The sequence below is a fragment of the Leucopleurus acutus genome (genome assembly GCF_964270905.1).
Source record: "Leucopleurus acutus genome assembly, chromosome: 7".
Classification (NCBI taxonomy): Eukaryota; Metazoa; Chordata; class Mammalia; order Artiodactyla; family Delphinidae; genus Leucopleurus; species Leucopleurus acutus.
In genome coordinates, this window is record NC_139150.1 from 55,649,402 (window position 1) to 55,774,194 (window position 124,793).

Below are 124,793 nucleotides of genomic sequence, written 5' to 3' on the forward strand. Positions count from 1 at the left end.
GAGCCCACAAGCCAAAACTACTGAGCCCTCATGCCACAACTAATGAAGCCCGCGCGCCTAGAGCCTGTGCTCCGCAACAAGAGAAGCCACTGCGATGAGAAGCCCATGCACCACAACGAAGAGTAGCCCCTGCTCACCACAACTAGAGAAAGTCCGTGCACAGCAATGAAGACCCAACGCAGCCAAAAATAAATAAATTTATTAAAAAAAAAATGATGCCTGCCTCATTGGATTGTTGGGATAATTACAAGAATATGTGCAAAACAATCAGACAATGGCCATAGCAAGTGCAATATACATGTTAATCATTAATATTAGTTGTTTTCTATCATGTGGAGACAGGACACAATTGAGAAATCCAAATAAAAGCAGTATCTGTGGGAGATTACTGTGATGGGGCAAGTGTGTGCAACAGAGAAATGAGAACAACAGAACTTTTGCTTCCAGAAACTCAAAAAAATATAGTTTATTAATTTTACATTTAGATGTTTGTGATACACACACATATAGAGGCAATCTGAAAGTAGAGTACCTCCATGATTTTGTGTTGAATGTTATACATTTTATTTTAAAATAATTTAACAAAGTTCATCTTAAATTTTATTATTTTAAAATAAAAACCATTATATCAAAATCTCAAGCATTTAAAAAATTGTAAAGGCTGTGATTCAAGTCAACAATTCTGTATTTTGAGATTTGGTGGGTAAACATGATTTCATTTGTCTATGAAGAATTTACTCTGTTCCCTTCTTGCCTTTTCAAGGTTTTCAAATGTGATCATTCCTTTTGGCAGCTGCAACTTACTCTTTTCTGTTTCCAGTATGTTCTCGGCTTCACCTTAAATAAAGTACAGAAATGTGCAAGGTGACAAAGGGGTCATCAGCATTTTGTGAGAAGACCTACTTGTTGTGTTCCACTGACATGCTGTAACACTGTGTGGAGGCATGCCCCCAGATCTCACAGTTACATATTTCACCCACTGTCCCCAGTGAAGTGACCTCCCAAAGGAAACACAGTAATGAATTCTGAAGATTCATAAAGAGATAAATCAGATGCCAGAGACTTTGACAGAAGACAGCATTTTAAAATGTAGAAGAGAAAGAATACCAAGTACTATTTTTTTTCCTTGAAGGAAAATCAGGATGAAAACATCCTGACTTTCCTTCAAGGAAAAAAAATAGTACTTGGTATTCTTTAGTTATAAAGAATACTATTAGTTGTGTTAGGATAACTATTAGTTGTGTTAGGAGGGGTTTAGGGTGGTGAAACCCCATATCGTTCTTCTTGTTGCCCCTTATTATATCATAAGTGATGTGAGAAGAAAATAAAGTTTACTAAAAAACTCTAATTTTTCAGGAAAGCTAATCTTTGACTTGAAACTAATTATAAATACCCCAAATAATATTAAATGTTCTTTAGTCCATATATACATACATACACACACATATACACATTTTTATAAACAATTCCTCTTAAATAATAGCTAGTAATTTCTTGGGCACAGTGACATTTGCCAACTTTTATTGTTGAAGACTAGCGAAATTCTGAAAAACTATAATATATGTTGTTGACATTCCATAAACTTTCCTTGGGAATAAAGGCAGTTGTTTTCTTGAAGTATTCCTCTTTTAATGCACAATTAATTTATACTCCAAACCCAACAGGGCAGGCTACAATTTGCAAATTATCACAGCATTCCAACAATCTGCAAACATTTTTTTTTCTCAATCTTAAATAGTAAGTAAAAATCATTATAAAATTGTATGTAATTGGGCAGGCTATTGATGGACAGACTAGATGTTTCCATGAGAGAGTGCCTTCCATATGGCAGATTCTTAGTATATGTTTACAGAATGGCTGATAATAAAGTCAATTAAACAGGAAGTATATATCTTGGGGTCATCTCTAGTTAACAGGGCTATATATTATAAACTAAACTTTTTAATATGGTAAATTTCCTGGTGGATTCTAAAGTTTTATTTTATTTTTTTTAAACAGGAAATTTCCACAACATTCCTTGGAAGTTAAATTTTTATATTCTATAGACTCTGATGGACCTGTAATAAAATTACTTCCCAATTATACAATCAAAATATTCCTAGAAAATAAATTTGCCCTCCATTAGTAATACATTCAAGTGAATGCTGTATAATAGAGTTGAGATTTCTTAATACTACATACTAACTTTTATGAGGGACTGAGAACTCTAATGTTCTTATAAACAGTGAGACATAGTTGAGCTCAGACTAATGAATTCTTAAGCAAATGAGTAACATGAACCTGAGCAGGTTATTGAAATGAGTTTTAACATAAGTAAATCAGTTTTGTACAGTTAGTTTCCAGCTTAAAATGGAATTGTACTCCAAAAGTTAATTTGTAGATCAGTGTTTTAGAACTCAGAATACATTTTCCCACAGTAATATATGCTATAAATAAATTTCTAGGCCATCAGCAAAACACTGTTTAGCCCACAATATAGCTGAACTATGATACCAATAATGTCTGACCCCAAAGGACATTTTAACATAGTTTCTATGTGGAAAATGTACTTCTATTTTCAAATGGGAATTTTTAAGAACATATAATTCCTCCATTTCCCTAAGTCTGTGCATGAAATGTTCTACTGCCTACTCCCAATACCTGCACCTTCTCCTTTCCCATACTAAACCAGTCCCCACAGAGCCTCAGGGATAGTGATGGGCCTATAGCCCAGGAGAGAACAGGATGGCAAAAATGAAGGCTTGGGAAAGCAATGTTTCCAGCATGCTCTGGGTTGAAGGCTTGAGGATTAGGGAAATAGGGATCCTCATGAGAGGTGTGTAGTGGTGGGAATTTGGAAGACATGGATATCCTAGACTAATGGGAAACTCTGTCTTCTTGGGACAGGAATGGCATCTGTGGCAGCAGTGCTATTTTCTAGGGCAATAAAAGCCAGAGTTCAGTGGGAGCAGTACGGTACTAGTGAAAATTTAACAACCAGCTTTCCAGAACAAAAACAAATGTACGTAAGTTTATTATGTACATAAGTTTATTATAAATTTTACTTCTATGAAATATATGTAGCATACAATTTATAAATGATAATAACATGTACAGTACCCTTTATCATAAATTCTATATAGCAAATTGATCCTCAAAGAATGTTTTTATTGATTTTTGCTGAACTCTTTTATCCATAGCTCGCCTAAGCAGTTGATGAGAAAGTATAATTTCAACATGAATGATGGTTGGTGTTTTCATTTACGTTAATGAGTAGGACAAAAGTGAAACAGTCATATTGTGGACTTTGTTGAATCAGATAACAGTTTTTAAATATTAGGACATTTCCTGAATTTTTTATGCTATTCACAACATAATGGATATGGACACAACACACTTTTAAGATTAATATACATCATTAACATTTTCTTCATCATTTTCTTAACTCTAGACCATGGGTTGGCAGACTTTCTTAAAGGGCCAGATAGTAAATATTTTAGGCTTGTGGGGACTTGCATATCTGTTGCAGTGACTCGGCTCTGTCATGGAAATGGAAAAGCAGAAATGAATGGCTATGTCTGTGTTCCAATAAAACTTTATTTTCAAAAATAGGTGGCCAGCCTGCAGACCATAGTTTGTCAGCCCCTGATCTAGACAATCAACAAAATAGTAAGTCAAGCCTTGATTTGGTATTTGTAGATTTCCATGGTGTAAATACTCCCACCATGACCACCTTCAAGCTGACATACCAATGGGATGTCACTGAAGTCAGAGTTGTATCTGTATTTTATTGTGTCTATATATTGTATCTGCATTGCCACCATACAGATACAGTAGATATACATAACTTAAAAGAATAGATATACATAACTTAAGAGTACAGATATTTGTAAAATAATTAGAAACTAAGTTCTGATTATTAGTGTTTTTAATATAATTTAATATTATGTATTTTCTGTAATTTATTTAATTGTAAGTTTATATAATTTAAAAAAAAATTTTATTGGCGTATAGCTGATTTACAATGTTGTGTTAGTTTATATAATTTAATTTTTAATAATGACTGTGTTTAACAACCAGCTTACAAAATTCCTGAACATTTGACGGTTGGTTCTTGTGAGCTGGTATGAGGTGACTCCAGCATACCACTATGTGAGAGGGGGCAGAAATATCGGTCATTGGTAGCTCAGGGAGAGTCTTGTCAGAATTTTCATAAGTCAAGGGGGTGTGAGGAGTGGATCCTGGAACCAGAAAATGAATCAGAAATTGAGACTCTGGTCTAAGACTTATCAAAGACTTACCTTTCATTCTTTGTATAAGGGTCCCGTAGCCCATGTCATACTGGTAGGCAAGGACAAAGCCTAATGGAACGATAGGGAAGAGGAAGGCAGGCTTCTTCTTTTTAATTGCTCTGATTCAAGAACAAAAAAGAATGAATATCAAGGAATAACCTGTAAATAAATATCTTTGTACTTGATGAAAGGAAATAATTTATCTGCTTTTGGGAAGAATATCCTCCATTTCAGAAGTTACTTAATTCTTCTATGGAAATAGGATTTGCTTACCCATAATCCCTCAGCAGATTCTGCAGTTCTTGGGTAGGGTCTATGATTTGTTCATCTTTATTTGATGTTGAGGCTCAGATTACTCATTTTAAAAATATTTAAGTATTGATATCTATCCCTTAGGGACTGTGGAGATTGATTTGTAGAGACTTCCTTCTGTCTTGTGGCAAAGTCAGTCCTCTCTCTTACTTATAAAATGGAGAAAAGTACAGAAGAAATCTAAGAAACTAAAGGAAGAATTAACTATTACTATCCTGGTTCTACAGAGTTACTGCCAAGGACTAAGCTATCAGGGTTACTTTGTTCGCCTATATGTGTACTATTTGGATCAAAGTCCTATCTTGGCCAACTTAATAATATGATCATGGCAGAGACAAAAAGAAGTAGAAGAAAATTTTAAAGTAAGTAGCAAATATACCCAGCTGTTAAAGAGACGGCTGCAATGCCAAAAAAAGTTCCAAAATATTTGAGGAATTCCCGAGACCAAGCAATCTGCATAGCCATTTGTCTTTCTCTCGTTTCATTCTGCATCATTAGCTGCCTTTCCAGCTGAGGACAAAACAAAAGACAAAGTGTGGTTATTCATCTTTTGAATCCGAGCACAGAGTTAATAATCTGCTTTTCTAGTGGATTTTCTTTCTTCAGTAGCTTTAATTCATGTTTTTTCTTTTATTAATCTCAAGAGACTTTGACTAAAGTCCTTCTGGACTGCTTTCCCCAACTGTAATCTTGGCAGTGAAATCTGGAATATATATGGAATAAGTATGATATTCTTCTTCAGCTCTTGTATGCATGTAGTCTGGAACGTTTATCCAAGCCCAAAATATATGTTCAGCTTACTATATGAAATGTGAGAAAAATATCTATGTGCCTTTAAATACAGAAACACTTTATTGGCCTTAATTACCGTTTGCACTGAAATCATTTTGTCTTCCAAAACCATCCAACTCCACACTGAAATTCATTTGAAGTATTGGGTCCATATTGCATCATAATATGATGGTAGAGGGGTATTATTTTGAGATATCAATAGAGATTTTTCTTTGCCACATTTTTCTTGTTGCCTCAAGTCCTTCACCACTTTAGTCAGTGCCTTTCACTGCCTTAGAACAGAAAGCAGATACAGTGCAGAACACAGGAGACTGTATTTCTGAATGGATTTTTTAGAAAATACATAGGAGAAGCAACAGTCTGAAAACCCAAGCCCATTATTTTGAAAGAGTTAGATTCTTGAGAGAGAAAAGAGCTCTTTTTAAATTCTCAAATCTTGGCACTGTGTATCATTAGCAAAGCCTAGAGGATAGCAAGCATATAAACCATAGTGTGAGAGGAATGAGTAACAATGTGACTCAATTTTCCTTCCATGCCTTCTTTCTCCTGTGGGAAGGGACTGGAAGAGGAGAATGAGATTTTATGAAAAAAGATGGGGCTTGGTTCCGTGACCCCTCGTGGGGGTTGAAGCCCCAGGGGATGTGATGGATTTCGAATTTGAGAATCCTCAGACAGAGAGCACTTGTAGTTCTGCCTCCTGACAAGAATTCTGGGAAGGGGCATCTGTCCGCCTGCCGATGCAGGGGACACGGGTTTGTGCCCCGGTCCGGGAGGATCCCACATGCCACGGAGCAGCTGGGCCTGTGAGCCATGGCTGCTGAGCCTGCGCATCCGGAGCCTGTGCTCCGCAACGGGAGAGGCCACAACAGTGAGAGGCCCACGTACCGCAAAAAAAAAAAAAAAAAGAAAAAAAGAATAAAAGTAAAGTAAAGCAGAAATGGTTGCAGAGCAGATCTAGGCTTATAGAAGAAGGCCTGAGAGAGGCCACCCCAGTCTCCCTCAGTTGCCAAGGGTTGTGGATAAAGTCTGCAAGGTTCCCAGGTCAACCTGGATAGGGTCATAGAAGGTAGCTGATAATTGAAAGCATGTGGCTTACCAGAGAGTCACCAAAGCCTAGGGCCCAGGAACCCAATAATAGACACTTGGGTAAAAACTAAGGCTATTCAGAAACTCTGAATACCCTAACTTTACTTATCTATAAATCTGAAACTATTCTAAAATTTAAGTTTATTTTTTTAAATGGTTATAAACAAATCTTATATTCTAGGTCTCTACTCTCTACCAGTAAGAATAGAAGCAATCATCTCCATATATCAGAGAAACTGAAAATCAGCTAGACTGTATCTGCAATAAACTAAGTCTAGAGTTGAAAAAAAATCCATGCAGACCCTCTCTTTCATGGGCAAAAAATCCTGATGAAGGACATCATTCAGCTATGATGCTAATTATCAATTAAAACTTTATTAATTACCACATACTTTATAAAATTGTATTTAAAGTCACAGGTCTAGGTCCAAATACATTTTAAAATTCAAATTAATTAATAAATTTTATCACCAAACTTTTTCAATAGCCATAAAGGGATAATTACATTAATGTAATTATTAATTTACCAGTAATAGGCATTATTTAACTAAATGTACATTCATTTTCACCCTTCTTCCCCAAATATTGACGCTAATAACAAGAGCAAAAGAGAACATGTACAGTAAGTTTCTGTAACAGTCTTTAACCCAAATCATAAATATAAAATTCTTTATCCTATTTTAAAAGAATTTTACACCTTTTTATAATAATTATTTTCCTATCTCTGTTACTTTTGATACTGCTTTATAGGACAATTTGAAATTAAAATGTTCCTCATTATGACTTCAGACTAAGATGATTTTACAGGCTTAGCTGGTACTAGTTTAACAATTACAGAGCCACAATTAATTTTAAAGAGAATATAATAAAAGGGAGCTAGCTTATTAAAAATTATTGTTCAGGGCGCAGTGGCTAAGAATCCGCCTTCCAATGCAGGGGACATGGGTTCGATCCCAGGTCCGGGAAGATCCCACATGCCACAGAGCAACTAAGCCCGTGCACCACAATTACTGAGCCTGTGCTCTAGAGCCCGCAAGCCACAACTACTGAGCCCGCGTGCCACAACTACTGAAGCCTGTGTGCCTAGAGCCTGAAGCTCACACACCTAGAGCCCGTGCTCTGCAACAAGAGAAGCCACCGCAATGCGAAGCCCGCGCACTGCAACCAAGAGTAACCCCCACTCGCTGCAACTAGAGAAAGCCTGCGCGCAGCAGCAAAAACCCAACGCAGCCAAAAGTAAATAATAAATGAATTAATTTAAAAAATCATCATAGCGTTTCTTTAAAAAAAATCATTGTTCATAGTAGGAGAAACCACATTCTGACCACCTTCATAAAACTGTTACATCCACTCTTTCTTGTGTATTTTAACTCTTCAGATTTTTTTGTTTAAAAAATATTAAGGGCAGCCACAAAATTACTGACCTCAGTAATTTGTCAATCTTTTGACTCTCAGAAGGGGCAACTATGTAAAAATCCACAGACCATTTAATACGTTTCCCTTTAATACAATCTTAAAATGATTAAATTTCATGTGGACACATAAAACATTTTCACAGCACAAAAAAGGCAATGACATTGTCCTATAAATTATCTTCATTGTAGTTTTAATTTTTTATTAATTAGAGCCTTTCCTATTTTTGAGAAATAATTAGGCCAACCTTGAAAAAAATCCGTATACTTCTGTGTTTTTAGTTTCCAACAGTCTTTTAACTTATGCATAATATATTCACATGTAATAGAAAAGATGTCTTTTTATTTGCTTAACTGGACAATGCCAAAAAGCTATTCTGCATGTTTTCTCACAAAAGAGATTTTGTTTTATCAGAAATGAATATTTTATATTTGTCTATGCCTTTTTTAAATTAACAGAGACATTATTGATACCTTCTAAACTAAAAGCAAAATCAGAATTTCAGGTAAACAAACCATAAAGATCATTAAAATAAAGCAACCATAATGAAAGCTGTGACAAGTGGCATTTAAGTTTAACTTGCTCTACAGATGTTTTAAATGTTCAACATCCAGTAAGTAGTTTGGGAAGAATCCGGAACGGGAAATGAATAACAAATTGAAGCTTTTAAAAAATAAATCCAGGGCTTCCCTGGTGGCGCAGTGGTTGAGAGTCTGCCTGCCAATGCAGGGGACACGGATTTGAGCCCTGGTCTGGGAAGGTCCCACATGCTGCGGAGCAAGTAGGCCCGTGAGCCACAACTACTGAGCCTGCGTGTCTGGAGCCTGTGCTCCGCAACAAGAGAGGCCTGCGCACCGCGATGAAGAGTGGCCCCAGCTCGCCGCAACTAGAGAAAGCCCTCGCACAGAGACGAGGACCCAACACAGCCAAAAATAAATAAATAGATTTAAAAATAAGTCCATTGTTTAATCAATGACTTATGAAAATAAAAAAATTGAAGTATTATTCAGAAGCTTAAAAGCTTTGGTTACAGCATCTTGTTACATACCTTCCAATAAAGATTACAACACAATTAAATCCACTCTTATTCTCAGATGTTTGTAAACAATAAGGTCACCCTATGTAAAAACTAAGAATTCCAGTTTAGCAAAAGCCCTTTATATTACTTATGGATTCTAAAATATATGGACTTTCTCCAGCAAGATCAAAAGATGCTGACAAGATGAGTAGAGCCTGGGAAAGAACGAAAGATCAGTGACGTTCTCGTCCGTTATCTAAAATTCTGTAAAGACATAGCTGCTAACAGTGTCTGGTACATTATAAATGCTATTAACTGAAGTTGAAGACAATTCCAGAACTTAAGTAAAAAATGATAATAAGCATATTTTCTTTTATCCTGGATTTCCTCATTTTAAAGAGTACATATTTCTTACTTTGATAATTAACGTTCCTCTATGTCAATCCTAGCTGTGCACAAAGCTAAGACCTCTATTCTATAATACTTAGAACAAAAAATCTTAGAAACAAAATATGCTTCAAAAATAAAATTAGAAAATCATTAAGGTAGTGTAAGATGCTTACTTCTACTTTATTGTGGCAGCTGATACACTGATAGAAATAATAATGTGGTTCACCAGGTGCTAAGCACTGTACTTAATTTACATATATTGACTTTCCTGCAAAACCCTGTGAGGCTGGTCTATGAGTTGAAGATAATGGAATCCACTCCAATTAGTAATTTAAACAGAATGGGACTTATTGCAAGGTATTTGGCAGGTTAAGAATTTCTAGGGGAGCCATGGAAGTTAGTTTGTGTCCTATACTATCAGGAATAACATAGCAGGGAGAAATGCTCAGCCAGAACAGGGGACTCTCCTATGGGAACCCCACAGCTACTGCCTTCTGTCATAGATGCTCAGAACCAAATACTGAAATTCCACCTCCACATTCCCAAATGTCAGTCAGCTCCACTACAGTGATTACAAGAAGATCCAACATCTTCTAGAAGCTTTATACTGCCCATGTCCACCTCCCAGGTTTCCTTCAGGTGTGCCTAGATGGCAGAACCATGTCAGATGTGAAACCCAGCTGCAAGAGTCTGAGAAATCTGCCTCTGGCTTTCCAGCCTCTGTTGCCATAAGGGAGTTGGATGGAATGGAAGCTGAGCAGAGGATGTACTGACTCAGTTTACAGTTGAGGAAACTGAGGATCAGAGTTCGACTGATTTTCCCTGTGGCCTCAGTTATCAAATGGCAGATCTAGGATTCAAACCCAGGCCTGCCTGTTCCAAGGCCCAACCTTGCAGTCTACTCTCAGTACACTGGCAGTAATCAAGTCAATGTGGAAAACGGGAGTAAAGCAGGCAGGGTATGTCGTTACCATCTGAAAAGCCTTTGGCCTTCTATTATAATTAATACAAGAATTTTAAAAAGACACTGCGTAATGAGCTCTAAATTTATGGGGGTACAGGCTGACCTGAATTACTCTAATTCCCCTTAAAAGAGCCTCTCTACACACTGTCTCTGATTTTATGCCCCCATCCCTGTAGTGATTTCAGTGACCAGCACTCTCTGAATGTGAGCCTCCTAAGGCCCCTGTGACCTCCTCCTCGTTGTCATATCTAATTTCTCAGAGAACTGGGGGCAACCACCACATCCAAATAATGACCATGGCCTGGAGACTTGATTTCTAAACATTTCTTGAGATGTGGCCTCTCCTACGCTGTTGTGCAAGCGTGTGTTTGGGGCTCAGGCCAAGGGCCCTGGGAGAGAACAAGGCCAGCCCGTGGCTCTATAAGGAAACTAGTGTCTGTGCTCAAGGTGAGGGCAGAACAGGAAGCTAAGGAAGTTCTGAAAAGTCAAGACCTGCTCCCCTTCCATAAATGAAATACAAAGGGGAAAGGCAACTCCTAAAACCACAGAGGTACTAGAACCTTTTCCAGAGAGGGTCCTTCAAATCCTTTATTTGTTTACTTTCCCCTAGAATTTTTTTCTCATCCATCTCCTCTTGGTCTTCTCAGCTCCTGGTGATATTATCACTTTCCAGGATCCAGCTACCACTTCTTGCTGATGATGTCTGAATTCTAAATCTCTACCCTGGAGCTCTTTTCAGCGGTATATTGTGTTTCCAACTGTCTTCTGAGCATCCCCACAGGGAGATAGACAGCCAAGTCTTACCTAGATGTCTCTGCACACCTCTAAATCCAGCCTTCTTCCTGCTGTACCTGCTCCAGCTCAGAGCATCATTACCCATCAACAAAAGCACTATATTACCACCAATCTGTCTCTATCCTAGTTTCTTCTCCCTCCAATCCATCTTTTATATGGCTCTCTCTATATTTATTTACATTTCTATTCCTATCTCAAAAGCAATCTCATGTTACTTTCCTGCTTAAAAAATTTTACTGGTTCTCTAATTCCTAGACATAACACGGCCTTTAAAAATCCTATTCCAATTTACCTCTTGGGCTTCATGTCCTGACAGTCTTCCCCTAGACCACAGCCAGCAATCCTTACCCAGATTAGGCACGTTCATCTTTCCACAGCTTTTTGCTCATAGAAAGAGACAGACATTGGAGTCACTTGGACTGGGTTCAAATTCTAGTTCTGTCACAAACTTGCTATGTGATTGTGCACAAGCCCCCTAAATGTCTTGACTCCAATTTCTCTATCTCTAGGAGCAACATAGTTACCTTACAGGGATGCTCTCCTAAAGAAGATGGCATATTTGAAAGGGAGTTTTGCACCGCAGGCATTGGAATGTGTTAGCCCCTCTGTCTTGCTTTCTCCTCTTGTCTCCTGTCCCAATGGTTACCTAGACTTAGAGCCTTTTTCCTTCACTGTCTTCCCTCTCTCTTTCTAGGACAGTTCACCTGTTCTCTGACTTCAAAGTTTCTCTTTGCTGAAGATGCCCACATCTCTATCCGGAGCCCCATCAACTCACTGAGCAATGCTGCCAGCTGCAGCTGGCTGACTTGTGTTCCTGGTACTACACTGAATTCAGCACTCCCTGCACTGTGACTGTTAGTTCCTCCAGACCAGCCCCACTGCCAGCTCCTTGTACTCCTCAGAAGCTCCATGATTCTCCCAGAGGAATAAAAACTTTGGTTTCCATCTTCAACTCACTCTTCTTAACTCCCCATGTATCTAGTTAGTCCAGAAATTCTACCACCAGCTTTTTCTCTGAAATCTCCCCTTTTCTCCATTCTTGCTGCCTCCCCTGAAATCCAAATCCCTATCACCTTAGACTTTGGGTACTGCAATGGCCCCATGTTATCCTTGTATGTCTAGCCTGTGGTATAGATCTATTAACAAAAAAGCACTGTGGCCCAGAAGTTAATACTATGGACACTGGAGCCAGACTGCCTGAAACTGAAGCCTGGCTCCACCACTTGCAAGCTGTGTAGCTTCTGGCAAGTTCTTGCATCTCTCTGTGCCTCAGTTTTCTTATCTGTAAAATGGGGCAAATGACAATGCCTACCTTAAAAGGTTGTTGTAAGGATTAAATGAGCAAATACATGTTAAGGTCTTAGAGCAGAGCTTTAATAAAGATTCAATAAAAGTTAGCTGCTATTATTTGCCTCGAAAATAGACGTAAGGTTGCAAGATTATTTTAAAATATTTTAAATTAAATAAAAGGTTCTGCTCCTGTCATTCCCCTGCTCAAAAACTTCTAAAACTTCTGTTTTCTGCTACATCATGTATAAATGCTCTACTCAGCTTTCTGAGCCCTCTGGACCAGATCTGTGCCTCACCTCATTTTCTACTGTAGCCCTTCTCAGCTTTGGTCAGGTGGACTTCCTGCAGTTTTCCAAATGTGGCTCTATCTGACTCTTCCTGGCCTTGTGACCTTAGGTGAGTCACGGCATGTCTAAACAGCCTGTTTTCTCATTTGTAAAGTGGGGATAATAACAGTACCTTCCTGGTGGGATTTTTTTGTTTTTTTATGAGACTAAAAAGGAATTAGAGCATCTTTTTTTTAACATGCCTGTAGTTGTTGAGGGAGAGCAGGCTTGTATGGGAAAAGCAGCAGCAGTCTACATAGTGTCAATCAGAAATACATTTCTGTAAATCTTGAAGCCTAGGGAGGTAAAAATACGTTTCAGGAGAAAAAGACAAAGTTTCCACAGAAATGAACATAGTATCCTTAAAGGCTAATGGTTATTGAGTCATTTACTCTTTATAACAGTATGTTTGGCAGGTGTCACTAATATCCCATTTTTCCAGATGAGAAAACTGGTGGTAAGAATGACTAAGTAACTTGCCAGTGCCTGTAGCTCTTGTACATCCTGGGTGTTTCTTTTACTTCTTAGTAATACTACTTAACACCTTTTATAATAATAGCCAGGAAATTAATAAAGTACTTATTTTCAGAATACAAGCCAATGCAAAAGAGAAGTAAAACAAAAAGACAAAACTAAACCCCAATGAATACAACTGTGACCATGTAGAACATTCTTTTATTAGTTTCACTTCTATCTTCTCAATGAGTTGTGTGTGCTTCTGACCCTACATTTCAGTATCCATGGAATCCCCAAAACTAGAGGTTCTTTTTTTTTTTTTTTTCGGTACGCGGGCCTCTCACTGTTGTGGCCTCTCCTGTTGCGGAGCACAGGCTCCGGATGCACAGGCTCAGCGGCCATGGCTCACGGGCCCAGCCGCTCCGCAGCATGTGGGATCTTCCCGGACCGGGGCACGAACCCGTGTCCCCTGCATTGGCAGGCGGACTCTCAACCACTGCGCCACCAGGGAAGCCCCTAGAGGTTCTTTTTAATCCAATAAAAAAGTATTTCTGTACTTTGATGTGCTTTTCTTACATTCATAAGTAATATAAAATAATTCTTCTAAAATGCTTCAGAAGATGAGGAAGCCAAAGCAAGAAATAAGAGGGATTAAAAGCATTGTTGAACAAAGGACTTTCCACCTGGTTGACAGGAATTTTTTAAAAATTTGCTTGACAAACTGATTTGAAAAGTCCCTTGGAGGAGAAACATCCCACAACATGGATGAACCCCAAAAATATTATGCTAAGGAAAGAAGCCAGACACAAAAGACCACAAATTGTATGATTCCACTTCTGTGAAATGTCCAGAAAAGGCAAATCTATGGAGACAAAAAGTAGATTAATGATTTCCTGGGTCTGGAGTTGGGATCAAAGATTTACTATACTTGAGCACAAGTGAACTTTTGGGGATGATGGAAATGTTCTAAAACTGGATTATGGTGATGGTTGTACAACTCTATAAAAATACTAAAAATCATTGAATTGTACCCACACAACGTGTACCCCTACAGTTTTAGAGTATGTGAATTACTCAGTAAAGATGTTTAAAAAATAGAAGTGGGACAGAGTAGCCTTTCAGCATCAGTAAGTAACAGCATGCGTTTATTTTAAATCATTAACAAAAATGATGATGCTTCGTGGTGATATAGCTGCCTGACCACACAATTATTCCTGTGTCTTAGTGAGGTTTTTCATGTTCCACTCTCAAGAACTGTTCAGAAACATCTGAGCCACTTGGTAAGGAATAACTCTATTCAGATGCAAAGACTTTATAAATCATTTTATAATAATATATTCCATCTTTATATTTATCAAAGAGAGAAGAAAAAACGTTTTAGCATTATATATATAGTCCTTTTCATAAATAATTAGTTTTAAGCTTTATATTCCATACATTTTCTATTTTCATCCTAAAACACACCACCAAAATTTTCCTTGCAATGTCAAGAGGCGGGGAGGATATTGTTTTTTTCTCTGTAAATGTTTCTATTTTCTCTTCAAGCATTCCTATCCCTAATACTCATATCACCCTCCCTGGGTATTAGACTTTATTTGCCCTAAAGAGTTGCAATATATACCACAGCAAATTTTTGGTTAAAAGGGTGAGTTGAGCTGATCCATCTTACTTTAAAAAATTGCTCAAATGTCGGCTCACCACCAGTTTTGCAAGCTATTTTGGGAGCTCAGCTTAGATGGCTGTTAATCTAGAGATTCTTTTATTTAGAGGAAAATACATTTATACAGCAGCTAAAATCAGAATCCAGTTAACACCGGAAGATTAACCTAGTGATATAATAATTGTTAATGGGAAGAATTTGTGGGGCAAGTCATTTCCAATTCTAATTAATTTTAGGCAAGCCTTTAAATTAGAAATTTATTTAAACCTGATTTCAATATGAAAACAAAAGTAGATTGTGGAAAGAATTCATTATTTAGTTATCCATTTCTGGGAAAAGATACTTCTGATAATTCATGTTCACATGAATTTAAAAATAAAATATCATCTCACTATTATAAGAAAATAATCATTAATTCCTGAAATGGAAAAACATGTTATTTTTACATGTTGTCCTGTTCTGATTTGTATGGATCTCAGAGTTCTGCAGAAAGGTGAGCCTGACCCAGTCAAGACCAATAAGTCTTAGATTTGCTGCTGTTTAATCCCTGTAGTGACACTCATTTCTTTTCAAATACAATGCTAAATAAAAACCTAAACTAAATAGCCACAGATAGGGAGAGAGAAGTCAAACAGAGAAATAAACATAAATGTAATTAGAGTTTTATGTCATAAGTTTTTTTGTGCTATAAACGTTTTCACACAGGCTTTTTGTAAACATAAATTTTTTTTAGTGGCTTTTTAAAATTTTTATTTTATTTTGGAGTATAATTGATTTACAATGTTGTGTTAGTTTCAGATGTACAGCAAAATGATTCAGTGTCATATATATATATTTTTCAGATTCTTTTCCCATTTAGGTTATTACAGAATATTGAGTTGACTTCCCTGTGCTATACAACAGGTCCTTGTTGATTATCTATTTTATATATAGTAGTGTATATATGTTAATCCCAAACTTCTAATTTATCCCTCCTCACCACCTTTCCCCTTTGGTAACTATAAGTTTGTTTTCTAAGTTTGTGGGTCTGTTTCTGTTTTGTAAACGAGTTCGTTTGTATCATTTTTTTAGATTTCACATACAAATGGACAAATATCATATGATATTTGTCTTTTTCTGTCTGACTTACTTCTCTAGGTCCATCCATGTTGCTGTTAATGGCATTATTTCATTATTCTTTGTGGCTGAATAATATTCCATTGTATATATGTACCACATCTTCTTTATCCATTCCTCTGTTGAGGGACATATAGGTCGCTTCAAGTCTTGACTATTGTAAATAGTGCTACAATGAATATTGGAGTGCATGTATCTTTTTTGAATATATGCCCAGGAGTGGGATTTCTGGATAATATGGTACCTCTATGTTTAGTTTTTTAAGGAACCTCCATACTGTTCTCCATAGTGGCTGTACCAATTTACATTCCGACCAACAGTGCAAGAGGGTTCCCTTTTCTCCACACCCTCTCTAGCATTTGTTTGTAGACTTTTTTTTTTAACATCTTTATTGGGGTATAATTGCTTTACAATGGTGTGTTAGTTTCTGCTTTATAACAAAGTGAATCAGTTATACATATACATATGTTCCCATATCTCTTCCCTCTTGCATCTCCCTCCCTCCCACCCTCCCTATCCCACCCCTCCAGGCGGTCACAAAGCACCGAGCCGATATCCCTGTGCCATGCGGCTGCTTCCCACTAGCTATCTACCTTACGTTTGTTAGTGTGTATATGCCCATGACTCTCTCTCGCCCTGTCACAGCTCACCCTTCCCCCTCCCCATATCCTCAAGTCCGTTCTCCAGTAGGTCTGTGTCTTTATTCCTGTCTTACCCCTAGGTTCTTCATGACATTTTTTTTCTTAAATTCCATATATATGTGTTAGCATATGGTATTTGTCTTTTCTTTCTGACTTACTTCACTCTGTATGACAGACTCTAGGTCTAGCCACCTCATTACAAATAGCTCAATTTCGTTTCTTTTTATGGCTGAGTAATATTCCATTGTATATATGTGCCACATCTTCTTTATCCATTCATCCGATGATGGGCACTTAGGTTGTTTCCATCTCCAGGCTATTGTAAATAGAGCTGCAATGAACATTTTGGTACATGACTCTTTTTGAATTTTGGTTTTCTCAGGGTATATGCCCAGTAGTGGGATTGCTGGGTCATGTGGTAGTTCTATTTGTAGTTTTTTAAGGAACCTCCATACTGTTCTCCATAGTGACTGTACCAATTTACATTCCCACCAACAGTGCAAGAAGGTTCCCTTTTCTCCACACCCTCTCTAGCATTTATTGTTTGTAGACTTTTTAATGATGGCCATTCTGTAGTTTTGATTTGCATTTCTCTAATAATTAGCGATGTAGTGAATCTTTTCATGTGCTTTTTGGCCATCTGTATGTCTTCTTTGGAGAAATGCCTCTTTAGACCTACCCATTTTTTGACTGAGTTGTTATTTTGATATTGAGCTGCATGAAATGTTTGTATATTTTGGAGATTAATCCCTTGTCAGTCACATCGTTTGCAAGTATTTTCTCCCATTCTGTGGGTTGTCTTTTCATTTTGTTTACGGTTTCCATTGCTGTACAAAAGCTTTTAAGTTTAATTAGGTCCCATTTGTTTATTTTTGTTTTTATTTTCATTACTCTAGGAAGTGGATCAAAAAAGATATTTCTGTAATTTATGTCAAAGAATGTTCTGCCTATATTTTCCTGTAAGAGTTTTATAGTATCCAGTCTTACGTTTAGGTCTTCAATCCATTTTGAGTTTATTTTTGTGTATGGTGTTAGAGAATGTTCTAATTTCATTCTTTTTACATGTAGCTGTCTAGTTTTCTCAGCACTACTTATTGAAGACACTGTTTTTTCTCCATTGTATATTCTTGACTCCTTTGTTGTAGATTAATTGACCATAGGTGCATGGGTTTATTTCTGAGCTTTCTATACTGTTCCATGATCTACATTTCTGAGACACATATTAATCAAATTGAAAAAAATTAAAGACAAAGAGAAAATATTAAAAGCCACAAGGGAAAAGCAACAAATAACATACAAGGAAATCCCCATAAGGTTATCAGCTGATTTTTCAGCAGAAACTCTATAGGCCAGAAGGGAGTGGAACAATATATTTAAGGTGATGAAAGGGAAAAATGTACAACCAAGTATACTCTACCCAGCAAGGGTCTCATTCAGATTCGAATGAGAAATCAAAACCTTTATAGACAAGGAAAAGCTAAGAGAATTCAGCACCACCAAACCAGATTTACAACAAATGCTAAAGGAATTTCTCAAGGCAAAAAAGAAAAGGCCACAAATAGAAAACAAGAAACTTATGAATGGGAAAGCTCACCAGTAAAGACAAACATACAGTAAAGGTAGGAAATCATCCACACACAAATATGATATCAATAGGAGCAATCGTGAGAAGAGGAGAGCACAAATGCAGGATATTGAAATGCATTTGATATTAAAAGAACAGCAACTTAAAACAATCTTGTATATATATAGACTGCTATATCAAAACCTCATGGTAACCACAAACCAAAAATCTACAATAGATACACAACAAAAAAGAAAAAGCAACTGAAACACAACACTAAAGATAGTCATCAAGTCACAAGAGAAGGGAACAAAGAGGAAGGGAAGAAAAAAGACCTACAAAAACAAATCCAAAACAATTAAAAAGATGACAATAAGAACATACATATCAATAATTACTTTAAATGTAAATGGATTAAATGCTCCAACCAAAAGACACAGACTGGCTGGATGGATACAAAAACAAGACTGGTACATATGCTATCTACAAGAGACCCACTTCAGATCTAGGGACACATACAGACTGAAAGTGAGAGGATGGATAAAGGTATATCATGCAAATGGAAATCAAAAGAAAGCTGGAGATGCAATACTCATATCAGACAAAACAGACTTTAAAATAAAGGCTGTTACAAGAGACAGAGAAAGACACTACATAATGATCAAGGGATCAATCCAAGAAGATATAACAGTTGTAAATATATATGTACCCAACATAGGGGCACCTCAGTATACAAGGCAAATGATAACAGCCATAAGATTTTCTTTTATAATCCTCCTGAATGTTTTATTTTCATAAGGAAGAGGTACATTTTTTATTATGGGCTGTTTATTCACACTCACTTTCTTGTGATAAAAGTAAGCCTAATTTGATAGCATTGATAAGCAAGCGAAGATAGGAAGTATTAAAAACAATAGTGGCTCAGTATTGGCCCTGGGTTGGGGGCAGGGGAGCCACAGGAAAGTCAGAGTGGTAGAAAGGGAAAGGCACGAACTATCAGGAATGACACTTGCATCATTGACTCTTCAGTCTGGAAGAAGACAGTTAGTACTCCCTATCTTAAATAGAAAATTAATTCCAGGTGAATCAAAGCCCTGAATGTACCAAATGAAGTGATAAATATATTATAAGGAAAATTTGGAGACTGCTTGTATAACCTTAGGAAGTCAAAGACCTTTCCAAGAAAAATAGGAAACATGAAGGAAAAGATTAACAGATTTTATACACGAAAAATAAAAAAATTCACACCTATTAGGATGGCTATTATGAACAACAACAACAGAAAATAACAAGTATTGGCCCGGGGCAAAGATATGGAAAAACTGGAACCCTTGTACGTTGCTGGTGGGAATGTACAGTGGTGCAGCTGCTATGGAAAATGACATGGCAATTCCTTAAAAAAAAATTACAGAATTACCATATGATCCAGTAATTCCACTTCTGGGTGTATACCCAAAAGCAATGGAAGCAGGGACTCGAGTAGACACTTATACACCCATGTTCATTGCAATATTATTCCCAATACCCAAAAAGTAGAAGCAACTCAAATGGCCACCAACAGGTGAACAAATAAACAAAATGTGACATATACATGGAATATTATTCAGCTTTAAAAAGGAAGAAAATTCTAACACATGCTCCAACATGGAAGAAACTCAAGGACATTGTGCCAGTTGAAATAAGCAGATCATGAAATAACAAATATTATATAATTCTACTAATATGAGGTACCTATAGGAGTCAAATTCATAAAGACAAAGTAGAATGATGCATGCCAGGGGTTGGGGAGAGAGGGGAGTGGAGAGTTAGTGTTTGATGCATACAGAGTTTCAGTTGGGAAAGATGAAAATGTTCTTAGAGTTGGATGGTAGTGATGGTTACACGAGAGAGGCACAGTGAAGGGGTTAAGAGTGTGGGCCTTGCAATCAGACTGCCTGCATTTGAGTCTGATGCCACCACTTATTAACACTGTGTCCTTGGGCAAGTCACTTAATCTCTCTGTACCTCAGTTTCTTCATCTGTAAAATATAGAAAATAATAGTAACTACCTCATGGGGTTGTCTTGAGGACTACATTAAGGAGAATAGCATGTAGAAATAATACAACCCTATGGTTGAATTTGGAAACATCTATTTTCAATGCACCTACCCCTTGATCTAGCAATTCCACTTTCAGGCTGAGTCAATAGTTAATAAAAACTAGTTGTTTTTTCTGTTCTTCTTATCATCATCATCATTATTCCTATGCAGCTATATATTCTGATGTGGAAAAATCTTTCAGCCTAATATATATATATATATATATATATATATATATATATATATATATATATATACATGCATGGCTATATATGTATTTTTTTGCCTTTTTTTTAACATCTTTATTGGAGTATAATTGCTTTACAATAGTGTGTTACTTTCTGCTTTATAACAAAGTGAATCAGCTATACATATACATATATCCCCATATATATGTATTTTTTTTTCCTGACATCTGTTTCTTCCCTTTCCCCCATCACCACTGCTTAATCTTAGTCTTCCCATGTCCTTCACCTATAATTATACTCTGGGTTCATTCTTTATGGGTAAAAAGAAGTTAGCTACCATACTGTGAAATTAAGGTCACATGGTAAGCCGACAACTGGGTCAGGAGAAGAAACTGCTGACCAGGTCCTGCTCACACAACCTCTCAATGATAAGCATGTCTGGGGTATCTAAGGAATAGCAAAGTAACCGGTGTAGCCACAGAGGAATGAGCAAGGGGGAAAGTGGTAGATGATGAGGTCAGAGAGGTGATGGCAAAGGGCTACATCACCAAGGGCAGTGCTTCTCAGACATGTATGTGAATCACCTGGGGGATATATTAAAAGCAGATTCTGATTCAGTAGGACAAGGAGGGACACATGGTTCTGTATTTCTAACAAGCTCCAGTGTTGATGCTTTTAAAAAGTGGACCATATTTGACAACAAGTCTTGTAGGCCTTTGCTGGAACTTCAGTAAAAACTGTGAGGAAGATGGGAAGCTGCTGGAGGGCTTTGAGCAAGAAGCTGTGTGATATGACATTTTAACGGATCAGTCTGACTTTGAAGAATATGATGTACCCAAGAGACATGAGCACATATGTTTACCACTCAAAGCAGCAATATTCATAACAGACCCAAACTGGAATCAATCTAAATATCCATCAACAGTAGGATGAATACATAAATTATGGTATATTCATATAATGGAATACTACAAAGCATGGAAAAAGAATGAATTACTGCTACAACTAACAATTTGGATAAATCTTACAGACATGAATTTAAAAAAAAATGAAAAAGAGTACATACTGTATGATCCCATATATATGAAGCATTAAAAAGGCAAAACTAATTAATGGCTGCAGAGGTCTGGATAGTGGTTGCTTTTAGCAGTGGGAGAGGCAGGAGGAAGCTTCCTGGGCTGGAAATATTCTATATATTGATCTGGATGGTAATTATATGCGTATAAACATATGTAGAAATTCACTGAGCTCTGCACACAAGATTTGTGCACTTCCCTATGTCTATGATATACTTCAAGAAAATAAGAAGTTGTAGGGGAGCAAGTGTAAAAACTGCAAAAGCAGCTGGGAGGCTGTAGCACTAATCCAAGCAAAAGGGGGGTATGGAGTAGAGTGACAGCAGTGAAGGTGGTAAGTGGTTGGATTCTGGATATGTTTAGAATTTAGAGCTGAAAATCATTTTCTGATGGACTTGATAAAGGGATGTGAGATAAAGGGAAGAGTAAGAGGCGATCCCAGGTTTGTAGCCTGACCACAGCATGTTGGTGCCACTTATGGAGATGGAGAAGCCTGCAGGATGATGAGCAGATTTGATGGATAAGAATGGGGTCAGAATGGGTGAGAATGAGGAATTGTGGTTTGCATATGTTAGTTTGAGATGTTTGTGGATATCCAGATGGATATGTCAAGTCAGCAGTCTGTAGTTACAGCCAAAGTCTCGGCTAGCAATAGAAATTTGAAGTCATCAGTTATATACGTGGTATTTGAAATTATGAGACTAGATGAGCTCCCCTAGGAAGTGAGTATAGATGGAGAAGAGAAGACAAATGTGATCTGAGCCAGGGCCACTCCAGAAATATGCAGGAGTCAGGGAGAAGAGGAGGCAAAGGGGACTGAGCTGGTGTGGTCAGGGAAGTAGGAAGAGAACTAAGAGGTGTGTTTTCCCAGAAAGGAACTGAAGAATGTGTTTCAAGGAGGGAGTCATCAATGGTCAATTGTGTCAAGAGTTGCTGAGAAATTGAGTGTGATGAGGACTGAGATATTAATTATGTTGACTAGTAAACATCTGAAACTATGCCTGTCACATAGTTAAGTGTTCAAATATCATAGGCTATATGGAGAATATCATGGAGAATATACATTAAAACCTAAATATATCAAATCATTGTTCTTGGCAGGAGATCATGTTTTGCAGTGAAGAAAATAAAAGTTCTTCAGAAATGAGCTCACGCTTCTACTCTTTCCCCTTGGCCCTTGAGGTTTTGGCTTAAGATGGGCAAGTGGAAAGGATCTTCTCCCCATTTGGAACAGCCCTAGGGAACTAGCCTAGCCTTCAGTCACCTCGGTCCTACAGATCATAGAGAAATGAAGTGTTTTCTTGGCCTGTTCTGTAGTTTAAAGACTGCCCAAACTTATGAGGGAATATCCTGCTTCAGGGAAACAGGACTACCACGTATTTAAACTCCCCGTGCTTCAGTTTCCTCATCAACAAGATGGGACTAATTATCATGCCCATTCCATGATGTGTAACAAGGATTACAGGTATTAATATATACAAAAAGCTTAGAACAGACCTTGGCACAAAGTAAGCGCTAAATAAACAGTAGACATTTATCACATTATCATAGTGATATCAATGTCCTCCAGCTAAAGAATACCAGGAACATACCTATAGTCAAAAAAAGTAGGATTCATGGACTTGTTGCAGTAAAGAAGACACATACTATGGGGAACTGTGGGGAGTCTCAGTGAGAAGGTATTAGAAAAAGATTTATACCATCTGGACTTATGTCAAGTGATTTGGCGGAGGTTCAAAGATCATTTGGATGGGGTGCTGCCAGGAAGTGGGAGTAATTCCATGATTGGAGATCTTAAGTCTTCTTATCGAGAAGGTGAGAGGAACCAAGCAGATCTAAGTGGTAAATAGTAAAGATGCAGTAGCACTCATATTAGTCAGGGTGGGGGCATACTTGGCCATTCTGCAGTTTGGACAATGTTCATATCTTTGTCTGTTTCCTGACATAATTACAGAGTGGTCTTGCCTGATGGTGGTGATCTGTGAAACTACTTATGTTCTACAGGAGAACACCATGGACTAGCTGATAGTGCCAGGTCAGCTCCTAGCTGTCAGTGGGATAGTTTTCTTTCTCATTCTGTGTAAAATGACATGTGCTTTGAGGGGGTGATCAAAAGACTTCAGGAAGGGCTTCCCTGGTGGCGCAGTGGTTGAGAGTCTGCCTGCCGATGCAAGGGACATGGGTTCGTGCCCCGGTCCGGGAAGATCCCACATGCTGCGGAGTGGCTGGGCCTGTGAGCCATGGCCGCTGAGCCTGCGCGTCCGGAGCCTGTGCTTCGCAACGGGAGAGGCCACAGCAGTGAGAGGCCCACGTACCGCAAAAAAAAAAAAAAGAAAAAAGACTTCAGGAAGACTTTCAATTTCCTCTGACAACACCTGAGTCATGAGTCATCAAAGAGAACCCGGAGAGGTGGGCAGAGAGGGTAAACTGATCAAGGAGAACTCTGATTGCTTAGTCCTAGATGTGCCCATCATCTCTGCTTTGAGCTGCTCTCTGGAAGCTCTCTGAAAAAGATAGAAAATTAGTGGGTGACTCGAGGTGAGCCCAGGAAGAAAATAGAAGGTGATGGGAGTTTGCTTCTGGCTCTTGGAGCGAAGATATCCTGGCACATACTCCAGGATAAGATGGTGTTCTCCTAGGTGATCCAAAGCCATTATGAAGATGAAGTGGAGAAACTAGCTTCACAGTAAGTAGGACTGACCTTCCCTGAGGGACAGAGCCCATGGGAACTCCCAGCCAGAATGTACATCTGGAAAACTGAAATGCCAAGGAGAAATATCAAGGAGGAGAAAGGAGCAAGGGTGAAGTTTTCAGGGGTCTGAAATGTAAACAACCAGGAAAGCTGTTGTAGTGTGGCCAGTAGCACTAAGAAGGAATCTTTTGGGTCAGATATTCATTGTCAAAACCCAGTGGAATCAGGGGACCCAATGCAAGCTGTCTAGAAGGTTCTGAAATCCTGGTGCCTGCCTTCATTTGACTCAGGCTGGGGGGTGTTTTTGTTTAGAATCCCAGCAGTTGCCCACTCGTACATAGTTAAGTCCTTGATTATATTTTGCTTGCCTTTCTCCAAGTAAAATTATCCTGTAAAACCATGGATTGCCAGGGGTAGACCTGAACATGTTGACAGAATTAAGGCAGCCTGATGTTGGACCAATTTCAGAATCTGAAAAATCACAGGAGAGGCCAAACAGAGTGGTGTCAGGCAGAGAGGGTCAAAGAAGCAGGCTGTGGAGCCTGGAGACCCTTCTTGCCTGGGCTGTATCCCCACAGGGTCCAAGGGCACAATGTGAATACTATTACATCATTCTCACCTTTACTCTACAATGTTTATTCTCTGTGGCATTACATGATTCACCAAATCAAGTTGGGGTCTGTGGCTCTGGAGCCAGAGAGACCAGATTATCAGCCTCCTTTGGTTACTAGTTATCTGATCTCAAGCATGGAACTCTACACCGCAGTTTCCTCAACCTGTAAAATGCAACCAGTAATACCTCCCTTGCAAGGTTATTGTGAGACTTAGAGATAATATTTGTAAAAAGGCAGCCCAGGGTGTAGGAAACAAAGGATGATGATAGCCAGTCAGATCTACATCTCTGCTGCCTTCCACATCTCATGTTAAGTGGGAATATTTTCAGGGAGGAATTTTTAAATGTCTTCCAAATATAAAATGACTTAAAAAATCTATTGACTAACGTAATGCTCAACTGTCAGAAAAATTGTAACAAAGGGACATTTGTTCTTTTACACTACTAAGTCTCTCTACCCTAAATACCAAAGTAGCAAGATTTTCTAGGAACAGCAATTGAAGGATATATAGCATATCCTAATAGCCAGAAAAATAATTTGCTGAGCTGATGTTGGCCACAAAAGACCTTAAATTTGTCTCAGATGGTTAAATGTTTGTGTGTGCGTAAAGCATCATTAACTTTATCTAAAATCATTGATTTGCGTAAACTCTGGATGAAGCAATATGATTTTGATTTGTGCTAAATCAAAATAAGATTACTTTCTTTGAAGCAATCGCAATTGATGACATTTGTTTACTCAGCGTAGAAAAGAAAATAGCCAAGATGTCTTAAAACATTGTCTGGGGGGAAGGTTAAGATAAAAGAAGGAAGTCATAACCTACTGCAATACTAATTTTATCTAGATTATCATAGTATTTCTCATGAGGGTAGTATACTTTAGTTTTCTATTAGAAAATTCCACAGAAGTAGTTTGTCACATGTAGGAAACAAAGGATGTGCTGTTGGGCACAAAGGTGATTCGCATTGACCAGTTCTTAGAGCTTTGGTCAGAAGCAGTGAGAAACTGGCGTTGATTGAGCTCTGCCTTCTGTGCATCATCCTGTGATCAGTGGCACACATTTCTGAGATTGTCCTCCAGAGTCAAAGGCAGGGTCTGTGGCCTTGAAGCAAGGGTAAGGTTGGCCCTAAGCTGTCGAACCATGCAACAAAGCAGGCAGCCGCATAGGTGTTTTGGTATGTGCATTGATTTTTGTGCTTTGTCCTTCTCAGCTGTCCTCAATCTTTTAGCTAGCCAAGACACCCTGAAGCTGGTGACTTACTAGGTTCAGTATAAAATTTGGGGAAAGAAGGGTTGGTTGGAAAGCCTCACAGGTAATTTGGATACACCTCCCCCTTACCCACTGCTAACATGCTGAAGGGTGTGGGCATGTTCTCCTCAAGTGGGCAGTCCTAGGCCAACCTCCTTAGCTGCAAGGATGCTCAGAGGTGAGAAGTTGGCCTGGCCTGGACAGCACTGAACGCATTTCTTAGATTTATGACATTGGTACTATGATATCCAGAGGGGGAAAGGCAGCAAATGTCTTAGAACAACAATGCTGGGGAACTGGGGTTTAATCAAAATGAGACTTAAGCAGGCTGAACACTGTGGAATAAATCTGATTTTTCCTTGCCTTTGGTTTTTTCCCATTTCTGTTTTAGACATGGCAATAACTGTTATATAATCTGCTTTCCTCAGGACTGCTCCAGAGAGGAACTCTTAGAATAAATTAAGTGACACTTGCCAAGTTGTTATAGATGCTTACAATAAAGATGATATCATAATTCAGATTAATTGCTTAGGGTTGATATGCTCAAATAAATTAATTTTCATTGACAGTAAGCCCCAGGAGAGTGTATTTCTTATTTCCACGGCTTATGCTAAATTTTATCTTAAAATTCCTGCTCACACTTCCTGTATCATTATTGTGCAATTACTACATAGATATTCATAAGCCAAACTGTTTAAGGTTAACTCACCTTCTCATATTAGGTAATTATCCTGGGCTTTTGTATATGTTTTGCGAAAAACTACTTGAAGCAGAAAGAGACAAGTATTGTTATGTAAAAGTGCAAATGCTGTAGTCAGACTCCCTGGTTTGAATCTTACTATATACACTATATACTGACTGTGTGACTTCAGGCAAGCTACTTAACCTCTCTGGGCTTCAGTTTCCTCATCTATAAAATGGGAATAATAATTGATCTCCTTATTAGGTTATCATGAAATAAAATAAGAGAATACATAAAATGCTCAGAATAGTGGCTGGCATTTAGTAAGCACTCAGTAAAAATTAGCTATTAGTTTTATCGACATGTTTCTTTATTAAAATAATTCATGGATTTAAAAAATAATTTGCGGGCTTCCCCTGTGGCTCAGTGGTTAAGAATCTGCCTGCCAATGCAGGAGACACGGGTTCAAGCCCTGGTCTGGGAAGATCCCACATGCCGCAGAGCAACTAAGCCCAAGTGCCACAACTACTGAGCCTGTGCTCTAGGGCCCACGAGCCACAACTACTGAGCCTGCATGCCACAATTACTGAAGCCCATGTGCCTAGAGCCCATGCTCCACAACAAGAGAAGCCACAGCGATAAGCCTGTGCACCACAATGAAGAGTAGCCCCCGCTCACCGTAACTAGAGAAAAGCCCGCGTGCAGCAACGAAGACCCAATGCAGCCAAAAATAAATAAAATAAAATAATTAATTTTAAAAAGTAAAATAATTTGCAATGTTATAGTAAAGAGACTTCATCCTGCCATTTTCACTTCTCTCTTGATTGGTGGAAGTTGGGGCAGGGGGTGATGAATAGTATTCTTTATTTTTCTCCTATCATCTACTCAGTAATAAGAAATAGCTGGTTTGAACAATGAACATCTCATAATAATATGAAACAAATTTTAAGCCTTCTGTGTATACCTTATACCTCCTGTTGATTGTTAGCATAGTTACTGTGAAAGGTATAGAGTTTTTAAAAATTGGCTCTAGCAGTTAAATAATGTTGCTGTAAAAATCTCACTAAGGCATGTGTAAATAGGTATAACTGTTTTTTCATAACCATACCCCTCAAAGCAGTTTCTTCTATAATTTAATATGGTCTTCCAACATTAATCTTTTTTACTTAGCAACAGATAATATGTGCTTTCTCAAAGGGACCTGTAGATTAACAGAACTAACAATTTTCTTTTTTTTCTTATCTATTATTTTCTTTTGGTTCCAGATATTCTGTTACTAGTTTATAGTTTATATTCAGGTTTTTATTGCTTTAATAAGCTGATAATAAAGACCAGCAAACTCAAGAAATCAAGTAATTTCCTTCTAATAATATTTAACCATTTGTTGATTTAAAGTAAAACTAGTTCTTCCTGGGTAGTTTCCAAAGATAATATATTTCTGTTTTAAAGATTTATATGATTGGTAATAACAAAAAGGCTAATCAAATACAAACCTGTGCCTTCATGGAAATGACCATAAAAAAAACTGAATTGTGATAACTGTACTTAGACATCTGATGATTTGGGAAGGAAAGAATCTTATATTTTATAGAGATTCATTCTCCTTCAATTAGTAAATCTGTAGAATGACCATCTCCCTAGCTCAGTATTCCAACTAGTGTTGCTATTTTTATTATTAACACCAAGTTTCATATCTATGAACACATTCCTAAGGAACTGTGAACACATTAGTTATAATTTACTTGGTTAAGTGAACTTTTCAAAGGCTTAATGGTCTAGACTTTTTGATATAATGACTGAGGTTTTTGAAATTCTTGGGAAGTAAGAACATGCAGCCTTTATCACATACTGATCAATGTGGGATGAGGAGACAGAAAGTAGAGGAGGCAACATAGTCACTGAGAAAAAAAGCAAAACAAATGGTCAAGATGTAAGGAAATAAAGAACAAGGGGGAAAGAATTGGAAGTAATATAACTGTATGAAACTTCTCAATGTAACTTCTCTTTCATGAAAGGTTTTTTAATAGTAACTTTTCATTTAGAAAAAGCCAAATATTGGATGCTGTAGACAAAATACACCATCAGTTCCCTCTAGCACCAATTTAAACACATCTGTTTTTCATCAACTCTCTTTTTGCCTGAGATAGAGCCAAAAGTTGAACTATTTCCAAACAGCAATCTGAGGTGTTGCTGGCTGCAACAGACACCTATGTGAAGGTGGTGATTGCTTAGTGGGTAGAGAGATCGGGGCAGAGGCGCTCCCATTCTGCCCATTCTGCAAGGCTGCAGCAATGACAGATTCAGACATGTTTTAATTCACTAATTATTTTATTAGCAAACTATTATTACAATAAAACATTATACTCAAAACATCACACTTAGATTTTCCTAGCTGTGAAAAGATTTTGCTAAAAGAAAACTTTGTGAAAGATTATCTTCAAATAGTTGCTGTATACAAAAGTTGGGAGGGGGGCTTCTTTCTTATCAATTTGCATGAGAAGTACTCAGGAAATAACACTAGTTAAGTGCCTGCACACACACATTAAGTGGACAGACTTGTATTAAGATTTAGGTTAAATTAGTGGGTTGGCCAAAAAGTTCTTTCAGGTTTTTTCCGTACTTATGTAAGCTACAGAAGCATGTAACTGAAAAAAGAATCTTCCCTGTGTGATCGTTACTCTGCGGCATGATATTAGTTTCTGTAATAATTGGCAAGAAAGCTACCCAGTCAATTACCTAAACCAGAAGTCACTGAAAGGCTGGTTAGTGGTTCTAACCATCTCTCTGTAGATAACTTCGCAGAAACATGGAGCAATTTTAGAAAATAAGGGCAGTGATCATTAGGGGAAAAAAATGTATGAACTCATACAGCAGAAAATAACATAAGAGAAGGTGAAAAGAAAAGTTTAAATTTAAGAACATCTTTAGAACAGGGCACATTCCTTTGTATAATAATCTCTATTCACAACTTCAAGAAATTTTTGTCCTCCTGTGTGATTGCATTATAATTTGGAAGCCTGTCTCTTCCCTTTTATCTGTCACATGGGCAGATTTTTTTTCCCCTTTTTTTCAGAGGTGTGCATTTTGGGTTTCCAGTTCTTGAAAATGAGTTATATTGCAAATGAAAGTTCTAATTGACATACTTATTAAAGATGCACACCAACAGAGTGTTACTTATATCAATTTTAACACATTTAAAAAAAAAAATCTAACCTAATGGAGTTTCCTTTGCTTTCAAGTTCCTAAAGGTTTTAAATATGCAAATATTTAAATACTAAAAACATGAGCAAAATATTCTATTAAAATATACATTCCCAATCAGCTTTTATGGTGGAATTGATTTTTATTATGATATGTGCAAAAAACCTTTTACCAGAAGCCTTGTGGGTAGACTGGCAGTTGCTAATGCTAAGGTACGGGGTCAACAACTGCAGCTCTCCCTGTTTACTTGTTTGTGTATATTATAAAGATACATATAATCACAGAAAGATTTTTCAAGAGAGGAAAAACACTGATAATCACCTATTCTAATATAATTTTTTTTAAGGTTTGAAGTCTTCATGTTCAATTTTTCCTCAAAACAAACATGGCTTCAAAATAATATTTTTCTTTTTGGGTGCATAACTGAAAATAAATATTTCATGCTATATAATTCAGTGTCTGAGCCATGTACAATGGTTTAAAAATCAAGTGAATGTGCTCATACATAACAAAATTTCAAAGTCTAAATTATATATTACCATTAATGTAATAAATCTAAAATATAATAGCCTACACATTTCTAATTTTTCATCAGTAAATATACCCAAGCTGAACCTAACCCCAAACCTAAAACTATCGTTAATTTACCGAATAGATTCAAAGAGAACACAAAATTTTTCTTTCCTGAAAATGACCCAGCCATTTCTTCTTCCAAGAAAAGCACTCTGTGAAATAATATGAACCATTTCAGAACATAATACAATTACTCAACTTTGTCTTTGCATCTTTATATCCTTATTGACTAGCACATGGCCTGGCATGTGGTCAGTGTTGAATAAGCATTGAATTAATAAAGCAGTATCAGAATAGTCTCTTTGGAGTTCTATTCTTTACATAAACATTAATGAGAACCAAACAGAAATGACAACATGTCAATTACAATGCTAGGCAGCAAAGTTAATGTAATTCTAGCATATTTTTCTAGAAACATTCTGAGGCATTGCTTTGCAAATGCCTAAGTTTCTGGACAAATGTAGAAGTTGGGTATTGGGAGAGTTTATCTTTAAAAACCCCAGAAACCAGTTAGAGAGATCATAAAATTGGATTAGAGTTTTAAAGTAATGTTTTGATTTAAAAACTTTATTTTCGAAAGGAAGGAAAATTTGCTGCTGCTGGAGTTGACTGTACCTCCTTGTGTGTGTGTGTGTGTGTGTGTGTGTGTGTGTGTGTGTGTGTGTGTGTGTGTGTGATTGATATGAGCTTTTAAGGCTGTCATTTTCAAGTACAGAAGTTTAGTGTTCTATTTTCCAGTCTGTACAATAGACATTACTATAAGTTCAAACATGAAAATTAACAGATGTCCATCAAAGACATGAAGAATAACTTAAGCAATAAGAAGTTTAAGTGTAGGAAGGGCTGTAAAAATTATGTTTCAGAACCACCTCCAGAACTCACTGCCTTCCCACCCTCCAGGCTCCTGCTGGTGCCTCCCAATGAATGGTCCAACCAGAAGCCAGAGGGGAAGGGAGTCTGGGAGATGCAAGGCCAAGGGTCAGACCCCCAGTGCAGGGTAGACAAGGGCAGAGAATGGATCTAGGTGGGGGCAGGGTAAGGGGTGTCGAACAGAGAATAACCAACAAAGTGGTGACCTGATTTATATGAAATAATGATGTGATTCTGTGTGAAAGAATGTTTTCAGAGTTCTGGTTTAGATCAGATCCAAAAGTCTTAGAAAGTATTAATAAAGATGGGCAACAAATTGTAAATCACTTTTTAATTTTTTTATAGATAATATGGTCATATACAAATCAATATTAGTTGTAAAGTAAATGCTAAGTATTAGAATAGGTATCAGATCTCTTGACAAGAAAAATTAGATATAAGAAATACTTTTTTTTTTTTTTTGCGGTACGCGGGCCTCTCACTGTTGTGGCCTCTCCCGTTGCGAAGCACAGTCTCCGGATGCGCAGGCTCAGTGGCCATGGCTCACGGGCCTAGCCGCTCCGCGGCATGTAGGATCTTCCCAGACCGGGGCATGAACCCGTGTCCCCTGCATCGGCAGGCGGACTCTCAACCACTGTGCCACCAGGGAAGCCCAAGAAATACTTTTATTCAATGATTATAATAGAAGCAATTATACTTTAAATTGCTATTATAGTCAGTCAAATTTAAATAAATGGCTCTTAAGAGAGAGAAGCTAGTTTCTCCCCAATTACTCTGGTTCTTCAGGACAATGTCTACTCAGTACCTGTCTAAATCTGTGCTGTTTCCTTTGCAATATTTCACATACATCACAACTAAATTGGTATTTAGTGAACTCACTTTAAACTGGGATTCTTTTTTGTTCTGAAATTTCCTGGGGGAAAAAAGCATAAAAACCCTGAAATATCATATGTGCAAAAGAAATGAACAAGAAGTGATTCCTTTTTGTACCAAGGTGGGCACACAGGAGTACATCCATGTCCTCTGGACCAGGTCACAGGGATCTTTTGGAATGACTTAGGTTCTGCCATGGCTCTGGAGGGGACATTTGCTAAGGTCTCTTAGTGTCTCAAGGCTGAGCATACTTAGTGGGATCAGGAATGCCTATGAGAGTATGTGGGGCTAAAAGGCTAATTAGTTCCCTTTTCTCATTACCAGAATTGATTTTTTAAAGTGCTAAACATCCTGCAAGACAGAGGAGAAAGAGAACTAGAAAAGCATATGCCTGACCACAGAATTGAAGAGATGGGGAAAGATTAAAAAATGATAAAGAATGAAAAATGGAGAATGAAATTAGAGATGCCAGAAAGAATGAATTAGAGACTATGAGTAAATAAAAGAAAGGATAGTAGAAAAATTGGACATAAGGGAACATTTATTGAGCATCTCCTTTGCCATACAAGTTAGTAGTACTTGGGTATCCTTCTCCCCATTTTAGTGATGAAGCTGAGGCTCAGAGAGCCTATGTCATTTATCCAAGGTTAGACAACTAGTAAGTGATGGAGCCAGGGTTGGCCCTAGATATTTCTGTCTCCAATGCCTGTGAACATCTCATTGCAAGAAGATTAATTCCACAGTCCTTAGCAGCCATAGCCTGGCCTTACATCCAGCAGGCAACAGTCCGGGGCCCAGTTTTTCTTTCTAGATTTCCCATTGTGCCATCCCAACCTGCCTGGAGGTTCTGCCATTCTCTCTCTTTCTAGTCTTCAGTCTCACACATTTCAGAATAAAAATGTCCCTCCCTCATGTGCACTGGTAACATAGTCCCTTACCAAACAGGTAAGGAATCCAACTGTAAGAATATCTGTATGATCATTTACAGGAAATTTTAAAATTTAACTTAAAATTTTTCTTTTTTTAACCAAAAACACTTTGGTTTAGTCTGTAATTCATTTATAAACTCCTGGAAGACATAAAAATAGACTCAAACAAATGGAAAAACATTCCTTGTTCTTGGATAGGATTACTTAACAGTTCTTCCTAAATAAATTTATAAAAGCATGCAATCCCAATTTTAAACGTTGACAAACTGTTTTAAAGAGTTGGACAAGTTGACACTAAAGTTTCTATGAAAAAGCAAGCATATAATAACATTGAAAAGATAAACTACAAGGGCATACTAGCTTAACCAGGCATCAAAACATATTATAAAGCACCTTTAATTACAATACTGTGGTACTGGTACACGAATAGACAAGTAGGCCAGTGGAACAGCATGTCCAGAGACAGATCTAAGTACATATAGAAGGTTATTAAAGGTGACATCTCAAATCACTGAGGGTAAAGATGGAGATTTTAATAAATGTCGCAGGTACCACTAGGTAGCCATTTGGGAAAAGATAAAATTAAAATCATATCTCCCACCATGTATGGAACAAACTCCACATGGATGAGGGATCTAAATGCAAAGGAAAAAGAATGAAGCTATACAAGTACTATAGGGAAACATGGGTGACTGCCTCTTTAACTTTAGTACAGGAAAAGGCTTTCAAAATAAAGACTTAAAATGCAGAGGCAATAAAGGATTGTTCATTTGAATACATAAAAATTTTTAAATTTTTTCATGGCAAAAAAAGAAAACCATCATAAACGAAGTCAAAGACAAATGATAACCTGCAAGAAAATATTTGCAATATATTCCACAGGCAAGAGATCAATACCTCCAATGTATAAAGAACTCTTAAAAGTTGAGACAAGGGACAAAAATCCAATAAACAGACAATTCACAAAAACAAGGTATATAAATGGCCCTCAAACATGTGAGAAAATGTTCAAGTTTACTCATAATTAAAGAAATGCAAATTAAAGCAAGACTGAGATTCCATTTCTTGCCTATCAGATTGGCAAAAATTAAAAAGCAAGTACATATTCTGCTGGGGAGACTTTGGGAAAACAGGTACTCTCAAATTGGTACAACCTTTCTGAAGGGAAATGTGGCAATACCTAACAAAACTACAAGGCACGTGCCGTTGACCTAACAATCCCACTTCTAGAATTCTACCCTGAAGGTATACCTCAAACAGCACAAAAATGTAAAAACACAAGGTTATTCACTGAAGGACTATTTGTAACAGCAAAATATTGGAAATAACCTAAGTACCTGTGGTAGGCAGAATAATGCCTCCCCCCAAGAGAAGTCCATGTCCTAATCCCCAGAACCCATGAATATATTATATTACATGGCAAAAGGGACTATGCAGATATGATTAGTTCAGGAATTTGAGATGCGGAGATTAGCCTGGATTATCCAGGTGGGCCCAATGTAATCGCAAGGGTCCTCATAAGTGAAAGATAGAGGCAAGAGAGTCAGAGAGAGATGAAGATGCTACACTTCTGGCTTAAAGAGTGAGGAAGGAGACATGAGCCAAGAAATTCGGACAGCCTCGAGTAACTGGAAAAGGCAAGGAGAGGGATTCTCCCCTAGACCCTCCAGAAGGAATGCAGCCCTGCTGACAGCTTGACTTTCTTCCAGTGAGACCCATTTCAAACTTCTGGTTTCCAGAACTGTAAGATAATTATTTTGTGTTGTGATAATTTGTCATAGCAATAGGAAACTAATACAGTGCCCATACACCATTTGAATAAATGATATATTCACACAATGGAGCATTATGTAACTGTTAACAAATGAGGAAGAGCTCTATGAACTGATTGGAATGATTTCCAAGATACACAGTTAAATGAAAAAAGCAAGGTACAAAAGGGTACAATGGTACACTACCCTTCATGTAAGAAAGAAGGGGACATAAGAAAATAAACGTGTATCTGTTTATGGTACAAAAGATATGCAGGAATGATAAACCGAAGACTAGAGAGATCAGACACAGAGACAGCATGGGAAAGGGTATATAAAGAGAAGAATAGGAATAGGTTAGCAAGGATGAGGAGGGAGGGATGCTTCTTGGAGTGTATCTTTTTGTATAGCTTTAATGATTAGAACATAGTTTTGTTTCATATACTCCCCTACCCTGTAACTAAACTCAAACAGGATGTGGAGAGAATACAAAGTATAACTGTATTTTAAATGAAATTACCACCCTGAAGTAGCCCAGGAAGAACTACCCTAATTTATAGGAAAACAGTATTTTGAATTGATAGTGTAAAAGGGAAAAGAACATACAAATAATGTATGCTGGTTAGTATATATTGGCAATCCTGTAACTGTTTCTTGTTTCTACTAGGATTGAAGTGAATATATTGTAGAAAATGAGAGCCAGGCTTTTCATTGTCTGAGAAAGAACTTAAATATAAAGAAAAAGGAAAGGCCAGAATGAAACATTATAATGCATTGGAATTAGAGGTATCAGTATGAACTCATGGTTTATAGTATGAAATACTTCTATGTATAAGTCTGTGTATATACATGGGTTAGTATATAAGTACATGTCTTTGCTGAAAGGATCTAGGAACAGTGGTCATAGCAATAAGCACCCTTAGAGCCCAGATCTTGATTTCTAAATATCATTCTCTAATTAAAAAAGTAGGACTCCTTGAATGAGTGATTAATTCCAGGCCTGGGCAATATATATGAACTAACTTATGATACAGAAAATGAGCAAAAAAGGATGGGATACGTCAAAGGGACATAGGGAACCAACTGGAAGGAATTCCCAATAGCCAAAACAACTTAGGCCATAAAATAAATAATGATGGTACTAAATTATAACCCACAGAATAGTAGGTCCATGTGTCCATATTGATATAAATAAATGAATAAATAAATACATGGAGAAGGGACAGATATTCCAATGACCAAATATAAATGGAATGAAGGAAATACAAAAATTACCATTAGGCAAAAATTACCACAGTAATAATTGTTCCATATAAGATCCCACCAATGGATGCTAAAATCAGTGGGCAAAAGTTTAACGAGAAGCAAGATATTAACAGAGTCTCAATGTAACTCCTCAAAGATATTTATCAATAAGAAAAATAGTAACTTTACAGTAGGGAAACCTGGTGTACACCACCTTAACCAAGTGACCAAGGTTAACATCACTAGTAATAAGTTATACCAACAGTATCCTCTGGTATGATGTAATGAGAGAGACATAACAGCATACTGTGGTTTAAGAATAATATGTAAAAAATGCACAACCTCAATCTATTCATGAGAAAATACTGGAAAAACCCAAAGTGAGAGAAATTATACTAAATAACCAGTACTTATTAAAAGTACTTATGAAAGCCAAGGAAAGAATGAGGAACTGTCACAGACCAAAGGAGACTAAGAAGAAACAACAGTTTAATGCAATGTGAGATCTTGGATCCCTGGAACAAAAAAGGAATATTAGGAGAAAAACTGGTGAAACTTCAGAAAGATCAGTAATTTAGTTAACAGTATTGTACTGATGTTAATTTCCTGGTTTTGATCATTACTATAATTTTGTAAATTGTTAATATTAAAGAGAGCTAAACAAAGGGTATATGTGAACTCTCTACTAGTTTAGCAACTTTTCTGCAAATATAAAATTATTTCAAACTAAAACATTTCTTAAAATCTGGATTCACTATTATTCTGCATTTTAGTAAATTTATTCAAGAATAATGACACTTAAGCTTGTTCCCTTTTATTAATTGTATATTAAGGATGTTTATGGGGCTCTTTTTCTCTCTAAAATCCTTTTCCCCCTGCTGCCCTATATCGTCAGTTATCTTAAGGAAGAAAATGAAGTAGAAACAAGACACATATGAGAAGTCTAAAGATTTTAACAGCAAGCCTACTTTACATTCTTTTCAAAATAAGATGAAGTGAGTGTGTATATGTGTACACATTATGTACATATTATGAAGATTTATAGAGGAAAGTGAAGATAATTATTAAAACCATAGGATCATTTTTTAATTAATAGTTTTGGGCCCAAAATCTTATATACTAGGCATTCAGTAAACGCTCAAGTTAATGAATAAGTAAAGTAACCCTCCATCCCCTGCTTGCTCAAGCAATGAAGAACTAGAAATAAATTAAAATTGATTCTGATTATATTTATGAAAATAGAATTGTAGCTGAGGGAGGAAACTAAAAGGAAAAGCTTTCTGATCATCTATAACTGGATTTATTGATCTCATTTAAGTTTGTGAACAAACTTAAAACCAATGTCCCCCTTGGAGAATTAAGTGTGGGAAGGGTCCTGGACCAACTTGTCAGCATGGAAGGACTAGGCAGCAAAGGATCAACTTGGGGGTTTGACCTATTACCAATGACTTTTATTAATTATTTTACTTTCATTTCCTACCATTTCTCAACATAGACAATATACAGGAAATCTTAGTGTTTTTATTAACTCTTCTAAGTGATTCCAGACATATTAATATCTTGTCCCACACTTAAACAGACTTAACATTTTTAGAAGTCTCTTTAAAAGTCAGGAAATTCATTAAGTATATTCTTTGCATTTAGACCCAATCCTTCATAATATCGTTAAATTAACTTATTTCCATTCGTTCCAACTTTGGTAAAGAAAGACACTAGCAGGTTACTACCATCTTGAAGTTCAGGCACTTGAAGGCCACTAACAAGTCAAGATGCTCATTTCAGAGGGCCTGGACCCAGGTGAACAGCTTCTTCATCTGCGTCAGTAACAGACTTACTATGTGATTCCTAATCTTTACTGTGCAATGTCTAACTTCGTGTTCATAAAGAATGAACATCGTACTGAGATAACTGGGTATTCACATTCAAAAAAATGAAAATGGACCCTTACTTCACTTCATATACAAAAATGAACTCAAAGTGGATCAAAAACTTAAATATAAAAGCTGAAACTATAAAACTCTTAGAATAAAACGTAGGTACAATCTTAATGATCTTGGATTTGGCAACACCTTCTCAGATATGATACCAAAAGTACAAGCAACAAAAGAAAAAATAAATTTGACTTCATAGAAATTAAAAAGTCGCATGCATCAAAGGACACTGTCAAGAGAGTAAAAAGACAACTCACAGAATGGGAGAAAATATTTGCAAATCTTATATCTGATAAGGATCTAGTATCCAAAATATATAAGGAACTCTTACAACTCAACAAGGAAAAGACAAACAACCCAATTTATAAATGAGCAAAGGACTAGAAGAGATGTTTCTCCAAAGAAGATATGCAAATGGCCAAAAAGCACATGAAAAATGTTTAATATTATTATTAGTCATTATGGAAATTCAAATCAAAACTACAATAAGATACCACTGTAAACCCACTTAGAATGGCTAGAATTTAAAAACAAACAAACAAAAACTGAAAATAACATGTATTGGTGAGAATGTTGGAGAAATGGTAACCCTCATACATTGTTGTAGGAATGTAAAATGGTAAAGCCACTGTGGGAAACATTTAGTGGTTCCTGAATAGATTAAACATAAAATTATCATATGATCCAGCAATTCTACTCCTAGGTATATATACTCAAAAAGAATTGAAAAGCAAGAGTTCAAACAAAAACCTGTACAAGAATTCCCATAGCAGCACTATTCCCAAAGTGGGAAATAGCCCAAAGTGGAAACAATCTTAATGTCCTTAAACCGATGAATGGATAAAGAAAATGTTGTATATTAATACAATGGAATGTTATTTACCTATGAATGGGAATGAAATACTGATTCATTCTACAACACAGATGGACTTTGGAAAGATTATGCTAATTGAAATAAGCCAGACACAGAAGACCACATATTGTATAATTCCATTTGTATGAAATGTCCAGAACAGGCAAATCCATACAGACAGAAAGCAGATTAGTGGTTGCCAGGGTCTGAGAGGAGGGGGGATGAGGAGTGATTGCTTAATGGGTATGGGTATGGGGTTTCCTTTTGGGGTGATGGAAGTGCTATGGAATTAAATAGTGGTGATGGTTGCACAACACTGTAAATGTACTAAATATCACTGAATTGCACACTTTAAAAACGTGAATTTTATATTATGTGTATTTTACCACAATTAAAAAAAAAAGAATCTCAGAAGAGGGAGGCTAAGAGCAGGTAACCAGGATGGGGACATGGGCAGAAATGAGTTTCAGAGGGGTAAGTTGAAGACAGTTATGAATCCAGGCACAAGAATTAAGCTGTTGTAGCCTTCCTTGTAGCTCCCACTGTAGGTGAACTTGTGTTGATCATGCTGCCTTTTTTTCCAAGGCATTTCCTAGTTAAGTCTGCTGACACTTCTAGTTCTTGAGCCAACTCCCACTTGGTCATCTTTTTGCTATAGATGGAGTTGGCTGCTTTCCTCTCCTCTTCACTACCTGCTCTACATTTTGGGTTCCTTGTCGCCACAAGACTCTATACAAAGCAAACACTGTACTTTCTTGCTTTCCTCAGAACATCAAGCCCTTTTTATTCTAAGATGTTGGTACAGCTTTCACCTCAAAAAAACAGATGGGAGGGCACAAGAATTATAGATGTTGGGAGTTACAGGGGTTTAAGCAATTTCAAGTTCTCATAAGTTATTTGCTGTTATTTGCTGTTTTACTTTTTAAATATTTGAAAAAGCATTTATTGAGTCTACACTATATTTTATGTTGTAAAAATAACCCTAACATATATAGCTGTACAGACAAATTACTACCATCTTAGTGGCTTAAAACAACACAGATTATTATCTTGTACTTCTGGACATTGGATGTCCAACACAGGTCTGAATGGGCTAAAATCAAGATGTCTGCAGGGCTGTGTTCCTTTCTGGAGAGTCTAGGGGAAAATCTGTTTCCTAGCATTTTCCAGCTTCTAGAGGCCACCTGCATTCCTTGGTTGGGGGTGCCTTCCTCCATCTTCAAAGCCAGCAACATCACATCTCTCTGACTCTTGTCTTTAACTCTCTACTTTAAGAATTCGTGTGTTTAGATTGGGTCCACATTCATAATCAAGGATAATTTTCTCATCTCAAGGCCTGTTCCCTCAGTCACATCTGCAAAGTCTGTTTGCCATATAAGGTAATATATTCACAGGTTTCAGGGATTAGGGTGTGGACATCTTTAGGGGGTCATTATTCTACCTGTCACATTCATACCACAAACATCTGGTTATTTGCAGCATACCTCACCTTCTTCCCACCAAATAAGATGAGAAGTTCCTTGAATATAGAGCCCGCACCTTATACACGTCTGAATCCTGCTTAGCATGTAGCACATTATTTCATATATATTAAATAACTGTATTTTTGGTTTATAACTATACCCTATTTTCTTAACACCAAACACTACATAGACTTACAGGTCAAAGGCTCGCTGTTTCTCTAATTGCGGCGAGCGGGGGGCGCTCTTCGTTGTGGTGTGTGGGCCTCTCATTGTGGTGGCTTCTCTTGTTGCACAGCACCGGCTCCAGGCATGTGGGCTTCAGCAGTTGTGGCATGTAGGCTCAGTAGTTGTGGCTTGTGGGCTCCAGAACACAGGCTCAGTAGTTGTGGTGCACGGGCTTAGTTGCTCCGTGGCATGTGGGATCTTCCCAGACCAGGGCTCGAACCCGTGTCCCCTGCATTGGCAGGCTGATTCTCAACCACTGCACCACTAGGGAAGTCCCTCATGTATTTTTTTAAGTCTTTAGTTTGTTGCCTGCTCATAGTGAACAATGAATAAACTGCCCTACTAATCTTATACATGGACCATGACTGCTTTTCCTACAAAGCACTACAGCACAACAAAAACCCATGGAATCTTCCCTCATTTTTTCTGCTTTATACTTCCAGTTTCTATCCTATTTTATAACATCAAAATGCTTTTCTGGCCACTTAGGTCATATAAAATTGGTTTAGGTGTGCCATCTAGTGGCATTTTTAAGGAAGTATTCATTTTTACCTGATTGATACTTGGCTTAATGAATACAGCCATCCATCCACCATCCTCAGTAACAGAGGCTAGACAGAGCAGTGAGAAACTGACTTTTGCTGATGATCTGAAAACATTATTATACTGAGTAGTATGAATCCCCTCTAGCTCATCTGGAACCAACTTGTTAATAAAAAAGAAACCATTTTGATTTGAAGCCTTTTATAAATTTTTATTAACCAGACTCCAGTGATTGATTTAATTTCATGATTAACTTACCTAAATTGAAAACTTATTTGGGTTTATCTCCAATGTGTGCTATATTAAATCACTGCCAATCACCAATTACAATTATGTAGCAAAAGGAAAGGGCAAAGGTTCTCAACCCAGGCTGTGCATTATAGTCCCCTGGAGAGCTTAAAGCAACTACGTGTCTGGCCATGAAGAGATCTGATTGGTCTGGGGTGGGACCTGTACATTCAAAAGCCCCTCTGAATCGAATATACAGCCAGAGGCGGGAACCTGGTATAAGATGTAGCTGAATCTCTAATTCTGGTCCTTTATTCTGCAAGATAAGCACCAATAATATGGAATTATCAAGTTATGATTTATCTTTTTTTACCAAAAAAAAGAAGTAGAGCTTAAAAAAAAACACTGGGAAAAGGATTATAGTTATTAGGCTTCTTTTTAATAAATGTTTTGCTTTATTTCTTCTATTTATCCTTTTTAATTGAAGTGCCATCAAATAGGAAAAAAGCCAAAAGACATCACAGGCTAGAGATATTAGTAGGCCTGGTGTTTCAACGGGGGTTTTTTAAACCTCCCCTTTGAAGAACTGACATGCCATCTCCCACCCCAGTGGCCCATTCCTTCCATTTTCAGAGTCCTGCTTAGTTCTAGGAACTCTGGGACATTCCAGCCCAACTTTAGCTGTTTGGGTTCATTCAGCAGATAGGGAGGAACCCATATGTAGCTTCAGGGGTATTGTGATAATATAATTCTTCAATTTAGTGATGGGTTCATTGGTGTTCATTTTATTATGCTTCATAATTTATAAATATATTCTCTTGTATATATAAAATATTTCATGATATTTCTTATATATATAAAGGAGAATAGCCCTAAGCCTTAAAATGATGCTAGATGTTTAGTTTCTTTAAATGAGGAACATTCAAGGACCAACCCAATCTTCCAAAACTGCTACAGATGAGTATGTTTCTCCCTTGGCTGCCCCAGTTAGGATGAGAACTCAAGCAGCTTTAGGGTTGGAAGGCTGCTTCAACTGTATTGATCTATTCTTTTTGTCATCCTTCCTTGAAATTAAAAGATAATTAATAAAATATATCCTGCTCAACAAGGAAAAACTAATCATCTTAACCAACACATGTGTTGGAAGAATCAATCTGCCATGGGGCCTAAGCATTCTTGCTGAGTAGGCCAAGGATGCAGGCCCTGACTACTCTTTGCCCAGGCCATTTGTCAGGGTTGTGTTTGCAGTAAGCAACTTTGAGGGATGAAGTAACATCTCTTCCCAGTCAAAGAGCAGCCTTGCTCACCATTCATGACAAAGGTGATAGATTCTATAAGCTCACTGTTCCTCACCCATGTCACAAACCCAGGCATCCACCTAAGCATACAACTAGGCCCACCTCCATCACCTCCACGGGACTTGGAGTGCATAGAAAACTGGCAGCAACACCATGCTTATGCTCCCTGTTGTGCTGTGAGTAACAAAATCTTCTGCCAGCATCTGTGAAACAGTAACAGGCTAACTTGTTAATTTGCAAGTAGGGTAAAATCCCAGACCCTTCATGCGGCCTGCCAGTTTGGGTGACAAGGATAAGATGCTGATAGAGATGGCGTTCTAGAAGAGGGCCCTTGTTGGTCAGGTTAGAGGATATCAGAAGGCTCCCTGAGATCTGGAAGTAAATGCTCTTGCATAGGTGGTGGTGAAAGTAAGAGGGTAGAGTGAAGATCTCTCACTATCTTATGTGTTAAATGAGGCTGAGAAACAATAGGGTCCAAACAAGACTCCCAGATGGTGCTTTGGTTGTGGCACATTCTCCTCTGGAGTGGGAGAAGGAAAGGATGTTTTCATGACATCAATGGGACAGCAAGCCCCACACCCCAGCCAAAAGTCATGCAATGTGGCTATGGCTGATGGGTCAAGGGTTACCCAAAGCTGAAATAATGGTGTTAGCAATGAAGATATAGAACTTTGCATAGGCTAAATACGTTAGAAATTTGTTTGTTGAGTCCAGCGACGGGAGGCCCTTTGAAACAGAGTAAATTCAAACCCTTGCTGACTGGCACCGAGCTGCTCTTTCCCTCCTCCACTCCTCCAACTTGAGCTGCTTTAGGGAAGAAGGCTGAGTGTGCCAGGGAATTTCAGGGAGGGGAGAGGAGGAACTCAATGTTTATAGCTTTGTTGGATGTGGGCACCCATGTCTACTTGGTCCAGTGCAGGGAGGATGTGCTAAGTGCCAGGGTGGCCCAAAGTGCTGAGGATACAGGGCAGAGCAGTGGCACCAGTGTTGGCTAAAACAATGATGCCCCTGAGCCCCAGTGCTCTCCAGAAGCCAGGGGAGCCCAGTGGAGGAAGTAATACCAATTCTGGGATGAGAAACCAAAGGGCAAACACACATTTGTATTCTCTATCTCCCCCAGCTGGGAAACAGCCTAATCTCCTGAAACTATCATGATAACCCCTGAAGTACCTATGTTAATATCTTTGATCTGTGTTCCCACAGAGCAAAATTCAACTAATAGGGTTTGAGCAGTTTGCAGTGAGAAAGGGAAGTTAAAGAACATTCAGCTGATTCAACGTACTGCAGTTGTGTCCCCTGAATATAAATATATAATGTATTCTGTGTTGCTTGCTTTTATTGTAAACATTCATAGTGATGAGAGGACATTCTCCCATTCAGGGGTTCTCTGACCCCTTCCAAGTGGTCCAATAGAAACAATATAGAATCCCAGGCGAAAAAGAGAAAATCACAGCCATCTCCAGAGGCCATTGCCCAGTACAGCAGCGCCACACGCTGGACACAGGCACCAGATACATCCTGTATTAGTTTTCTGGGGCTGCCATAACAAAGTACCACAAACTGGGTGGCTTAAGCAACAGAAATATATTGTCTCAGTTTTGGAGGCTGGAAGTCCAAAGTTAGGGTGTCAGCAGGGTTGGTTGTTTGTGAGGGCTGTGAAGGAAGGCTCTGTTTCAGGACTCTCTTCCTGGTTTGTAGATGGTGTCTTCATATTCACACGGCCTTCTCCCTGTATGCACGTCTCTGTGTCCAAATTTTATAAGGACACAAGTCGTATTGGATTAGAGCCCATCCTAATGACCTCATTTTAACTTGATTACCTCTGTAGAGACTCTATCTCCAAATAAGGTCACATTCTGAGGTAGTGGGGGTTTGGACTTTAACAATATGAATTTGGAGCGGGGGGATGGGACACAAACCCATAACAGACCCCTTTCAAAATGGGGAGGCAGTTATTGGCCTATTACTGAGCTCCTGTTAAAAATGAACACCTTACCCCTGGAGAATTTATGACTCAGGCCTGACATCCCCATTTTTGAAGGGTGGGTCAACTAGGAGATGACAACTACAAGGAAAGCACCCATTTGCTGGTCAAATGAAAATAATGTATTTGAGGATGTGCCTAGCCTGGCCCTGATGTCATCTCAGTTTTGCATAAAGGAGTAGTAGCTACCCTTTGGTGAAAACTTTATCCCTGACTCTGCCACCTGAAGCAAAGCTACTGGCTCAAAAGGCCCTTGGGTTCACAGAGACTGTCCTAAATGCCTGGGCCTGGTTCACCTTTGGTTCAGCTAAGCTGAAAACTAATGGTGCTGATAGTGTTCCGGCCAGTTTGACCCTCAGCACCAGCTATAATGGTCGCTTGGATCAGTGGGCAGAAGTCAAGGCTGTTCTCAAAGCTCTGGTCAACTGCACTGAGGGGGCAGTCTGCCACGGTCCCTGAAGGTACCCCCACATTCTGGGTAAGCCAAGAATGCAAGGCCCACACTGCTGCTTATTCAGGCCATTTCTTGAGGTTATGTTTGCAGGGAACAACCTTCAGGAAGGGGTTAAAGTTCTCCCCACCTCAACTCCACCAGCTCCTCATTAACGAGAAAAGCAGCAGATTCCCAAAGTTCAAGGGTGCCACAACCCACTGAGTGTACAGCACCCATGTGAACCCATCTTTGTCACCTCTGTGAGACTTGAGAGGCATGGGGAATTGACACGAACCTCATGCTTATGCTCTTGCTGTGCTGTGAGTAATAAACTCCTCCGTCTGATGTAGGTGTCTCCTGTGTTCTGCCAGCATCCATGGGATAGTAATAAGCTAATCTCTTAGCTTGCAAGTAGGGTAAAATTCCAAACCCTTCACAGACCCTGACTTCTGACATAAAAGTAAAAGCCCTGTAGTTTCCAGGGGTCTTGGACAAGGACTCTCTGAGTATGTGACATACTTTGCTGGTTCATAAACCTAATGTTTGGTCTCCTCTAGGTCACTTTCTTCTGTTAAACAATTCAATTGCCTATTCTTTCAACAGTTCCATTCCCCCCAAAGAGATTTTTATCCTGCACAAGACAGTCTTATCACTCTTTAGAAGAAATAATAACAGCAACAACTAATGCTTATAGAGTGAGAGACATTGTTCAAAAGACCTGACGCGTTGTTCTACACATTCTCTATATACCGTCATCTTTACTCCTCATAGCAACCCTCTGAGGGGGATACTATAACCTCCAGTTTATAGGTTAGGAGACTGAAGCAGAAGCCACACAGTTAGTCAGGAGGTGGAACTAGGATTCAAACCCAGGCTGCCTGGCTTTGGTCCTTACTTTTAACCACTCACTATATGTCTCACAATAGGACCGTCTATTCCCAGGGCCATAATGAACCACAGAGGCCTAGAGATCTTCGTTAGACGTCTTAGGAAAATAATTTCAGTCAAACTTTTAATACTTGATTGATGTACAACATTTTAAAATACCTTTTGATAACCTATATTAGGCATTTAGACAATCTTCTACTTTGCTTTGATCTTTTTATCCAGCCATTGTATAAATCCAATGTCGAATGTTCACACTGTATTAAAATTTCCTATTGCTGCTATAGCAAGTTATCAAACTTAGTGGCTTAAAACAACACAAATTGATTACCTTACAGTTCTGAAGGACAGAAGTCCAGAATGGACTGGAGGGACTGCATTCCCTCTGGAGGCTCTAGGGGAGAATCTGTATCCTTCCCTTTTCCAGTTTCTAGAGGTTGCCTGAATCTTTTGGCTTATGGCCCTTTTATTCCATCTTCAAAGTCATCAATCAGCATAGCATCTTCAAATCTCTCTCTCTCTCTGACTCTGACCCTCTTGCCTCCCTCTTTCCCTTATAAGGACCCTTATGATTACACTGGGCCCATCCAGATAAACCAGGATAATCCAGGGTCTCCCCCAATTCAAACTCCTCAGCTTAATCACATTGTAAAATCCCTTTTGCCATGTAAGGTAACATATTCACAGGGATTAGGATGCAGATGTCTTTTTGGCAGGGTGGGGAGGGGCATTATTCTACCATACACTCTAAGCAGTTATCTCTTCCTGCAGTATGGAAATTTTTACATTAGATATCTAGATTAGAGATTTAAACAAGCCCATTCACCAGATAATTAGTAGTCTACTTCATCTTGGCTTTGAGGGTAGAGCACCGAGGGCATTTTACCTTTTGGGAGGTTAAGGAGAACATAGTGCTGGAGCACATGTGACAGAAACTTTAACCACCGTAACAACATAAAAGCTTAATTATCTAAAAATGTATCTGAAGGACTTCCCTCGGTGGTTAAGAAACCCCCTGCCAATGCAGGGAACTCAAGTACAAGCCCTGGTCTGGGAATATCCCACATGCCACGGAGCAACTAAACCCACGTGCCACAGCTACTGAGCCTGCACTCTAGAGCCCGTGAACCACAACTACTGAGCCCACATGCCACAGCTACTGAAGCCCATGTTCCTAGAGCCCATGCTCTGCAGTGAAGACTAGCCCCCGCTCTCTGCAACTAGAGAAAGCCCACGTGCAGCAACGAAGGCCCAATGCTGCCAAAAATAAATAAAATTTTTTTTCTAAATTAAAAAAATAAAAATGTACCTGAAGTCGGGCATTCATAAGCATGAACTCCTGCTGGCTTTTCATGTTCTCATTCATGGATTTTGAAAATATAAACCCCATCTTGACCTAAAATGTAAAAAAGCAAAGTTTAAAACAATATATTCTACATGCATCCTCATATGCTCTGTTTTCAGGCTACCATGAGCTTAAGACAAAGTAAAAAAAGAAAATTTTCTGACCTGGGAACACAGTATGGACACTAGTCTTTGCTCCTAACTAGCTGTCTGATCTTGGACAAACTTAACCAGTCTGGCCATCATTTACTTACATAAGAACAGCTGATTGAACTGGATGATTTCCAAAATCTTTTCCTGCTCTATAGCTTCATGTTTCCTGATTTTTCTTCCCACTGTATATCTTGAAGAACTGAGCACTTAAAAACAAACAAACAAAAAAAAAACGCTCTCATTTTTAGGAGGGGCAGGGTGAATACCATCCACCCTCTTACCTTCTGTACAGCTGGATGACAGAACCTTTGCTTTTGAGGAGGAGTGATTTAGAAGATGCACTGTACAACTTGAACACCGATTTCTCTGTGCTCCTTGCATTTGTATTTTAGGACGTTTTAGGTATCTCAAGGTTACTATATCAATACTCTTCCTATAATCCCTACCCCTCTCCTACCCACTTGCTCTTTCCATCCACCCACTACTAACATCCCTTGGCCATCCTCCTCTAGCCTCACTTTTTTCTTCTTAAGCTACTACTGAAGTTCTCAAAAGGGGGAAAACCTAAGGATACTTAAATGTTCTGGGAAACACAAATTTTAAATGAATACATGGTTATCATCTATCTTATTTATCTTACTTAAGAAGTTCTTAAGTGGGCTGGCAATTCTAGATGGTCCAGAACTCCAATTTTTGTTCTTAAGTCAATTGGGTAGGTACAGAAGACCTCAGTTAGTTGTTGATTCTACCTTCAGAAGACTGCAGAACTCAGGGAAGTTATGACTACTCTACCCGCTTCAGCGATGTTGCTGATTCTCTTTGGTAGGCTGTTGAGCACTTTGTGAACATCAGGTCAGAGTGGCCATTCCTAATGCTTTCTGCCCAGAATTCACAATATTCTGTGGGAAGCTCAGACAGAGTTCCTATTTTCCATAGCCTCAGCAGAAAATCTTGGGATCTAGCTAACTGGTGAGAAGATGATGGGAGAGGGAGGATATTTCATGCCAGACGCAATGGGTTATCCCTGCTAATGGGGCTCCAAGTGACTGTATACTACAAGCCAGACTTCACTGGCTTCCCTGTATTTTGGCCAGAGATGCACCCTGGATTTATAGGGGTCTCTGAGCCAGAGTCAGCTTCAATGCTAGGCACAGGAGGCTGAGCCAGAGGAGGAGAGGCAGAGTCCTGAACAGGCCTGGGAGGTCATGAGATTTCCCTACCCACCCCACCCCTCAGCCGCTGCCCTCCTCCATCCTGTGAGTGACCAGAGGCAGAGTCACCCAGTAAGGGTGGGCAGATCTAGCAGAAGTTCTCTGCTGTCTCCAGATTTGACAGCCCCAAGTCCATTGTCTCCAACAGCAGAGCAGAACTTGCCTGAAGGCAGAAGCAATATATTATCCATTTTGGCAGTCACCAAGGTGTCTCTTTCCCACAAATGTGCAGAAAGCATGAGTGACACAAGAGAAAGTGTAGCTCAGGCAGTTGCCATTCCTTATTTTTCTTTTGCGTGTAGGAGTAGATCATTGAATTTTTACATATGCAGCAAACATTTATAAAGAAAACAGCTGTCCTCTAATCCCATTTACACACACGCACACGCACACACACACACACACACACCCTGTATGTCAGAGTTATGTCCCTTAGAGTGCTCCTATTTATAAGGGGGTGGACTCTCCCCTGAAGCGGAGTGACAATCCTCGTGTCAGTGATCCAGGGAAGAGAAACCATGTGGAAAGTTAGGACTTAGGCTTACCTTTTTCTTGTCCTTGCTCTCTTGGGTCTGGATTGTAGTTTTGATGTATCAGGGGATATTCCCACGGGTTAAAGGTAGAAGCCAAGCAGGAAGAAGAGCTTTCCCTTGGTTCCCAAAGGAGACCACACCTGAAAATGAGTGCACCACACCTTGTGAACTGTGCCCTGGAATTCGGTATTTTCAACCTTCTTCTCCTTCTTTTCCCACCCTAAGAAAGCCATTTTCCAAAGTCTGGGAGGTTCCTTAGGGTATCCACAATACTCTCAGCTTTCACTCTCCCACTCACAAAATATATATCAGAAAATAAACAGGAGTGACCTTGCAATAGGAGTAAATTTGAATTCACCAAATTGTATAAGGTGAGTCTTTCAAAAATGCTAACACTTTGTCATTGGTGACAAACGCCTTGCTACTTAAAACTTTGATACCAGCGTGTGTCAGAGGGCTAAGAATGCTGATTTGGGTCCTTTCTGCCTTCGTTTTTCCTTCAGTTACTCCTGAGACCTTAGAAAGGACTCTTTAATGCTCCAACCCTGCCTCAACTGTGCTACAGATTACAACAGGCATGGGTATTTCTGAGGAAGAAGTGTTGGGACCGCAAGTTCCAGGCAGCCCTTCTCAGGTTGCATCTAGGAGCCAGGATTTGATTTTACTTTAAAAAGAAAAGAAAAGGATAATTCCATGACCCATAACCTCTGTCATCCAAGTTTCTGCGCTGACTCATTTCCTAATCGAATGACACATTAACTACCTACATTTCTGACTGGTTGCATAATTACAATCATTTTCAATAAGTCTTTGGGTTCCATTCCAACTAGCCCATTTCCCCTGCAAATTCCAGCCGAGAACTCACAGCTTCAGGTAGGTTTTCTGTAATTTATAACTCCACCCGCTCATCCTGGACCCAATCACAGTAACTTGGGAATTCCTGCAGTGGTATGCTGATTTCCGTTGATAACGCTCTGCCTACTTCCCCCAACTTAATTACAATGGTATGGGAGAGGTCTGGAGTCTTTAGCACTAGAAGCGGTTCCTCCGAAACGAGGTTGGCGATACTAGGAGCGGGAAAGCCAAGAGCACTCACAAGGAGAGGGCACCCAGCGCGGCCCGGCAAGCCCAAGGCCCTGAGCTCGGCGCCGGCAGACGCAGACGCAGCCCCGCGGACCCGCCCTCCCCAGCAGCCTGCGGCCGGCCTGGCACGCACGGCCGGCGCTCACTCACTGGGCAGTGGGCAGTGGAAGTGCGGGGACACTGATCAAAGCAGAGGCCTCCAGGCCGGAGTCCGAGACCGCCGCACGGACCGGGTCTCGCCCCGCAGAGCTTTGGGATTGGCTAGCCATGGCAGGGATTCCGAGCCTCAGCCTATCAGCGCAGGTCTCGTCTTCCTTAAAGGGCCCGCTTGCCTGACCGAGGAGGCCTGGTGTTTTCTTTCCCGCCTGGCGCCTGGAAGGGGCAGGTTAAAAAGGCAAATTCAAAATCCAGCGACTCAAATTTTGAGGGGAGGCAGAAGAAGCATAATGGAAATCTCACTTAAAGTCCTCAGTGAGGTTTGTCAGTTACCCACGAGGAGCATGAGCAATCCATGCTCCCTCGCAGAGCTAAAACCTCCATAGAGCTTGATGAGCCGTCTCACAGTTGTTCACATACGATGTCAACCACCACTTGTAGGCTCTGTTTCTAGAAGAGAATGTGTCTCGTGAGCGGTTGTCACTTAAGCATAATCCACAGTTATAAACATATGTAAGGGCTTTTCTTCTTATAGAATAGGTTTATGTTGAGCGTGGACTTTTTTCCCCATTTGAATCTCAGCACAGACATAGTTTATTTAATTTGTTAGAGCCTCAGCCTACTCCATCTGTTGAGCTGCCACCATTAAAGTGGCAAAAAGATTAAGACAGGAAACGAAAAAGAGCAGACTTGACCAGAGTTACCAAATCAAATTTCTTTTTTTTTTTGGACAGAGCTATCTTTCTCCCCTTCTGTTCTGAGAGATTCATTTCTTCTCACCCCACTAGTAATTTCTATCTTGAGTAAGTCAAGCCTCTCACCCAGCTTCATTGAGAGAATACTTGAGGAACTGTTGGCATTCTGTTCTTTGTTATTAAATGGCTTGGAAGAATACCATGGACTTCACCAGGCTCTGGCCTTGAGGAAGGTCAATGAGGAAGGTCACTGCCCTTAGCCCTGGCTGACCATCACACCTGTGGAGAAGGGATCTAACCTTCCCCAGGCTCTGTATGTGAGCGAACACCACACCGACCTGTTGCCAGAGTGACTGGGGCACCATAGAAGCAAAGCCACATGGAACTTTGACTCTTTAAGAGGGGATAACAATTGGTATGATAGCATTTGAGTGCTTGGACTCTAGCATAAGCACACCTATATTTGATTTGATTTCCAGCTCCATCACTGTCACTCTTCATCCTCTCCAAAACTTACTTTTATCATCTCTACAATAGGACTAAAGCCATCTAATTTACTGGATTGTGAAGACTAAATGAGATAATATATTCAGGCACTTAGCACCGTGTCTGGCACACAGTTAGCATTAAATAAACAGTAGTAACCAGCAACAGTGGGATCCTGTTACTAACTCTAGGTCTGAAGGGACAAAGGTAAGGGAGCAGTTACTAAAACCAGGCGAGAGCCATAGCTGTGGCTGTATAAGAGGGCTACCAACAGGAGCTATGTTGTTCAGGAGAGGAAAGCAGTCGATGCTGACCTTTGGCCCACGAGGGTAAGATCCTATAGTTGTAGCCACTGCTAGCACCTCAGCTTCAAGTCGGGATAGGGTGGAAAAGAAAGATACATCCTTCTGTCCTTCCATGCTCGGAAATCCTGCTGAAATCTTCCATTGGCTGGATCCACAAGAAAGCCAGAAGATAGGGGAGCCAGGTCCATACAGTCTGTAGAGGTTCCGGACAAATGAAAATATCCAGCACACCATTTCTACAACCTTGGGTTTATCATACTTTGAAGTACTAGTTCAAAAGGAAGAAATGTTTCCACTAGAGGACCCAGCCATAGCTCCATTGAATTGGAAACTGAAACTGCCCCCTGATCAGTTTGGTTCCTCATCATGATGGAATTGGAATAACTGATCCTAATTACCAAGAGGAAATTGGGTTGCAGCTATACAATGAGGGCAAGGGGAAATGTGCATGACTCCCAAAGATTCACTGAGCATATGTTAATACTCCCATGTGCAATAATAATGATCATTAGATAACTACAGTAACCTGATAAAGTCAGGAGCACTTAAATTTCAGACCATACAGGAATTAAAGTGTTGTATCACCATACCAGGTAAAAAATCCTAATCTACTAAGATACTGTATAGAGCAAGGGAAACAAAAGTGAATGAAGTAGGAAATTATGATTATCAATTTTAGCCTAGCAACAAGCTATAGAGGCAGGGACTACTGTAGCTCTGTATATAAAACGTTAATTGATTATTTCTTCCCTGCCCTTCCTTTCCCTGTTTCCTTGGATGAAGAATACTGATGGAGACAAACATTATAATTTAGTTTCTAGGTCAGAGTATTGCCGTCATCTCAAAGCAATATAGTACTTGGTAGGACTCTGTGATTCTCATGTTTAGGGGATGCGTTTCTCTCCATCTGAGCAAAGGGAAAGAATAAATACTGGGTGGCAAAACAGGTAGACTATCCCGGTCTTCTATTTGCCTCCCCTCATATCCATTCTCCCCCCTTCCTTGCCCTATTCTATACCCCAGCAGCTAACCTCTTTGGAAAACAGCACCTGGGCTCTTCTCAGCTGGCTTCCATTTGGATTGGGACTTTGGAGGCATCCACAGGAGACAGGAGGCAGGAGAAAAGAGAGGTAGGGTATATTTTATCCATTCTTTCTCTGTTTGAGGATCTGGCAGTGGTTGTGTCTCTCCACAACTTCAGCTCTTGACCCGTGGCCCCTCCTCTGTGGCTCCAGCTCACAGAGCTCTGGAAATGCTCTCCTCCCTTGCTCTTCAGCCTAGAGATGCTATGGGTTTCCCGCTGCTGTTATACTCTCAACCTGATGGTTCTTCACCCCAACTTGGTGGTTGGGAGCTAGATGGTTCTCTTAACCCTACCCCCACTCCTTTAATTAGCATCTAAGATCTCTTTAGTCAGACCAACTGAGTAGAATTCTGATTCCTGATGGAAACCCAATGGATACACTTTATACACATACATTATAAATACTCTTGTATGTATTTTAAAATATAAGTGAAAAAAGTGACTATGAGAATATCTACTCTGGGAATTGAGAGAAGTCTTGGTATAGATATTGAACACATTTTATAGACTGTGGGGTGAGAAGATTAAAGGAAAATTATTTCAATATCAAATGACATATAACTAACTGGTGTGTGCATTATTTCTAATTGTATGAATTTGTGAATGTATGTATATATGCTTTATACACACATACAAATAGGTACTTTTAAAAATCATTTTGCATTATAGCATAAGGATTTTCATGTTGTTAAACGGAATTCATATATACCATTTAACATATGTAAGATTTTCAGCAAGTATGTATACAATTTCCATCATTGGATATTTCTGATTTTTTTTTGCTACTGTCAGTAGCTTCATTGTTAATCAACTATGCTCCAATATAAAATAAAAAATTTTTAAAAAAGAATTAGATGGCTTCCCAGACCCTAAAAAAAATAACATCATGATGATCGCCTCATATATGTATAGCTTTTTAATATTTTGATTGGAAATACTGGATTAAATAGTATACATATTATAGAAAGAATTGATGTAAAATCCATAAAGTTCTCAACTCATTTAAAGTCCCCTACCTCAGGACAGTAAAATTACTCAATATTTCCCTGTATATCCATAAAGTAGTTTTTTAAGAAAACAAAGTTTTTAATTGGGGGATTGGGATTGACGTGTACACATTACTATGGAATGGATAACTGATGAGGACCTACTGGGTGGCACAAGGAACTCTATTCAGTGCTCTTTGGTGGCCTATATGGGAGGGGAATCTAAGGAAGAGTGGATATGTGTATGTGTGTAGCTGACTCACTTTGCTGTGTACCTGAAGCTGGCACAAAACTGTAGATCAACTATACTCCAATGAGAATTTATTTTTTATTTTTTAAAAATATTTATTTGTTTATTTATTTGGCTGCATCAGGTCTTAGTGACGGCATGCATGATCTTCGTTGTGGCATGTGGGATCTAGTTCCCTGATCAGGGATGGAACTTGGGCCCCCTGCATTGCGAGCATGGATTCTTAGCCACTGGACCACCAGGGAAGCCCCAGAATTTAAAAAAGAATATTTAGAATAATAAATAAAAGTTTATAGAGTAATAAATTTTTTAAAAGTTTTTGAAAGTTCAAGATGTGCTTAGAGGTATTCCCTTTTAAAGGGATGCTTTTGAAAGGAGTGTGAATTTCTTCATTAAAATGGGAAACAGGTTTAGCCAAGAACTTCAGTCTATGAAGAAGAGCATGTGTGGGGATAATGATAGAAGTCTTCAGTATTAAGCTATTCTGGAATTGTGTTGCGCATACTCTGGAACACAGTCTGAATTTTAACTTTAGACTTCATTCATGGGGCATACTGTAGCCTGGGCGCAATCTGAACCAGCAGAGCATCACTGAGCTTTGGACAGCCTTCTCTGGACTTTGTCCATTCCTCAAGTGACACCATATGGCACTGTAATATAATGGCAGCAGTGGACTCAAATCTTGTTTTCTCCCTACCTAGAAAATTTTATATTGAGATATAATTCACATATCATAAAATTTTCCATTTAAAAGAGTACAGTTTAGTGGCTTTCAGTATATTCAAAATGTTGTTCAACTATCACCCCTACCTAATTCCATAACATTTTCATCACCCCAAAAAGAAACCCCATACCCTTTAGCAGCCACTCCCCATTGTCCCCCTTCCCCCACCAGCCCCTGGCAACTGTTAGTCTGCTTTCTGTCTCGATAGATTTGCGTATTCTAGACATTTTATATAAATAGAATCATACAACATATGGCCTTTTGTATATGGCTTCTTTCACGTAGCATAAGGTTTTCAGGGTTCATCCAAGTTGTAACATGTGTCAGTACTTCATTCCTTTTAATGACTGAGTAATATTTCATTGTATAGATATACCACATTTTGTTTATCCATTCAAAACTGATGAACATTTGGATTGTTCCTACTTTTTTGCTATTATGAATAGTGCTGCTATGTACATTCATGTACAACTTTTTGTACCTATGTTTTCAATTATCTTGGTTATATACATAGGAGTAGAATTAGCTGGGTTAAATGGTAACTCTATGTTTAATTTTTTGAGGTTGAACAAATACATGATGCCACCAGCAGTGAACAAGGATACACTTATATGGTGGTTAAGGGCATAGACACTAAAGCCACAGTACCTGGGTTTGAATCTCAGCTGTACCACTTCCTAGTTATATAAGCTCAGACACGTTACTTCAGTTTTGTGCCTTGGTATCCCCATGTCTAAAATAGGGGTGATAGGGACTTCCCTGGTGGCGCAGTGGTTAAGAATCCTCCTGCCAATGCGGGGACACGGGTTTGATCCGTGGTCTGGGAAGATCCCACATGCCTTGGGGCAACGGAGCCCAAGCACCACAACTACTGAGCCTGCACTCTAGAGCCCGCGAGCCACAACTACTGGGCTCACACGCCAGAATTACTGAAGCCCATGTGCCTAGAGCCCGTGCTCCTCAACAAGAGAAGCCACCGCAATGAGAAGCCCACACACCACAACAAAGAGTAGCCCCCGCTCGCCGCAACTAGAGAAAACCCACATGCAGCAATGAAGACCCAACGCAGCCGTAAATAAATAAATAAATTAATTAAAAAATAAAATAGGGGCGATAATAGTATCTTCTTCATAGAATTGTTGTAAAATGTAAACTAGCTAATGTAGGTAAATCATCAAGACATGGTGTCTGACAAAAAATGCTATATATTTTATAAAAATGCTATATTTATAATCTTTATTATAATTATTGCATTTTGTTTTGTTAACTTGATAGTTGAAAAAGTGATGATATAGTTTGTTGAGGTTTGCCATTGAAATGGAGTAATCAGAAATGATAGTAATTTAAGGAGGCAGCCAAGTCAAGGAAAGCTTTTTTGAGCAGTGGGCGATTGTATTTCAGAGTATAACCTAAATAAAACTGAAGCTTCACATGGTTCAGTACAAGCATGTAACAGCAATCTAAGAAAACATCAACTGACAGCTGAAGCACTTAAGAATAATACATAAGCTTTCTTAAGCAGTCCCTGCAAATGATCTGCACAGCATATTTAACAGGAAACGCCTAAAATCTTCCCTAGATATTTCTCTCTTTCCAAATATTTTTTCCACTTACAGTAGCTGCTTATATTTTTCCTTCTTCTCAACCATGAGGTTTCCATATCACTAGACTAAACCCCTGATAAGTTCCTTCACTTACAGCCCATGCCATTCACATAACCCTGTTCCTAGCCAGTGACTCTCAGCCTCCTGCACCTCTGAGAAATTCAGCCTGGTCTCCTACCTGGAATCCCAGGTAGCATTTCAATTTAAGTTGAAAACAGTCCCTGAACTCTGATGAATAAAAGTATCTACCTTATTATATATTCTCTCTTTTGCAGCTCTTCACAAGAGGGACACAACATCTGTTTGGGCCATCCAGGGACATCAAAAAACCATACCCAGAGTTCATTCTTCATTCTTTTTCTCTTCCTTCTGTGGCAAGAATCCCTGGAAGTGCTGCAAAGCTTGGCCTGACAGTGTCCATTAAACTTCTTCTAAGCAAACGTGGGAACAAGCATGTCAATGTTAGACTTCATTCTTCCCCATGCCAACTCCCCATCTTCCTCTTAGGATCTCCAAGAACACACGAAAAATGATGAGTTCACTGGGTTAATTTTTTTGTGGTTACAGCAGGCATTAATTATCCCCTTTATCAAAACCAAGCAAATGAGGGTTATCTTCATAACTGTTGGAGTCTGTGACGTACAGAATAATGGATACCCCATGATTTTGCTTGATATCAACCCTACAATATATCAGCTGCAAACTAGAACCACCTTGTCCAATTCACACCTAGGCCAGGCCTCACTGGGTTTGGGGAAACTGCTTATCTTCACCCCCTGGGGCCTTGCCTTGAGAGAGTTGGACTTCAAGAGGTAGAAGTATGCCTATGTTGCTTCTGACTTTCCAAGTCTACCTCAGTGTTTGAGGTCAGTGTGTCACTATCCTATCTTACTCTTAAAATGCTGCTATGGTCTTCTCTTTTGCTATGTCAGCTCTGATTAACACAAAATTAGCAAGAGATTCTGGGTCGGGGGCCTTTGCTTGGGGTTGTAAAATGTCTATTACTCTAGTCTATAATTCATGTTTCTACTTGGCTTGTTCATGCACAAGTGCGGATGAAACCTATGCTTTCCCCTTACTCTCCACTTTGCCATATTCTGTAAGAAGTAAACCAATTCATGCCTAGAGTACACACAAACACACACCTTAATGCTATTGCCTTAGCTGATGGCATTTCTCAGCCTCTGAGGCTTTCCCTCTGCATACTTGTCAAAGGAATGCTCTAACCATAACTCAGAGCCTTTTCCTTTCATCTCTGGCACAGTGTTCCCAGTGAATTTCTTCAGCTTATGATAGCAAATGACCTAGACCAGTCATGTTGTACCCTGATTAAATCCCATAAGCAGGACCAAGGCCTTGGACCACTTCCAGCATACTGCCACCAACTTTCCATTTCTACAAAGGATTGTATCAATAATTTCTTCTTAATAAGTTATGAGTCTCTTGATGGGTTACAACCAGTTTCCAGTGATAATTTAATGGGAGAGTTTGTGTTTCATTTTTAGATATCCTTAAAGAGCTCATATTGTGAGCTCTAAGTCTAAAATATTGTGAAAGCCTGTAATTCTGGCTGTAGTATCCTACCCTGAAATAGTGTATTACATCATATCTATCATCCTTGATTCCCTTTTCTCTATTAGTACTAATATCCTTCAACAAGTTCTGTTAGTTCTGCTTCCAAATTATATTTTGAATGTACTCTACAGCAATAGCTCCTAAAGGACTCCCAGCTTCCATGCTAGCCCCTCTATACTCCATGCTTCAGACCACAGCTAGAGTGATGTTTTTGGAGCACCAATCAGGTAACCCTACTGCTTTAAATTATCCAGCAGCTTTCCATTGCAATTAGAATCCAGCCCTCTTCCCTTGGTCCTCAAAACCATGATCTGATCTGATCACCACCCCTTCTTTCACTCTGTACTCCAGCCACAATGACATTTGTTCAATCCCTAAAACTTGCCAAGTTTTTGCATCTGTTGCAAAAGCCTTGGTTTTTGCATCTGTTGACCCCTCTACCAGGAATGTTCTTCCTGCAAATCATTTCATGTTTGTCTTCATAATTTGTTTCTCAAATATCGCCTCTTAGAGAAGACTTCCCTCGCCACCACACTAAAGGAGCCTCACATCTATGTATTCTATCATATTGTCCCACCTCTTTTTCTTTCTTTTTTTGTTTCTAATAGGACTCTCCAGTATCTGAAATTTATTAGTTTATGTTTGGAATCTCTCTCTCTCTCTCTCTCTCTCTCTCCAGAAACAGAAAGGCCTTGCTGTCCTTTCAGGATAGGGTGGGGAAAAGAAAAAACTATATCTCATTCTTTTATGATGAATCTATTATCATGAATGGCAGATTAATTAGGTTCTAGATCCAGTAACCTGGATGTGACTATAATTGGCCTTTGAATAACTACTTATACCAGAAAACAAAAATCAGTTTTTCCCTTTCAAGTAGAGATTCTGAAGACTTTTAGACTCTTAGAAGTCATATTGTTCTTAGTTTAAAACCAAGAATGAGTATAAAATAATACTCCTGGAGGCAATTCTACAGACACGTTTGAACTAAATCATGTTCTCGAACCAAGTAAAATGACTCACAAGGGAACTGTTTCATTTGTACAACATTCACTTAGGTTACTTAGTTCTAAGATATTAAATCTATAAAATATTTCCCCGTATTCTCTGAAAGGGTATCTCCCAATTGTAAATTCTATTTTTAGCAGTCTTCAGTTCATTTATTGAGATTCCTTGGAATTAAATTATTTACCATAGAGTGTTCCCAACTTCCCACAGCATTTACCTGGGTCATAATTATCTATGTCTGGGTTTATGAATTCCTTGAGGACAAGGGACATTGCTGGAGGCCTCATCTTTGTTTTAAAGAACCCACAGTGTGGGAGCTGCCCTTTGTAGCCAAGAGCTCTTCACCTGACCAGCTCTCCTCCAGCTCAGGACAGGAAATAAGAGACAAATACAGCCCTTGTTAAGAGAAGCATCTGAGCATGGGTGTCAAGTGATGAAAGCTGCTACCACTTGGCCATCCACACATGTTAATTGCTCCTGTATTTTAAACAGTTGTATTGTATAACCAGAGCAAAGTGTTCTGCTCCATGAAATCTGTTTGGCACCAGTCTATGGGAGTGGATGGCAAAGGTGGAGGCAACAGAAGGTGAGAGTTGGTGGATGGGGAGAGAGAGAGAGAAATGGGCATAACATACGGCAGTGGTTTACAACCCTACACAATCAAAACTAGAACATGGGGGAAAATCTGGATGTTGTCTTTATATATAATAATAAAATGCATTTCTATATATTCAATGAAAACAAAGCAGTTTGTTAATATCTTTTTGTTTGTTTAAGTATCTTTATTATGTCCTGTTCTTGATGATCAAGAAAGTATACTGGAAATTGCTCCTTCACCAGGAAATTGCTAGTATCACTTCAGACCCACTTGTAAGAGCCTGGAATCTCTCTCTCTAAGGTCAGGACAAACAAAGGTCATCTCTCTTGTTTTAGGGGCAAAAGTGAAAGTAGAACAGGCAGAGGTAGAGTGAAGAATGGTGTTGATACCAATTAAACCAAATTAGTTGGAGGAAGGAGAGTTATAACTGTACTTGCAAAGAACTCTTCGTTCAGTTTTTTCCCTTAAACATTATATCATCACTTTAAAAAACTTCAGTGTGCACATGACTCATGTGGGGATGGTTTCGAAATGTAGACTCCCAGGACCACCCCCAGGAGAATTGGATTTAACAGGTCTGTGGCAGAGACGGGGAATCTGTATTTAAACACCTATCCCAAGTCAACTGTGATGCAAGTGACCCTCAGAAACACTCTGAGAAATAGCACATCAGCAATGATGAGTTTTTAACCTCTAAAAATGAACAGATTAAGAGGGGTGTGAATGGGACATGGCGATACTGGAGATGATCAGGTGTCTAGTTCTATAGCTCTGGCTTCCCACTGCTCGTCCCATATCTCAGCACTCCTCCATCCACTTCACCCAAATCACAAAACACGAACAAGTTTTTGGGACTGATGCCCCCCTGGCTGTTAGATTTTCATATACTTTTTTGAAGTGATAAAATCTCTTTTTTTCTAAACACATCCTGTTTTTCTGTCTCCAGACGATATAAAAACATTAAGAAACTTGATAAACAGTATAGGAAAATGAATGGCTTCATTAAGAAACTTGATAAACAGTATAGGAAAATGAATGGAAACAGGTGGGTGAGATGAACAAAATCACAAATCCTCAGATTAGTAATATGTAAATCACTGAGGAGAAAGCTGAGTAAATACCTTCCATTCCCATCAACAACTTCAGAGAAAGGCAAATTCCGTTCACCTCCTGCCTTGCCTGCTGATCATTATCTAGACCTTGAACATTGCTTTGGTAAAACAAATAAACAAGCAATTAAACATCCCCCCCCACCGCCCCCAGTTTTAAAAATTATTCATGCATCATAGAGACCATCTAAGAGGATATCACTTATTCCTGCCTACTCAGTAAATTACTTGCTCAGGAAAACTCAGCTAGTTAGTGGTAGGTGGCTCTAGAGCCAGCTTTTCCCCACGTGATGGTCATGACCCCACTAGCAGGTCTTGAAATCTATGTCCTGGGTCTTGAGTGTCATTTTTAGAAACATGAAACTGGTTAAATAGAAAATATCACAGGGAATAAAGTTGAGAAAACGCGGCTCTATTTCACCATGTGGCCTCAAAAAGAGATTTGAGCTAATCTCCAAGTCTATTACAATTTTATTGAGGCTAAAGAGAATTTCACACTCCCCACCAGATTGTAAAGGCAGTATCTTCTGTATTTTTCCAAGTTAAAAAATAAAAATATGTGGGCTTCCCTGGTGGCGCAGTGGTTGGGAGTCTGCCTGCTAATGCAGGGAACACGGGTTCGAGCCCTGGTCTGGGAGGATCCCGCATGCCGCGGAGCAACTAGGCCCGTGAGCCACAACTCTGAGCCTGCGCGTCTGTAGCCTATGCTCCGCAACGAGAGGCCGCGATAGTGAGAGGCCCGCGCACCTCTATGAAGAGTGGCCCCCGCTTGCCACAACTAGAGAAAGCCCTCGCACAGAAACGAAGACCCAACACAGCAAAAATAAATAAATTAATAAACTCCTACCCCCAACATCAAAAATAAAAAATAAAAATAAATAAAAATATGTGATATTCTAAGAATGTGAAAATTCTTACTTGGGAAGCAAATGCCGTATCCAAGACAACAGACAGCTCAATATTCATTCCTTATGCAGTAATTTGAATTGCAGTTGAGATGAATAAACAGGAAAAGCAAACAATGAAGAGTCCAATATATCAATTTAAAATTAAAAAGAAAGAAGAGAGGGAGAGCGAGACTGCGCTAGAGAGCGAGAGAACGAAAGAGCAAGAGAGCCGCATCTAGAAGTTCAGTAGTGGGGAATGCTTGACACAATTCTGCCGCCGCCTCAGTATGAGTGACGTGGTTTCAGCTTGGGCTCAACCATTGATCCGGAGTTACCAGAGGATTTTCTTAACCCTCACCTGTGCTACCCCAACGTGAATCTCAAGGACGGCAGGATAGCAGGGATCCAGAGCATTCTTAAAAGGTTTAAGTCCTGATGGGAAGTTATTTTAATGACAAAGCAATGATAGTTTCACTAGGTCGAGGAACTTTGAGGAAGTGACAAAGTCCACGTTTTAAAAATATGTTTCCTATCACACACACCTACTTTCTAGAATAAAAACCAAAGCCATATGGGCCTGTCGTTTTACTTTCTTTATGTTGTAGATTTATAGCAAGTTATCAGGATGATCCGTTATCTTGTAAAAGCTTTTATCAGAAAGAGGGGAAACCGCATGGCAGAATTTAGAGTGTGAATTCTGAAGGTAAAACCAACGTCTGAAATCTTTGCGATGATTTCGGACGTTGGTTTGTTTTTAAACATTGTTTAAAACATCAGATATTGATTTGTTTTAATCTTTGAAGCTTTCCTTTTGAAAAGCTGATTTACGGGAAGCCGGACTTAAGTTTCACTTTTGGTTTCACTTATCTAACCTTTTATTCCAAAAATGAAAAATCCGCTTGTTTTCCAGATTACAAGTTTAGCGGCAGCGTAAGAAAATCCAGTCGGGGGCGTGGGGTGCTGACCCGGGGGCGGGACTGTCTGGCAGGGGTGGGCGGAGAACTCATCCACGCTAGCTCTTTAGCTGCGGGCCGCCGCGGGTGGTCCTCGCAGTCCCGGGCGCAGCGCCGAAGCCTCCCCGCCAGCCGAGAGTCTCCCGCCCGCAGGTAGGGAGCGTTCTCGCTCACTGGCCAGCATCTTTGGCCATCTCGCTGGGCACTTTAAAACGGAACGTCAACAGACCCTTTCTTTGGGATGGAGAGAGGAGAAGGGAAAGGGAAAGCGTGATGGTTTGGGTGCAGTAGAGCCGATTAAGGTTAATTGGAACAAGTAACAAGTTTAGCCTTTAGCTAGGGGGATTCAGTTTTGCTTATCCTGTAAGTACATATATGTTCCTGCGCGTTCACGAATGTGGTCCTGAGGTGGGTAACCGGGTCTAGAGGGAAATTCCTGGGTTAGAGGTCGGGACACCCGGGTCCCAGTCCACCTTTAGCTGCTCACTAGCAGTCTGATCTGTGTAAGTCGTCACACCTGCAGCATCTCTTAAGGTCCCTTCCTGCTGTAAGAGCCAGGATACCCGAGCCCGAGTTCTTGGCTCTATCTGCTTTGAGGACTAAAGGAGTCCTGAAGGTGGAAGAGAGGAGCCTAAGGAAAAAAATGTTAAACATTTCTTAGCCACATTGAGCTTATTAGCCTATGTCAAAGTTCAGTTTGGGTTTGTCTTAAAACACAGGGAGTCTTCACGTATCATTGTTCCACCTTGTTTTGTGCACCTAATGTGGCTGATTTTCTATGGATTAAATTGCTGTCTAAAAATGTGATTTTTTTTAATGGCTACATTCCATGGTGCTGGATAACCAAACAAAATTAATCCCCCATGCTGGACATAAAGATTATTTACAGTGGTTCACTATTTTAGCCATTCACTGAACATCATTGCATATAAATATCTGGGACATTGTTGATTATTTCTTTCGGATTAACTATTACAAGTATAACTACTTAATCAAAGTCTGAATGTTTTAACAGCCTTTTGATACAAATTGAAAATTTCCTTCCAGAAAGGTTGTGTCAGTTCACATTGACAGTTGCCCAGCAGTTTTTAAGAACTGTGATACTCTAAAGAAAAAAATAGCCTTTTTTTCAGTTAAGTACAGTAGGCAGAGGTTACAGGACAATAGTTAGAGTGTGGTCTTAAAGGAAGCCACAGAAATACTATTGGGAATTGAAGCGACACCTGGGAAATGTACAAGAATATCTCAGTGTGACTGAGGGGAAGGAGAAAGGACACAGGGTTTAGTCGAGTTTAATAGAGTTTTGTATTTCATAGAGGTTTAAATAGATCAACTCGATCTGTTAATTGGGTAGGTTTTCAGCTTACTTGGAGACACATTTTCAAACTCTAGGAATTTTTAAAAATCAAATCATAGTACATATACATCAGGTAACAATCAAAGGAAACCCTGAACTAACAGATATCAAGACACTCCTTGCTTATACTTTTGAGAAAGAAAGCTTGAGTTCTTTTCCCTGTCTTTTCGTCCTACCCATCCTACCTTAGCAAGCTAGAGAAGTAGTATCAGCTCCATAGTGTTACACTGGGTTCCCCTAGGGACAAACCTGCTTCCCCATCCTGAATGAACCATCGCTTCTTCCCTAGTTCACGTTTTCCTTGCTCTTTAAATATCTCAGTTCTTGTCTGGGAATTCAGATATACTGTCAGAGTTTCTTCCCTGAAGAAGATGTCAGTGTTCTCAGACCAACTGCCCTAATGTGGAGTTTAGAGGTCAAAGACCATGTCTGTTTACATGGTCCCTATCTATCTATCTATCTATCTACCTATCTTCCCTCCACTAACAACAACTGCACTCCAAGGGAATGGAGCCTTGGAAGAGGAGCTGTAGTGAGGAATTAGGTAAATATCAGATCTAATCCATCACCTTCCAGTAAACTTTTATTACCTCTAAAATTTTCAACTAAATTCGTTAAGGGGTAGGAACTCCACCAGGGTATGCCATAAACATTGGAAAAGTTAGTTGAAATCCATGAGTGGATTTAATGCCCCTCTGTCTTATTCAGTTCTTTACTTGGAGTTAGGGGCATCTTAAGTTTTCTTCTGCCCAATAAATGTATTTGTGTTTATTATATCACATTAGTATTTTATAATTGTGGTATAATCAACTCTGGCCCAAGTAAAGGATAGGCAGATAGCTGCTGCAGCCTCATTTCAGCAACCTTTGTGTTCTCACAGTCCTGGCTGCCATCCCTGTTTCCAATGTACAGGGCAGACAGAAAGGAGTGAAATAAGAATTATGTACCTAACACTAGCAAGAGGATGATGATGATATTTTTTATTTTACCGTTTTTGTATGTGTATATCTATATGAACATGAAGGATTCATACAGGTTGATAAGAAACCAGTAAGATAAACAGGCCAAAAAATGATCATATAATTCATAAAAGAACTAAAACAATCAACAAACTTCAAGTTGTACTTTGTAATTAAATTAGAAAAAATATATATTTTAAACAAAACCAAGTGCTAAGTGAAGACCCAATGTAACTGGCACCAATTATCCACATGTATCAAGAACCAGGAAAATGTTCTTTGTCCTTGATCAACAGTTCCGCTTGAGGAAAATCTGTCCTCAGGGCCTAGCCTGGGACCTGGTACACAGTAGACACTTAACAAATATTTGCTGAATACACAAATACTTATATTTTTAAAACTGGAAACAATCCTTACCTAACAACAGGGAAACTAAACATTACGGGACCACTAAACAAGGTACTTATAAATATCATGCAGTAAAATGGAAATTATTTGTCAAAATATTCAATGAAAAAATGGGTGTTATGTGTATAATTGTTCTTAAAAGCTTCATGGGGAAAAGACTGGAACAAAAATATATACCGAAATGCTCACAGTGGTTGCAAGGTTTCTCAGCCTTGGCACTGTTGACATTTTGGGACAGATAGTTCTTTGCTGTGGGGGCTGTCCTGTGCATTGTAGGAGGTTTAGCAGCATCCCTGGCCTCTACTCACTAGATAGTAGCAACCCTCTCTCCACCCTATTTTGACAACTAAAGATGTTTCCAGGCATTACCAGATGCTCCCTGGGTTAAGTGATGGAATAGTGGGTGACTTTCCCCTTGTTTTCTTATTTGCCATAATGTGGTAATATTATTTTAATAATGAAGAAAAAACAGAAAAATAAACACATGCCATTATTCTACCTCAACTCTGATGTTTGGGGTTCTGGAGTTCTTTCCATTATACTACTCCATCTGCCAAACTCTCTGCCGCTTGGCAAGATGAAATGGTTCATTAAATTTTGTTTTTATTTTTTTCTAATAAAAATAAAACATATTCATTGGTTTGAAAATCTGGACACAGGAAAACACCAAAGAAGTCATTCACAATCTCATCTCCCTTTTCTTCTTTTTCTCCCATCCTTTCTTCCTTTCGAAAACTATAAAGAGATAAATACCTGACTATTCTTCCTTTAATTTCGTTCCTAGATATAATTACTGTCAGCATCTTGGTATGGATTTTTCTGTAAATTTCCATGTCTAAATACACACACACAGATTATTTCTTTTTTAAACAAAAGTGGATTTCTGCTACATATACTGTTCTGCAACTTACTTTCTACATCTTTACAAAGTCAATACATCTACATGTATTCTTTCCTTAATGGTATTACATTATATGGACATACCAAAATTTATTTAACCATTTAGGCTATCTAGGGTTTTCCCAGTTTGGGGCTGGTATTAGCAATGCTAATCCTTTGGCGTCTATTGTTACATGCATGTGTTTTTGTTTTTGTAAGATATATTTCTCAGAGAGGAAGTGAAAGCTAATATGACATATACATTTAAGATTTTAATGGAGATTACCAAATTGCCCTTCCAAAAAAGGTTATACAACTTCACATTCCTACCATTAGTGGGTAAGGAAACCCATTTGTTCATATCCTCAGAAATGCTAAATATTAGGAAACTTTATAATTTTGATCAAGCTAATAAGTGAAAAATGGTGTCTCATATCTTATACTATTATTTTTTTCTTTATTGGTAAAATTGAGCATCGTTTCCTATGTTTAGATGTCATTTGTATTTCTTATTCTCTGAACTGTATATTAGAACCTTTGGCTCATTTTCCTGTTGGGTTGTGTGTACTTTTCTTATTGATTTTTAGGAGCTATTTATATATGCATGACATAAATCTTCTGCCTTACATATGTGTAACATTGATTAATTGATCAATTGTGAGTTTTTGTATGTATACAAAGGTCGAAGAGACCCTAAGGCAGAAAGCTGGCTTTCTTCTCAAAATGTAAATGTATGTATTACATGAGAGAGAAAATACATTAATAAATAAACAGATTTGCTGAACTATAGAACAAATCTCTATTTACTCCTCTACTGGAATATATGCTCCTAGAGGAGAGTGACTTTTCTTTCCTGTTCACTGCTGTATCCCTAATGCCTAAATTAGTGCCTGGCACAGAAAAACTACTCAATCAATGTTTGCTGAATCAAAGAATTGGTAGAATTTCAAGCAGGATGACACAATGAAGTGTAGAATCTAGGCAGATACCCCTGAAAGAGGGCTGTGAGTGAGTCACATCTTAATGTGAAGTGGTTGAATCCAACTGTTTCTCCTTCTCACTCCCCCTGCTACTAGTGGAATCAGTTTATTGAGGGAATGGAATTTATAATTTGGGATAAGCAAAGGACGAAAGAGGAGATTTTAGAAGGATGGAACCTGAGGGAGAACTGGCATGGTTGGGATAATAATGTGGAAGGCTTGAATAGTTAAAGGGTAGGATGAAAGCTGCTATTGGGGGGAAGAGGCATTGAAAGGTGGGAGATAATGGAAGTTAGATTCTCCTTGCTTTGAAATTTTGTATAGGGCAGGCTTGGATTTCTAGATATGTTACACTGCAGGAAAAAAACAAAAAGTAATTGAGAGGATTTTGGTGCAATATTTTCTTCTTGGTTTCTTTTGAGTGTACAAGTTTTTTTACAGGCCTTGTAATTAGAATTCTCATCATAGTACCTTTTTTTTTTCATTTAGCTTTATGTGGCTGTGGGATATTAAGTGAAGGTATTGAACTTCTAAATTCCCTGCTGTATTTCAGCACTTACAAATCAGTCATTGTCTGGTTATCAAAAGACAATTTCAATTAAAACTGCCAAGTCCCATAATGTCTGGATATTCAATTATTGAGTAAAGCAGTTTTCTTTTTGTGTTTTCCATAATTAGGTCATTCCAGAAAGATGAGGATATACAGTATCTTTACATTCATGGCTTACTGTTGTTTGCTGAAAGGTAAGACACCAAATCCTTTCATTAGGTTCTATAATTTAAATATTTTAACTATAAGATAAAAACTGAAATAATAAAATAGATATAATTTTTGTAGTGAAGACATTCTATTTTTCCTTCATTATAATTCATAAACATATTTCATAGACCTATTTCAATGGACAAAGATATAGGGAGTATGGACACATCTAAAGAAACAAAATTAACCCATATCCATTTATCCATTACTCATTATCCATTATCCATTTCCCAAGGGTAATTACTTAAAATATCTGAGGAAATGGCCTATGTGTATACTTTTATATGCTTGTTTTAAACAAGCAGGATCATTCTATCCACCTTGCTCTATGACCTGCTTTTCCCAGTGAGTATATTCTAAGGAAGAATTATAGTGTACATGCAGTGTCAGGGTAACACAGTACTGGCATCAGCCTGAGACCCTCCCTAAATCTCTGTACTCATCTACCTCTGGCCAGACAACTGATTAAGAGTTTCAGGCAGTATGTAGAGAGGACTATTGGAATCTATGATTTAGACTATGTAAAAAGCAATGAGTGGGGCTTCCCTGGTGGCGCAGTGGTTAAGAATCCGCCTGTCAATGCAGGGAACACGGGTTCGAGCCCTGATCAGGGATGATCCCACATGCCGCGGAGCAACTAGGCCCGTGTGCCACAACTACTGAGCCTGCGCTCTAGAGCCCGCGAGCCACAACTACTGAGCCTGCGTGCCACAACTACTGAAGCCCGCGTGCCCTAGAGCCTGTGCTCTGCACCAACAGAAGCCACCGCAATGAGAAGCCCGCACACCACAACGAAGAGTAGCCGCAACTAGAGAGACCCTGTGTGCAGCAACAAAGTCTCAAGGCAGCCAGAAGTAAATAAATAAATAAATATTTAAAAGAGAGCAGTCATCTTAAGTGGCCTGACAAGTTCTTCTTGCGGGATAAATCACTCTCTCCCAGTCAGTTTCCCATCCACAGAGAAGTATTGGAACTTGATCTTGTTTACAGCAGCTCTCTATCTCCTCTATTCCCTTCTCCAAGAGTCTCTTCCTGATGTTTGAATTTAGAAACCACAACTGTCTGCACTAGACCAAAAAAAAAAAAAAAAAAGCAATGAGTGTCCAGTCAAAGGACATTCTGGGGATGTCCACATGAAACAAAGTATCCCTTGTTATAAGCACCCCATTACCATGTAATATTTCTACAGTAGTGTATGTTTATGAATTTTGGGACTACAACTTGTTTAGCTAATTTTATTATTTTAACTCAGGAGTGAGATATACATCGTAAAACATGTCTCAAGCTCACTGGATAAAATATGTATTTCAGGGAAGTAAGTCCTTAAATGTAATTATCACATAAGTGATCAGATAAAGCTTTTATAAACCCTGCATTCATTCTATAAATTTTTTGAGGAATTTTCCGTCTTCTAAAGATTGGTCATCTTTCTTTTCAGCATTTACTATCACAGTTCCCAAGGACCTGTATGTGGTAGAATATGGCAGCAATGTGACATTGGAATGCAGATTTCCAGTAGACAAACAATTGAACCTGTTGGCATTAGTTGTTTACTGGGAAATGGAGGATAAGAAAATTATTCAGTTTGTGAATGGGGAGGAAGACCTGAATGTTCAACACAGTAGCTACAACCAGAGGGCCCTGCTGTTGAAGAACCAGCTCCCCTTGGGGAAGGCCGCACTTCAGATAACAGATGTGAAATTGCAGGATGCAGGAATTTACTGCTGCTTGATCAGCTATGGCGGTGCCGACTACAAGCGGATTACTTTGAAAGTCAATGGTAAGACCTATTACAGATAGACACAGCCTTTATTAAAACCATATCTCAGTGTTGAGAACTTTTCAATCTTGGAAGTCCAGCCTCACTTTCCACAGCAGCAGTCTGTTCATTCATTCATTCACATACTCATCCAATGAGCGTTGCTTGAGCACATCCTGTTTGATAGTCCCTGGAGATCCAGAGCCAAATGTGGCAGTCATGTTTCACAACATGTTCAGTTTTCCTAAAAATAAATTCCTAGGGCTTCCCTGGTGGTGCAGTGGTTGGGAGTCCGCCTGCCGATTCAGGGGGCACGGGTTCGTGCCCCGGTCTGGGAGGATCCCGCATGCCGCGGAGCGGCTGGGCCCATGAGCCATGGCCGCTGAGCCTGCGCGTCCGGAGCCTGTGCTCCACAACAGGAGAGGCCACGGCATGAAAGGCCCACGTACCGCAAAAAAAAAAAATTAAAAAAAATAAATAAAAAAGTAAATAAATTCCTAATCTTCACTTTTTTATTATTATAAAAGTAATATATATAAATATATATATATTTTTTCTTGCAAATAATTCGGAAACTGTGGAAGAGAATAAATGAACCACAAAAGTGTCTCTCCTCCCTTCACCACTATCTTCCATGGCATGCAAGGATAATAGTCACTATTTGTGTGTCCCTCCAAGAATTTTTAAATTCAATACTTATTTCTTAATTTTATGAGGTCTGCCAGCATTTTTTCTTTGAACCTCTCTATGTCAAATCCAAATAAATATATTAATGACAAACCCCATTGTAAGGTTCACATTCAAAAAGACTTGAAGTCAATCTATGAAGGCAAAAAATAATCATGTCAAGTATTGAATAAACTATTCTTCCTCAGAGACAGTATAAACTATGCTCACTAGGCATACATTCATCTTAAAAATCTGTACCATTTTTATCTTGGAGTATTGAAGAGGAACTGTGTCAAATTCCTGGTACTGACCTATAAATATGACATCAGGTCACCTGGATTCAAAGTTTTGGATTGTTTCTAGCTCAGTAAAGGAAAACACCTTAGCTGACCACCTCTGCTTTCACTGTTAAGATTCATAAAATTGAGAGCTGAAAGGATCCCAGGCAAGAGCAGCTAATCCAAACACCCAAAGAACAGCAATCCCCTGAAAGGATCTTCTACTCACATACTTCCTACAATGATACCCCTGTCATTTGGACCTTCCTTCTATAGCCTATTGTAATTACTTTCTGATATTGAGCTGAAATCTGCCATCTCTAGTCATAGTTTTGAGATTATCTGCTTGCTTCTTTTGTTTACATGGTGACCTTTTAATATGTGACTAGAATTAAATCATCATCCCTTGGTGTTTCTATTCCTGACCTAAGTACCATCAATCTGAATGTCAGGAATATAAATAGAAAAAGTTTACACTTATCATAAAGGGGTAACTAATCATTATAAAGTCAAAATCAAAATTATATAGGAATTAGGAGAAATGCATCTGTTTTATGGTACATTGCTGGGTCTCTAATTCTGGCTCAATTAATGCTACTGTTGTCAAAATGTCACTTGTCTTGTGAGGTAGATTTAATTTAATTGTATCTTACCATATGCTTCTCCATAACAGATATTCATGAAAGCAAGCTGATGGGATCCCAAGTTGGGATTTTTAACTTTTCTTCAGTCCATCAGCAAATATCAGGCATACTATGTTTCAAGGCATTAAAGAAATTATCAAGACTTAGCTCCATGAACAGCCAGCATTGCTGGATCTAGGGTAGGGAGGAAGAGCATAAGCCTGGCAGTCGGTTAGAAGGAAGTATAGAGTATATGTCTCTGCTTCCAGAAGAAGAGTCTCTCATCAGTCTTAGAGAGTATGCAGAGAGTGGAAAAGCTGTCCCTGTAGTGAAGAAGGGTGTTCTTCCAGGTTATCTGGGCTCTGTAATGTCCCTTGTGGATTTGTGATTTCCTTTGCTGTGGTTTGACACAATGGGAAATCTCTTGGCACTGATGGTTTTTCCAAGGAGGGGTCCTTGATGGAGCAAAGCAGATGACCAACCAGATTTGAGGATGTGATTTGTCTGACCATTCCATTTTGTACTATAAATTACTAATTTGGCATCCTAGTCCCACTCCATCTAGTTGTCATTTGCACATAGTGGTCTTGGAGGTCAAGTTGAGCTGCACTGAAAGCAAGTCAGCTACCAAGCTTCAATTGCACTGAGGCAGTGTCACCAAAGAAGTGTGGCCAGCTTGCATGAGCTTTACAACTCAGGGAAGTAGAACTCCTGAGTCACCTCCATATGCAAACGATTTCACAGTAACGCTGTCGGGCTTCGCTTCCCATCACTGCAAACATGTGGTAACACAGCTTCCCCATAGGGAGTTTACTCACCATGGGATTTTAAAGGTGAAGCATTTCAAAACTGAAATTTGAAAGAGTTTAGCTTTAGATTAACTCAATTATTATCCCTTTGGTGTTATTGCACCTTTCATGTTTGTTTAAATACCAGACTCTCAGGAATCTGACTTTCAGTTGAAAATGTTATTTTTCCTTAAACACTGAATCTAATAGCAGGGAAAATGAAGTGCCCATTTCTACTTTCAAGAACTTAAATGGGATGAGGCATTGAAAGAACAGAGTATGTATAGTTACCCTGATAAAGTCAATTTGCTCATATGGACCAAGGATTAACTGCTATCATTCTTCACCAACCCCATCTCTCCTCCAAATTCACCAACCAGCCCTGTTTAAGTTTTCCCTGTAGCATTAAATCCCCATCTAATATATCATGTAACATATCATATAAATGTACCTACATATTTTGTTTATTATCTCTCTCCTTCTTCTAGAATATATAGTCCACAAAGGCAGAGATTTCATCTATTTTATTTATTACTGTATCCCTAGGACTTGGCATATAAGAGTAGTAGGATGATAAGAACGCACAAAAATATATATGTTGAATGAATGAATGAATGGCATATTTCCTCAAATAGGATAAGCCTAAAAAATTTGAAACACGAACAGGTTTGGATACATGAAAATTTATTTCCAAGACTGTTCATCAGGAACTGTCAGTACTTTCTAAAGAATACCACATGAGTGCACTTTGCTAGTAGTAAGAAGAGGAAGAGCAGCTCTAGCAGTAAAAGCAGTAGTAATTAACACTTATATAGTACTTATGTGCCAGGGCCTATCCTAAGCACTTTGCCTATATTATCTCATTTAATCCTCAAGCGACTCTATGGAGTAGGAGCTTTATCATGTCTAAGATGCATGTTTTTCACATTTTGCTATCTCTGAAATCTGAGTGTGTCTTTCAGTAGGTGACATCTTAAGAGTCAGTGATATGTGGTGGTATTCTTCTCATTTCATGGCTGAGCAAACTGAGGTCCAAAGAAATTAAGTAATTTGCCAAGTTCATTAAACTATTAAGTGATAAAGCCAGGTTCTAAACTCAAGCAATCTGTCTCTGAAGTCTGTGCCCTTAACAACCAGGTTTATTTCCTGTATTTGTACCTCCAAAGTGTGTATTGAGTTGTATTTTTTTTTTTTTTGCGGTACGCGGGCCTCTCACTGTTGTGGCCTCTCCCATTGCGGAGCACAGGCTCCGGACGCATAGGCTCAGCGGCCATGGCTCACGGGCCCAGGCGCTCCATGGCGTGTGGGATCTTCCCGGACTGGGGCACGAACCCGTGTCCCCTGCATTGGCAGGCGGACTCTCAACCACTGTGCCACCAGGGAAGCCCTGAGTTGTATATTGACTTCAAAACTACTGTTAGCTTTTCGTTGTCCGGATGTAATAGTTGCATTAGAACATGTGTACGCTAGATCTAGTAAACCAGGAGTCTGCAAATGTTTTCGATTACCTACCCCATTAGTAAAGCATGTTAAACTAATATATGTATGTGTGTGTTTATAAAGAATGTACTTGTGCTAATATATGTTATATCATCAGAAATTGACATTTTTTAAAGGCAAAAGAAATTGAATATCACCAATTTCATATGGTTCAACATAATACATTGCACATTCTATAAATGTACAAAAATAGAAATTTTAAAAATATGAAATGAAAATTTAATAAACAATATTTTCAGTCTTACTAATTATGATGCTTCACTATAGTTAGCTAATATTTCAAGGCATAATATATCTTAGGTGAAATTTCGCATTAACAAAAATGGATGGTCTTGACAATCTTAAGGTTTTTTTAACCAATGCCTTGTCAGATCCAATTAGGTACTTGTTGTTTTACTTCATAAAGTCATGGTAAGAAGTATCACTCTTGCCATTTCCTTTTGGTTTTTGCTTGATTTATTGGTAATATATCCAGTCCTCAGTTTCTTTGTGGGAAACCTTTTAATTAGTTGTTCATTTTGTAAGCAGGTTAGTTTAGTTAAAATTAGATGAGAGAGACTTCCCTAGTGGTCCACTGGCTAAGACTCTGCACTCTCAACGCAGGGGGCCCAGGTTTGATCCCTGGTCAGGGAACTAGATCCCGCATGCCACAACTAAGACCCGACACAGCTAAATAAATAAATATTTAAAAAGAAATTATATGAGAGAACCTGAATATCTGTAATAATCCCAAACAAGTCACTGTCCTCCCTTAGGTGTTATAAAACTCCCCTATTCCTTTAAGACAAAGTGAGGCCCAGTGTCAATCAGTAAATCTCATTAAGCTTAGATTATTTCTTAATTGTTTTGATAAAAATACATATAAGTGGAGGTTCTAATATTTTCTTATTAAACCCAAATACATGTGCTCCACTTGAGAGACTAATAAAATGGGTATTTAATCAGTGAGTAGAATGAATCCGCTAATTTGTTGGGCCGTTAACGGTACAGTACATTTATACATATGCCCAGGCATGAAACAACATTCTTCTTTATTCTTATTCCATTAAAAATAATAATCAAAGGGTAAAAAAGCAAACATTTTACCCTTAAAGTTTACTATTCACTCTGATTTTAGGCTTGGAATTTTAATTGTCCAAAAATCAAGCTATGTGCTATATGAATTAGAACCTGTTATGGTAATATTATTTCATGAGGTATAATCAGTGGATTCCTTTTTAAAAGAATGCTTAAATATAATAGATAAAGGTTGAGGATTCAAGTACTCATGAGAACCATTATTTATATGTTTTGAAATTGTAATTATGTTGATTTCCAATGTTTTCATTGAACATAATATCATTATTTCAGTTTTGTTTGATCCTGGCTGTATTGTATTAAATCTCTGTGAATATATCATATCACAAAGCCATTGTTGTGTCTTTAGTAAAGGAATGGAGAATTAAGGCTCTAGGTGGACCATTAGTGGTTACACTAAAATATTAGGAGTAAAATAAAAATTGTGCCAACAGAATAATAACATGTTAACATACTTATCATGAATAAACATGAAAAAGTTCTTAGGCATTGTAAATGTACTAAATAATCTACTAGAATATTTAGTACATCTACTAGAATATTTAGTACATTTAATCCTAAAAGGGTCCCAAACTTACGATCTAAAATTTAATCAAAGTTTCTTCCTTGAGTATAATTAAATGATTTATTAAAATAACCAGCATAAAAAGTTTAAAAAATAAGTATCATAATATGGTATTCTAGATGAGATCCTAGAACAGAAAAAGGACATTAGGGAAAACTAGTGAAATGGAACAAAGTATAAAGTTTAGTTAATAGTACTGTACTAATGTTGGTTCCTTAGTTAGGATGAAAGTACCATGGTAATGTAAGATGGTAACAATAGAGGAAACGGGAGAGGTATGTGGGCACTCTGTACTATCTTTGCAACTTTTCTGTAAATCTAAAACTATTGTAAAATTTTTTAAAATGCATTTAAACTTTAAAAATTATCATGCAGGGAACACGTATCCACTTTTACAATGACGTTATACTATTTTCATACCTAATTTCTTATCATTTACCTAAAATTGGAAAAGTGAATGGCCCATCAAAATGAGATTTTCTGTTTATTAAATAAAGTCTAAGAAAACACTGACCAGCTGGAGATGTTCATGTTTATAAAGACAGCTTTACATCAACAAAGAGATAATAAATTTAAGAATTTGGCCCTTTGTAAAAACTGTAAAACTTTACTGCGAAACATATAAAGACTTGAGTAAATGGACAAACATATTTTATATTTAGATAGAAAGACTACTGGTTTAAAGATGACAATTCTCTTTTAATTAATCTATACATTTATCAATACTTTGAGCTCAATAAAAATAGCAATATGTTTTTTATAGCAAGGTAGTTGTTCCTTTAAGCCCAAACTTGGCCCAAGTATGAGTGGAAGAGTTGAGGCAGAACTACCAGGCATTCCCCACTGCTGAAACATCTGAAAATTAAGCTTATTTCTCTGAGAACAGCCTGGACTGGTATTCTTTCTAAGGTAGACAAGACCAAGCCACATGTCTAGTTCTGTGCTAAGTGAAAGCCATGCCTTCTTTTTGCTCATGACCTAGCTTCATACCGCAAAATCAACCAAACAATTTCTGTGGATCCAGTCACCTCTGAACATGAACTAATGTGTCAGGCTGAGGGTTACCCTGAGGCTGAAGTCATCTGGACAAGCAGTGACCACCGAGTCCTGAGTGGCAAAACCACCATTACCAGTTCCAAGAGGGAGGAGAAGCTTTTCAATGTGACCAGCACACTAAGAATCAACACAACAGCTAACGAGATTTTCTACTGCATTTTTCGGAGATTAGGTCATGAGGAAAACAGTACAGCTGAATTGGTCATCCCAGGTAATATTATGAATGTCTCAATTAAAATGTGCCTAGTACTGTCCCTTGGTACCTAGCCTGATGCCTGCTCATTGCAAGTTTTCATTGTTTGTTGAATGGATGAATAACACTGTATTTACAAAATGCATCCTACTTCCTCACCTCCATTCGTCCAAGTCATATTGCAACTTAATAAACATTCAGCAAATATTTATTGAATATGTGGTACGTGCCAGGCATTGGGGACTCAGTTAACACTCTCCAGGAAGTAGATAATAAAACAGGCAATCTCATTTTATGTAGGACATGCTCTTGTGGCTGGGGGATCTAGGGCAGCACCTGAGAGGAAGACTCAACTCAGACCAAGTTTCAGGAATCCAAATCTGAGCACATCAGAGCTGTTTCCTTCTTTCCAGGGTTTCTGTGGCAGGAAGCAAATGGAATGTACTTTCCTATCTTATTCCAAACGGGAGAGATCCTTCCTCCCCATCTGCCTCCTCCAAGGTAGTCTGCTTAGTGCGTAAGATATAAGGCTGTGTGTCCCTGGGCAAGCAACTTGACTTCTGTGTGTTTCACTTTTCTTATATAGTTATAACCTATTGGGCAATACCATCATAGGAATACATGAGCTACGGTGTATGAAAATAATTTGAGACTCTTGTTTGCGCAGAATCAACTATTTTATTTTTATCTCACTCTCCTATAGAAGTGGGTAAGGCAGGATACAGTCTAGTGAGAGGCTCAGACCTTTAGAGAAGGCGAGCTTGAGAGCATGATGTTAATATTGGTTTGGCCAAAAAGTTCGGTTAGTGAATCCGTTGTTCAGTGAAGTTCTTCGTGAAAATGAAAAATGTGTCTTTTATTTTTACTTAAAAGCGAGTGAACTTTTTGGCCAACCCAATATAAACCCAGAGGTTTATATTGTCTGCTTCTCAGAGGCACTTCTCACCACTCTCTCCCCCACTAGATGTTGAAAGTAAAGCTTAGGTACTTCAGAGAAAACAAATAAAAAATTGAATAGAAAAGGTAAACAATAGGAAAAAATAATCCAGGGTGGTCCTATGAACAAAAAGAACAAAAGAAGTTTAGAAAATTAAAGAGATGCTCTTACTGGGGTGTGAATCACTTTGGTAGGAGCTGCATTAGTATAATAGGTTCCTGTCATTTAAAAGCTATTTTATGATAACTTACTTGTGGGAAGACCTAGGGTTAACTCACCTAACTGCTCAGAATCTGTTTCCTCATCTGTAACCTGGGGATTTAAAAAATAAAAAATGGCACACCTAATTCATAAAGTTATTAACAGGCTCTGTAAACTGCAAGCTACTAGAGAAAAGCTGACTACAGCTTTAAAGCTTGAACTAGGTAGTCATGGATCATGGCTAATGGTGGGAGGTGGGAGTTAGCAGTCTCTGAGCATCATGTGCCATAAGACCCCTTTTCTTCCTGCATGGGACTGGAGACAGGTTGGTGAGAGGTGCCAATGATTAGATGTCCCAAGATGTTCAAACTGTGGAGAAAGAAAAGATAGCAAACAATGGTCCCAATCATGGCCACAGATATGGGGAAGCAGGAGCTCTTTGACAATGCCAGTTGGCCTTCATTTTCCATCTTTGCCATGTGCAGTAGGCTGCTACCTTTTATATTAAGGAATGCAGGAAGTGAAATAATCAAGGCTACCATATAATATTGAGTTGCCACTCCCTGTGAAAAGCACTTTATAAACATTAGCCTCACAAAAATTTCATTAGCATTTCCATTTTTTAGGCTGGTTAAAGGACTTACTGGAGATCTCAAAACTAGTGAGTGGCAGCAGAACTTAACCCCAGGTTCATCTTTCCAAAGTTTGGGCTGCTTCCACTTTTCCATGCTGCTCCCATTTTCATATCTGAGGTATCTCACTGTTCCAGCCACTCACTGGAAAGGAACTTATGGTATTTAAGAAAATTAACCTCATACTATCCTAAATTAAGCTTCAAAGATGATTATTCTCTTGCCCTTCCAAAGAAGATTTTATCTTTAGTTTCTTTTTATTTTGTTTTGTTTTTCAGAACCATATCCAGATCCAGCAAAAAAGAGGACTCACTTGGTGATTCTGGGAGCTCTCCTGTTGTTCCTTAGTGTAACCCTGACAATCATCTTCTATCTAAAAAGAGATGGTATTTCCTTTATTGTAATAGTCTCCATTGGGGTTGAGGAGAAGTGTATGAGAGTGCTACTGTTGTCACAATGGCACTTAGTGGGCAGAGCCAGGGATGCTAAATCTCCTGTAATCTGCAGAACAGTCCCATGTAACAGGGAGCTTTTCTACCCAAAATGCTAGAGGTGCCCCCAGCAGGAAACAGTGATTTATCAAATGGTTTCCTATTAGCTTTCCCTTCCAGGGCCAACTTTCAGTTATGCAAAGTAGGTTTTTAGTTACTGTTCTGCAGTATCACTTTCATTGAAGGGCGGCAGTGAACACTTGTAGTAACCTTTCCAAGGGGGTGAGAATTGGATCATGGCTGCAAGCAAACCTGACTTGCCTCTGCAAGGTAGCACAAAGACACTCCACTGTTTGATAGCAATTATAGTGAAGCTGTACAGGATTGCTGGGTGAAGATCGTGAGAGAAAGGTTGTGTATGGAGGTTGAAGAAAACCAAGTGTTAAACAATTTCTTTCCGTCATGCAAATAACCACAGACTTACAGAAGAGAAAAAGCTAAATGCCTGTTGGTTTCAGTTCAATTTGTCAAGCATTAGTTGCACTGTTATATTGAGCTGGTTTCTGGGACCTTTAAATAATAAAAATAGTTCTTTATGGAGAGCAGTGATACTTTTACCATAGAGTAGTTTGCAAGATTTCTGGCTGAGGGTGTTATATAGATTTTAAAATAATTTTAATGTGTGTATTTCTCTATTTACCCAAGGGGGCAATTAAAATTCAGGGAAACGTGGCTATTCAAATAATTTCCTTTCATTTTAAGATGATTCAGAGCGAACATTTCCCCAGTACTTTGAGAAGTACACCAAAGGATCTGATGATGATCTGTGTATAGAGTTATCTGATGACAAATAGGGAAGTGGAAAATGGAAGGGAATTCCAATAGTCGTTGAGAAATTCCCTACAACCCCTTAAGAGGTGGGTGGATCTGGGAAAGTGGTGTAATTGAGGGAGTGGAGGTCAGCTTCTTCTAATGAACAAGTACTTAACAGAACTGAGACAGCCAGAGTATAAGGATCAAGTTTCAGTGATAGGAAGACCTGAGATGGCTTTGATTTGTCCAAGGAAGTGGCTGTGGCCAACTTGCATTTCCATGTGAAAAATAATTAGTTGGCATTAGAAACGACTAGATAACCAGCGTATAATAAAGTATCTCAGAATATGGTACATCTCTGGGGGAAGAATGGAAAATATAAGTATATACTCCTGAATAAAATCTAGAAAATTTTGAATTAATTAAACTGTTGAATTAACCTCAGGGGTTGGGACTCCTGGAATATGGAAGTCTACCAGATTTCCTAAGGGATTAAAAATGTTTCATAGGAACCTGGGATTTAAACTTGAGTCACTGTGTGGGATGTAGAGTTGTGTTATATGGAAATAAAAATAATTTTTTTTTCAAGTGGAAGTGATGGATATGGAAAAATGTGGCACCCGAGATATGAACTCAAAGCAGCAAAATGGTAAGAATATTAGCAGGGATCGGAAGTTGAAGGAAAAGTAAACAAAAAGTTAAAGAACAAGGAGAAGGCTATCAGCCATAATCTCCCCTCATTTTACAGAATGCTGACTGTTGGAACTGCCAGCTCCTCTTTGCCTCACAACTCTGATATAAGAACTATTCCCACAGTCTGAGATTTAGGGATGGCAAAGGAGAATAGAGGGATGGCTCTTTGCGGAGGTGGGGGAAGGAGGCAGCTTCTCTCTGTTAGGTTTCTATTGCTCTGCATCCTAACATCTCCCTGCAACAGGGGACCGAAGTGATTTATGTGGATGGGTGATAGATAGATGGATGGATGGATGGATAGATAGATAGATAGATAGATAAAACGTGTATCAGGCACTGTGTGTACTGCTTCATGTGCAATACTTCAATCTCCTCCCTCCACAAAATCAAAGAGAATTTATTTATTTATTATCCTAGGATAATACTAGGATTATTCCCATTTTATAGTAGAGAAAACAGAGCGTCAAGAAGATAATATAAATTACCCAAGAACACAAATCTGGCAAAAATAAGGCGTTGGGGCCCACTAGCCTGACTATAGAACCTTACTCTTAACCTGTTCACTTAAATCCATTCCACAACAAATGTCTACATTTGTAGAAGTCCACAAAGACCTCACCCAGATGATTGAACTAAGAGGAAAGTTATATTAAGGTTTCTAATTCTTATTAATGTAATTAGAAACCACACTTCACAATGAGCCCAAGTTTAAAGTAGTCTAATTACCTTGGACAAGCTCAGGCATGTTTCGTTATGTAGTCCATAGCACTCATTTGTGTTGTAAAGCTAATTAATGAGTGTTGTTTGGAGCATCCTAGGGTGACAAACCATCCCAGTTTGCCCAGGACTAAGGGTTTTCTCAGAACATGGGTCTTTCAGTTTCACAACCAGGACAGTTCCTGGCAAACCAGGATGGTTGGTTACACTTTATCATGTAAGGGGAATTGGACATAAATATAATATGCTTCTTTCTCTTATTGCAAGGTTATTATATCATCTAGCAAATATAACTTATGTTTCTCATTTTCACTCTCCAGATACACAATTTGAGGAGACGTAATCCGACGTTGAAACTTCTGATCTTAAAGCAGGGATTCTCAGCCTGTGGTTTGAGTTCGTCAGGGCTAGGCATGACCAGAGGCATGCAATGGGCCAGTGGGCTGCAGATGATGTAGAACTTAAAAGGCCCAAGCTCTGAAAATGGAAGCTGGGAAAGAAGAAGAGAACAAAGGAAGAAGGAGTAAAAAAGGTAGCCTTAGCCTGGAAGGAAACCTTGGTACTTCAAAATGACTGGGAGACTCATCAATGCATATGAAAAGGGGAAAGGACACTTCTGAATGATAAATCTCCATGCAAATTATCCATCACTCATCCTAGGAAAACAGGTTGAGATTCCCTGATTTAATGGTCAGTTCCTGCAGAAGTGCCCTTTGCCTTCCCTCAGTGTTGATTTGTCTTCTGGGTAATTGAGAGTCCCAGTGTTGCAACAGTACTTAAGTATGAGTTATTTTTATTTATTTTAAGTCTGTGGGGTCTTGTCATGTGAGTGTGGTTGTGAGTGATTTCTTTTGAAGATATGCTGTATTAGAAGTTAAAATTATGTCACCAGACCAAACTTACTGCTTGATGACTTGTGTGTGTCCAGCAAAATATAGTATTTGTAAGTTGCTTGATATCCTCTATAACTATCAGTACATAGGAACCATAGAGAACAAACCATTGGTTTGTATAGGATATTACCTTATTTAACCCATTGATACTTTGACTGACTTGGATAATCTTATTCTCAGACCTCAAAGTAAGATACATTACCAAAATATGTTACGTTTAAGTATCAGCTTTACAACTATGTGTACACATAATCTCATTTCATTCCTGTAGCAGCTGTGTTGTAGCAAGCACTATTCTACCCATTTCACAGCTGAGGGAGCAAAGATAAAATAACATGCCCAAGACAATAAACAGCAGACCTCAGATATCTGAGACTGTCACCCACTGTCCTTTTATTTCTTTCTTTTAATTAAGGTGTAGTTGATTTACAATGTTGTGCCGATCTTTGCTGTACAGCAAAGTAACTCAGTTATACACATATACACATACTTTTTAAAATTTTTTAATTAAAAAATTTTTTTACCCACTGTCCTTTTAGAATACAATTTACAGCTCTGTTTTACTTTAAGAAATTCATTCATTCAGTGAACATTTAGGAAGCGCCCTACCATGTTAATCACTGTGCCAGGCAGAGTATACAGATGTGAGCAAGATAAAGCACTTCCCCTCGAGGAGCTCATAGTATCATGGGGACAGCAGTAAGAAAATGTATTGCTACAACATGGTGCATTATCATAGTATACGGTGTTCGAGGAGAATGCTTGTATGAGGAGGAAAGTCTAGAAATGCTGCCGAAGGAGGGGACGCTCTGGGTAGCCAGCCAGTGTGTTCCTGGACAGTTGAAAATACTTAAACATTTTAATAATCAAAGCAATTTTAGTTTATGAGATGTCAGATTTTTTAAAACTGTGGAAAACAGCTCTTGAATTCCTTTTCTATGACTATATTTACCCCTGATTTGTTTGCCTTTGCCATGCAATTTGATGTTTATTTATATAGTGCCTAGTATTGTCTAGCAGTTTTCTTTTTTATTTAAATGCAATTGAATTTTGAATTCATACTTTTTTATGATTCAAAATTCAAAAAGTCCAGTAGGAGACATTAAAAAGTCTCTATTCCATCCTCCTACTCATCTAGTTTCCCTTTCCAGAAGCAACAACACTTGTCTTTTGTTTATTTGTCTTCTAAAGATATTCTATGAACATATGTGGAAATGTTTGTAAAATGTGTATATATTTTTAGTTTTTGCTCTTTTTCACATAAGTAGTAATGCATTATGCGTCTTCTGTGCCCTTTGCTATTTTTATTTAATATACTATTTCTTATGTAGTAGACAGAACAAATTTGAAGTTCCCAGTGGCTGGGTACTATGTCTTGTTTGTTCTAGGTCATCTTTTCCATAGTCTCTTAGTATCTTTCATATGATGTAGTACATGCTAAAGAGTTACTACATCTACATTTAGACAACCAGCATTTGTCGAGTACTTGCTCTATGACTGTGTTTGGATTTGGTTTATTTTGTGTTTCTCAAAGAGAGAATGTGTTTCTCAAAATGGATTTTCCAGGGTACATGGGGTCAACCTGGCTCTAAAGGATGACTTTATTGCTAAGTCTGTATGACAGAATCATGTCTGGAACTTGTTTTTTTTCTGTTTTCTCTTGAGTATAAACTTGAATTCGGGGCTTCCCTGGTGGCACAGTGGTTGAGAGTCCGCCTGCCGATCTTCCCGGTTCGGGAAGATCCCACATGCTGCGGAGCGGCTGGGCCCGTGAGCCATGGCCGCTGAGCCTGTGCGTCCAGAGCCTATGCTCCACAACGGGAGAGGCCACAACAGTGAGAGGCCTGCGTACTGCAAAAAAAAAAAAAGAAACTTGAATTCAATGTTGCACTTGCAAAATTACATGTCCTTTTTGGAAATTCCAGTCAAGTACCTTGACCCTAGACCTTCATCTGTGCCAGAAAAGGCCTGTGATGCCTGTGAGCTGTGCCTGAACCCTTGAGTCCCACCAGTTCTCACCACTACACAGACCTCCTAATACATTGCTTTCCAAAAGTTCAGATGCCCTCTCAGGAGGTCCCAGAGTATTTCTTCCCTCTTGGCCATTTACCTGGATCACTGACAAGGAAGACCGTCTTTGCTTTGCCACATGTCAAGGCTGAAGAAACAGAATCTCCAATAGAACTTTTCCTGTTATCTTTTTGTACATGTTCATTTGCACAATATCCCTTGTTTGAGTGACAGTATCCTTTATTTGAGTGACAGTATCCTTTGTTTGTGTGAAGTACAAGTGAGGATTCTGGTTCAGCAAGACGTAAAGTCTATTTACTCCATTCCTAAATCTTAATGCCTTCTTGTGGTATGGGATTTGTAAGGCACTTTATCCCTTTGTCTTGTGTTTCATTGTAAATGATACAGGCAGAGATGATATCTAGTTCTGCAGTGGATTGTCACTGTTTACACCTGCATTAATTTAATAAAATATTCTTATTTATTTTGTTCTTCAGTGCACCCACATATCTATTTTCTTGTTTTCTACATGTTTTATAAGACCATTCCCAGTTCAACATCCCGATGGAGACAGTTACTTGTAACATCTTCAGCTACCTTCCTAGTTCTTTTTTTCATAGCTTCTATGTTTACACAGCATACTCTTGCATCCTGTGTGATGAAAAAATATCAAAAGAATTTTTTAAAGAATGCATTGAAAATTTTCATCCTTTCTCACTTGATAGCTTCCTTTAGGACAATACCAAGAAAAGAGTCAAAATTGTGTTGTCCAAATTGAAGATCTGAGGGAAGGGAGATGGGAGAGGAGTGGTCTTCAAGAGAACTATAGGGAAATGAAGGGGCTTTCCTTTACGAGAGTACTCTTCTCAGATCAGTAGATATGGATATGCAAGCCCATGCATACGAAGCTGGATGTATTTCAATCATGCGGTTCTGAAAAGGAAGTGAGAAACCTAGATTGAAGTCAAGTTGAGGATTAAGGCCTAGTTCAGGGTGGGACAGTAAGAAGATTTAATGTCAACTAATTTAATTACTTAGTCATCAGGCTTACTTTAAAGAGACTTTTGATCATTTCTCTAAACCAGACACTCTCAAAAGATAATGATGACTATTTCTAAGAATATGTCAGATTCTAGATGGTTCTAAAGAAAGAGTATCAGTATCTTTGTAGAAATGATGATGATATAATGTTTATGCCACTGCTGGGCAATGAAAGCAATAAAAATGCATGGTTGGCATCAGTATATTTCACCTTTCTGATCAATCTTCCTGGCTGGCTTTGGTGGTCATGGTTCTGGATGGACTTTTGTGACACTGGAAGGGTCCATACTGTAGGAAAGTTAGCTTGAAAATGTACCATAAGCTGTCATTAAGCTTTTACTCCAATCCCTTTTACAAGCATGTGACTATCTGCCATAAGTGGACCAAATATATTTTTATCTAAATATTTTAGAAAATTATAGATTATTACTATTTTAAAACTTAGAATTCAAAATTAGCTTTTTCACTGTAGATATCCCTGACCAAATTTGTGAAGGTAGATACATGCCGTTTTCGTACTTTTTTCCTACTCCAGGCCCACAAAGTTTCAAGGGAATTAATACTACAAATCAAATTACCCCTATATAATTTAAATATTTCCAGAATTATTTATATTTTAAAAGAGGTTAAAGTTTGACTAAACTGAAGCAATTGTTAGTGGTGGGGTTTTATCATTAATAATTATAATAATTACCATTTATTGAGCATGTACTGTATGTCAGGCACTGGGATTACACACATTATCTCATTAAATATCATGGGCTCGTGATAAAGTGTACCAAAAAAGTGCATCATGTTTACCTGGAGAGCTACCAAATCCAGAAAGTTAACGAAAACCGGAGCATTAAAAAGGCGAAAATAAGTAATTGCATAATTACAGTGATATTATGGGAAGCTTTTATTTATTTATTTATTTGTTTGCACCAGGTCTTAGTTGCGGCAGGCAAGCTCTTTAGTTGCAGCTTGTGGGCTCCTTAGTTGTGGCACATGGATCTCCTTAGTTGCGGCTCCAGAGCTCCTTAGTTGTGGCATGAATGTGGGATCTAGTTCCCTGACCAGGGATTGAACCCGGGCCCCCTGCACTGGGAGCGTGAAGTCTTATCCACTGTGCCACCAGGGAAGTCCCAGGAAGGTTTTTTTTTTTTTAAATAGAGTTTTTATTATAATTCTTGCTGATTATTTACTTAAATATTTTCCCTCAACAGAAAAATATAAAATGGCCATTTAAATGTTATATATATAAGACTATGACATTAATTTTGAATGGAGAGTAAGTTGTGGAACATTGGCTAAGATATACACTTCTCAGTTTCTTATTGTTGTGAAGCTATCGTATTTTGACTCCATTTTCTACCAATTTATGATCTGCCTGCAGATATTATAGTATAAAGATGCAACTTGGGGGGCAGGAGTTCTGAATATGCATTTCCATTCAAGGAAATATTATCAGTAAACAGATCCCCAACCTCCCCCTTCCAGTCAATGTGACCTCTCTAGGAGATCTCTTTTTGTAGAAAATGAAAGTGGCTAATACAATCTCACCAAGGAGAGAGTCAAGCTGGGGAGATGGGCAGCAGCCTCGAGTGTGGAGTGAAATCTCATCCATGATCCCAGGATTTAATTCCTCATCAGAGCTTTTCAGTCCATGTGGCAAACCAGGGGATGATCCAGAGGGGGATGGGAGGTCAAAAATGTTAAGAAGAGCTACCCACTTCAAGGATAGGCCTGAGGAAATAGGCAGCAGCATCCTGGTTGAAGGGGAGGTAAAGGGAGGTGAAGATCCACCCTGTCTCCAAACTTGCAATAATCTCTAGGCTGGAGACCAGCCAAAGGATCACACACTCTCACATTCACACTTTGAGACCCCTGGGGATGACTGCAATGGTGGCAGAACTGAGTTAGGACAGTGTTCCAGAGCCTACATTTTGGGGCAGGAAAATTCTCAAGAAATAAGTGGTTTACCAGATTAAGATTTTATGGCAGGATTGTGTCATACCTCAACATATTAATCTGATTTTTCTCTGTGTATGTCCCTCCACCTCTTCTCTCCCTCTTTGTTGCCTGAGGGTCGATTTTCCTCCCCAAGCCCATGCCAAAGCTGAAACCTAGAAAGTACCACTTTATTCCCTGAAATTCCACTCCCATTTCCCACAGTTCCATTACAAACATCTCAGTGGGTCAGGTAACTCATTGGACATCTTCTACATGCCAGGCATTTACAGGGCATTGTAGGGGAGTCAAAGATATTTAGTGTGGCTCATGCTATCATGGAGCTTACAGTCTAACTGAGGAAATGATATATAAATTTAGGAAGAATTAAGTAATAAATCAAGTGTTAGAAAAGATGAGACATTTTAAAAATGTCTCAAGACAGTGAGAAGAGAGGACAGCAAATGCTGTGAAATAGAGGAGGGAGGAAATAGTAAGGGTTAGAAAGCCTTCACCAAGGAAGCCAGATTCAACTTGGACCCTGGAGAGTGGAGAAGATGCCTAACTCTGATGTTTTGTGTCTTTGTCCATTTGGGCTGCTATAACAAAATACCACAGATTGGTAGCTTATAAACAGAATTTATTTCTCATCTTTCTGGAGACTGGGAAGTCCAAGATCAAGGTGCCAGCGTGGTTGTGTTCCAGCCAAGACCCTCTTCCTGGTTCACAGCTGGAACTTTCTCGCTGTGTCTTCACATAGTGGAAGGGGCAAGGGATCTCTGTGGGGTCTCTTTCATAAAAACACTAATCCCATTCATAAGAGCTCCACCCTCATAACCTAAGCACCTCCCAATGGCTCCATCATCCTAATAACCTCATCTTTGGGGGTTAGAATTTCAACATGTGAATTGGGAGGTGGGGCACAAACATTCAGATAATAGCAGTGTGGAAAGCAGTTTCTTTTCTTTTCATACAGGTTAAATTTAACAATCGAAGAAAATCTGTGATCCCTTACATTTACTTGATACAACCCTGAAAAGGATAATTTGGCAATATCTATCAAGTTATAAATGACCCAGAAATTCTACTTGCAGAAATTTACCCTACAGCTGTATTCTCATATGTGCAAAATGGCATATGCATAAGGATATTTATTGCAACTTTATTTATAATAGCAAAACACTGGAAACAACCCAAATGTCCGTCAATAGGGAACTGGTTAAATAAATGTGGTGGCACATCCAAACAACAGAATACTGTATTAGACAGCCACATCAAAAAATAAGGAAGAAAAAAAAAAATAAGGAAGTTTTTTTCTGTACTGACATGAAACAGATCTCCAAGATAGAGTACAATACGCTACACTTTGTAATTATATTAATTAGGTATACAACAACACATATACTATGAGCATTTACTTTCACAATAAGTAGTATGTATACTGTGTACACTTATTTTGTATATTATGTACACTATGCATCCTTTCAGATACAAATTTTGCACTTTTGAAAGGAAAAAATTAGATATATATTTCCTTGTATATGCAAAAAATATATATCTGAAAAGATGCATCTGAAACTGTTAAAACTGGTTGCCTTTGGGGTGGCATATTGGGTTTATGGTGGGAGAATTTTATTGGTTTTGACTTTTGAATCATATTATTACCTATTCCAAATAAACAAATTATAATTTTAAAAAATCTGAGCTCAATTATTTGCCTTCCAGGAACTTCCATGTACTTTTAAGGAAATGATAACTCTCATTAATGTATAAGGCCAAATACAAACATCAGAGGTGAGGGAGTTTGAACAACTGAATTCAGCCACTGCTGGATTTCAATCTGGACTTGAGCCCAGCTGTATTGAATTATTTTCTTTCATTTAATTTTTCCCTGTTTTTCACTGGTCTCACTCCCAGAACAGCCTCTAGTATGTGAAAGCATGATCAATTTATATATGAGCTCTGATTAAGCAGCTATGGGTTTGGATCCTCATGATAATAAAGGAAACTGTTATGAAAGAACAAATAGGCCAGGGGCTTCCCTGGTAGCACAGTGGTTGAGACTCCATGCTCCCAGTGCAGGAGGCCCGGGTTTGATCCCTGGTCTGGGAACTAGATCCCACATGCATGCTGCAACTAAGAGTTCGCATGCCACAACTGAGGAGCCTGCATGCCACAGCTAAGAAGGCTACAAGCCGCAACTAAGGAGCCAGCGAGCCGCAACTAAGGAGCCCACATGCCTCAACTAAGGAGCCCACAAGTCACAACTAAGGATCCCACCCAGTGCAACCAAATAAATATTAACAAAAAAAAGAATGAATAGGCCAAATCAACCCATTGTTTATAGTGCCATAGACATGAAATATGCTTCCACAGATATGAACTAACTAAAATATTTGAACCTTGGGAAAGCTTGCAAGAATGATCCCAACTTATAATTTATCCAGGCAGAGAACTGAGTTTAGCACACGTGAAGTTTCTGCATAACCACAAAGAAAAGTTTGGTCAGCATTTTGGGGGCTATTGGTGACTATCAAAATCCCCAAACCATAGGCTTTCCCTTTCATTATCTTGGCTTCACCATGAGGAAGTTTGGCTGTCTGCCCTAAGATCAAACATCCAGCCTTTGACAAGACACAGAAAGCTGTTTTCGCCTCAGTGCTCTGCAGTGGTGAAAAATGAAAAAGAGAGATCATAGAGGAGTTACTCAATAGACAACAAAACTTACATAACTGAAACTGATTAGAAGAACTGTTTTTGCTGTGAGAATTAAAGAAAATGCTGCGTCAGGACTGAGTAATGAAAAAACTAATATTAGTAACAGCAAATGACTGAGAGCAGCCTTCATCTGTCAACCATCTCTCTTCCTTTCTGGATACAGATGACTTAGCAAGAATAAAATGGTCTCATTCTAGGACACTGAAGGTGTTTGGAGACTTAAAAACTTGATTTAAATGATTCAGGTATCTAGGAGAAAAAATGCAAAACCCCACAAAAGACAAAAACAACAAACACCTGTTTATACTTACCACCAGCTCTTCTCAAGTTGCTTCATTTCAAGTGACTATGAAAGAAAGGAGAAAAAACAATTAGCTGTTTTGAGAAATGTATGTACATTTGGGAAGAGTGAGAGAGTGCTTTTAAACACCTGGAATCCTTCAGACCCAAGTTCCAGTCTTCTTAACACTATGACCATGGCTATGTTATTTAACTTCACCGAGCCTGTTTCCTTGTGACTAAAATGGAGTGAAGATTAAATGAGGCAGCGTATCTAGAATGCTTAGCACAATGCCTGGTGCTCTAAAAGCCTGCAATCAATTTGTGTATTGATATTACTGATGCCAAGAAATGGTTTATTAAACTATTTTCCAAGAGCTATGAATCCAGCCAGACAGTTATTGTTATGGATGACTTAAAAATTTTTTTTTAAATTAGAAGTATTTACTATTAAAATTTTATTTATTTTTAAAAATAAAAAATTGAAAGCTAAAGTGTTTAATTTTTCTATCTTAAAAGTTAAAATAACTGAATTAAAATTGTGCCAAGTTAAAGTCTAAATTGATAGACTTTATAATTTTTTATCTTTCATAATGTCAAAATTAACTAGAATTCCTTTTTCTTTTCAATTTGCACATTTAAAATTCTGGCATTCCTTTTTGATTCATCTGGGCCCCTCGTGTTGGTAAATTTTGAGCTACTATAAAGCAGAAGTTACTTACATAAGATAACTTAAAACTTATTTAGGGGAAATTTAGGAAATGTTTATTTGGATAAACCATGTTTTGTTTGTTTTTAAAGAAAGATGCTTTGTTCTTTGCTAGTTTCAGAACAAACAGCTTTGTAGTGGAAAGCAATTCCTCTTTTTACACCTCAAGTTAAATATTTGTCTATTCTTCAGTCAAACTGAAAACATAACAAAATAATGACCCAGCTTGGTTTCTAACTACACAGAAATGAACACACGGTAAATGATAATGTATCCTCTTTATTGAACATTGGTTGAGCGCCTACTGTATCCACTAGGCATTATGGAGAATACAGAGATGATCCAGATATCCAAGCTGCCTTAAAAACATGAAGAGTGAAACATACTGTCATTAGTTATGGGCATAGGCCCTCCTCTTCCCAAAACAAAACAAACTGAAAGACACAAATAACATTGTTATGAATAATAACACAAACCATTGAATCACCAGAAAATAATTAAAGCACTTTGAACTCAACCTTTACACTCTCTACCATTCGAGTTATATTTTATCAAACCTTTGCAAGTTAATTCATATATTTTGGTGCCCCAATGACTCTAATCCAAATACAGTATTTTTGTAGTTCCATGTGTTCTAGTATGTAATCACAGTGCTAGAAAACACATGGAAGAGAGTTAATAAATAGTATTAAGGGTTTTTTTTTTTAGTATTTACTGCATGCTGGGCAATGTTGTGAGGGCTTCATGTGTATTTATTTAGTCTTCCTAAAAACCCTATGAGGAAAATACTACTATTATCTTCTCCTGTTAACAGATGAAGAAATTGAGGAACAGAAAGTTTAAGTAACTTAGCCAGAGTCACGCTGCTAGAAAGTTAAGGCCCCAGGATGCGAAGAGTTTGGCTTCAGAGCTCATGCTCCTAAACTCTACACTAGGCTACACCTGAATAATTGACTGAGTCATGTTAACTGAGGTTTCAAAGTTTAATACTGTTGGAGGAGTATAGTACAGTGATACCTGCCTGGGTTGAACAACTCCGAAGCAGTCAGAGGTTTGTTAGCCTGTGTATTTTTGTTTTTCTAGGCAATGGGGGCTAATCTGACTAGCACAACTATAGATATTCTAGTATGGGTCTTCCAATGAATCTTTAAATTCATTTCTGTTCAGTATATACCTAATGGTACAATTGCTGAATCACTGGTATATACATAAGAGTGGAATTTCTGGGGCATACTGTAGAAATTGCTGGAAAATGTACCAATTTGCATTCCTAACATCAGTGTATGTGAATTTCAGTTGTTCCACATTCTCAGCAACATTTAGTACTTTCTGCTTCTTTTATTTTAAGCATGCTGGTAGATCCGTAGAGGTATTACATTATGGTTTTAATTTGCCTTTCCCTGATGACTGATGGAATTGAGCTCCTTTTTGTATGTCTATTGGTCATTTGGCAATAAACTTCTATGAAATGTCTTTTCAAGGGTTTTGTCCACTTTTCTATTAGGTTGTCTATCTTACTGATTTTGTAGGAATTCTTAACACATTCTAGATATAAGTCCTTTGTCAGATATATGAATTGAATATACCTCCTTCCACTCTGGTCTGTCTATACCCTCTCTTAGTTGGTCCTTTGGATGAACAAGAGTTATTAATTTTACATAGTGCAGTTTATCAATTGTTTTCCTTTATGGCTAATACTTCTTTTTTAGATTATAAAAATCCAGTTACCAATACTTAATTCAGACCAATTCAGTCAGACTTTCTGGAGGTGAGATAAAAGTATCAATAATATTTTAATGCTTCTAAGATGATTCCAATATGCAGCCAATTTTGAGAATTGTGGATACAGAGCCACCTGCTAAGTTGTTAGCTATGATATCCTTATGGGATAGAATTATGATATAGTTTGTCTATTCTTTATATGTGTTTTCAATTTTAATATATGAGAATTTTTTTTAACATCTTTATTGGGGTATAATTGCTTTACAATGGTGTGTTAGTTTCTGCTTTATAACAAAGTGAATCAGTTATACATATACATATGTTCCCATATGTCTTCCCTCTTGCGTCTCCCTCCCTTCCACCCTCCCTATATATGAGAAATTTTAATGATGATAATCGTACTGGGGGCATTGGTATGTGTAATGAGGAGTCTGACTCCATTTTTTTGATGTCTGACTGTTGACAGCTTTGAGCCTCACCTCTCCCTCTTCCTCTGGTGCCCCACATCTGATCAAGCTGATAAGGAGACCTGGGTTGCCCTCCTTTGGCACAGGTGAGAGATTCAAACCATGCAAGCCTCTTCTTGCACATGAACCACCACTCCAGCCCTACCCCATAAAGATGATAAAAACCCAGGCTAATCGCCTTTCTTTGCCTTTTAAAGCCATTTCAGACCTGCTTGAGAGTCTGCCTTGTTCTCGCCAGGGGCCTCAATTATGTAAGTAATAAACTTTTTCATATCCTTTTAATGGGTGTGGCATCAGTCTCAATGTGAACCAAATTTTGAGTAGGGGTCCATTTGACTTTTCAGGGAACTATAACAGCATGGAAAACAGCCACTTTTGAAAATTGTCATTGCAACTCCTCATAAGATCACATGCCTTCATGTACCACCAAATACTCGCTTTACTGCATGGTACTAGGGCTTTTTTTGTCCTCAGCTGCTAAAGACTCCTGCTTTGTCCTCTGGGAGCAGACTACTAGTTTTTAATCTCTATTCTCCTACCAGACATAATTCCCAGGGGATTTTGCTACAGAATCTGCCTATTCTGGCATGGCTACTGTCTTCGCTCTGTTCTTCTGATGTAACATATCAACACTATCCTTTGATTCAAATTCCTCTTGAGTTTTGATTCCATGACAAGAAATGGACTGATATTTCAACATCTCAGTTTTAAAGCCTCAGAATTGATTATATTTTTTTGTATCCTTCTCTAGAAGAGTCACTTCTACTGTAGTTTTGACTTTCTTTTTGTTTTAAGCAGTCTTTAGCTATGTCTCTTTTCTCATCTCGCCATGCTCCTGGCAACGTTATTGAATTAGAGAATCTTTTTATATTTATTAGCCATTTGTTAGCATTCTTTATAATCTTTGGTATCTAATACGTATTTTAATAGTTATAATGATAAACTAAATTCTACATTCTTTCCTCTATTTTTCTACTTTTGTGTCCCATTTAAGCAAACTTTGCCTACGCTCAGGTCATGAAGACTCCCTTCATGTTTTCTTCCAAAATTTCTTTGTTTTGTCTTTCATATTTAGATCTGCAATTCTTTTGGAATTAATTTTTTTGCATATCATGTGAGGTAGGGGTCAAAGTACATTATTTTCATATGAATATCCAATTGTCCCTACACCATTTATTGAAAAGACCATACTTTCTCTCCCTGTACTGCAGTCTCACCTTTATCATAAACCAAGTGACTGTATCTATATCTATGTCTCTCTAGTTATCTCTCTCTCTCTCTTTCTCTCTCTCTCTTTCTGCCTCTGGATTCTGTTCTATTATGTTGATCAGCTCCTTTGTTTCTACATCTAGAAAATTTTGTTAAAGCTGTATTAATTTTGTTAAAGCTGTATTAATTTTGTTAAAGCTGTATTAATGTTAAAGCTGTATTAATGAGTTTGAATTTTGCCTCTTGGGGCTAGGACAATACTTGAGCTTGTGATTTTTTCATCTGCAGCCCTAGCCATGCATTTGCACCCACTGAGACTTCCATCCTATGTGTATCCATGCTGTGCAAAAGACACCCCCATCTCTTTCTCCCCCGTTTACCCTTCCCACTTTCACCCTAAGTCTGTATTCAGTCTCTATCTTTCTCTCTGAATGTGTTTGTTTCTCCAGAAGTATAAAGGTATACTCTTATCATTTATTTTACTTATTGGATGTCTTCTCTTCTTTGTGCATTATTTCAAAAGTAGACTAATAAGGGATTTAAATATATTTTTTAAATAAAAAAGAAATTAAATTACACTTATCTATGGGCTTCAATGAAAATGTTTTCTACTATAAATTCAGTGGTTTTTGATTTTAGAAAAATATTTTCCACTCACCCTAAAACAACATGGTTATTTGAATTCTACAAAGAAATGATTTTATTCCAACCTAATAACCACTACAAAATATGTTCTTTCTACTATAATTTTAAAATCTATAATAAAAATGAATATTGTGTATTACTGTGGCTTCTGAGAACGTTTGCCCACAGCTGCAATATTGTAGGATCAAATAAACTTTATTTCATATTCACAGGTTTGGAGTAGAGTCACATAGCAACATGCAAAGCAGATCTCCTGTTGAGATGTCTGTGGGACTCACTGGCTCACTTGCAGGGCGATGACTTGACTAAAACAGAGACTGTGGGCCATGTCCAGTGGTTTCCCATTTCTGTTAATGGTTTATCAAGTTCCCACTCACCAGAGCTAAACCTCAGGACCATCAGTTCACTCCTCCCTCTTCCTCATGGCTCAGCTTCAGTATTGACCTAATTCCCTTTCACAGAATCTCTTGTTCCAATTACTTCTCTTGTGAATTCGCTGTTACTATCCTCTCTTGGCCTTTATATCAGGATGTTCATATTGGCTGAAATAAAAAAGATCATTATCTCATGTAACAAGAAATATGCAGATGGAAAGGCTCTGTCTCTGTTTCTCTGCAATTTCCTTGGCCCCACCATGCTGGTGGGTTGGCTTTATACCCAAGCTTGTATCAAGGCAGCTGTGGCAGTTCTAGATTCCTATCACACCTCATGTCTCATCAGCCAGACCAGGTCACATGCCTACCCCCCCCAAACCAGTTGCTGGCAAGGAGTTACCCAGTAGCCAGGGATGAGATCACCTTTTTCTGCATCACATGAGGAAAGATACCTGAACAAAATCAGGGTCTTTTTACCATGGAAGATGAGGTTTGAATGATGGTAGATAACCAACAGTGTCTGCCTTACTTTGAATAATTGCAGCCACCTCCTGTGCTCCCTGCCTTTTGTTTTTAGCCCCCATGTTCTCAACATTAATAATGAAGCCAGTACAATCCTTTTTAAACACACTTCTGTCACCATAGACAGACGTTCTTGGTCAGGGGGCCCAGGTGTCTCCCCTCTAACTGAAGGATAAAGTCCAAACACCTTGGCCTCCTCATTCAAGATCCCCACAATCAGCCTCTACCCTATGCCTGTTTTTTTCTTTTTTGTTTTCAAATTTTATTGAAGTATAGTTGATTTACAATGTTGTGTTAATTTCTGCTATATAGCAAAGTGATTCAGTTATACATACATATATACATATACATATATGTATACATATACATATATATATACTCTTTTCCATTATGGTTTATCACAGGATACTGAATGTAGTTCCCTCTGCTATACAGTAGGACCTTGTCGTTTATCCAGCCTATATATACTAGTTTGCATCTGCTAATCCCAAACTCCCAATCCATCCCCCCACAACCCGCCTCCCCCTTGGCAACCACAAGCCTGTTCTCTATGTCTGTGAGTCTGTTTCTGTTTTGTAGATATGTTCATTTTTGTCATATTTTAGATTCCACATATAAATAATATCATATGGTATTTGTCTTTCTCTTTCTGACTTACTTCACTTAGTATGATAATCTCTAGGTCCATCCATGTTGCTGCAAATGGCATTATTTCATTCTTTTTTATAGCTGAGTAATAGTCCATTGTATATATTATATATACCACATCTTCTTGATCCATTCATCTGTCAATGGACATTTAGGTTGTTTCCATGTCTTGGCTATTGTTAATAGTGCTGCTATGAACATAGGTGTGCTTGTATCTTTTCAAATTATAGTTTTGTCTGGGTATATGCCCAGGAGTGGGATTGCTGGATCATATGGCAACTCTATTTTTAGTTTTTTGAGGAATCTGCATACTGTTTTCCATAGTGGCTGTACCAATTTATATTCCCACCTACAGTGTAAGAGGGTTCCCTTTTCTCCACACTCTCTCCAACATTTATTATTCATAGACTTTTTAAATGATGGCCATTCTGACCTGTGTGAGTTGGTACCTCACTGTAGTTTTGATTTGCATTTCTCTGATAATTAGCAATGTGGAGCATCTTTTCATGTGTCTCTTGGCCATCTGTATGTCTTCTTTGGAGAAATGTCTATTTAGGTCTGCCCATTTATCAATTGTTTTTTTTTATTATTATTATTGAATTGTATGTGCTGTCTGTATATTTTGGAACTTAAGCCCTTGTAGGTCGCATCATTGGCAAATGTTTTCTCCCAGTCTGTAGGTTGTCTTTTTGTTTTGTTTATGGTTTCCTTTGCTGTGCAAAAGCTTATAAGCTTGATTAGGTCCCATTTGTTTATTTTTGCCTTTATTTCCATTGCCTTGGGAGACTGACCTAAGAAAACATTGGTAAGATTTATGTCAGAGAATGTTTTGCCTATGTTCTCTTCTAGGTGTTCTCTTTATGGTGTCATGTCTTATCTTTAAGTCTTCAAGCCATTTTAGGTTTCTTTTTGTGTATGGTGTGAGGGTGTGTTCTAACACCCTATGTCTTTATCCTTCCTTCTCTCTAGTCCCTTATAAAAGGCTGGACAAATTTTTTTCTATAAAGGGCCATAAAATAAATATTTCAGGCTTTGTGGGCCATGTGGTTGCAACTACTCAACTCTCCCATTTTAGTCAAAAGCAGCAATACATAATAGGTAAATGAGTGAGTGTGGCTACGTTCCAATAAAGCTTTACTGACAAAAGAGTCATAGATACAGAGAACAAACAAGTGGTTGCCAAAGGGGCAGGGGAGGAGAGAAATAGGTGAGGGAGATTAAGAGGTAAAAAGTTCCTGTTGTGAAATAAATGGCTTGAGAGTAGGGCATAAGATGAGATGGAAACCTAAGGGCCATGGTGAAGAGTTGGATTCCATTCTAAGTGTAGTGGGAAGTTGTTGAAAGTTTTAAGCAGGGGAATCATTGATCCAGCTTGTGTTATGAAATCAGTTTTGCTGCAGTGTGGAGGAAGCATTAAAGGGGCATGGAAGCAAGGGGAACCGTTAGGTGACAGGTGTCATAAGCTGATGGTATCTCAGCCATGGAAAGCCTGCGCAATGTGGCAGGGAGTGTGTGTTCCTGGCGTTTGCTTAGGGAGAAAAGGAGACTCTGTGGTTTGGGGTCTATTCTTATTTCCCTCCCTTTCTTAGCCCACTTTTTATTTTTGCTCCTTTTTTTGTATGTTATAGACCCTTGTGAAGAGCCTTAAATCCTTTCTGGATATCCCACATCATCCTAAAATCCTAGGATATAGATCTCTCTTTGTTCCAAAAACAATTTCATTATAGTGCTCAGGAAGAACAAATACTGCTTCTTATTGTTTCTCAAGAAGATTGGTGTTTCTGGGTGGATTAATTAAGTTCCAGTTGTGAAGATAGTTGGGACTTTTAGAGAAAGTGGATCCAGAAAAACCCAAATTGCTACTAAGAACAATTTATGAATGTTGGTCATGATGCTTGGAATAAAGTTTTTCTGATATTTTTCTAGGATTATGTGAAAGGACAACACTTGGAAAGTCTATGGACAGTCAGGGAAACGTCAAGTTTGGTAGCTATGAAGAGAGTAGTTACAACTGGGGAAACAGGGGTGAACATAGAAAGAGTGAAGTAAGACAGGAGACTACTTCCTCAAAGTCAGGATAGTTATGAGAATGGTCTGGTTTGAAATTCAGGAAGTTACTGGAAATCAGTAGTTATATACACATACAGGTGACACACATGCACATCTATCGAAAAGAAGACATAACAAATGTCTTATGCAAGTGAGCCTGTGTCAAGTTAAAGTAGCATGACTATCCTTAAAATCTCCTACTAGGTGTTCACTGCCCAGTGTGGGTGTGGATGGGGAGCAAAAATCCTGGCTGCTGTACCCATAATGGAAATGCAGAGCTCCCCATCTTGAGGCCAGACCTCCCAGCCAGCCCAGTGTCCTTCCTTCCCATCCACTGCTTGATGGCTTGCTGATTCTGGCCACTTTTTGATCACTTCTCCCAGCATCTCTGTCTCTTCATTCTCAGTATCATATAATGGCTCAGGCCTCTGACTGGGCATCTGGCTATCTTGGGTACCTCATTTGACCCAACTATTGTCCTGTTTTCTTGAGCAGTGAGGTCATAATTTCATGACCTTATAAATACAGTACATGGAGTAAAACATTTCCTAAACCTGATGACTTAATAACATTTTTAGAAAATTAACAATTTGTGGAGACAAATTGTGTATGTATGAAATATATATGTATATATACATAGATATGGATATATAGATGTATAACTATATAATCTATATATGCATGTGCACGAGTGAGAAATGAATAGTGTGTGTGTGTTGGATACAAAGCAGCTGCAGCCTATGAGGAAGGGACAAAAGGAACAAGGAGGGAAAATTAAAGAAACTAGAGTTGACAAAGAGTAAAAGCAAAGATGCTCACATTTCTCCTACTTTTAATGCAAAGCATGTGGCTGTCAGATAATGTCATACATCCTCCAGCTAGAATTCCCAGGGATCTGCCACTAAAGATAGTGTTTTCTTTCCCAATCCCAGGCCTGGAGGGGCTCCGTCGAATCTTCTTTTATTTATTAGCCTTTGATTAATCTAAAGAGGTTTCACTTTGACCAACAGGCTCAAGAACTCCCATTAGCTTCTCTAAGGTTACCTCTGATATGTATGTATGTGTATATATGTATATTTTTTCTGATTATTTTGGGAGTGTCTGGTTGAAGATAGAATCATAGATACCCATTCGTACAATAATGAAGAGAAGCAATAGTAAATAAAGGAACCCCGGAATTAGACATGAAAGTTAAACCTCAATTCTCCCATTTACCTGATGTGTGACCTTCAGCAAATTGTTTACCTCCTCTGGCCCTCAGTTTCCCTATTTATAAAATGGGATCCACGAGAGTACCTACCTCCTGGGGTTGCTGTGAGAGTTAAATGGGTTAATACACATAGAGTTTTTGGAACTGCCCTGGCAATACTTAGGCTTCTGTGAATGTTAGCCTGTGTTACTGCGTTCCACTTCAGTTAGGAATTACTAAAAGTCATAGCAGACTGCACGCTCCACTAATTCCTCCTGATCACTCCTCACCCACACCAAGCCTGTGTGTTGGAATGTCCACGCTAGGACAGTGTCTGAAGTGGTCAGGAAGGGAGACTGGAATAAAATGGGTAGAATGGGAGATCCCTGGTTTAGGGTGGAGGGCCAGACATTTTCCTCACTTTCCTCCATCTATAAGAGTCTGACCTGGCCCACCCTTGATGCAGTCCAGCCTGTGTCCATCTCCTTTCCACCCTCTCTTCATCTTTCATTACTCTCTGGTCAGTAGAAGGCGCTGAGTCTCATGGCCACCACTCTTGTTTGTTGCCTCACATCTCAGCTTCATTTGCTAAGGAAAATGCTCAGGATCACTGGCCAAGCGATGAGGAAAGTTTGGGGCTAGGAAAAATCTTCCCCAAGCCTGATTGGCACAAAATACCCTTGGACGTTATACCCTTAAAAGGTTCCTTAAAAGTTAAGTGAGATTATCAGCCAGTTGAACTTCCCTAACTGATTTCCTAGAAAAGCCAGATATTCAGAGAAATTCTACAGCACTGGTGCTCTAACAAAGAGGTCAGTAAATTCTCCCACAGAGTTCCTTCTCAGGACTGAAAAATTACCTGCTAGCGTAGGAACATGTTTGAAACCCAAGGGCGGGGACTGCCTCCACATATTTGCTCTCCCACAAACTGACTATTAGCCTAATTGTCCTCCCACAACAAGTTGCTGCAAAAGCCACCCTGTCAAGCCAGCTGACTAGCCAGTCTCTTTTCTCGCAATATGAGTTACTTTACTGAGACACATGTCTTCAGTTTAATACCCTTTGATCCAGAGACTCCACTTACAGCAAGTTGTCCCAGGAAATAATCAGACAAGGGCCCACAGCTGACTGTGTAGGGTCATTCAGTGGTGCCACTGTTGTGCAATATCAACAATATTAGAAATAACCTAACTGACCAACACTAGGGGATGGCATAAATAAATTATGGTATAACTATACAATGAAATACTTACCAGTTTTTACAAATAATTATGGGATCTATAATTATTGACATGGAAAGGTACAATATCTTTGATGAGTAATAATAGCCATTCACTGAATAGCATCCTGACACAATGCCACTTACTAAAGTTGCATTCATATAGACGTGTCCAGAGAGCTATAGAGAATTATGTTTACCAAAATATAAAAGCAGTTATTTCTGGGGTTAGGTAGGTAGGTATCTTTACTTTTTTTTTTCATTAAAAAATACTTTACAATGATACAATGTATCATTTTGCAATATAAAAACTAAGCTTTTTACATTTTGTGAGGGGGAAAAATGAGCTAGGTTTTAGGTTGAGCTTGGATTGGCCACACCAACCAGGTAACAGCATAAGAATAATCTAATTAACGTTTACTGAGCACTTACTACGTGCCAGCAGGCCCCGTTCTAAGCACTTTCCCTGTCTCAGATCATTTAATCTATATAACAATCCTATGAGGCAGGTCTTTTATTATCCTTATTTCTTAAAAGATGAAACAGAATCCAAGAGAGAAAGTCATTTGTTCAAGGTCTCACGCTAGTACACGATGTAACAGAGATTTGGGCAGAGGTCTCTGGTCATGACCCCTGTGCTACTCTGAGTATGGCTCACCCGCTCCTTCTCTGCAGGAAAGAGTGAGGGTGCTGAGGTCTGAGAAGGAGTGGGAAGGTGATGGGAGCAGGACTCTGTCCTCTTTCCCCTGCTGTTTCTGAAGGCTCTTCAGCCTCCCACTGTCTATTTGTTTACTGAAACCCTCTAAGCTTCATCTTTCTCTTTTGTAAAACAAGGAAGCCTTCTTAAGCCATCCAGCCTAGAATTAATTAGTCTCCCCTCTATACTGTGTACCAGCCTAGGAGCTACTTCTGTTGTGGCACTTATACTGCCCCCCCACTGTCACCACCAACATCCCATCTCAGGCTGAGAGGGTTTCCCCCGGTGGACAAGTTGTCAGAGAGGCTGGAAGACAGCTGCACACTCTCTGTGCCTGCATTTATCACCCTCTACGAGAATTCTGCTCATTTGTCTTCTTCCCCACTGGACATGAACCCCTTGAGGCAGAAACAATGTCTTGGGTACCTCTGCATCCCTGGTGCCTGGAACATAACATTGTTCAATTAATAAGCATTCTTTGTGGACTGAATATGTGAAAATTACAGCCATGTGGTCTTAAGATTCCAGAGTAATAGTTAGGGAAAGAAGTGCTTGCATATTAATTTCTTTATTTTTTGTTTTCTGCTTTCCACCTCATCTGACACCAAGTTCAGAGTAAGAATGGTCATTAAATAAAGAAGTCACTAATTTTTAACATGCCACTTAAGCAAAAGGGACCAGCAGGCCCTATTTCACTTTAATCACCTAATGCAAGAAATTCTGGGTATTCTATGTAAATTACAAAATATCATTAACAGAACTCCTTCTCTTGGTTCAGGCATTTTACCACCAATGCTCAGAGCAGTCAACTCACACAGCTGGTGAGGAGTGGCTCCTGATCCAACTTTTCAGCCCCCTGTGTCAACTGCTCTCCACTTTCCACACAGTGCCACCCCTCTAACCAGTTACCATGGTTTCTAAAAGCCAACCTGCCACTAATTCTGGCCCCTTAGGAGAGATAAACTCATGCCTGAGTGCTTCCACTTTTCTCCCCACTGGTAACCTGAGGCTCACAATATCAGCTCTTCTTAGCAAAAGAAAATCAGAGGCACAGACAGACAAGCCAAATTTATTTATTTATTTATTATTTATTTATTTAACATATTTATTGGAGTATAATTGCTCAGTTATGAATAAACATATATTCCCATATCTCCTCCCTCTTGCATCTCCCTCCCTCCCACCCTCCCTATCCCACCCCTCTATGTGGACACAAAGCACCGAGCTGATCTCTCTGTGCTATGTGGCTGCTTCCCACTAGCTATCTGTTTTACGTTTGGTAGTGTATATATGTCCATGCCACTCTCTCACTTCGTCCCAGCTTACCCTTCCCCCTCCCCGTGTCCTCAAGTCCATTCTCTACGTCTGTGTCTTTATTCCTGTCCTGCCCCGAGGTTCATCAGAACCGTTTTTTTTTAGATTCCATATATATGTGTTAGCATACGGTATTTGTTTTTCTCTTTCTGACTTACTTCACTCTGTATGACAGTATCTAGATCCATCCACCTCACTACAAATAACTCAATTTCATTTCTTTTTATGTAAGCCAGATATTTAAATAGCCCCTGTTTGTCTCTGGGTTCTCACCTTCTTTTTCTCCCTTTTACTTAATTTTCTTCACAAATATTGTTGTGACCAACGTCATCAAACCTAGGGCTTCCCTAATGCTGAGTAACCAATTAGGACAGGCTGGTTAATTCAGAACCACCTGATCAAAATTTCATAAAATACAGATTTTTGGACCCCAGCCCTGGAGATTTTGAATCAGGAGGTCTGGAGTAGTGCCCAGGCATCTGTATTCTTTTGAAGTTCCCCAGGGGATTCTGCTGTGCAGCCAGGCTTGGGAATCACTGATCTGACCCCAAAACATGAGTCAGCAGTCTCCTCCTGCTCCTGACTGAATTTGAAGAGATGAATCATCATTTCACTTTTTTTTTTTTCCCGAACAGAATTGAAACCAAAGACCAGTGTGTGAACCTCAGACTTCCTTTACGTGACAATGAATTCAGGTGTCCCTTCCACTTGGTCCAAGCACTGCATCTGCTTCCCCAGGTTCAGGCTTCAGGTGATAGATTCCCTCCTCCATTTAGTCCTGGGAACATATTGTAGTCTTGATCAGCCCTGGTTAGGAAGTCCCTGGGTGAAATGGCTGTGTGATATTGTGATATATAATGAGAAATATATATTTGGTCTTTTGTCTCCATTTCTGGCGCAGAGTTCCTAAAATTTTGGGACTCTGGGGACCCTTCAGCCTGAGTTGCAGGGATCACACCAGGTTCATCTTACAGCAATCCTAGATCTGGGTTCAACAGTTTTGCCTCCCTCTCTCCTCCCAGAGATGAGTCAGGACGAGGAAAAAGGAGAAAATTTAGAACACATGTAGATTATTTGGTTCTATAGGTCTACCTTGTCCTTCTCCTCCCAACCACCCTAAAAACGAGGTCAGGCCTAGTCAGCATGCAGCAGTAGGTAAATCTCAGGCATTTTTGATCCTTTGTGTTCTTAGAACTGTCTGATGTAGCAGAGACCCACTTGAGCAAAAATCATAATTCCACACAGGTATCTGGCCAAACCTGACGCTGGGACCACAACCCAGACTGTGAAAGGGCCTGAAACAAGGACCAAGATTCTAGTTAGGGCTGTCCCTCTTTCTCATCTGCTTCTTTCGTAGGTTCTCTCTGAACAGCTTATCTGGGCTACATGGTTGAAGATGCTAGCAACTGTTTTCTAGTAACTATTGCCAACAGTGTCCTGTCAAACCTCCTAGCCGATTGGGCAGAGTGACCTCCATCACATCTCAGTCCAGTTTCATAATTTGCAGATCATTTATTACGACTCAATCCAGCCCCACGTTTTCTAACAGCTTTTTAAAATATAATTTACATACCATACAATTCACCTATTTAAAGTGTACCATTCAGTGTTTTTTTTGGTATATGTACGGAGTTGTGCAACAATCACTACAACCAACTTAAAAACATTTTCATCATCTGGAAATGAAACCCCACACCCTTTATCAGCCATCCATCTACCTCCCCACCATACCCCTAGTTCTAGGCAACCACTCATTATTTTCTGTTCCTATGGCTTTGTCTATTATGGACATTTCATTTAATGGAATTTTACAATATGTGCTTCTTCTATTTAGCATGATGTTTCCCAGGTCCATCCATATTGTGGCATGTATCAGTACTTCATTCCTTTTTTAAGCTGAATTATACTGCATTGTATGGCTATAACACAGTTTATTTGTACATATACCAGTTGCTGGACAGTTGAGTTCTTTCCACTTTTTGGCTATTATGAATAATGCTGCTATGAACATTCATGTATACATCTTTTTTTTTTGAATTTTGTTTTATTTATTTTTTTATATAGCATGTTCTTATTAGTTACGTTTTATACATATTAGTATATATATGTCAATCTCCCAATTCATCCCACCACCACCTGCCCCCCGCCACTTTCACCCCTTGGTGTCCACACGTCATGTATACATCTTGTGTAGACATATATTTTCATCCTCTTGGGTATATACCTAGGAGTAAAATGCTGGGTCATACAGTAAATCTATGTTTAATTTTTGGGGGAACTGCTAGAATCCAGTCCCACTTGAAATTCCAATCATATGTGCTTTTCAAATATCCCCCCCTTCTCCCAGAACAGGCTAAACTGTGGCTCTGTTATCTTGGAGTGGGGGAGGGAAATATTCCCAGGCTCACCCTGGCCAGTCTAATGTCAGTGGTCCTGATAAGGGCCCAGGACTCCTGTGCCCCTGATTTCCCTCCCTCTGTGTCACCTGAAACCACAATAACTTTTGGGGTGTTCAGAGGTCACTAAAGGCTCAGGGTCCTGGAATGAGGGGTGCCTGAATTTTCTTCATCCCTGAAAACAGCCCTACAGCCCTTAACACCCTCACCCCCCTAAACTCCAGTGAACGTCCCCCTTCAGAAATTTCAGGCAAGAAGCAGGTATTAATCTCTACATAAGGGCACTCTCAAATGTCAAGGATGTGTGTCCCGCATCTCCTTCTTCTCCCCAAGAATGAGAGAAGAAGAGGACAGAACACATTCCTTCCAGGCCTTCCAGAACCTCCTCCTTGTCTTGAATCCCTCTCTTTTATTTTTCATTGTTAAAGGCCAGTGGAGCAGTTCAACTTCTCCCATACCCCTCTCTTCTCCACCCTCATTTCCTGCCCCCACCCCTGCACTTGGGAGATTTACCTGAGGAATTTGACCTTAATGAAACTTGACCTTTGTGACTTTAGTAACTTTTTTCTCAACAAGGAGCCATCTCCCCAGTTATTTCTTCTCCATTCAGTAACATGGGGGTTGCTAGGGCAGGAAAAGTACTTAATCATCAGTTTACATCAAACCATAAAACTCTCTTTTATATGAGTGCCTTTCAGAAAGTGAGCCAAACCTGGACCTCCTTCCTTCTAAAAACAGCCACCTCAGTTGCTCTGGCCAGAATATCCATCCACACTTTCCCTTCCCTCACTTTGAGCAAAGGCCTTCTTTGGCAGGTGGAGACCACGTGGGATTCCAAGCCAAGTATGTGACTTCTGGTATGATGGCAAGAGACCAACCTCCAGCCCCTGGGTTGACCACAACTCAAGGAAAGCCAGTGTTCAGGGTGGCCCACATGTGGACTCCTCCCTCCTCTATCTGATCCCCTCTGCCCTGACTTTCTCCCCACCTCTGAATCCCCTATCCCCATTTTCAAGAGAGGGGGCTAGCCATCATTCCTTTTTGTCACATTCCAGGTAAACTCGTATCAAGAGTTTGTTCCTGACTTTAGGAGGGTTGCTAAGGCTGGTTCTAGGTAAATTGCTGGCTTCTTGTAGTTCTCACCCCTTCCTGAGCTCTTCCTCTTTGCCCATGTCCCAAAAACCCTGGGTTCATTTCTTTCTCACACTTAGGCTGTGTTCTTTTTTTTCTTCCCTGTAAGGCCTAGCAGAGTGGGAAACACTGGACTTTTTTTTTGGACCTGAAATAGCTAACACTGATTTAGCACCTGCTATGTGGCAAACACTGTTCTAGGTACTTTATGTGAGCATTTTTTTTTACTTCCAGTTTTATTGAGACATAATTAACATACCACACTGGATAAGTTTAAGGTGTACAGCATCATGATTTGACTTACATACATCATGAAATGATGACCACAGTAAGTTAGTGAATATTTATCTCTCATATAAATACAAAATTAAAGAAATAAAAAAAAATTTTCCCTTTCTTAGGATTTACCCTGTTAACAACTTTCATATGTAACACACAGCACTGCTCATTATGTTTATCATGTTGTACGTTACATCCCTGGTACTTATTTACCTTATAACTGAAAGCTTGTACATTTTGACTGCCTTCATCCAATTCCCCCTCCACCCACCCCTAGCTCTGGTAACCATAAAGCTGATCTTTTTTTTCTATGAGTTTGTTTGCTTTTGAAGGTTAATTGATCTACAACACTATGTTAGTTCCTCGTATACAACATAGTAACTCCATTTTCTTTTAACATTTTATTTCATCTGAATTTCATATGGTGCAAAAGTATTATATGCTTGAACCTGTCACTCAAATAGGAGGTTCTTTCAGTTCTCCAGGCCAACCTTCCTTCAGATGCCAATGAATTTTTTTTTTTTTTTTTTTTTTTTTTTTTTTTTGCGGTACATGGGCCTCTTACTGTTGTGGCCTCTCCCTTTGCGGAGCACAGGCTCCGGACACGCAGGCTCAGCGGCCATGGCTCACGGGCCCAGCTGCTCCGCGGCATGTGGGATCTTCCCAGACCGGGGCACGAACCCATGTCCCCTGCATCAGCAGGCAGACTCTCAACCACTGCGCCACCAGGGAAGCCCCGCAAATAAATTTTTTAAAAAAGAATATTATGTAGAACATACATAGAAAATTTTCTCTTACAAAAACAAAAATATTTGGACATTTTAAATTTAGTATAGCTTAGCAGCCCAGTTTCTGCCGATAAATTTAGTTAATTGTTAGGAGGTTTAGTACGTATACAGAGAACTCAGTAAACAGCAGATATTTTAACCCTTGATTAAGGATGACATGTCTGACTTAATTTTGTTCTTGTATTTTTTTAAGAAGCTACTCCATTTGTAAATTCAAGTTTGGTTGGCCTTTTATAGTCTTTTTGCTCAATATTTTGAACACTTTTTCTTCTTATTGTAGAGCCTTTGAGCTTCTTCTCTCTCTTGTTTTCTACTCTCAAATTCTTGTTTCTTAGCAACACACTTAGCTTGTACCTGTTCATATTCTTCCTGTGCTTTTTTAAAAATATTTTTAAAATAAATTTATTTATTTTATTTATTTATTTTTGGCTGCATTGGGTCTTCATTGCAGCATGCGGGCTTTCCCCAGTTGCGGCAAGCGAGGGCCACTCTTCGTTGTGGTGTGCGGGCTTCTCATTGCAGTGGCCCCTCTCGTTGTGGAGCACGGGCTCTAGGCATGCAGGCTTCAGTAGTTGTGACATGCGGGCTCAGCATTTGTGGCTCACGGGCTCCAGAGCGCAGGCTCAGTAGTTGTGGTGCGTGGGCTTAGCCACTCTGCAGCATGTGGGATCTTAGTTCCCTGACCAGGGATCAAACCCGTGTCCCCTGCATTGGCAGGCAGTTTCCTAACCACCGTGCCACCAGGGAAATCCCCTTCCTGTGCTTTTTGATTTGATGTTTTCTTTTATTTTTCTTTGGCATAGTAATGAAGTTTACTCTTATGCTACATTATTTCTGGCTGAGGTTGTTCATTGCTACAGTGTTCTTCAGACAATGCCTGGTCAATGTTACATTGCTCTTCTGACAAAGGCTGATTAACTTGTTCTTCTGACAAAGGCCAGTCAACTTGTTCTAACAAAGACTGGTCAACTTTTCTAAGTTGATTCTTGAGTCTTTCCTCTTCATCTAAATAGAGATGTTTCAGATGATCAGGGTACCAATCTGTGAATTGGGACTCCTGCGTGGTTTGAGCCTTTTTTACCCTCCATAGTAATTTCTTGTAATTTTGCTGAATCTTTCGTTTCAAAATGCAGACTTGTCCCTCAAGAACACTCCCCATGAAGGCTTGCAGATGGTTAGATTGCCATATCATCTGTTTCACATTCTTATTCTTGAATCCTACCTGTGAAGCTCCTTCACCACGTGTCCCAAAATTCCCTGTCTGCCACCTTGCTGCCAGCCTCACCAGTGCCATGGCACACCAACCATGTCACCAGAAAACCACGAAGGACCCACTCAATAGTTCTATACATTTCAAAATAATCACCATGATAAGGTCTAGTTACCATCTGTCGCTGCACAAAGATATTTCATAATTATTGACGATATTCCCCATACTGTACATTTTATGTCTGGGACTCATTTATTTTGCAACTGGAAGTTTGTACCTCTTAATCTCCCTCACATATTTATAATGCATTGCATCATATCACATTGCATTGTATCGCATTACTTTTGGAGGAAAATATTTGGGAGGAAAAACCAGAAATGAACCCTGCCCTGCACTCACAAGGTGATCAGTCCTTGGTTAAGCCATGTAATCTCTCTTCACCTCAACCTTCCCTTCTAGAAAACGAAAAGAGCTTTGTAGACTGATTGTGCACACTAGTGAGATCATTATTATGCAATATTTATGACCCATTACTAAGTATCAGTGCAACTATGCCAAGTTCTAAAAATGTTTTCTTGTTGCTGTTGTTTAGCAATTTAACTATACTCTCCATTACTGATTTTTTAAAAATTATTTGTTTAAAAAGCAATGTGTGTCCATGGCAAGTTATTTAGAAAATAAAATAGAAGGGAAAAAGGAGAAAGTAAAAAAACCTGTGCAAGTCCTCCACCCAGAAACGCCCCTGTTAACACCTTGGTATCTACTGCTCCAGTATTTTTTTGAGGCATATAGATTTATGAGGCAGGAAAATGTACTGAGATATTAGTTTGAGTTTTATTTGGGCCCTGTTGTGAAAACCCCAGGGCTTTCCTTTGTGCTGAGATGAGTCTGTTTTCTCAAGCCTAGGTGTGGAGGAAAAACTGAGCTGCCCAGAGGGAAGGGTGGAGAGACGTAGACTGAGACAGGAGGGAGCCCAGATGAGGTGGAGGAAGGGAAACAATGGGGGAGTGTATCTCCCTTCTAAAGAGGAGCAGGAGCTCTGGTTGGTGGTGTATGGACCCTATAGACACTAAGCTCTTAGAGTCTTGCAGAGGACATATGCCCATTCCTCAGCCAATCACGGTAGCTGAGGAAGGGAGGTCAAGTAAGAGCAGGCAACGCTTATTGAAACCACATGCCTGGAGTTATGGGTGGAGAAGCTGTTCCCCACACAGCCCCATTCTTGGGGCCTAGGCAGCCACTCCCATTTGTAGCTACTACAAATTTCATCCCTTCTTCTTTAAGGTATAAAGTAAAAAGAATGAGAAGGAGGAAACGAGAATGCTGCTTTTTCAGAATAAAAACAATTAGGTTGGGGGAGGACTTAGAGGCAAGGCATGTTAAGAGGACTAGAACACATTAGAGAAATATGGCTTAGAAAACCTACCCTGTCTCTTCTGACCCCACTCTTATGAGCCCAAGAGAAACGAGGAGGTTGGAATTGGATTGATCATCAGGACTGCATGCAAGTTGGCCTTTTCTTGCCATCAGGTTTGAGTCTCACTATTGAAAATATTGAAAAGCCTCGTGGTGTAATGGGGCCGCAGAGGGCTTAGTTCAAGTACAACCATGCAAATGAAGAAAGGCTTCTCGATGTCAACTGTTTCCTCATATGTAAAATGGGTCTAACAGTATCTAGACCACAAGTTGCTCCAAGAATGAAATGAAGTACTGTAGCAGCTTGCATAATGTTTCCTCCAAATTCCATGTCCACCTGGAGCCTCCAAATGTGACCTTATTAGGAAGTATTGTGTTTGCAGATGTAATTAGTTAAGATGAGGTCATACTGGAATAGGGTGGGCACTAACCCAATGGCTGGTGTCCTAATAAGAAGAGGAAAGACATGCAATGATATGCACAACGAATAAGATCATGAAAAGATGAAGGCAGAGATTGGAACGACCTGCTGCAGCCAAGATATGCCAAGGATTGACAGGAGCCCCCGGAAGCTAGGAATAGACAAGGAAGCATTCTTTCCTGGAGCCTTCAGCAGGAGTATGGCCATGTGACACGTTGATCTCAGACTTCTTGTCTCCAGAATTGGGAGAGAACTATAAGTACAGTGTCTACTGTTTTAAGCCACCCAGTTTGTGCTGAATTGTTATGGCAGCCCCAGAAAACAAATAATGATACCTGTGTAAAGTTCTTGGTACGTAGCTAGAACATGCTGGTATTCTTCTTTCCCTTCCCTTCTCCTACTCCTAAATGTGCACATGTGTGCTCACTTTGGCAGCACGTATACTAAAATTGGAATGATACAGAGAAGGTCAGCCTGGCCCCTGCACAAGGATGACATGCAAATTTGTGAAGCGTTCCATATTTTTTCAATCAAGTCCAGGAAGTGCAGAGTCCTATACAGGATAAATATAAGGAGAAACATGCCAAAACACGTATAAATCAAGCTATCAAAAATTAAATACAAAGAAAAAGAGAAGGAAAAGACGTACAATAACAAACCCAAAACAATTAAGAAAATGGTGATAGGAACATACATATTGATAACTACCTTAAATGTAAATGGATTAAATGCTTCCACCAAAAGTCATAGACTGCCTGAATGGATACAAAAACAAGACCCATATATATGCTGTCTACAAGAGACCCACTTCAGACCTAGGTACACAGGCAGCCTGAAAGTGAGGGGATGGAAAAAGATATTCCATACAAATGGAAATCAAAAGAAAGCTGGAGTAGCAATTCTCATATCAGACAAAATAGACTTTAAAATAAAGACTATTACAAGAGACAAAGAAGAACACTACACAATGATCAAGGGATCAGTCCAAGAAGACGATATAACAATTGGAAATATTTATGGACCCAACATAGGAGCACCTCAATATATAAGGCAAACGCTAACAGCCATAAAAAGGGAAATTGACAATACCACAATCATAGTAAGGGACTTTAACACCCCACTTTCGCCAATGGACAGATCAACCAAAATGAAAATAAATAATGAAAAACAACATGGACTTAAGATACTTATAGGACATTCCATCCAAAAACAACAGAGTACACTTTCTTCTCAAGTGCTCTCCAGGATAGATCATATCTTGAGTCACAAATCAAGCCTTGGTAAATTTAAGAAAATTGAAATCATATCAAGTATCTTTTCTGACCACAACGATATGAGACTAGATATCAATTACAGGAAAAAATCTGTAAAAACTACAACCACATGGAGGCTAAACAATACACTACTAAATAACCAAGAGATCACTGAAGAAATCAAAGAGGAAATCAAAAAATACCTAGAAACAAATGACAATGAAAACACGACGACCCAAAACCTGGGATGCAGCACAAACAGTTCTAAGAGGGAAGTTTATAGCAATACAATCCTACCTCAAGAAACAAGAAACATCTCAAATAAACAACCTAACCTTATACCTAAAGCAATTAGAGAAAGAAGAACAAGAAAACCCCAAAGTTGGCAGAAGGAAAGAAATCATAAATTTCAGATCAGAAATAAATGAAAAAGAAATGAAGGAAACAATAGCAAAGATCAATAAAACTAAAAGCTGGTTCTTTGAGAAGATAAACAAAATTGATAAACCATTAGCCAGACTCATCAAGAAAAAAAGGGAGAAGACTCAAATCAAAAGAATTAGAAATGAAAAAGGAGAAGTAACAACTGACACTGCAGAAATACAAAGGATCATGAGAGATTACTACAAGCAACTATATGCCAATAAAATGGACAACATGGAAGAAATGAACAAATTCTTAGAAATGCACAACCTTCTGAGACTGAATCAGGAAGAAATAGAAAATATAAACAGACCAATCAAAGCATTGAAATTGAGACTGTGATTAAAAATCTTCCAACAAACAAAAGCCCAGGACCAGATGGCTTCACAGGTGAATTCTATCAAACATTTAGAGATGAGCTAACACTATCCTTCTCAAACTCTTCCAAAATATAGCAGATAGAGGAACACTCCCAAATTCATTCTACAAGGCCAACATCACCTTGATACCAAAACCAGACAAGGATGTCACAAAGAAAGAAAACTACAGGCCAATATCACTGATGAACATAGATGCAAAAATTCTCAACAAAATACTAGCAAGCAGAATCCAACAGCACATTAAAAGGATCATACACCATGATCAAGTGGGGTTTATTCCAAGAATGCAAGGATTCTTGAATATACGCAAATCAATCAATGTGATAAACCATATTAACAAATTGAAGGAGAAAAACCATATGATCATCTCAATAGATGCAGAGAAAGCTTTTGACAAAATTCAACACCCTTTTATGATAAAAACCCTGCAGAAAGTAGGCATAGAGGGAACTTTCCTCAACATAATAAAGGCCATATATGACATACCCACAGCCAACATCCTTCTCAATGGTGAAAAACTGAAACCATTTCTTCTGGGATCAGGAACAAGACAAGGTTCTCCACTCTCACCACTATTATTCAACATAGTTTTGGAAGTTTTAGCCACATCAATCAGAGAAGAAAAAAATAAATGGAATCCAAATCGGTAAAGAAGAAGTAAAGCTTTCACTCTTTGCAGATGACATGATACTATACAAAGAGAATCCCAAGGATATTACCAGAAAACTACTAGAACTAATCAATGAATTTGGTAAAGTAGCAGGATACAGAATTAATGCACAGAAATCTCTGGCATTCCTATACACTAATGATGAAAAATCTGAAAGAGAAATTAAGGAAACACTCCCATTTACCATTGCCACATAAAGAATAAAATACCTAGGAATAAACTTACCCAAGGAGATAAAAGACCTATATGCAGAAGCCTATAAGACACTGATGAAAGAAATTAAAGGTGATACAAACAGATGGAAAGATATACCATGTTCTTGGATTGGAAGAATCAACATTGTGAAAATGACTACAGTACCCAAAGCAATCTACAGATTCAATGCAATCCCTATCAAACTACCACTGGCATTTTTCACAGAACTAGAACAAAAAATTTCACAATTTGTATGGAAACACAAAAGACCCCGAATAGCCAAAGCAATCTTGAGAAAGAGAAATGGAGCTGGAGGAATCAGGCTCCCTGACTTCAGACTATACTACAAAGAAGCTACAGTAATCAAGACAGTATGGTACTGGCACAAATATAGATCAATGGAACAGGATAGAAAGCCCAGAGATAAATCCACTCACATATGGTCACCTTATTTTTGATAAAGGAGGCAAGAATATACAATGGAGAAAAGACAGACTCTTTAATAAGTGGTTCTGGGAACACTGGACAGCTACATGTAAACTAATGAAATTAGAACACTCCCTAACACCATACACAAAGATAAACTCAAAATGGATTGAAGACCCACATGTAAGGCCAGAAACTATCAAACTCTTAGTGGAGAACATAGGCAGAACACTCTGTGACATAAATCACAGCAAAATCCTTTTTGACCCACCTCCTAGAGGAATAGAAATAAAAATAAAAATAAACAAATGGGACCTAATGAAACTTAAAAGCTTTTGCACGGCAAAGGAAACCATAAACAAAACAAATTGGAGAAACTATTTGCCAGTGAAGCAACTGAAAAAGATTGATCTCCAAAATTTACAAGCAGCTCATGCAGCTCAATCTCAAAAAAACAAACAACCCAATCCAAAAATGGGCAGAAGACCTAAATAGACATTTCTCCAAAGAAGATATACAAATTGCCAAGAAACACATGAAAAGATGCTCAACATCACTAATCATTAGAGAAATGCAAATCAAAATTACAATGAGGTATCACCTCACATTAGTCAGAATGGCCATCATCAAAAAATCTACAAACAATAAACGCTGGAGAGGGTGTGGAGAAAAGGGAACCGTCTTGCACTGTTGGTGGGAATGTAAATTGATATAGCCACTATGGAGAACAGTATGGAGGTTCCTTAAAAAACTAAAAATAGAACTACCATATGACCCAGCAACCCCACTACTGGGCATACACCCTGAGAAAACCATAATTCAATGAGAGTCATGTACTACAATGTTCACTGCAGCTCTATTTACAATAGCCAGGATATGGAAGCAAACTAAGTGTCCATCGACTGATGAATGGATAAAGAAGACGTGGCACATATATACAATGGAATATTACTCAGCCATAAAAGGAAATGAAATTGAGTTATTTGTAGTGAGGTGGATGGACCTAGAGTCTGTCATACAGAGTGAAGTAAGTCAGAAAGAGAAAAACAAATACCGTATGCTAACACGTATATATGGAATCTAAGAAAAAAAAAAAGTCATGAAGAACCTAGGGGTAAGACAGGAATAAAGACACAGACCTACTAGAGAATGGACTTGAGGATATGGGGAGGGGGAAGGGTAAGCTGTGACAAAGCTAGAGAGAGACAGGGACATATATACACTACCAAACGTAAAATAGATAGCTAGTGGGAAGCAGCCACATAGCACAGGGAGATCAGCTCAGTGCTTTGTGACCACCTAGAGGGGTGGGATAGGGAGGGTGGGAGGGAGCCACAAGAGGGAGGGGATATGAGGATATATGTATATGTACAGCTGATTCAGTTTGTTATAAAGCAAAAACTAACACACCTTTGTGAAGCAATTATACTCCAATAAAGATGTTAAAAAAAATTTTTTTAACCAATAATAAAAGAAAAAAAAAGACACATGCACCCCAGTGTTCATTGCAGCACTATTTACGATAGCCAGACATGGAAACAACCTAAAACAAGTAAATACATAAATAAATACATAAATAAATAAATATGCACACACAGGTCAATGGGTACTTGCATGCAGAGACGTGCCACTGAAAGTAAAACCAAAACTTGCCAGTAGGTTGGGCTTCAGTCAGTTCCTTAGCATCAGTTTTGGTTTGAATTGTACTCATATTAAGAGAAAGCCTGAGTTGGATGGGGATGATATCTTTTCTTGTCTTGCTCAGTGTACCTTATCCCCACAGTTTTCTGTTATCCATCCTCGTGCGTCCCTCTGCCAGCTAAAAAGAACCCTGGGTTGGAGCTACTACTTGTTGCATTGGTCTCAGCAGCAACCTAGGTTTTGTTTTTGTTTTGGCTGTTTGTTTTGTTGGCTTCTATGAGGGAATCTGACAAAGAGCAACTGTTTGTTGTTTTATTTTCTTTTGCGTCTTTGCCTGAGGAGCCGTGCCAAGGCCTGATGTGAGTATCGAGTGGGTTGAGATTTTCTCATACTTTGAGTTGGTGTTGTAGACCATGATGAGCGTGCCATAGTTGGGTAAGCATGGGCACATTTTCTCTCCACACCATTGGAGGCAGGGGAAACTGCCTCAGAAATTGTGCTCAGGTACACAAACAAGCTAATTTCCTCCTGTCCTCAAAATAGTAGGATTTCTCTTGCTGGTCCTATGCTTATCATTCTTCTTGAGCAGTTTTATGAGGTGGGTTATTTTTTTTTCTGCACAAAATAAATCTGCACCAAAAAAAATTTACTCCTAAAGTTGTCTCTCTGCTTAGAATTTTGAAGGGTTAATGGAACTTAAAAATTTGGATTTTTACATCTAACACCTGTTTGTGATTATCCCTTTGGCAGGCAGTCAACATTCCAGGCTAGCCTGTGTTTACAAGCTATATTCAAGTGTAAGCTGTTAAAAAAAAAAAACTATAATTACATTAACTTATAATATAGGCAACCATTATTTAACAAAAGCGTGATTTGGGCCTACTAAAATGCTTAATATTCTACATAAAATGATGAAAGAATGTTTAGCAAAATGAAGGAAAACTGCAACTATTGCTATTTATTGGTCACTATCCAGGTGCACATAGTAGAAAAGTGATGAGGATGGATTTATGTGAGAAAGGGTTGAAGTGAGGAGGTGAAACTTGAATGAAATTACCTACAAATAAGGTCTTGTGACCCTGAAATTCTGTGGTTCTGTGGAAGGGAGTGATTAACGTACATTGACAAAAATGTACAGTAAGAATATTCAGTGTGAGCAGTAATCAGACAGTTGTAGCAGGAGTCAAATGCCAATTGATCTGGATGTTTTTTAAGCTCCCTTTGAAGCCTAAGATTCTATGAATAGATGAAATCTTATCTCTTGCCACTTGGAACTGGTCTATTTGCCTTTATTACCTGAACTCTCACCATCAGCAGGATGTTCCTTTCCCACTCTTCAACGTGTCTTCTCAGATTTCTTCTGTGAGCCTTTCCATTAAACTGTAGCTCCTCATAGGCAAAGACCACACCTTTTAGGATCTCTGAATCCCAAGTACCCCTCACAGTGCCTCACAATATGCATGGGTGCTCATTGGGTGCTTGTTGAGTTGTTGAATTAATTGATTTGATGAAGTGGCTGGTGAATCACCAGATGTGGGATATTTGCATAATATACAGCGGACATTGGGGCTGATGGAGGTGATGCAGATTTCTCAGGGACAGTATTAGGGATCATGCTTCAGAGCTGACTTTCTTTAAGATGCATCGGACAGTGATCCATAGGTTGTCGTGTGTAATTTTTATTCCACATGGCAACGTTCAAATATACCACATGACTTAACTGTAGCATACTTGGGTTACCCTGTAATGAGGCAACTGCAGCCTGACCTCCTCATGTCCCACACTGCTCTACTGCTGTGGGGCTCTCTCATGTTGTGTTCCCCTAATCTTCAAATCAACTAACAGAATTCCAGGATAGATAAAGGAATCTGAAAGGTTATCCAGCCCCAGTCACCTCAATACCCTCCAGCCCTCTCTAATAACCCTGGGGCTGATTCCCAGTTCTTAGTCTCCCGACCTCTCTATTGTCAACCACTTCTGCTTCTTGGGATTTCCTCCCTCGGCTCTGAGATATTGTGATGGGGAAGCTTTTCACTCTTAGGATCATTTCTTCTCTGCTTTTGTCTCTGGTCTCTTACTCCCGCTCTCCAAATTTTGGGGCATTCCTCAGAGTTCAGATCTTTTCTTTCTAACCTCTCTTTTTATACTCTCCCCCTCAGAGAGTTAATTCATTCCCCAAAGTCAACTAACATTTTATTACAAATAACTTCTTTATCTTTATCTCTAGTCCCAAATTGTGTTCCACACTCCAGACCTACATTTTTCTTGACTGCCTTGCATTACTTCATGACTCAAACCTAGCTCATCATCTTCCCTTTAAAAATCAGCTCTTGGGCTTCCCTGGTGGCGCAGTGATTGAGAGTCCGCCTGCCGATGCAGGGGACATGGGTTCATGCCCCGGTCCGGGAATATCCCACATGCCGTGGAGCAGCTGGCCCATGAGCCATGGCTGCTGAACCTGCGCGCCTGGAGCCTGCGTGCCTGGAGCCTGTGGTCCGCAACAGGAGAGGCCACAACAGTGAGAGGCCCGCGTACCGCAAAAAAAAAAAAAATCAGCTCTTGATCTTATATTTCCTCCCCCCCACCCCCACCCAATGACATCAATATTGTTTTGATAGTCTGACCTCAAAACCACAGTCAACTTGTTGCTTCTGTTTCTTTCCCATGTGACTAATCACTTGTCAATTGTTTTGTCAGTTGTCCTGTCAATTATCTTATTGACAGGAAGTTTCTCCTTCCTCTCCCTTTCTTCCCTCTTCTGATCCTAAATCAGATGCTTTACCAAACATCTGGATGAACACTGTGACCCCCTAATCAAGTAGCTGGCCTCCAATTCCACTCTCCCTCTATTACATACTGAAAAAAACAAACTCAGATTTAATCTTTTCAAACTTCTTTATTATTGTCACTCAGTTTTTGAGTGACTGTCACTGTTTTTTATTGGCAGCTCTACCTGGCACTAAGCTCTCAATATTCTTGTCCCAAACTTATTTCCAGCCAGGTTATGCTGTTCATTGTCTTCCTTAACATGCCCTGTGTGTTTGCACCTCTAAAACTTTGCTCCTGACTCATCTGCAGTGCCCTCAAGAGTTGTTCCAACTCTCCAATTTCTACCAGTGCTTCAAAGACTCATTTCAAATCCCATCCGAGAAGTCTCCCTTCTTCCAGTCAGCTTCCAGGGTTTTTGCATCGTCATGCAAAATATTTTACACCACTTCTTAGTATTTTTCGTGTGTATGAGTTTTAAACTTCTGACTATGTTATAATGTCTTTAAGGGCAGGAATCCTTTCTTAGATGAATCCTTCTATTGATTCTCCACAGTCTAATGCAAAGACTTGCAAAAAATGACAGCTCAGTGTTTATTGACTAAAAAGTTGAGATTCAATTTGAATTTAAGTTAAATTGAAGGCTACAGATTGTCTACCTATGTCTAGATGGTTTAGATATTGAATACTGAAAGATTTCTGATCCACCTCTAAAAACAGAGCCACTGTTGTTAAGATTCCCTAAAATCTCAAATGCCTGTAGGAACTGGTAGACAGTAAAATGTGTGATCATACAATAGGGAGTAGCAGGGCCTGGGGCAAACTCTGCATTACTTGCCAAAGGCACTCAGATCCAAATTATTTTAAAACATTGCTACTTACAATTCTTGCTTTAGACACTTGGCTTCAAAAACAGTGATTAAGTCAGGTATTTCACTTCAGTTTGTTGTGTGTTTATCTAGGTCTTCACAGATATCCAGGGCTGTGCTAGACACTTGGGAAGAGGGAGAAGCAAAATGAGTTAAGACTGGCAATGTTCAGCAGAGAATAAAGTGTTATACAAGCATGATCCTTTATGCTGGTTATTATTACACAAAGAAATTATTTGCTAGGATTCTTGAGATATTTCCATAAAATACCTGTGCCTTGGTTGTTCTAGAGACCAGAGAATTCTGAAAGCTTTGTTTCTGTCTTATTTACCTCTGCATACCAGAGCTTGCCACACAGAAAATATAGAGTAAATGTCTTGAATAAAAGAAAGAAAGAATTAAAACCTCTGTACATAATTTCAGCACCATAAATTTCATTTCATCTATAAATTCACAAATAGCTTTCAGTAGATAGGTGAAATGGCAAGAAACTGGGCCTGAAGCAACCAGAAAGTGAACCTTCTAGCACCTATAGTAATTTTTGGTTCTCTTGCAAATTTTGCTTGGAAAAGTTTTCCTGCTTACATTTTCTGCTTACAACCTTCTCCTCAGAATTTACAGAAATTTTCTTGATTTTTCTGGAAATATATGACTTCTTAATACAATTGAATAAATTGCTGTTAGTATCTTTTATGGAGAAATAAGCAGAATAAGATCTAAACATCTACTAAGCAGAAAGTTAGACGTAACCTATTAAATACAAGATAGACAAGAAGTACTCTGAAAGGTACAACAGTTCTGTGAACATTTACTTAGGAGGTACAGGGGAGTAGTCGTGAAAGAGGTGGTGCTAAGTGAGTCTTAAAGACTAGGTAGATTTTACCAGGCGAAACCTTCGTGGGTTAGTGAAAGGAGTGGCCATATTAGGAATTCATGGGAATTTTAGACCAAAGATCATCAGTCACCATCCTAAGTAATAATGACAATGAATGTAAAGAACGCTTTGCCATTTACCAAGTATTTTTCACATACCTTGTCCACAGTCATTTCTGTTTATTGACTGTGGTGTGGTCAAGAGCTTCAGATATTAGAGAACTCGATGATTTCCGATTTCCACCCCTCGCAATCTCACCATGTTAGAACGACCATTTATGGCTCTTGGACCACAGGAGCATGATCTAATCATTCAGTGAATATTAATGAGGACCCACCACGTATTAGGAGCTGTTTGGGGTGCCAGAGATATAATAAGGAACAAAAACAGACAGAAATTTCTGCCCTTGGGGAGCTTAATCTTCTTGAGCAGGATAGAGAAACAGAGGAAAAAGAGAAGCAGCAGCAACAGAAGCAAAAGGAGAAGCAGAAGAAGCAGAAGGAGCAGAAGGAGCAGAAGGAGGAAGAAGAAGAGGAGGGGGAGGGAGGAGAATGTCCACTGAAGCAGGAACCTTCCACTTGACGGTATCCATAAACTCTTGAAGATTTCTCCAGGTCCACGTCTCCCTAGATGAGGACATAGCTGACCAACCAAACTTCGCATTACTGGTCACTAGCTCTGCCACAACCTAGGCAACAAAGGTTATGCAACTCCCCACATTACTTTATGTTCCTAATAACAAAGTGCCTAAATTATCAAAAGTTTAACTTTATGTCTATGTACACATTCATATATATACACATTTATAAGTTGAAGTTTTTTACTTATCTCCATGATATCATTTTAACTCACTTTCTTAAATGCCTTTTAGAGGGGAGGAGTAAAAGACTTCAGCTGGAATAAGGCCATTCTTACATATCTTAACTTTATCTTAAACACTAGTGATCAACTGTTACTGATAGGCCAATAATACTTGTGGTAGTTAGAAATGAAATCACACTTTAATATCAAAAATATTAAAATGTTCACGGTTCATCAAAAATCTTGATATGTTACACACTTGAGTATTACCTAACATGGCGAAACAAAATGGTAGAGATTTGTTGTTAGTTGCATAGATGGTACATGGAAGGGACCTTGGAAGTCACCTAGTTCACCCCTTCTTTTGTAGAGAGTGGAGAGTGAGTTCCTAAGGCAGCAGGGATAGAGCAAAGACTGGAACTCCTGTCTCCTGATGCCTAGCTCAGAACTGCTGCTTCCACCACACCACCAAGAGAAGCAGCTTTTCTAGTGGCCTGGGTGAGAGCCAAGTGGGCAGCAATTTGAGCAGGACTTTGCACAAATCTAAAAAGAGTAGCTTTTGCTTCTTCTCACTCTCAAGCTTGATTATCTCCTTACTGAGGGGGCCCTTCTTGACTCCTGGAGCCACCAGAAAAAGTTCTTGAAGCTTATCCTATGCCATTCTGTTCCATTTTAGATAATGACTTGCCCTCAACTGCAATACTATGACATGTTCATAGGCAGAATTATCAAGAATTACCCATAACTTCATTAAGAATTATCCAGAAATTAAGAAATTCAGCTAAACTGATCATTTGATTAAAAACTACTTTTTTCCATTCACATTCCAAAGTATTCATTAGAGCCCAGCCTGACTGATATAAAGATAGCTACAATGAGCACCCTCTGCTTGATGGCAAAGCTAGCAAAACCAAACATGTACGTAAGGAATATACAATTAAGATGAAAATGAACAGCTGACTAGATATTTATATCCAAAACAAAAGATATTTATATCCAAAACAAAGGTGAGATATTTATATCCAAAACAAAGGTGAATTTTAAAAGGGGAGGCTAGAGAGAGATGTGGTTGTTTGAACATGTTCATTGTATCGTGGAGAAGAGTCATCACAATGCTCATTTGGCCAAAGGAGTGCCTTACACATGGATACTCTTTAAATGATGCATTGAGTTAATTAATTTTGGCAATGCACTCCGTAAGTCCTCTAAGTAAATTCTTTCAGGCCTTGCCTGTCTTAGTATGAAAGAGTTCATACTTCCCCAACATTAACGCCTTCAAGAACCTGCTCTTTCAGAAAACGTAGTTCTCCTAAAGAACCCAGAGGGTAGAGGTCTTATCCAGATAGCCTAGTCTTTTGAGAGAGGTTGGTGAGGGGCTTGAGATACCTGTGGAAACATCTTCTGGGAGATAATCTTGTAAATAATCTTGCTGTTAAAAAGGGATCACCTTCCACCTCTTGTGGAAACTCTTGCTTCAACATGCACCTTTTGCTTAAACAATACCAGGGATGATGCCTCCCCACCCCATTAGTGGCCCATTGTGTTGTGAGTGGCTCCATTCGATGGAAAGTTCTTATTTGTGGCAAAAATAAACAACCAAATTAAGGTTTCTGTTTCTCCGATAGAGTGGAGTCAAGTGGGAGCCAGTGATCTCAGATTCCTGAGTATGATGCTAAATTGTCATGCATGCAAGCACTCATTCACTTGTCCATTCAGCACACAGTTATAAGGACCTAATCAAGTGCAGTCTGCTCTCCGTATCTAAAGGGTTCTGCAACCCTACATATACGGCCGACTATATTATGCCATTTTACATGAGGGACTTGAGCATCTGTGGATTTTGGTATCCACAGAGGATCCTGGAACCAATATCCTGCAGATACCAAGGGATGACTGTACAAAGAGCTCCTATTCTAGCCTAGAAAACAGAAGTGTAATAAATCAGCATACCAGTAATGAGTTAAGTACTTGCGCTAGAGGTGAGTAGCAGATACAATTGAGGCAGAAGAAATAGACTAAGACAGTTAGGAAAGACTTATCCACTTCTGTTGAATGCATGAAATGTAAGGCCACTTAAGGAGTTATTTATGATGCAATACAATTTTTTAAGCTCATGAAGAAATTGAGATAGAAGAAAAATAAGATTAGAAAAAATAAGATGAGATTAGATGTGAGATTAGACTTCTCAAAGCACCTGTGAGGTCCTAGTCATGGAAAGCACATGTGTTTCTCTGTGGCCAAGGCAGGAGGTGCCAGATCAGGGAAGGTTTTGTAGGCCACACTAAAGGAGAACTTCACCTTGTAAATAGTGGGAGTTGTTGAAGTCTTTTAAGCAGGAGTGACATGGTCAGATTTGATTATTCAGTATTCAAGAGATTGTTCTGCCTGCTAGGTAAAGAGATAGTTCATCCAACAAGTATTAACCAAGTACCTACTTATTGCCAGACTCTGTTCTGGGGCTGAAGGCATAGTAGTAAATAAACAGACAACGATCCCCGTCCTTTGAGTGATTATATTCTAATGGAAGATGACAGGTAGTAATATAATAAACAAGTACACTATATGGTAAGTTAGATGGTAATGAAAGTTTTGGAAAAGAAAGACGACAAGGAGAATTGGGAATGCTGGAGGAGTGGTGCTGTTGCAGTTTTTTGCATAAGGCAGACTCACCAGAAAGAGCGAAAAAAGCATCCAGGTGTAGGGACAGGCACACTGGCAGCAGAATCCACACTTGAAGGGATGGATTTGGTGAAGACACTACACAGGCCTGGAAGTGGGCTTAGGGCCATTTGGGCAGTGAATTCCAGCATCCCAAGGACCTAGATTATAATGGGTAGTAGGGGGAGGTCCAGAGGTCCAGATGACACCTCTCAACCCAGCAAACACCCACACTGCAGGGAGGGGCATGGCTACAGTGCACTCATCTAAAGCATGGCAGGGTGATGCAAGACAGAGGCCCCTGTTACCTGGTTATTGGAGAGACTTAGGAGTTTATTCTCAGTGAAATACTGAGCCATCAAAAGGTTTTGAGCAGACCTGCTTTGACTTACATTTTTAAAGAATCACTCTGGCTCCTGTGTTGAGAGTCAACTGTAGGAAGGCAAGGTTAGAATAGCCACAAGACACGATAATGGCTTAGGTTGATATAGAAGCAGTGAGACATGGTCAGATTCTAGATATATTTGAAAGAAGGGCCTATAGGATATGTTAATGAATCAGATGTTGGTGATAGAAGACAGGAGCCAAGGATGACGTCAAGGTTTGTGACGACAAGAGAAGGATGGAGCAGAAGGAAACAAGACTAGGAGGTAAAAATGGCAGTGAGGAGGCTCTGCTATGGTGTATCCAGGAAGTAGAATTAATAGGACTGGGGGCTGGACTGAATGTGCAAGATAAGCGATGTGTAGATTTAAGATGACGCCCCCAGGATTCCGGCTTGAAGTAGGAGTTGTTATTACTGGCACTTTAGGGAAATGGGACACAAAACGTTTTCATAAACTGTCTAAGTTCTTAGAGGCTAATACTTGGTAGACTCAGAATCTGAACTCAGATGTGTCTGACGTTAAAACCTGAGCTCTTAACCATTCCATGGGGCACTTTATCCCTAGGAGAAAGAAGGCTGCTAGTTGGAAAGTACCTTTACGACAGTGTCTGTCTCTCAGTTGACTCAAGGAGACAGTGTGCAAGGAAAGTCCCCTTCGATGGGCAGGGAAGAAGGGGAAGTTAAAACGAGTGATGGGTGAACCAGGAGTCCTTTCTGTTGCCAGAACTGCATGTTACATGCTATCCTTTTGTACTCTAGGAAAAAAAAAATGCTAGGCAAGTGCTAGACTGCAGGTGCAGCTTAAAATGGTATATTTTCTGGATATATTTGTAGTTTCAGTAAGGAAGAGGGTTTTCAAGTCCAGCTAAGGTGTGTCTTGAGCATTTCCTGGTAGAAAGCACTAGATTCTGTTCCTAGTTGTTATCTGCTGTAATATTTCCCTCCCTAAACTAAAAACAAGAGTACAGCCCACTGTGGACCTTGCATTCGCTTGTAGCTACTGCCTCATATCTCTGCGCCCTTTTATAGCACTATTCTCTAACAAGTTGCCTATATTCTGTTGTCTCCACTTCCTTATTTCCTATTTTTATCTGTACCAGATCTACTGATACTGTGTTTATCAGGGTCATCCATGACCTTCATACTCTGCTAAATCCTGTTCTCAGAAACATTTGGCTCAACTGATCACTCCCTCCTTCCAGC

The 124,793-nt window shown here is 38.9% G+C and overlaps 2 protein-coding genes and 1 pseudogene across 9 annotated transcripts; 1 reads left to right on the top strand and 2 right to left on the bottom strand.

Moving 5' to 3' along the window:
• Nucleotides 1–448: 448 nt before the first annotated feature.
• On the bottom strand, nucleotides 449–62,015 carry PLGRKT (plasminogen receptor with a C-terminal lysine). 5 transcript variants are annotated; one of them, XM_082842850.1, is made up of 6 exons: nucleotides 61,778–62,015; nucleotides 49,212–49,339; nucleotides 47,268–47,354; nucleotides 4,963–5,093; nucleotides 4,281–4,390; nucleotides 449–837 (listed from the first exon to the last, which is right to left on the bottom strand). In XM_082842850.1, exons 3-6 carry the CDS (start codon nucleotides 47,346–47,348, stop codon nucleotides 716–718), a joined length of 444 nt encoding a protein of 147 aa, XP_082698976.1. In that variant the 5' UTR covers nucleotides 47,349–47,354; nucleotides 49,212–49,339; nucleotides 61,778–62,015; the 3' UTR covers nucleotides 449–715. The 5 variants fall into 5 exon arrangements, with proteins under 5 accessions (XP_082698976.1, XP_082698974.1, XP_082698975.1 ...); XM_082842848.1 differs by lacking the exon at nucleotides 61,778–62,015 and adding an exon at nucleotides 50,433–50,529; XM_082842849.1 differs by lacking the exon at nucleotides 61,778–62,015 and adding an exon at nucleotides 50,296–50,385.
• A 5,606-nt stretch (nucleotides 62,016–67,621) lies between these two features.
• Nucleotides 67,622–81,745, top strand: CD274 (CD274 molecule; the record flags this gene model as incomplete). 3 transcript variants are annotated; one of them, XM_082843385.1, is made up of 5 exons in its annotated part: nucleotides 67,622–68,026; nucleotides 69,481–69,822; nucleotides 76,284–76,568; nucleotides 78,599–78,706; nucleotides 81,295–81,745. In XM_082843385.1, the coding sequence occupies exons 1-5, from the start codon at nucleotides 67,975–67,977 to the stop codon at nucleotides 81,315–81,317; spliced, it is 810 nt and encodes a 269-aa protein (XP_082699511.1). In that variant the 5' UTR covers nucleotides 67,622–67,974. The 3 variants fall into 3 exon arrangements, with proteins under 3 accessions (XP_082699511.1, XP_082699510.1, XP_082699512.1); XM_082843384.1 differs by lacking the exon at nucleotides 81,295–81,745 and having other exon boundaries at nucleotides 78,599–78,870; XM_082843386.1 differs by lacking the exons at nucleotides 78,599–78,706; nucleotides 81,295–81,745 and having other exon boundaries at nucleotides 76,284–76,624.
• A 25,623-nt stretch (nucleotides 81,746–107,368) lies between these two features.
• LOC309963916 (thyroid transcription factor 1-associated protein 26-like) lies at nucleotides 107,369–108,496 on the bottom strand (annotated as a pseudogene). The gene is made up of 2 exons: nucleotides 107,960–108,496; nucleotides 107,369–107,571 (listed from the first exon to the last, which is right to left on the bottom strand). The product of its transcript is annotated as a thyroid transcription factor 1-associated protein 26-like (transcript).
• Between the last annotated feature and the right edge of the window lie 16,297 nt (nucleotides 108,497–124,793).

Bases quoted from the DNA above. Each gene is read 5' to 3' on its own strand.
- PLGRKT (XM_082842850.1), bottom strand. From the start codon at position 47,348: ATGGGGTTTATATTTTCAAAATCCATGAATGAGAACATGAAAAGCCAG. The intron at 4,391-4,962 runs GTATATTTGCTA...TTCTTGAATCAG, and splicing joins GCCGTCTCTTTAACAGCTGG to AGCAATTAAAAAGAAGAAGC. The intron at 838-4,280 runs GTAAGTCTTTGA...ACTTTATTTAAG, and splicing joins CCTTATACAAAGAATGAAAG to GTGAAGCCGAGAACATACTG.